This window comes from Melanerpes formicivorus, unplaced genomic scaffold (assembly GCF_026170545.1).
Source record: "Melanerpes formicivorus ecotype bairdi unplaced genomic scaffold, bMelFor1.0.p_v2 SCAF_4, whole genome shotgun sequence".
NCBI lineage: Eukaryota > Metazoa > Chordata > Aves > Piciformes > Picidae > Melanerpes > Melanerpes formicivorus.
This window is the reverse complement of record NW_027142356.1, coordinates 37,414,227-37,555,995: the sequence shown is the minus strand read 5'-3', so window position 1 is coordinate 37,555,995 and position 141,769 is coordinate 37,414,227. Positions and strand designations below refer to the sequence as shown.

Genomic DNA, 141,769 nt, shown 5'->3' with positions numbered 1-141,769 from the left:
GCAAATTATTGGATTAATTCACTGTATCAAGAAAAGTTGCATGGGGAATGTGGAAATGACCACAAAGAAATCCTTCATCTTTAAGGTTTAACATCCTGTGTTCCACATGTTTCTCATGGCTGGGACCCAATGACTTCACTGAGACTGTGCAATCAAGAGTAAGTAATGATGCACTACAGGAGGAGGTCTGTAAAAGAAAATAGCTGGTGGTGGGGATACAACCTCCATACAGAGCCTGGTTAAAGGCAGGGACCACCTTAGAGAAGCTCTAGCAGGCCGGCCACACGGACAGGACAGCCACCAGCGGCTGCAGCAGAAGTGCTCCCCTGGTGCACACCTTCCCATTTCTTCTCCTCTTCTGAGGCTAAAATGGTAATGTGGATGTGTTTTAGTTTAGCTTCTTCATGCATGAGCACTTTTCCTCCCTGACCATCACTCATCTGCTTGTAGTGTGCCAGGAGCCAGCTGTGTTCCTGTGCGTTGCCTGCCTACCTCTGGGGCCACAAGGACCTAGCAGCTGCACAGCCCTCTGATCCACGTTTGTGCTTCTGCCTCAGCATCACCTGCTCTGCAAAATGCCTTAAGTTTTATCCATTGGGGAAAAAAAAAAGTAGTCAGCCTGAAGTTGCAGTTCTCCCACAGGAACAGATACCACTTCTTAAAGGCATCTCCTCTGTCAGAAAATTAAAAAGGCAAAACCAAATCAAACCCAAACCAAACAAAACAAACCCAAAAGCAATACCAAAACACTGCTGATAAAGACAGAAAGGCAAAAGTGACTGTAAGAATGAGCACTCCCTCATTATGTACCTGACTGTCAAGTAGGAAGATAAATGGTGACTTTGAACTCCCTGAGCTAACAATAGGAAAACTATAGCCCAGCCTTACACAGTTCCTGTCTCCTTGAGCTTCTGTCCTATACTCCTCAGTGACCATGGCAGGGATGGGCCTCTGCCTATGCAGCTCCAGTTCCTCTCCCCCTGCTCTTTTCTACCAGCTTCACACAGTTGAACTTTACAAGACAAACCAGAGAAGCAATTTGCTCCTCTGTTGCTCAGCAGTTGCAGTTCCTAACTAAGCACTTTCAGGCAGAATTAAAGGCAAGTTCTGGTCTTTCTACTCATAAGCAGGCCCTCTGTTGTCAGCAGAATTGCTAATGCAAAAGATTTTTTTAAGTATAGAGGTAGAAATAAAGACTGGGCTGTTCAGCCTGGAGAAGAGAAGGCTCCCAGGTGACCTCATTGTGGCCTTCCAGGATCTGAAGGGGGCCAACAGGAAGGCTGGGGAGGGACTGCTCAGGATCTCAGGTAGTGATAGGACTAGGGGGAATGGAATGAAGCTGGAGGTGGGGAGATTCAGGCTGAATGTGAGGAGGAGGTTCTTCCCCATGAGAGTGGTGAAGCCCTGGAATGGGTTGTCCAGGGAGGTGGTTGGGGCCCCGTCCCTGGAGGTGTTTAAGCCCAGGCTGGATGAGGCTCTGGCCAGGCTGATCTAGTGTGGGGTGTCCCTGCCCATGGCAGGGGGGTTGGAACTAGCTGATCCTTGTGGTCCCTTCCAACCCTGACTGATACTGTGATACTATGAAATAATCTCCTTAATTTCTTCCACTTCTGATGCTGGCTCATAGCTTTGTACACATTTTAAGAGAGTTCTATTTTTCTTTTTCTTGCTGCACAAATCCATGGCAAATGCACTTTAGGCTTGTTCCTTCCCCTAAGACAACATTGTCTTTGCATTCTAACTCCTTTACAATCTGAGAACCTTCCCATACATGTGCAACTGTGGAGTGCCTGACAGACTCCCAAGAGTAGAAAGATCTTTCAGAGAAGCAGCACTGATGTGAGGTTTGCAAGAGAACAGAGCAGCAAGAATCACCTTCTTTGTAAAGAGGTGATGATTCAAAGGCACCATTTGGCATATGCAAAGTGCAGGAGCATTCTCATCAGCATCCCATCCTCCAACAAGATCTAGGGACAGTGCAGAGGGAATTACAAAGCTTAAAAATGCAGACAGTGTTGTGCCCATTAAATGCAGAACACACAGCACTTCATAGTGTGCAGGAGAAATCACAGAATCACACAGAATCACACAATGTTAGGGGTTGGAAGGGACCTCAAAAGCTCATCCAGTCCAACCCCCCTGCCAGAGTAGGATCACCTACACCAGATCACAGGATCTCATCCAGGTGGGTTTTGAATATCTCCAGACAAGGAGACTCCACAACCCCCCTGGGCAGCCTGTTCCAATCTTCTGTCACCCTCACAGTGAGAAATTTTTCCTCCTGCTTCCATGGAACTTCCTATGTCTCAACTTCCACCCACTGCCCCTTGTGCTGTCATTGGGCATCACCAAGAAGAGCCTGGCTCCAGCCTCTTGGCACTCACCCTCTACATATTTATAAACATGAATGAGGTCACCCTTTAGCCTCCTCCTTTCCAAGCTAAAGAGCCCTCAGCTCTCTCAGGCTCTCCACATAAGGAAGATGTTCCACTCCTTTAAGCAATTTTTGTGGCTCATGTTCCTTCCAAGGGAGACCTGACACCTTGACAAAGATGTATTGTCTGCATGACAGGAATAGCTGCCACACCACTCATACACAGAACATTAATGTGTCCTGCAGTTACACTGGAGGGAACATCCTCTTTTATCTCCATACAAGGCCTGATTCTGCCCTGCCTTGTGCCAGTGTGATGCAGGAGTGATTCCTTTGGATTCCTTGGCACTGAAGAGGCATTTTCAAAGTCAGAGCTGTCTATTGCCAAAGGTGTCTATTGCCAAATCTCCAGCCCCTCCAGTTCAGCTTCCTTGCAGTGAGAATCAAAGTTATCACTTGGGTGTGAACTGTCCACTTGGGTGGACAATTACAGAACTCTTGTCCATCACAGAAACATTCAGATTGGAAAAGACCCTTGGGATCATAAGGTCCAACTGAGAACCCTACTCTACAAGGTTCATCCCAAGCACCACATCCAAACCACCTTAAACACATCCAGGGTTGATGACCACCACCTCCCTGGGCAGCACATTCCAATCCCTGACCACTCTTGCTGGGAAAAAAAATCTTTCCTACTCTCCAGTCCAAACTTATCCTGCTGCAGCTTGAGGCCATTCCCTCTTGTTCTGTCACTAATTACCTGTGAGAAGAGACCAGCAGCAGCCTCTCCAAAACATCCTTTCAGGTAGTTATAGAGAGCAATGAGGTCTCCCCTCATCCATGTAAAGAGGATGTGCACTGTTTTCTTCTGAACTAGGTATCCAAAAGCATGAGCAAGGTTAGAATCACAGTTTGGGTTGGAAGGGACCTCCAAAGGTCATCCACTCCAACCCCCCTGCAGTCAGCAAGGACATCTTCCACTAGATCAGTTTGCTCAGAGCCTGACCTTGAATATCTTCAGGGATGGGCTCTCAACTATCTCCCTGGGTAACCTGTTGCAGTGTTCCACCACCCTCATGCTGATCCTAACATCCAATCTAAATCTACTCTTCTCTCATTTCAAACCAGGTTCTTCCAAGTGTTTGGTACCCTTAGCTCTTGTTTGGCTGAAGGGAATCTGAATGTGTTCAGGCTTTTACTGATGGCCTTTCCTTAAAGCATCATCTCACTTTCTGCAGGAGAATGAAAGTTAAAAGCCCACCTGACTGCTAAAACCACAGTGCCAAGAAATATGCCTCCCATTAGCTCTGGGCTTGTGAAATGACACCTACTTGAAATGAACAGGAAATTTAAATGTCTTTTCCAAGCACTGCTGGTTGGCTGGTTTTTTTTTTTCCCTTTGCTATCCCCCTGAGAACAATTTAACCTCAGATGCTGGAAAATCCATGCTTTATTACAAACTGGGAATTTTCTTTACATGATGAGTTGCTTTTGCACACATTAACTGAGATTTCATGACTCCCAGTGTAGCAATTGGGTTAAGCAAGCACCTGCACTCCAAGATCTCCAAACCTGACCAGAACAAGTCTCTCTTATTTGTTGGGTATTGACAGTTAGTTGGAGCACAAACTGTGGAATAAGCAACTTCACTGAGTCCTGATGCCACGTTTCAAGGACCTAAAAGCAGATTTACACCATCTGGACATTAGGGCACTGCCATCTGAGAGTCCAGAGTCTTCTATGGTCAGAGATAAAGTCAAGCACTTCTGCCTTTGAGCAAATTCTTGTAAATATTAGACAACAAAAAAAAATCAACCCTGCTGTCAGCATGAGGTAATCAAAATGGTATGACACCTTTATAGTCACACCACCACAGAGTGGCTTAGGTTGGAAGGGCCCTCAGACATCATCTACTGCAACCGTCATCAGGGACACCTCTCAACTAGACTCAGCTGATCAAAGCCTCTTCCAACCTGGCCTTCAACACCTCCAGGGGCAGGGCAGCCACAGCCTCCCTTGGCAGCCTATTCCAGAGCCTCACTGCTTTCATACTGTCTCTACACACCCTGATGAAAAGTCCCTCTGCAGCCTTCCTGTAGGATCCCTTCAGGTGCTGGAAGGCAGCTCTAAGGTCCCCCCAGAATCTTCCCTTCTCCAGGCTGAACACCCCCACCTCCCTCAGCTTATCCTCATAGCAGAGGTCCTCCAGCCCTTGCATCATCTTTGTGGCCTCTTCCAGACTCACTCCCAACAGCTCTGTGTCCTTCTCATGCTGGGGACACCAGAACTGGAGGCAGGATTGGAGGTGGGGCTTTAGCAGAGCAGAGTCAAGGGGCAGAATCCCCTCCCTTAGCCTCTCAGCCCTATCTTACAACAAGAAGCCATTTGCAGCAGATCTGCCCCTGGTGCAGGATTAAGATTCAGTTGTGGTTTAAATAAGATGAACCCCTTCACCTGGGGTGTATCTGCTGGCACTGGGCCTAAATTTCTCCTGTGAGTCTTGTTTATTTGTAGGCTGCATGGAAGACCAGGATGACAAAGACAACCTCAATATTACAGTTGCTTTAGAACTAACATATCTAACAGGATACAGAAACCTTTATATTACTGAGTGCCATGATGTGTGGGAAAGCAAAATACCCACCTCACAGGATGCCAAAGGAAGCATCACAGTGGGTATTAATGTGTTCCTGCCAGAGAACCTGGGTAATGATTTCCACTGTGTGGGATCAGGAGTCTCCTGGCATTTCATGGAATCACAGAATCATAGAATGGTCTGGATGGGAAGGGACCTCCAAAGGTCATCTAGCCCACCCCCTTTCTGCAATTAGCAAACATTTGTCTCTGCTGCTTCACTGCACCTCTGGCAATGCCAACTAAAAGCAGAGTGACCAAAACATGCCATGGCCTTTCAAAACAAGCAGTTTGTTGGAACATTGTACATACACATGAACAGCTTGGTTCCCTTCTTCAATTAGAGACAAGCAGATTCACACTCGGGGACATAAAATTAGCAGTTGCTCTTTGCTCAGCCACTGCAAAAGAACAAAACCTGAGTTTGAGAAATAACTGTCCTAAAAAGATACCTGAAGCCCATTCCCAGCCAACTGGGGACACTGTTAGAGTGACCATACACCCAGTGTGACAGGATGACAATAAGGGACAAGAGCCATTTTTCAGCAGAGCAGAGCAGCCCTAATAAGCTCCATCCTGTTCCTCAGCACTTTCAACCTTGCAGGCATCTGGGACACCAGCACAAAGGTTGTTTTCTATCCTCGGTCTTGTTTTCAGTCACTCATATTTCCTGGTAAATAATCCCTGGTTTACCTTCCAAAGACCACAGATGAACGTTAGAATGGGCTCTGGATAACATATTACCTAATGCTGTTCAAGGCTAGGAGAATTACCTGCTGGAAATTATCTGGCTCTTAATGAATACCACAAGGTTTCTGCTAAACAGACTCTCTTAGCCAGTCTAGAGAGATTCTACCTTGGCTCACGATTAATTGCTTGGATTTCATAAGGTGCACCAGATGTCAGGGTCAGCAAGTCCTCTTGCTGCTCTAGGAAAGCTGCCAGAAATATTAGCTGGCTCTGTTCCAGGGGGCTGACTTCATGCAGCAGCAGGATAGCAGTCACCAGTTGCCCCATAAAGGTTTCAGTTTCAATCCTTGTTTCTAAATAGTGAGAACTATAGATAAACAGGAAAATGAAGAGGGGGGTTGTGCCTAGAGGGACACACACCAACCAAAAATAATTCAAGCATGGCAAAGGATATTTAATGTCCTTGGGCTTAGGTATGGCATAAACACTGGCCATGAAGAAAAACAGACTGGAAAGTGAGGAAGATGTTTTAATTATACTCAATCAGGCATGAGTTAGTGCCTCTGACTGTCATCTGTCTGCCTGGAGAGTTCATTTTGGCAATCCCAATATAAAGGACTGTAGCCCTTTAACTGTCAGCTCTCCTGCTACCAGAGGTCAGCTCTCACCAAGCTAAGTCTCTCTGGGAGAAGCAGAGAAAGCTGCCTGCCCTTTCCACCTCAGCTCAAAGCAGACAGAGACAGGAAGGCAGGCTGGAATTTTTTCTGGCAACAGAAAGCTGTGCTTTCTTTGCCTTCTTCACCCAAGAATAAAGATAATCTTTTTAATTCACTTTTATGGTTGAAAATTCGATGGTTTGTTTCCAAACTGCTCCTCAAGTTCTGTTACTGATGTTTCTGGAGAGGGACACAGATGGTGGCCTATCAGTATGGTCTTGGAGCAAATTAAAGGAGTTTGTAACAGCAAGAGCCAACTCAATGTCATGTTTTACAGGGCAAAGAAGGGCTAAAAGAGGGAAGAAAGGGCAGCAGGATTAGAATCATGGTCTGAGTTGGAAGGGACCTCCAAAGGCCATCCTGTCCAACCTCCTTGGCAGTCAGCATGGGCAGCCTCCACTAGATCAGGCTGCCCAGAGCCCTGTCAAGCCTCACCTTCAATATCTCCAGGCATGGGGCCCCAACCACCTCCCTGGGCAACCTATTCCAGTGTTCCACTCATGGTGCAGAACTTGTTCCTAACATTCAGTCTAAATCTCCTCTTTAGTTTGAAGCCATTGCCCCTTGTGCTATCGCTCCAGGCCTTTGTAAACAGGCTCTCTCCATCCTGCCAGGTACTGGAAGGATGCTATTAGGTCTCCCCGGAGCTTTCTCTTTCCCAGTTCCCTCAGCCTGTCCTCGTAGCAGAAGTGCTCCAACCTACTGATTTTCTTGGTTCCTCTAGACCATCAGGTCTATGTCCTTCCTGTGTGGAGTGTGATTAGGTTAGATAAAAATGCAAGATGCACAAGCAACAACCAGGACAGGCACAGAGAGCTAAAACGGCAAATGATCGATTTTTACCCTTCACAGTGACAGATGCTTACAGCAGAACATGAAAGCTTGTGAGGGAGGAGGGCTGGAAGGGAAGGGTGCAGAGGGCTGCTGATATGGCTGCTAAGTCTTTTCTGCAATGGTTTAAAAGAGTTTACCTTGGATTGAAACCAATGCAAAGGGTAACAAGAGACCACATCCACTGCTACCACATGCACACCCCTGAGACCTGATGTCTAGCTGGACAGCTCTGGCCAGCTGAGACAAAGTGTTCCTCCCAGGCCTCCTGCTATTTTCCAGCCATCTATTCTCAGAGTTTGTCTTTAGTGCTGCAGACTGCTTTACCCCTGCAGAGCTCTGACCATCTGTATGTAAGTTTGTCACTGGAGAATTCGTTGTAGGTAAAATAAAGGGGAATAGTTGCCTGAGGTCAAGTAGAAATGCCCTCACTGGGCAGCTTACTTGCACTGTGCCAAAGTCATCCATTTCCTCCAATGTTCACGACTCATTTGCTGGACTGAATTGGTTTTGGTTTAGGTGGCTGCTAAAGATGGAAATATAAGAAGTAAGTCTATGCCTGGGTGCTATTGCAAGCCCTTTCCTTGGACACTGGGAGCTGACATTGCAGAAAGCATTAGAGGGTTTGTACTCCACAGGGTGGAGAGCTCTGTTAAGAAAAAAATGTGCTTTCTATGCAGCCTTCATCTTAGCCTTTTTTTGGCTCATTTATGATTGCCTTTAAGGCATTTTGGTTGTCTGAGAACCATTCAAAAATATCCATTGCCTTTTCAGCTGAAACAGGAACCTTCCATAAATTATGTCTTTAAGAAGGAAGGAAGATGCCAAGGGAATTGAGTCCTTCATTCTATAGTAACCCAGACACAGCAAGCCTGTCTCTGTACATTTCAGTAGACAGCAGATGATAGATCAGTATGGAAGGGACATGAAAAATTCAAGACAGTAATCTACCCCTTTGGAAAGGAAAGGTAAGCAGTGCTTACAGTGCTGAAGGATTGTGCTACAGTTTAGGACTCAGAAGATTCAGCCACTTCATAATGGGGTTTCTGTATGCTGTTCTAGACTGGTGGTCAGAAAAATCATAGAATGGTCTTGGTTGGAAGGGAGCTCCAAAGCTCATCCAGTCCAACCTCCTCTGCAGTCAGCAGGGACATCCTCAACTAGACCAGGTTGCCCAGAGCCCTGTCAAGCCTCACCTTGAATATCTCCAGGGATGGGGCCTCAACCACCTCCCTAGGCAAACTGTTCCAGTGTTCCACCACCCTCATGGTGCAGAACTTGCTCTCAAGTTCCTGGATGCAACTGTAAATGAAATTGTGCACACTTAAAGAATTCATCTAGATTATAGATCTCAGGTTTAGAAATTAAGACTCTAGGATTGAAAACCATTTTATATAGGACACATTCAGATCACCTTGGAGTTCCAGCCTTTAAAATGTGAGGGTTTGGTTGAGTAGACAGAGTATTCCTTTTTCACACCTGCAGAGCTTCAGGGCAATCGGTTTGCATTGGAGAGGAGCTTAGAGATCATCTACTCCAACCTCCCCTCCATGGGCAGGGACACCTCTCAGCTAGACTCAGCTGCTCAAGGCCTTATCCAACCTGGCTTTGAACACCCCCAGAAAGGATACAGCCACAACTTTCCTGGGCAGCCTGTTCCAGAATCTCACTACTGTCATTCTGAAGAACTTCAACCTAAGCTCCTGCCTAACCCTGCTCTCCTTCAGCATCAAACCGTTCCCCCTTGTCCTGTCTCTAGACACCCTGAGGAAAAGTCCCTCTGCAGCCTTCCTGTAGGATCCCTTCAGGTAATGGAAGGCAGTTCTAAGGTCCCACTTACATGTATGTTCTCACCAGCAACAGCCTGCTACCAGGAGCTCCTGATCCTGATTGTGTTCAGATGCAGAAAAAGGTTCAGCATCTCTTCAGGTGTTCCAGCCCTTCTCTGGACTCACTCTCTGTCCTTCTTTGGCTGGGCACATCAGAACTGGACACAGTATTAGAGGTGGGGTCTCCCCAGAGCAGAGTAAAGGGGCAGGGTCGGTTTTGTCCCAGCTCTCTTTCAAAGCATGATTAGGATGGTAATTCCTCTAACACAAACTGAGGTGTCACAGAAGGGGCTGGAGTAGGAAATCTGAACAGAATCTCAATTGAAATGTCTAATTACAAATGACTGCCAGCACAGTGAGGAATAAAAAGCAGTGGCACACCAAAACCTGAAGTGATGGTTTTAGAAGCTGAGGGAACACTGTCATCTGCTGGCAATTTGAAGAGAGTACAAAGATCCTAAGCTGGTTTTTGTTCCACAGGCAGCTCCCATTTGAAGGTTTACTTTAACAATCAATTAATTTCCTTCAAATTACCCAGAACTCGGCCTGAGGTCTGACTTGTTCACATCATTAAAAGGGAAGTTTGGCACCAGAGATCCTGCTAGCTAAGCCAGATATAAGTTACTACAGGTTACAATTTATATTAGAAGCAATGTCTTAATCCTTTGGTTGTGGGGACTGTCACAGGCTCCTACAGCAGCTCAGCCTTGGGTTCCTACAGTGCACAGTGAATTTGTGCACAAAGTGCAGAAGAAGATGTGGAGGTGATTAAACATGGAACAAAATGATACCATTTGCATGCTCCATGCAGGTTGTGTCTTCCTTAGCAAACTGCTGAGCAGGCATCTGTCTTAGCAGTTTGATTAGTTAAGTGTGGCTGGGAGCACTGGCAGAAATGGTTTTAGCCATGGAAAACAGCTCAGCCATTTAGGTTGTTAGAAGTAGTTCTGGTTTCTACCTTCAGACAATTGTTTGTCAGAAGGCAATTACTAAGTCTCGGTTAAGATATCAGCAGGGCAGTTGATGATCAAATAAGTACCTGAATGCCTGTTGCAGAGAGAAAATCTAGGGCTGTGTAATGAGCCACACAACAAAGTGTGAGCCTGATAAAGACAGCTTTAGGTCCATAATTTGGACAGAAATGTGTATGGACTCTTACATATATGTTGTCACCAGCTTGCTACCAGGAGCTCCTGGTCCTGACTGTGTTCAGATGCAGAATAAGGTTCAGCATCTCTTCAGTGTCTCTCTCAGGCTGTCACTGTCCCCAGGGAACACTGCATAGTGATCAGCCAGCAGGAAATCAGTTTACTACCCTCTGAGCCACTGCTACAACTCCTAGGTGCTACAACCTTAGAAAGCTGCAGGACTGAGTGATGTCTTTTATGACCTGAAGGAACTCTGCAAGTGCTAACAAGCAATAAGACAGGACAAGAGGTAGTGGCTGGCACTGAGAGACGCAGGGTGATGTGAGTGCTCTGAACACATCACGAGCACAAAGCCTGCTTGCAGCTTGGGTGCAGGGTGAATACAGATACATTCAACTGTAAATGGGGAAAAAAAAACACCTATTGAAGAGCTTCTCCACCTAGGCAGAACAGCAGGGAAACAAGGAGCAGCAGAATAAACAGGGCCAGACACTCAGCTGTGCTGAGCAGGGAGACGGAAGAGGATCAGGTAGGTCCAAGCCAGCCAATTCTGTAATGTAAAACCACTTGAGGACTTACAGGAATGATACCTGCAGGTTCATCAAAACAAGTTTTAGTTCCAAGCATTTGTAGTTCTCCCTTTCCACAACTGAACAGAGAGGGGAAACAACTGGAGCGGACTAGCACAAGCATCAAAGAGTTAATCTCTAGATTTTGATTGCAGCAGGACAAATGCTGAGGCCTTATTTGGTTTCTACTCATGCAAACTTTTGCTGCCTGGAATTAGAGGTTTGTGGGACAGCCAGAAGGATATCTAGATAAATTAGCCCAGCATTTGTGTTTTAAGTATCTGGCCTTGACCACATACACAGGATTGTCTGCTGACACCTAAATCCCCTTTGGTAGAATTGGATAGTTATCATTAATGGTCTGGTCACAGCAGAGATATAGCAGGAGAGGGAGTGGTGTGGCTTAACATTTGATGTGGCTCTCTGGCATGTTTATCACATTTTTCATTAGCAAAAATAGTTCTAATGATTTGTATTTAACTTCCCCTGCTAATGGTGAGGCTGGTGAAGTTTCACATGCAGGTAAATCATACAGAGTGCAGCTCAGTTCTTAAGCATGACACTGGGTCAGGGCTTTGAGACTGAATGTAGTCTGGCTTTAGTTACTCATCACTCAGTTTAAACACAGAATTCATCCCTTGTCTTTGCAGTGAAGCTGTTGGGGCTGCCTATAAATTAAATTCACCAACCCAGAGGGAAGCAACAGCAACTGAGCTACAGCAAACTCAAAATGCAGCTGGCAAAATGAAATGCTAGGTGAATAGCTGCCAAAAACCACCGCAGCACCCACCAGTTTAAGCTCATGGGGAAGGATTCAGAACACCTGAATAACGACTGTGACAGGATGGGGTTTAGTTCCCTCTCACTGATATTCTAAATGACAGCTTGGTCTGCCTAAAAATCACTGCACACTTGTGAGGTGATTGGATCTGTTGGCTGTCTGACTTGGAGAAAAAGACATTGTCTTCTGCCTAAAACTCCTTGCAAACCGGTACAGCCAAGGCAGACACACCTGAACAGTGCTTCAGCATGTCCTGGTGACCAGAGCACCCAGCTAGGAGAGGACACAGAGAGGTTTGATTCATGTTGGGGTCAGCCAAAGCAGGAAATCAGCGTTCTGATGAGTGGAGCAGTAGACCAGAGGCACACAATAGCCTCACCGCCACACAGACTGGCTCCCACCAGGACACAGCCGCAGTGTTTTACAGCTCCCCAGCTGTAAGCTGAGAGCTAGATGTCCTAGCCAGGGCACCCTCAGGAGGTATCTCAAGTCTGGATGCTGCCATGAGAGCAGGAGGCAGTACTGTACCAAGAGATGTGATGTGTCTGGGAGACACCAGGAGATGTGATGTGTCTGGGAGAGGGCATCCCCACCACCTAAGGAGGAGGGGGCTGTCTGGTTCCTGTCTCCCCAACAGCTAAAGCTCAAGTAGTGCAGAAGTTGAGGGCTGAAGCCAGGCAGATCAGGTTGCCTCCATTTCCTCCTGTATTGCTCTAAGCAAGGTTTGAAATAAACAGTATCCCTTTTATTGTTATTTCAGCCTCACTGCTACAGAGTAATCTGCAGGCAGAAGGAAAGAAGAGCAGAGAGAAGGGTGAAACAAAGTCCAGGGTTGTAAGGCACGGGTCCTTTCCTCTCAGTGTTACTCAGTCCTGTTTATTTGCTGTAGTTTGCCCCAGGCTCCCAGAGTTTCCCAATACTGTTTTGAATAACTGCTTTACAGTAGGAACTGCAAATTCACTAGGGCCAAGGGTCATTCATTATTCCTTGGGGAAGGAATATATTCAAAGCACAAAGCTACTGTACCCTGTCCTTGACCTGAAGGATCCCCAAGGAACTGCTGAAGAGTCTACCCACACAAGGGACAGGAGGAGGGACTGACCCTCTCTGCTCCCTGTGCTGGCTGCTCTTCAGGGAAGCGGCTCCCTGTGCACCTAAGGGCTTCTGAGGGAGAAACACCAACCTCTCTTGGGTGTTTCCCACCATCAGCATTGGATTGCCTTCACTCAGCCATTAGACGTCTTCAAGTGCTCACAAGCAGCACTGTTAAGCAGAGGCAGGCAGTGCCTGACATATGAAGAAGCAATCCCAGGGCAAATTTATCTGTGCCTACCAAAGCCTTGGACACTTTCTGTGGAGTAAGGGTAAGCAGCTGTGTAATGCAGCTATGGAGCCCACAGTATTAGATACTAGTTGGATGCACCTGTGAAAGCATCAGCATCTGTTGGGACAGTAAACATGACAGCCTAAGCAAGCAACCTTAATTTGTGGCCCTCTTTGTGCAGAAAACCTTCCCAGTTAAAGAAACCTCCCCAGCAGCTAAATAAAATGGTCACACATCAGACAGGAAAGTCACATTAAGCCATAACAAAACAAACTTGACACTACACTGAGGTTATCTTCCCTCTTGACTGTAACCCATGGCAAACAAGACGATTACTGTCCTTGCAGCTAACTCAGCAGCAGCTTTGGCCTTGCAGAAATCTGAGGCCTTTTCTTCTCTAGGCTGGGGTTTTCTTTGCATTTTTTTTCCCTTGCACATTTAAACCATTTAAGCAGGATGACTTCCTTTGATCACACAGAGCTTTTCACATCAAAGGGAGAAGATGCAATCCTTTCTGCCAAGACCATACCTTAGCTGCTCCCCAGTCACTGCAGTTTACTTGCCACCACTTGAGGGGGGTTTATATATAGTCTGTAAGAAGATTCTCACAGCTCTTTAACTGCAGGACTATTGATTTATTTTTTTTCTGGCTAGCTGGGCTTCAAATTTGTCATCTGAGACAGCACTGCCATTAACCCCAGAATGGTTATATACCACATCTTAAAGGCTTAGGTCTATCATTCAAAGATGTGGCAAAAGCTACCAGAGGTGTTACTGATGTTAGCATAAAAATTGACCATCTGATCATGAGTTAGCTCTGGCTGGAAGAGACCATAGGAGGTCATTTGTCCAGGCTCCTCCACAGCAGTCAGCTGTGGGATCAGACCAGACTGCTCAGTCAGGTCTTCAAAACCTTCAAGGATGGAACCTGCCTGCTTCAGTCCTTAGCTGTCTTCATGGAGTTCTTTATATCCATTCAGATAAGCTCCCCACAGGTAGTCTGGGGCTGCAGCTGACTCATGGTATCACCAAGGCTGGAAGAGACCTCAAAGATCATCGAGTCCAACCCATCACCACAGACCTCATGACTAGACCATGGCACCAAGTGCCACATCCAATCCCCTCTTGAACACCTCCAGGGATGGTGACTCCACCACCACCCTGGACAGCACATTCCAATGACAAACGACTCTCTCAGTGAAGAGACTCCCTCTGCAACTCTCCTGCAGGCTCAACAAGGTCTGTCAGCCTCTGAGCAAAGCTATGTCTTGAGAGGCCCTAGACATCTAAAATCAGTTTTGTAGTCTGACTTGACCTGCTGCCCCTGTAGTGCCTCCTACTAGGGATGCTGGGATCTGTCATGAAAGCACAGGTGAACCAGTGGGGTTCCAAGCAAGAGCTGTGGCAGGGAGGAGTCTGCTGGAAAGCAGTCAGCTCTCTCCAGGGAACTTTTCCTCCTGGAGAATAAAAGTGCACCAACAGTGTGGTTTCACAGGCAGGCAGGAGTCTTAGCCACTCCTCACGCAGGGCAACCACAGCTGAAAACCTAACAAGTTGCATCTGAAACCCAGAGAGGTTTAGGGGCTGGATAGATGTGCAGGCAGCTGTAATCATCAATATAAACAGGCTTTCAAACAACCAAGTAACTAATGATTGTGTCATTAGTAAGTAACCCATAAGGCAGTGGACAGAAGGAGCAGGCAGAAGGGAGCATCCTGATGCACAGCAAGCCCTTTGTCCAGCAGCAGAGATTCTGACTCTCTATATTTAGATCTCAGATGCATGATGCTAAAGCTGCCTCATGCCGTGATTAGAGTTGGGAACTTCCAGAAATCATTTGAGTACAAAGGATTTGTGCATTTAATCAGTTCCTCAACATCTGCTTTGTAACACTGCAGAACTTATCTGTGTGCTCCATCAGTTGAGTTTCTCCTCTCTGCAGCAATTGATCAACCAAGACATTGACAAGTTAATAACTTTGGGTTTTTTTTCTTACCATTGCCTGTTTGGAGTGCTTTGCTTTGACTCTTGTCACTGAGCAAATGAATGCAATGCTTCTGCTTTGCCTCAGGAAAGTGGACTGAGTTCTGCAGTTCCAGATTTGATGAGATTTGTAGCAGATATTTGCAGGAGTTATCTTCATCAGAATGAAGTTCTCTGCTGAATGAATCACGTTACAATTCAGAACTCAGAAGCAAAGCATCTCTCATTTGCTTACAAAGGCCTTGTCTTAGAATGAGATCCAGCAGTGTTGCACACCTCGCAGAGCTACAGCCTAGCCAAAAGGCACAGGGAAGGCAGGAATGGAAAGGGACTGAGCAGACATCTCCTTTCTCCAGGGGAGGGAAACCCAGGCAGACAGCTTGAAGAAAACCAGTCCCCAGGGGACCAGAGCTCACTTGCAAATGCTTGCAGCTTCTGCAAACCCAAGAATAATCCTGGGAGATGTAACAAAAGCCATAATGCCAGAAGATCAACTGCTTCACAGAATATAATCACTTCAGGATTATGAAGCAGTGCTGGAGAATGCTGTTTCAGATTACATTTGCATGGCATGCTTATAAACATCCTCAGTCACAAAATCTCCATGGGACCTGCGTGCAGTGTGACATCCCATCTGAATGTCATTGGCTGTGCAGACAGGGAGACAGCCTTGTCAAGACTCTAACAAATTATGGATACCCCTGCTCCCTCTGTGTCTGCTAAGATTACAAAGACTGAACAGAAGATTTTGGTCTCTTTTCCCAAGCAGCAAGCACAAAGACAAGAGAAAATGGCCTTGAGTTGCACCAGGAGAGGTTTAGATTGGATATTGTGACAAATTTCTTCACTGAAAGGGTGGTCAAGCATTGGAAGAGGCTGCCCAGGGAAATGGTTAACTCATCATAGCATCATAGAATTGTCAGGTTTGGAAGGGACCTCAAGGATCAAGGATCGTGGCCCTTTTCTGGACACCTTCCAGCACCTCCAGATCCCTCTTGCAATAGGGGCTCCAGAACTGCAGGCAGTACTCCAGGTGGGGTCTCAGCAGAGCTGAGCAGAGGGGGAGAATCACCTCCCTTGCCCTGCTGGCCACACTTCTCCTGATGCAGCCCAGGATCTGATTGGCTTTGCGGGCTGCAAGTGCACACTGAGAGCTCCTGGTGAGCTTCTCCTCCCCCAGCACCCCCAAGTCTCTCTCCTCAGGGCTGCTTCCCAGCCAGTCCCTGCCCAGCCTGGATTTGTGCCTGGGATTGCCTCGACCCAGATGCAGGACCTTGCACTTGGTCTTGTTGAGCCTCAAGCTCTTGTTGAACTTCTCAGCTTCAAGCAAGAAAGGAGTGGGACAGAACAGGTAATTTTCAAACCTCTAAGCAATTCTTAAAAGCCATTCAAAAGCACAGTGCTGCAATGCACTTCCATACAGAAAATGGAGAAGGCTGAGGGTCTATTCCCAGCCTGGTTTGTGTGCAGCATGTTCTGAGCTCAGATTTCTGCAGATGTCCCTAAAGAGGATCACATTTCAGTGGGTTTTGCTGCACACACAGTAAACTCTTATTATTCCTTAAGCCCTCTTTACTTTTTCTGCCTGTTCCTACCAAATTAAAACACAGCTTCATCATTAGTTGTTCCACACTATGACAACTTTTCTGCCTGTCTTGCCCTTTCAAAAGGGACAGTACTCAGAAAACACACTGTGCACGTTTCAAACATCAGTCCTCTTAAGGCTTTCCAAGGTTACCTGCAAGTGCAGAGAATAATGTGTGAACCTTTCCTACCTGCACCATGGAAGAGGAGCAGCAGCAAGTCTTTACGGTATCCCATCAGAGAAGCATTTGGACTTCTCTTCAGTTTGCTTGGAGAACCCTGCCCTAAGCACCTCATCCAAAGTACTTGATGTTTGTCGTCCTGATGAGATTAACCTGGATCTCCATTCAGCTGGTCACTCTGCACCAGTACTGTGCGGCAGCTGTGGCACAATGCAACAAGCACATCAGCTAATCAGGATCAGATGATGACCAGGTGTGATTAGAGGAGACTGTGAAACAGTTGCTGATTCAGCTTCACTTAGAGAGGCTTTGCTGCTTCCAAGGATTATGTAGACTCTATCCAGTGGAGTTACAGCTCAAAACTCAGCATCTCAGGCTTGTTAGAAATTATGAACCCATTTAAAGGAGGATGCTGAGTGCCACTAGATAAACCATAACAACCTGCCTAGCAGCATCCAGCTGCCAGCTGCATGCAACTCTAAGAACATAAAGGAGCAATACATCCTAAAGACCATGGCAATGAAAACACAGCATTGCTTTGGCAATAGTAAGGAGGATAAATTCAGCTCTTTAGAAAGAGCAAGGAGAAAGGTGGATGTACCACAGAGTGCTTTGAAGGCAGCTTCAGAAATGGATGACAGCTGGCAAACTGCAGCTCAGTTTATGGCTTGTTCAGCAGGTGTAAATCTTTGGGTTTTTTTTTATCCCTCACCTTTTATTGCTTCCAAGGAGCTCCAGCTGGTTTCTGAAGCCTTCAAATTGATCCAGTCCCTGAGAAATGAAGCCAAAGTTAAGGTGTATGGACTCAAAGCTTTGATTTCATCTGGCTCAGATCAGCTGTAGTAGTGCAGGTTTAATTAGCATGTGAGCTCCTAAGGGAAATAGGGCTCTTTACAGCTCTTATTTCACTGAAAACTGCATGCCAGATGCTATGGAAATCCATATGACCTGTGCCAAGAATAGGGAAGGAACATGGAAGAATTACTGTTATTGTTACAACAGAAGCTTCAATGGGATCCTGGAGGTTTTGGGGGGGGAGGGTGGGTGGTTGCTGGGTTGTATTTTTGGGGTTTTTTTTTTTCAATTAAAGAGAGAAAGAAAGGTATACATGCTCAGGTTGCTGAAAGTCATTACATATTTTCATCAATTAAGAATTCTCTTCAAGGGCTAAGCTTTTGCCAAGGGCCTGTACATCCCCTTTCATACAACCAAGGGCAGACCCAGACAGCTGTGCACAGCATGCAGGAGCTTCCACACCCTCCTGAGGATCAGAGGTCCTGTGTCAGACCGTGTCATCTGGCTCCATATTTCCATTCTGACTTGTCACAGGCACTGCACACAGCACAGAAGGTCTCATCAGCAGGCTGCCATTACTGAAACTAGGTGGGACAAATCTCATGGCTGGAGTGTGGCCATTGCTGGCTGATCAGAAGGGACAGGTGAGACACTTCTACATCAGGTGATGGATAGAGTAGGAAGAGCTGTATGAAGAACAGCCATGAGCAGATTGAATGCTTGTGAGCAAGAACTAGAGACTGAGGCACAAAAGGACCTTGTGGATGATGCCTACTACAGGCTGCCCAATCAAGCACAGCCTACTGAAGAAATCTAACTCCAGGTACAGGAGGCTTTGTGATTTTAGGCTCTCATGATGCTGTGGGACTTCAGCCACCCCAACATCTGCTGGAAAAGTAGCACAGTGAGCTGCAGGCAATCCAAGAAACTCCTAGAATGCATTGAGGATGACTTCTTAACCAGGCAATAGACACCCCTACCAGAGGGACATGATTCTGGGCTTCATGGTCACTGATGCAAGTGAGCTAATCAGCGACATCAAGACTGGAGGCAGCCTGGAATGCAGCAGCCAGGTACTGGTGGAGTTCATGGTCTGGAGGATGTGGATTAGGCAAAGAGTAACATTTTAGGAAAGCAAACTTCCAGCTCCTCAAGGAGTTACTCAGTTGCCCTCCCCCCACCCTCCAAAAACTGTCCCCAGGGACACGGGAGCAGAACAGAGCTGGCAGATTGTAAGGATGCTTTCCACAGGGTGCAAGAGCTCTCAGTCCCCAGGTATAAGAAATTAGGCAAGGAAGGCAAGAGACCAGTGTGGCTGAATCAAGATCTGCTGGGCAATATAATGGGCAAGAAGGAAATACACAGGCAGTAGAAGAAGGAACACGTATCCTAGGAAGAGTATAGGGACACTGCCCAGTTGTGTAGGGATGAGGTCAAGACTGCCAAGGTGTAGCTGGAGTGGACCTTGGCAAGGGATGCAAAGAATGACATGAAGAGCTTCAACAGGTATGTCAGCCAGAAAAGGAAGGGCAAAGAAAGTATGCCCTCCTGGTGAGCAAGCTGGTAACATCAGATGAGCAGAAACCTCTTACCTTGCCTCAGTCTTCACTGACAACCTCTCGTTACACACCTCCTGTGTGGAGGGACCACAAAGATGGGGACCAGGGGAGCAAAGTCCCTCTCTCTGTAAGAGAAGATCAGATTTGTGTCCACCCTAGGAACCTGAACATACAGAAGTCTGACAAGATGCATCCAGAGTCTTCAGGAAATGTGTTGATTTAGTTGCCAAGCCACCCTCCATGATATTTAACAAACCAGTCCCTGATGACTGGAAAAAGGGAAACACTGCATCCACTTTTAAAAAGGGCAGAAAGGAGGACCCTAGGAACTGCTGACCTGTCAGCCTCACCTCTTTCTGGGGAGATCATGGAACAGACCCTCTGAGAAGCTGTGCTAACAGTAGAGAAGCTGCAGAGGTCCTTATTGTGGCCTTTCAGTGCTTAAAAGGGGCCTATAAGAACTGTGGGAAATATTCCCAGGAATATCTCCATTTCTTGCCTTGCAGACAGGACCTCACCTGGCTGCAAAGAAAAACAAATCCCCTGTGGCACTGCCACAGAGATTGGCTCCAGGCTTCTACAAAGGATGACAGAAGACTCACTGTATGCTTCACTGTGCAAGGCAAGCAGGGAGCTCTGCCCACCCAAACAGGTACACAAAAGATCAATTAGTATCTTTTATCAGTGTATAAAAAGGTCAGCTTAGAGGGCACACAGTCCCCAGAAACGCTGCTGCTCTGAGGAATGGACCATGCACAAGACCATCTGCATACAGATGAGCAGAGTTCTCTGGCCTCCAGGCTTTTCTGCAGCAGTTCACCTGCCTCTAGCCTTAAGGCTCCTGAATTCTCTTTTCCTCTCCAGCCTTGACCAAATGTCTCCTCTTTCTCCATCAGATTCCCATAGCTCCCTCTTTTTACCTGCCCCCTTAGTCACTCTCCCCCTGGGCAGATGTTCTGGGCTGCCAGATATCAAACCCATCTTCAGAAAGAGTAATCACTCCCTCCTGTACTCCCCACCTCTTGGTGACAAAGAAAGGAGAAGGCCCATGGTGCTGGGGCTTGTCCAACCTGCTCAGAAAGTGTTCATGTACCCTTTCCAGAGAGACAAAAATGGCTCTTGGAGTTAGGCTTCCTAGCAAGAGGACTGTGCCAGGAAGGACACACACATGCCAGCCCAACATCCTTCCAGGTGTAACCAAGTGAGAGAAAAGGGAAGGGGCTCTGCAGCCACAAGGTTAATGGGCAGGCCCCAGCTCTTCTGAATCCCCAGCCAGATCCCATTGTCTCTTCCCAGACCAATCCCCAGCCTCTCGCAGGCTGTCTGCTTCCTACACAAGTTATCTGATGGCTCTCGATCACATGGATCTGCTGACCACACAGTAGTTGAGTCCAGCACCTGTGGTTTGTAGGCAGTTAGGGTATAAGACATCTATGAAGAAGACAACTCACCCTAGGGAACAGCTACATGGCTTGAAATACAGAAATGCCTAACTGCTGACTGCTGCAAATCCCTTTTTATGTTGCCAAATGAAAGCAGCCATGGAGGCCTTGCACAGAGGCTGCTGGCAAGACATGAGCCCAGACAGCCAGCCCACTATTCCCAGCACTCCAAAGACCACCTGCCTGGGAGACTGGGAAGTGAATGAGCACAGGACACAGGCCAGCCCTTGCTGGGGCCAGAGCTCTTGGAGAATGGTTGGCCCTGTGTGCTGGAGCCAAGATGCAAGGCGCTGAGTCCTTAGCTAGAGTAATGCTTACTCACCAAAGCCAGCTCAGATTAGACACAAATTTAACCACTGAGGTGATGTCTGTACAGCTGGGCAGATAAGCTCAGAGAAGCAAGCTGCACTTTCTCTGCTGGCCAGAAGAATTGGGGTACAGCCCCAGCTCAGGTGTACACTCATTTAGAGACACGTCTCCCAGACTGGTGAGGCCACTTGGAGTCCCCTCTGAGTGCCTCAGGATTCAAGGACATTCATATGAGATGAGTCTGAGGCAGACAATGCAGAGAAGGACAAGCTGTGTGGGGATTTGGCCTTCAAACATCACAGGGACCAAAAAAGTGACTTCACAGTGTCTCAGCCCTGAGGTGCCCTGCAGAATTTACAGCCCACAGAAATGAGTTCTGATCCTCCTGGGCTCAGCACATATCTCCCTGAAAGTCTCTATCACAATACCAAGTACAGTTGTGGCTGTGGCAGCTTGTTCCACAAAGGCAAAACCAAAGGAACAGAGGATCACTGTCAGGATCAGCACTCATCCTCCACACCCAGCAGCTTCTTCATTACCCAGGATCCACCCTTGCCAAGGGCTTTACTCAGGGTGGAGGCAGCCCTCCACAGAGACTGAGGACACAAGAGGTATTCCCTTACCCATCTGCTAAAGGCAAACCCATCTGTCAAGACATCCCTGGAGGTGGTGAATTCAGGCAGGAAGATGACCAGTGTGCCCAGATGGCTGCTTGGCTGAGCTATGGGGATAAAGAGGTGCCATCAGGAGGCTGTGCAGTGCTCAGTAGCTGGCAGACTCAGTGCACCCACAAGCTGCTGGGCATGCTGATCTCATACCAGGCACACTGCTCTGCAGGCAGCCCTGATGGTCCCCATTCCTGTTTTGCTTCTAGGCAGCAGTCATCTCAACTCCAGGGAGGTCCTGGGTATTGCAGATATGCCATCTGCTCCTCTGCCCCATTCCCCAGGCACATGCAGAAGGGAATGGACAGATTACTGTCCTGCTTCATGAGGAAACCAGAGAGACAGTTTTGTTGTCCAGCAGAGACCATCTGCTGTGCCTTGATAGAATCAAGGTGGGCTTACAGGTAAGCACAGGTATGCAGCCTGAGTCCCATGCACAGATTATGAGTGCTGTGTCTTTAAGCAAAAGGGTTGATGCTGGGAGAAGAGGATAGCATGAGCTTTGGAACAAGACCTGGTCCCAGCAGTGTGCCCTGGGTTTGCCTCCAGCCCACTTGGGTGGCTAAGGGGCAGGACTTTGCTCCAGTGGGACCCTCTGAAAATGTTACCTCTGTTTTCTTCAGATTTAGGAGATCCCTGCATAGACTCAGACAAATCACTCACCATGCCAAGTACACCTCTGTCAGCTTCAGTCTCTAGGAGTACATCACCCATGAAACCCTCCCTGTGTGCCATGCCAATCATGGTGGCAGGGGAACACAAGGAACCTGATGACACTTCTGTTGCTCAGTACCACAGAGAATGTAGCCACTTGAATTCTGAGGTGAGTTTCACTTACAAAAGGGTTTTTTTTTCCAATCTAAAACTATAAATAATACCTGCTTCTGAAGCCCTCTGGCACCCATTTGGCCATGAGCAGCTTCTAGCACCTGGAACAGGAGAAAACTTGATTTCTAAAGAAGCTGCCACTTAGACACACAGGAGGGTGCTGGTGACAGACTGGCCAAGGGATTGCTTCCACTTCATGCTTCAGCTGAAAATAATAAACCTCTGGAACATTTTTTCTTCCACTTGCTGTAGATTACCAAGCAGATCAGATGAGAGATGAAGCCTTTCTCTACAGCACCCACCTGAACCCAGAGCTCCATCTTTTCAATCTAGAGAATAACATTGGTTTTAAACAGCATCTTGTTCTTAAATCTGACTGTTGTAGGACCACTGAAGGCTTCACGCCACCTAATTGCATCATCCCCTCCTATTCTGGGACATCTTTTCCCACATGGGTCCAACTCAGAGCCCTTGGGTGTTAAGTGGAGAGATAATCCATACAGAACTAGAGGAAGAGACAGCAAACCTCTGAGTGTGAAGTTTACTTACTCTTATCAAAACCGCCTTACATAAACCAGATCTATGCCCAGAGCTGTGTCTCAATTCATAGTAAGCCCTTAAGAAAGGATATGTGCAGCTAATGGAAACCAAATGTCTGGTTTGGCAGAGCCTGCAGCTCATGTCAGTTATTTTGTCCCCCCTTTGCTAAAGAAATTGTCAAAATGAAACAGGCAGAGTGAAATGTTCTGGCTTTCTCTTAACAGTTTGAGTGCTTCTCTGATACACAACACATGCAACTGACCTTATCTTTGTGGTTCATGAAGAGAGAGAAAAAAAAGAACAAACTGCTGAAGAAATCATGTTCTTTTTCATTAAAACACATAATGTCCTCAGGAAGGAAGTTCAGAGTTGAAAACACAAGATATGCTTCATAACTTGATAGCTCTCAGTAACGACTATTCCAATTACAGTGTGACTTCTAGACTTTGTTTGGCTGGCCCCTGGCCAAACCCAGAAGGAGAGCACCAAGCAATCTTCAAACTGTTTGCTAAAGAAAACAAAAGCCCAGGGAGGGCAGAATTATTAGCTGTGGCCTCATACCTCAAAGCAAATTAATACAAAGTGCAGCTCTTGTGCATTTCTCAGGAAAGAGCAGGACTGTCAACAACACAAACACAGAAAGCACCAGCAAACAGTCCATCACCAGGGTTATGGTCACTAACTCACATCAGCTCCACCAAACCACAAATCCTGCTGCTAAACCAGGACACAGTGAACAGCCTCACTTCAAAAAACAGAACACAATCAAGAGTCTGATTTTAACTCGGTCATGGCATGAATTTGGGGTTGCTGAACAGCCTGTAGCACGTTGGCTCGTACAGTGGCTGCCAGTCAGACTAGAAGACCTTTAAATGTCCTTTCCAACCCAAACTATTCAATAATTCTATGGTTGAGAAATCAGCCACATGGGAATACCAGGACTGGCAGGGAATTCCCTGAATTTTCCTTAGGTCTGAAGGGTTGAATTCCCCAAAGCTTTGTCTCACCTAGGATAGCAGATCTCAGAAGCTGTGACAGTGTACAGGTGAGGAATCCCTCCTCTTCCTTGCTTTCTTTCCTTAGGCAACCACTTGGAACATGGCTAGAGGGAGACCAGAGTGATCTGGTCGCAGCTGGTTTCATCAGCCCACCGGCTGTGTTCTTCAGCTCTTCCCCAAACACACAGCTGAGGATGTTTACATAATCATACAAACCCCTCCACGATGCAAATGGATAGGTGCTGCTGAGGGCTGCAGGTTGAGGACCATAAATTCCTGCAGAAGTACCAGAGCGTGCCAGGGCTGAACAGTCCATCCCCAGGGGGTGGATGCAGGGTATTGTGATCATTGTTCTTCCATCCCATCACCCCACAGCCTCTGTAGAATCACACATCACAGCCAGGTCTCCTCCTTCTCTCCCTCCTCTGGCAATGGCTGCCGTCTCTCCTGGTCTGGGGGGGAGGCCACAGGCTCACAGGATGTCAGGGGTCGGAAGGGACCTCTGGAGGTCATCGAGTCCAAGCCCCCAATCAGAGCAGGACCATGGAATCTAGCACAGGTCACACAGGAACACATCCAGATGGATGGGACAGGATCATTTGCAGCCTTGGCTGGCAAACTGCTTTCTAGCTGTGCAGCTGTGGGGGGCACTGAGGCCTGGTCAGCCTGTCCTGGGGGGGCACACTCGGGGCTGGAGCAGGCCTGGTGCAGCCAGCCTGTGGGGGGCACTGAGGCCTGGTCAGCCTGTCCTGGGGGGCACACTCGGGGCTGGTGCAGCCAGCCTGTGGGGGGCACTGAGGCCTGGTCAGCCTGTGCTGGGGGGCACACTCGGGGCTGGAGCAGCCAGCCTGTGGGGGGCACTGAGGCCTGGTCAGCCTGTCCTGGGGGGCACACTCGGGGCTGGTGCAGCCAGCCTGTGGGGGGCACTGAGGCCTGGTCAGCCTGTCCTGGGGGGCACACTCGGGGCTGGTGCAGCCAGCCTGTGGGGGACACTGAGGCCTGGTCAGCCTGTGCTGAGGGCACACACTCGGGGCTGGAGCAGCCAGCCTGTGGGGGGCACTGAGGCCTGGTCAGCCTGTGCTGAGGGGGCACACTTGGGGCTGGTGCAGCCAGCCTGGGGGGGGCACTGAGGCCTGGTCAGCCTGTCCTGGGGGGGCACACTCGGGGCGGGTGCAGCCAGCCTGTGGGGGGCACTGAGGCCTGGTCAGCCTGTCCTGGGGGGCACACTCAGGGCTGGTGCAGCCAGCCTGTGGGGGGCACTGAGGCCTGGTCAGCCTGTGCTGGGGGGCACACTCGGGGCGGGTGCAGCCAGCCTGTGGGGGGCACTGAGGCCTGGTCAGCCTGTGCTGGGGGGCACACTCAGGGCGGGTGCAGCCAGCCTGGGGGGGGCACTGAGGCCTGGTCAGCCTGTGCTGGGGGGGCACACTCGGGGCGGGTGCAGCCAGCCTGGGGGGGGCACTGAGGCCTGGTCAGCCTGTCCTGGGGGGGCACACTCGGGGCGGGTGCAGCCAGCCTGTGGGGGGCACTGAGGCCTGGTCAGCCTGTCCTGGGGGGGCACACTCGGGGCGGGTGCAGCCAGCCTGTGGGGGGCACTGAGGCCTGGTCAGCCTCTGCTGGGGGGCCACACTCGGGGCTGGAGCAGGCCTGGTGCAGCCAGCCTGTGGGGGGCACTGAGGCCTGGTCAGCCTGTCCTTTTGGGGTGGGAGGGCAGGATTTGGAAGACTTTGGTGTAGCAGTGGGGCCTGGCTGGGCTCAGCTGAGAAGCTAGGCCTGAACTGATGCTGTTTGTGTATATTCCTTTTTTCCCCCTGAGTACCTAGAATCATAGAATCAAGCAGGTTGGAAAAGCCCTCAGAGATCATCAAGTCCAACCTATGACCTAATACCTAACACCTCCTGACAACTAAACCCTGGCTCCAAGCGCCACATCCAAGCCTTTTTTGAACACTTCCAGGGATGGTGACTCCACCACCTCCCTGGGCAGCACATCCCAATGGCAAACAACTCTTTCTGTGAAGAACTTTCTCATCACTTCCAGCCTAAACCTCCCCTGGCACAGCTTGAGACTGTGTCCTCTTGTTCTGGTGCTGCTTGCCTGGGAGCAATACCTGTTGTATTTCTGTATATATTTGTAAATAGCATTCATATTTAACCTACAGCTCTGCATGTGTTTTTAGTTTACTCCCTTGGGGGGGAAGAATACCTCTTTTTGCCCTGGTGGCTCAGTTCCCAGCACCTCAGCAGCAAATTACACTCCAGCAGAGAGAGAAATATTGGCTGCCTTTGAGGGAGTCTGAGCTGCTTCTGAAGTGACTGGAACTGAGTCGCTGAGTAACTCCATGCTCACATCTCTGTGCCACAGCTTATCATGAAGAGAGTTACAGCCTCTTGTCATCAAAACAGAAAGCACTGCATCATTTCCTGGAAACAAGTAGTCACTAGTGGTCTCCTGAAGCCTCAGCAGGTGTCTCCTTGTGGTGGGTTCAAAATTCCCTCCCAACATCAAATTGCCAGCCCAGCCCAGCTGGAAACAAATGAAGCTGTATTTACAAGCAACACTGTAATCTAAAATGAAATGCAATTATTACATACAAAATATAGAGTATTTACATATATTTACAATTTATAACCAGCACTAGAACCCCCTTGGACAAAACTAGGGGGCCAGTAAAAGCTTCCCCACTCCCTGCCCCCTGTTTTTGTTAGGAATTAGCCACAACAAAGAGCACAGCCAAGGTCAGCAAAGCCAGGAGAAGCACCAGCCAGAGTGGAGGAAGCAAAAAAGGGAGCAATTAGTCTTTAGCAGTCTGTCCAATGGGATTGTTTAGAACTTATCATCATTTTCCTTTTTACACCCAATGGTGATTTATTTACATTCTACTACTTTCTGTTCGAGATTTGTGGAAAACTTTCTAGGCACAGCCTCAAACTACCACACTCCTGCCCATGTAGAGACACAGGAGAGGCTACTTCAAAACTGGTATGCATGTAGGGACTTGTGTTACACAGGCACAAGAAGCACAGAGAGAAAAGGCACAGCTGTCATGCAGGCACAGTCACAGAGCCATTGGTGTGTGATCCTGGGAGAAGATACTTCAGGAAAAAAAAAGGCCTCAAACACAAAAAATTGTGAAATAGAAACTCTGACAGCAGCTGAAGTTCTCCTGAATTAATGATGTACCTGTGCCAGGGTCTTCCATGCATTCTCCCTTGGTCTGTGTGTATGCTTTGCATTTTAAGTGATTCACAAATCACACACTTTCTTTTTTCTGTCATATTTCATCTCAGAAGCCTAAAGATCTGCTCATAATTCAAAGGGAAGTCACTGGAATTCAAACCTGAGCTATGGCATCCTCTAATAGCATTTCTCAATGATTTAGCTCTCCAACCAGCATTTCTGCACAGCTGGCTTGCAATGGATTTGCAGAGTGGTAACACCAGGGCCAGTTCTGGCCCAGCAAGGACCAGCATCTGATCATCTGAAAGGTTTGATTTCCTGAAACCTGCTGGAGCTTCTTAGGAAACAACAGGACCTTGGGCTCATCCGAGTCTTCCTGACGTACCCGACAAGTCAGTGCTTCCAGAAGATGTTCTGCAGGCTTCAAGGTTGGGAGCAGTGTAACTCCACCATGAAGCACGGACCAGTGTGAGCACAAGGCAAAACTGCACCCAGTCATGATGGTGACTGCTGAGCACTTCTGGCTGCCTCAGACCGCCAGTTCTGTTGACAGTAGTGTCAGGACAGCTTGGGCTGGTACATCTCCTTCATCGTCCGAGTGCAAGCTAGGAGAGGGGGTCAGAGCTTCTGCTCAGAGAAGAAAAATGTTGGGAAGGAATAGGTTTTAAAACGTTCTGAGTAAGCAAGTTTAAGCAGCTCTGCTCTTGTAAAAGGTAAGTCATGAGACCTTATGTTTTATGGGGAACAGCAGATGACTAAAGAGTGGCAGACATCTTCACTCCCATAATCTGGGAAGTTTTATGGGAAAGATAAAATCTTTTTTTTATCATGCTGCTGAAACCAAGAAGTCTTTGTTCCTTCACTCCTCTAACCAAAGACAGGATAAAACATGTCTAAAGATCTTTCCATGTTGTCTCCTGTCTCCTGCATCTTCCTCTGCCCCTCTGTCTGCGGCCATGTGGAATCTGGTTAACCCAGCCCTTCGCAGGGAGGTGAAGAGATCACTCCTAGCTGTGTGCACTCAGAGCAGCTCTCTAAGAGCTCTTACAGCAAAACATTCACTACAGCCTTCATACAGAAGGTATGAAATAATCTCTCCATGTTAGTATTACATTATTTATGCTTCATTCCAGCTATCTCCTTGTTTCCTGTGGACAACACGTTGATTTATTCATGCTGTCAGGCAACCCTCCTCTGCCTGTGCTTCCAGTAAAGAACTGAAAGGGAGATTTAGCCGCCTACTCCCCAGATGTGCAGTGGCTCCAGCTCTGTGGCATCTGTGTAAACATCAGCAATAAACTTCTGACTTTGAGATTAAATATGGAGAGGCTTTCCTTTTTTTTTGTTCATACTCCATGTTCAGGCTCCTTGCACTGAAACATTTTAAAGGCATCTTTGGCATTTTTGCTGTTGTTATGGAAGCATTTTGCACGCTATTCAGCAGAGAAGTATGTCCCCAGGAATCTCAGCCACCACTGGGAGACATCAAACCAATAGAATAGAATAGAATAGAATAGAATAGAATAGAATAGAATAGAATAGAATAGAATAGAATAGAATAGAATTAACTGGGTTGGAAAAGCCCTTCAAGATCATCAAGTCCAACCTAACACCCAACACCATCTAATTGACTAAACCATGGCACCAAGTGCCTCAGCCAGGCTCTTCTTAAACACCTCCAGGGATGGTGACTCCGCCACCTCCCTGGGCAGCACATTCCAATGGCCAATCTCTCTTGCTGGGAAGAATTTCTTCCTAACATCCAGCCTAAACCTCCCCTGGCACAGCTTGAGACTGTGTCCTCTTGTTCTGGTGCTGCTTGCCTGGCAGAAGAGACCAGCCCCCACCTGACTACCTGACTCCCTTCAGGTAGTTGTAGACAGCAAGAAGGTCTCCCCTGAGTCTCCTCTTCTCCAGGCTAAGCAACCCCAGCTCCCTCAGCCTCTCCTCACAGGGCTGTGCTCCAGACCCCTCCCCAGCTTTGTTGCCCTTCTCTGGACACCTTCCAGCAACTCAACATCTTTCCTAAACTGAGGAGCCCAGAACTGGACACAGGACTCAAGGTGTGGCCTAACCAGTGCTGAGCACAGGGCAGAATGACCTCCCTGCTCCTGCTGGCCACACTATTCCTGATGCAGTCCAGGATGCCATTGGCCCTCTTGGTTGCCTGGGCACACCACACTGCTGGCTCATGTTCAGCCTACTGTCAACCAGTACCCCAGGTCCCTTTCTGCCTGGCTGCTCTCCAGCCACTCTGACCCCTGCCTGTAGCACTGCATGGACAAGGCTGTGATGTTCCCACATATGCCAAGGAAGAGCACAGCTCTGGCCTGCTCAGATATTCAACAGGACTTGCAGAGGCCTGGTCGAGCTGTGGAGGTGCCACTGGTGTCCCATCAAGGAGGATGCTGGTGTGTGGAGCTGGAGCTGAGGGACATGGCTTAGTGCTGACCCTTCAGTGCTGGGTCAAAGGTTGGGCTGGATGATCTTTGAGGTCTCTTGCAACCACATATATTCTGTGATTGTGTGATGTTCTATTTAAACACCAGCAAGTTAAGCAATGCTACTGAACTGAATGGTAATTATTTATATGTAAGAAAAAACCCCAGCAACCAAAAAACCCCAAATAAAATATCAGTAATTTGCTGCTTGTCAACCCAGTGACTAGCTGAGTGAAATCAGTGGTCTGCATTAGTGTTTCATAGGAGTGAATGCAGTGCTTCTGTTCAGCAATATGCTCCAGAAAGAGCCTAGAGGAAGGGCACCAGTGGAGCATAGCTGCCTTCAGTGGGAAGAGCATGGTCTGGAAAGCTCCTTTCAAATGAGGCAGGTCTGGTTCGTTACCCTAACCACATTTGTTTTGCTCCACTCACTCAGCTTGTACAGAACATGCTGCTGCACTTGGGACCACGAGTTGCTGTGGGGTAGGAGGGCTGTCAGGACTGAAGGGATCAGAGCTTGCATGAGGCAGCCTGCTGGGCTGGATGGGGCAGAACAGCCTGGTTCACACTGACCCCACTGTTTTCCCAACTGCAGCTTACTGCAGCAGCAGATTTTGACCTGCAGGACTCAGGCAGAGAAGGGCCCTCTATTTCCTCCCATATCACTCACTTTTGGCTAGAGCTACAGCTGCCAGAAAAGAGGGCTTTGGCTGAAGGCTACACTGGTTCTCCTGATGCTTGACTGCTTGACTTCTCAAACTTGGCAATATTTGACATTCATTTTAATGCAAGAGCTGGAGCAGTTTCTCATTAAAAGCCACTGAAATTGCCCCCTCCCTCAGCAGTGAGTTTAACCTTTGAATTATTAATGCCCACCAATGAGAGACAGGAGATGGATGCTCCTGCCCTGGCTGGGTGATGTTGCTGGAAGGAGAAAGCTCTGCATTAACAGACAACAGACAGGCTGGAGGCTGCAGACTTAGCTTGTGTGGCTGGGGTTTTGCAGCTCAGTAACAGCTGACTTCAATCACTGCTAAACAAACTTCTGAAGTATTTTGTACAACAGAAAAGCTCTCTATAAATATCTTCTGTTTAACTACGGACAAATTATCTCCCAGCTTGAAGAGCTAACCAGGGTTTGTTGAGGAGGGAGGGTTTCCTTCACCTGCCTATGACAAATAATTATCAATAAGAGACAAAATGTAACTTTGGAGGAGAGCCAGCCAAATCCCACCACATGTGCTGTGTAACTACACTGCACAGATCTGCAGTGCTCCATAGATCTTTGTAACTCTGGAAGGCTCCAGCAGCTTTACAATCAGACCTCCTGTCTTACTGGGGGTGACTTTCTGAGTCAAACCTCAAAACCCAAGAGTGTCCCAATCCTCCAGTTAAAATGAGAGGAGACTTTTGACCCTATTTCACTGCAGCGTGGAGTCCAAGATCTCAAGCAATTTGTGTTCTCAGGTCAGAACACATCCTTGGTCAGCAGACTGTCCAGCAGAAGGAGCTGGCCCCCATCAGCACTCCTTTGGAGCCCATTGGGAATTACTCAGAAGAGTGCCCTTCTGAGTTAATGTCAGCTCTGCAGAGCAGTCCAGAGAGCTCTTGGGCTGAAGCACAGGCTCCTGAGAGCACTGGTCACGCTTGCCCCTTTGCTGTCCTCTGCCTGTTCACGTGCCCATCCTGTGTGTCACCCCAGCTCCAGGTGAGCTGTGGACAGGAGCTGTCCCTCAAAGCACAGAAAAGCACAGAGAAGCCAGGAAAGACAGGGAGCCAAGACTTAGCAGGCTGATGCTGAGCAAGGCTCAGAGCCCAGCTCAATGGCAAAGAGCCATGGACAGGGGCCTGTCCCCTTTCACAGCCTGAAACCCACTCATTGTACATCCCCTCAGGAAGATTCTCACAGGGAAAGGGAAGATGATGTAGCACAGGCAACATCTTCCTGTGACCCCTTTACATTTAGCCTTGTCCCCCTCCCTCCCCTCCTGTGGCATTAGACAATGCAACCTAGGCTGGACTCAGACACACTTTGATTCCTGACACATTTTTCTGTAGGTAGGGCCTTTAACACTATTTTCATAGAAGCTGCTTTGGCTGTGAGCATTGTGACATGTTTTATTTGAGTGAAAGCCATGGCTTCCTCCTAAGAACTTCTGGTAAGGAAAAAAACCTCCTTACAGAGCCTGCTGGGAACTGCTGTCAGGCCCCTGGTGCATTGCACACACTAGCTGAGGCAGGGAGAGCTTTCACAACCACAGCACTGAACAAATGACCCAAATGACAGCTTTCATTGCCACTGGGAACTGTGGCTGCGCTGCAGAATCCTGCTCCTGACATAGGAATTTCTCATTAAAAAGATAAATGGGTCTGAAGTATGAGGAAAAAATGGAAGCATTTATATTTGTGTCTTTCCTGCATTCAAAATACATGGTGCTTTGGAAGTCTCATCTCCAAATGTAAAGGACCCCTCCTCAGTGTAAGAAAGATGTTGAGTTGCTGGAAGGTGTCCAGAGAAGGGCAACAAAGCTGGGGAGGGGTCTGGAGCACAGCCCTGGGAGGAGAGGCTGAGGGAGCTGGGGTTGCTTAGCCTGGAGAAGAGGAGGCTCAGGGGAGACCTTCTTGCCCTCTACAGCTCCCTGAAGGGAGGCTGTAGCCAGGTGGGGGTTGGTCTCTTCTCCCAGGCAAGCAGCACCAGAACAAGAGGACACAGTCTCAAGCTGTGCCAGGGGAGGTTCAGGCTGGATGTTAGGAAGAAATTCTTCCCAGCAAGAGAGATTGGCCATTGGGATGTGCTGCCCAGGGAGGTGGTGGAGTCACCATCACTGGAGGTGTTTAGGAAGAGTCTGGCTGAGGCCCTTGGTGCCATGGTTTAGTTGATCAGATGGTGTTGGGTGATGGGTTGGACTCTATGACCTTGAGGGTCTTTTCCAACCTGGTTAATTCTGTGTTCTGGAATTGTTGAAACCTTCATTTCTTTCCTTGTTTGCTACAGTCAAGCCCAGCTTTGGAACATCTGCCTGTCGATGACCACACCGCTAGGAGCAGATGCTTTCTTCAAAGAATGAGATAAATATAGAGGGGGGAGAGATTTCTTTGTGTGTTTACACATCTACAACAAGCAAGAGCAGTTGCTCTGGAAGACAAACATGGGGCTATGTCACAGCACTCTGGCATAAGAAACATAAATCTCTGTCTAGAGACATCCATGACACACGGGTGCTATGGCAGAGATTCAGAACTCTACCGCTCTGCAATTCCACTTAATTAGGCCTAATAAGATCCAAAGAGCTTGGCCTTCATTGTATCCTGCAGCTGAAAAAGCTTGGCAAGAAATAACTCAGCAGAAGACTTCACTTTTCCCCTACATATACCTCAATTTAAGGGAAAAAAAACACAAAAGAGAGAGAGAGAGAAGGAAAACCTTGGCTGAGTATCCAGGTTTAAAAAGGGGGGAATAAAAACCCAAAGAGCATAGCAGCAGTAAAACCTACATCTTGTTGTTATCTGCTGGCAGGCAAAGGGAGGCAGCAAAAATAGACTCTGTGTATGCATCACCTTTTGTTTTCCTCCTTCTGAAAACCATGGAAGTAAGACAATCATCCCAGGAAGACCTAATAAAGACCAAATAAGACAATAAAGACCAAACATACCTGAAACGCCTTCTATTCAGGGCAGGAAATTGTTGTGTACTTGAAAGCTGCTCTGCATTACCAGCAAATACAATGTTGTTGATATTATCATTATCTCAGAGTTATCTGAGGAATGCAGTGACTACCAAGCAGCAAGGAGCACATCTGGGGTATGTCTAAATAAAGAGTCAAAACAGCAGACATACCTTGCTGTGCTTTGTCCAGAAGAAAACCTTCTTGCTGTTGTTACTGCTTATTAACCAAAACTTCATGAAAGGCATGGTTTGACAGCTCACACATCAGGTCACTACCAGGCTGTGATTTGAAGGTGACATACAGCAGCCAAGCAGCATTTGCATCACCACAAATAATCAGAGATGGTAATAAATACTGCCAGCATCATCTGCAGGAGACCTGAGTTTGGATTTACTCTGCTCTGCTCAACCCCACCTTAAATACTGAGTCCAGTTCTGGTGTCCCCAGCATAAGAAGGACACAGAGCTGTTGGAGTGAGTCCAGAGGAGGCCATAAAGATGATGCAAGGGCTGCAGCACCTCTGCTAGTGAGGATAGGCTGAGGGAGGTCCAGGGGTGTTCAGCCTGGAGAAGAGAAGACTCTGGGGAGACCTTAGAGCTGCCTTCCAATACCTGAAGGGATCCTACAGGAAGGCTGCAGAGGAACTTTTCATGAGGGTGTCTAGAGACAATATGCAAGCAGTGAGACTCTGGAATAGGCTTCCTAGGGAGGCTGTGGCTGCCCCCTCCCTGGAGGTGTTGAAGGCCAGGTTGGATGAGGCTTTGACCAGCTGAGTCTAGTTGAGAGGTGTCCCTGCCCATGGCCAGAAGGTTGGAGTAGATGAGCTCTGAGGTCACTTCCAACCTAAGCCATTCTATGATTCCATGATGCTATGATCTTGATATTCTGACTCAGGTTTGCTCTGCTCTGATGAGAACCCCCTGGAGCACTGTGTCCAGTTCTGGAGCCTCTATTACAGGAAGGATCTGGAGGTGCTGGAAGGTGTCCAGAGAAGGGCCAGGAGGATGAGCAGAGGGCTGGAGCTGCTCTGCTGTGAGGACAGACTGAGGGAGTTGGGGCTGTGCAGTCTGGAGAAGAGAAGGCTCCAAGGAGACCTAATTGTGGCCTTCCAGTATCTGAAGGGGCCTACAAAAAGCTGGGGAGGGACTTTTGAGGGTGTCAGGGAGTGATAGGACTGAGGGGAATGGAACAAAACTAGAAATGGGTAGATTGAGATTGGATGTCAGGAAGAAGTTGTTCCCCAGGAGGGTGGTGAGAGCCTGGCACAGGTTGCCCAGGGAGGTGGTGGAAGCCTCATCCCTGGAGGTGTTTGCAGCCAGGCTGGATGTGGCTGTGAGCAACCTGCTGTAGAGTGAGGTGTCCCTGCCCTTGGCAGGGGACTTGGAACTAGATGATCCTGGAGGTCCCTTCCAAGCCTAACAATTCTGTGATTCTAAGTCAGTGTGTCAGTCAGATATCCTACCCAGACAGCATTTGGCAGGCAAACCCCTCAGTATATTGAGTGCCACTCATTTGATATTCCTGGAAAAGGGCTTTTCTTTTATTAAACAAGGCTCCTTGCACTCCATCAACCTGCATGATAGAAAATTCAGCACACAGCTATAAAAATGAGGTCTGCTCTCAGGACTGCCCTGGCCTCTCGAGTGACAGGAAGGCACCAGAAGCCAGGCAGCAGTCAGTCCCTGCTGAGAGCCTTCCAGTATTGACCCATTTCATGCAGAACTGAACACTGTGATTTTAATAACAATTTCTTAGGCAGGAGCTGGCATTTTATTGCACTGCCTTGCAACAGCCTCCATTACACCCTCTAAAAGTTCTGCTATTAAAGGCTGATATTATTGCCTCTGTCTGAGCCTTTTTTCCTGTCCAGAATGGAAAGCAGTCTTCAGGATTCAAATGAGTTCATTTTCTACACAGAGAGGTTAAAAACCAAAGCAAAACAAAACAAAACTGCTACCAGATTCTGGTGTTTTTCACCCAGCTGTTACTATCACTTTTTCTCTTTATAAGAGCAACAAAAAGAAACAGAAACTCCTGTTTCCAAGAGTCCCCCTGACACCCTATAAAGCTGGGCAGGATGAAAGATTAAATTGTAAACCTGGGGGGGGAGGGGTGGAAAGAAGAAGAAGAAGAATGGTTAATCCAAACAGACTTTAAAGGAGGTTTCATCAAATGTCAGCACATCATGGCCTGTGGGGCCATCAAACACAACCTCATAGGAGGTGGCACAACTCCATATCCTGCTCTTGTAACTGCTCTCCACAGGAGACATTCTCCTGTGTGCTGTGCTAGATGGACCTCAACCACCACCAGATCCCAACAGCCCCATGTGCTGTGTTCTGCACAGTGGTAGGTAATGAGCAGGCTGCCCAGAGAGGCTGTGGAGTCTCCTCTGGAAATTTTCAAGGCCCATCTGGATGCATTCCTCCGTGACCTGAGCTAGACTGTACGGCCCTGCTCTGGCAGGGGGGTTGGACTGGCTGATCTCTTTGGGTCCCTTCCAAGCCCTGACATCCTGTGAGCCTGTGAACAGGCAAATGTCTATTGGCCAAGAAATAAAAAAGGATTGGTCTGGTACAGAATCATGGAATTGTTTGGGTTGGAAGAGAGCTCTAAGATCGTCAGGCCCAACCATCAACCTAACACCACCATGGCCACTAAACCATGCTCCCAACAGCTATGGCCACAGGTTTCTTGAGCACCTCCAGGGGAGGTAACTCCACCACCTCCCTGGGCAGCCTGTTCCAATGCTTGACCACTCTTGTAGCAAAGACATTTTTCCTAATCCCCAACCTAAACCTCCCCTGGCACAATTTCAGGCCATTTGCTCTCCTTCTATCACCAGGCAGAAGAGACCAAGCCCCACCAAGCCCACAGCCCAGGCTGGTTTAGAGAGAATCAGGCACAACAAATCTTCTCTTCCAAATCACTGGGAGACAGCAGAGAGGGGATCTTAAACCCCATGCCAATACTCACCCTTGGGACATTTGAAGGAATCTCATCCCAGGAGCTAGACAATATCTCCCCCAGATAAATTGCAACAGGTAGTTGGAAATAATGTGGGGACTTCAGGCAGAAACTTTCATCAGCCCTAAAATCACTAAGGCAAACCAGCAAGTGCTAAGTTGTGGTTTCAGCCTGGAAAATCTGATCTCCATTGAAGGGCAAATGGTTTAAGGAAAGCAGATGCACCACACTACACATGCTGTGGCCAGTGCTTGCTGTCTCCTAACCAGCAAGATTTTCAGTCATGCAGCAGTTTAACAGAGAACCACTGGAAGCACTCAGATCTAAATTAGACAGAAAAAGTCACAATCCAAAGCTGCTTGAAGTCTTTCCAGCTTCAGACAAACTTAATGTCTTTGTTAGAAGATGAAGGGAGGCTCCACAGCCTCCTGGATGGGTGCAGGATTTTACCAGCCCTCCAACTCAGCCCAGGCTACAGATTTCCTTGCCCTTCCTCCCTGCTCTGGGCAGAATGCCTTCTCCTCTGCAGAACCTCACCATCTGCTCCAGCCCAGAGGTACATCCCTGCTTTATCAGTTCAGCACCTCTTTCCACATTTCACTTGGAAATGCACGTGCCAGATAAGGAGGAATGTCTTCCAGATGTCAGGAACTGAGCATGAACACATCCTTGTAGGGGGAGAGGTGATATTATGGGATAGGGACACTGGGGGATCATTAGGTAAAAAATCTTTTAGAGGTCAGTGTTGAACTCCCTGCCAAGACATGGTAAGTATTTAATGTCTCCACAGTATTCCCTATCCTGATGATGCCCTCTGGAATTGGTCTAAACAAAGGAAGTTTGGGGAGTATTTAAAACTATGGTGTGTGCATTGAAGAGTGACAAACTGGAAAGATGATAAAGACAATACAGGCTGGGTGCAGAATGGGTTGAGAGTGGCTCTGAAGGAAGAGACTTGGGTGGTTGTGATTGCTCAGCAGCTCAGCATGAGCCAGCAGGGCCCTCATGCAGCCCAGCAGGCAGCTGTGGGCTGGGCTGCAGCCAGAGGAGTGTGGTCAGCAAGGCAGAGAGGGGATTCTGCCCCTGGACTCTGCTCTGCTGAGACCACATCTTAAATACTGTCTCCAGTTCTGGTGTCCCCAGCATGAGAAGGACACAGAGCTGTTGGAGTGAGCCCAGAGGAGGCCACAAACATGATCCAAAGGCTGGAGCACCTCTGCTATGAGGGCAGTCTGAGGGAGCTGGGGTTGTTCAGCCTGGAGAAGAAAAGACTCTGGGGGAACCTTATAGCTGCCTTCCAATGGCTGAAGAGGTCCTATAGGAAGGCTGCAGAGGGATTTTTCTTCAGGGTGTCTACAGACAGGGCAAGGGGGAATGGCTTGAAGCTGTGGGAGAGTAGGTTGAGACTGGATCTTAGGAAGAAATTCTTCAGCACAAGGGTGGTGAGACTCTAGAACTGTGGTTGCCTCCTCCCAGGCAGTGTTGAAGGCCAGGCTGGATGAGGCCTTGATCAGCTGAGTCTAGTTGAGAGGTGTCCCTGCCCATGGCCAGGAGGTTGGAGGAGATGATCTCTGAGGTCCCTCCTTCTCTTGTACAACAAGAAGAAAGCAAGTGCAGTCCTTGCTCCAAAATCCAAGTGTGGTGAATGCACAGGATTGACTGACTGCTGCCATAGCAGTGGTTTATGACTTACTACATTTAGCCTGGTTCTGTGGAGCTGCCTCAATATATCTTGTGCTGCTTCATATGAGAGTAAGTCTGGTTTTGATTAGGCTTGTAGAGAGCTGTCAGAAAGTCAGACTGGAGCAAATAAGCCCCTGTAGGTTCACTTGGACAAGCTCATAAAAAGCCTGCTGCTCATTTAAATTAGGCTCAGAAAGAAACACAAACCTGGAACTTGCCAGCCTTTAAATATTGAAGAATTAATTTTTTCTTGGGGGGTGGGGTGGGCAGAGAAGGCTGGGGAGGAGTTATTCTGGGAATGAGTCTACTCAGAGAACAGCCTGGAGCTCAGGCTCTCATTCCTGCAAACAAAGCCAAGACAAAACAGGCTCATGCAGACCCCCTGAGCTATACCATAGCCAGAATCAATCCCCCTCCCTTGAACCAAAGCCCAGCAGTGAGGAGCAGCACAGCTACTCTGCAGTCATTTCTGAGACCATTTGGTTGTGGCAGTGACTAATTGTGGGAAGACTTTCTTACACAGAGCTGGTTTAATTGCAGCTTTGCTGCACATCTCAGAGCCTCAGCTGAGGAAATCTGCTTAGGCAGCAACCTGAATGGCAAGACAGGATGGCTTGTGGCACCTGAGCAATTCAGGGGCTAGATCTGCTGTTCCCATGGGCCTGCCATCCCCAGGGCACAATCCCTGTCCTACACACAACCCCCCCTACATGCAGTAGTGTTTCACCCTGCTTGGAACCCCTATGCCAGCCAGCCCCTGCAGCCTGCCCTGGGCTGCTGTTTTCTGAAGGACTCACTCATTTACATATCCGTGCCTGAGCTGCCAGGGGGTGAGGTCTGCACACCCAGCCTTGGCTGTGACATTGATCAGCCATCTTCATCTCTCTCTCCATCCTGCCTGAAGCACCACTTTCAGGTGGTTTTACTCAGAAGGCATTGCCTGAACTCCCTGCCTCTACTGCTTGTGAGCAGAGCCGGCTGGCTGCTCCCTGCCCTCTGCCTTTCATGCACACACATCTGCCTCCTCTGCTCTCCCACACCCCAGGCTCACACGTTCTCCATATGATGATAATAGGCCCCAAAACTTCCCTTTGCCTGTGTCTGTCTCATCTGCATCCCACAGGCTCCAGCTCGTCCCTGCCCCATGTGTGGATGCACGGATGTTCTCCAGAGCCTTCCCCGAGGTGCCTGCCTGCAGGCTTACTCCCCCAGCCTTACTCCAGGTCACAGGGGCACATCTACTACTGCTGGGCTGCCATAAATCCAGCAGCACCTCCTGAAGCCTCCAGCTATGAGGTTTTTTCCTAGAGGATTCACTTGTCCCCTGCACACATGGGCATGCATGGGGCTTGGCTGCTGCTCCAGCTCAGCACTTTCTCAAAACGCTTTTGGCCTCCCAAGCTGGGACAGGCACAGCCTCTGAGGGCCCTGGGAAAAGCCCAAGGTGTAGAACCTGCCCCAAGTCCTCCACCAGCTGCCTGTCCCCCACTTTCTAGGAGCCAAGTGTAGCCTGTCCCTGTGGTGCTGCCATGCAAGCATGCTGGGCTTGAGGCTGCCCCTGCAGGGGGCACACAGGACAGCCTTCCTCATCACAACTGCTAATTATTTAACAAGCTTAACAAAGAAAAAGATCTAAACACAACTCTGGGGTCCTGTGCTTTTGACCACTCTGGGTCAGCCTCTAAGCCCTCAGCAGAGAAATTGGGGACCTTGGAACTCAGAGGAGGTTAATGACTCTTTCCTTTTATTTCTGCCTAGCCATCCCTCTATACATTTACAGAGATGTTATAGCTACTGCACCTAAGCAACCAGAACCAAGTGTCTTGATGCCCACTGCAGGGTGCTGGGTCAGTCTGAGAGTCTCTCAGCATTGAAACCCTCTATTAAGTATTTTCCTCATGGCTAGCAGGAAGGTGGGAGAGCAGAGGCCTGCTCAGCAGGGCCAGCAGCAGGTGCAGCCCTCATTTTCATCAGAACATCTCCTTCCCACCACTCCAGGGTCAGGCTGCATTTGGCTGAACACACATGTGCTAATTGTAGGAAGCAGTTAATAGGCACAAAGGATGATCTGTATCTTATCTAGTGCTGGCATTTTATTAATTGTTCCCAAAGACTGAGGCTTTTCAGGCTCTAGTTTTAATTAGTCAGAGCAGTTGCCAAAAGCAATTTCTCTCAGGAACCTTTCAGCATTCGTTGAAGTCTTCATTTATTTGATATTTTGACAAGGCAGGGGTAGGGGAAAAAAAAGTGTACAAAAAAAAAGGCAAGAACAGCCCATCTATTCAGGTTGTGAGAAGCCTCTGAGACAGCAGCTGGGGGAAGAGTTTGCCTTGTGAGAAAACCTCCTCTCTTTGCCTCAGCCAAAGCTCCCAAGCAGCTTTGTTCCCTGCGTGCACTCAGTGCTTCTGGGAGATACTGCCTCCAGTTCTGGTGTCCCCAGCATTAGAAGGACACAGAGCTGTTGGAGTGAGTCCAAAGGAAGGCTACAAAGATGATTCAAGGGCTGCAGCACTGAGGATAGGCTGAGAGAGCTGGGAGTGTTCAGCCTAGAGAAGAGAGGATTCCAGGTGGGACGTTAGAGCTGCCTTCCAACACCTGAGAGGATCTCACAGGAAGGCTGGAGAAGGACTTTTCACCAGGGTGTCTCGAGACAGGACAAGGGGGAATGGTTTGAAGCTGAGGAAGAGTAGGTTTAAAATGGATCTTAGGAAGAAATTCTTCAGCACAAGGCTGGTGAGACTCTGGCACAGGCTGCCCAGGGAGCTTGTGGCTGCCTCCTCCCTAGGGATGTCCAAGACCAGTTTGGATGAGTCCTTGAGCAGCTAAGTCTAGTTGAGAGGTATCCCTACCCATGGTGGGGAGGTTGGAGTAGATGATCTGTGAGGTCCCTTCCAACCTAAGCCATTCTATGAGATCCTTTGAGCCTGCTCCAAAAGAGGGGCAAAGTGTACAATTACCTGCAAGAAAGCTTACAGGCCTGCTTGTGTTTCAGGCGTGCCTTAGGCAGGCTCTCTGCACAGAGGCAATCTGCCTTTTGATCACAGATCCACCAGCATGACAGAAAATAACTCCCACGAGGGTGTTTTGGCTGTGACAAGTGCCACACAGGTGGAGATGCCTATTAAGTGACATAGAGATGTGGAGATGGCTATTATGTGACATGCACACATGGAGATGGCTATTCTAATCAGCAAATTAAAGAGAAGGACAGCTCTGACTGAGAAGAAAGCATTTCTCAAGAAATGAGAGCCAAGCCATTGAGCAAGCTAAAGGTAAGGACTTAAAGAAGATGTCAAATACTGCAGTTGTATTTGAGGCTCTTGTTCAGACCATCAGCTACACAAATCACATTCTTTTCATGAGGATTTCCCAGCATTTCATTTTGTTAATCGTGACAGAGGCCTTCCCTCTGTGGAATGGCATCCCAGATGCCATGGAGTTTATCATGATGCTCTTGGCATTTAATTCTTCTCTTGGCAAAGTGAATAGAATAGAATTAACCAGGTTGGAAAAGACCTTTGAGAGCATCCAGTCCAACCTATCACCCAACACGATCTGATCAACTGAACCATGGCACCAAGTGCCTCATCCAGGCTCTTCTTAAACACCTCCAGTGATGGTGACTCCACCACCTCCCTGGGCAGCACATTCCAATGGCCAATCTCTCTTGCTGGGAAGAACTTCTTCCCAACATCCAGCCTAAACCTCCCCTGGCACAGCTTGAGACTGTGTCCTCTTGTTCTGGTGCTGCTTGCCTGGGAGAAGAGACCAACCCCCACCTGGCTACAACCTCCCTTCAGGTAGTTGCAGACAGCAAGAAGGTCTCCCCTGAGCCTCCTCTTCTCCAGGCTAAGCAACCCCAGCTCCCTCAGCCTCTCCTCCCAGGGCTGTGCTCCAGACCCCTCCCCAGCTTTGTTGCCCTTCTCTGGACACCTTCCAGCAACTCAACATCTTTCCTAACCTGAGGGGCCCAGAAGTGGATAGAAATTGAGCTATCTAAGATATTTTCCTTTGTAACATCAAGCTCCAAGCAGTTTCTTTTATTGCTGCTAAAGCTCTCTCAGGTTGGTTGCTAGACTTTGCTCAGGCAACTGTGGTAGTTTTCAGCAAGAGAGGAACACACCCTGACAAAATGCCACAGCCACCACGCTCCTGGTGTAGGTGCAAATGGATGTCCAAAGCTCCTTCTGAAATAACTGTGCCACCCATATGAAAGGCATTTCGAGATGGAAGAATCAGGAGACCTTCAGGAGGGAAAAGACTAATCAGTTTGAAACAACTGAGGAGAATAGCTTATTAATTGATCACAGATATTGAGCCTCTTCCCACTGAGATGCTGCAATGCAAATGACACATGTGTGATACAAAGCTCTTGTCAGGCCTTACCCTGACTGCTGTGCACCACTGCTCAAGAAAGAGGAACTGAGACAGAAATACAGGCAGGGCCACCCAAACAGGATAACCAAGGGGATGAAGAGTCTCTCTCTCTCTCAAGGAGATGGAAAGATTTGGCTTTTTTAGCCTAGAGAAACACAAACTAAGAGATGATTGCTCCCATCAGTAGGGCAAATACCAAAGGAGGGAACAAGGACTTCTTGAAGATAAAGAATTATACTGGCAGAAGAACAAAGAGAGATTGCCTGGAAGTGAATAAATTTGGGCTAGGAATCAGAAGAAAGTTTCCAGGCACCAGAGAAGTGAAATTATGGAACAATGCTGAAATAAGAGAGGGAGCATGGTGCAGAACAAACTCATCATTAAAACAACAATTGCTGTAAGATCCAGGACATGATCAGCCAGCAAGGTTCCTTCTGGCTCTACCCTGGTGGGTCAGGAGCTGTGTTTGAGCCTGTCTTGGATTAGAAGCTCAGCAGAAGCTAAAGGCAGGGAGCATCCTTCGGATCCAAACGCTTGGCAGAACTTTCAGGCATAGATAAAGGGAACAGTGGAACTGATTTGCCAGCCAAGCAGTGCAGCTGAGCAACCACTCAAAGTACAACAGCTTTGCAAGTTGATGTTTTCTTGAACTAGGTAAGAACTAGAAATACTTTTAAAAAAATGGAGAAATGTTAGAAGCAGTTGGGCCTCAGTTGGGATTTTGATTTGGGGTTTCTTTGACTTATTTTTTACCCCAAGCTCTTTGAGATCAGCCAGAACAGGACCAGGTTAATACAATTTGCTTTAGAAAGGCACAGCAACCTGCACCAATCAACCCCAGGAAAACCTAATTCCAGGAATGGATTGATAATGATGTTCATCTCATCACCCTGTGTGAGGGGGGCTGAAGGATGCCTACAGAAAGAATGGAGAGAGACTGTTTACAAAGGCCTGCAGTGACAGGATGAGGAACAATGGCTTCAAACTAGAGAAGAGCAGATTTAGATTGGACCTCAGGAACAAGTTCTGCACCATGAGGGGGGTGGAACACTGGAACAGGTTGGCTGGAGAGATGGTTGGGGTCCCATCCTTGGAGATATTCAAGGCAAGGCTGGACAGGGCTCTGGGCAACCTGATCTGGTTGAGGATGTCCCTGCTGACTGCAGAGGGGTTAGACTGGATGACCTTGGGAGGGGGGTTGGAACTAGCTGATCCTTGTGGTCCCTTCCAACCCTGACTGATACTATGATACTATGATTTCTCACGTCCTTGCCAGGCAGCAACCTTCACCAAGATCAATCTGCAAGCTAATTCTCCGGTTGACATCTGTTGCTGCTGCTCAGATCTGTAACATTTGTGCCTTTATTTGCAAACCTGACTTTGGCAGTCAGCTCCCGAAGCGGCAGAGCCAGCTGAAGCCTGGTTGTCCTTCTGTGAGGCAATAGCGCCATCTCGTGGAAAGGCTCTGCTTCGTGGCGGGCACATGAGCTTCCCGCCTCCCTGCGCACAAATACCTCCTCAGGGAAAAGAGATGGAGATTTATTACTTTTAGGTTGGCTGAATAATTTGTCCCTGAAAGGCCCACCAGCCTCTCCTAGGAGCTGAGGTTTCTTACGGTTTTAGCTCTGTTCTGAGGTGCTCCCCCCCACACCACGGCCCCAGCATCCTGTTTGAGCCCAGGAGAGCTCAAGTGCTGTGTTCTAAGAGGGTCTCATGGGCAGGAGGTAGAGGACCCAGCACAGCTCCGACTCTGCCTGCAGGTAGAGCAATGCTGGGCAAGCACACACCACAAGTCCTTGGCTCTGCTGCATGGGCACCACACACACAATTTCCAGTCACATCCCAGCCCTGCTTCTCCTCCCAACCTTTTCACCTGATTTTGTGCCTCTTTACCTTTTAAATGTTTTTTTTTTCCCCTTCAGTCTCTGCAGAACCCAAACAGGAACAGCACTTCACACACCAGAGAGCACTGGAAGCTTGTTTACAATTAAAATGTCACCTGTCTTAGAGAGAGAAAAGGATTCATCTGCCTCTCCCCTGAGCAGCAGCAGAGCTGGGCCAGGAAGAAGGCCTTTTCTTCCAGCCAGCTCCAGGTGCATGGCTCCTTGGTGAAGCAGGGAACTGATTAACCCAAACTGACTTTCTTTTACACAGAGGTGGTGTTAAACAGAAACTTGCTGCCTGCTCCAGACTTCAGCCTTTTCTGCTTTTCTGCAAGGCTCCTCCTGCCACCACCCTGGTCTGCTACGACTCCTCAAAGGCTTTCAGGGCTCTCCTACCAACATTAGAGCAGACTGTAACCCAGCATGGGCTCTGGTCAGACTACTTCATAAGCAAATAAAGGTGCAACGTCCTGCAGCTGGGTCAGGGCAATCCCAAGCACTGATACAGGCTGGGCAGGGACTGGCTTGAGAGCAGCCCTGGAGAAAAGGACCTGGGGATGCTGGCGGATGAGAAGCTTAACAGGAGCCATCAGTGAGCGCTTGCAGCCCAGAGAGCCAAGCAGAGCCTGGGCTGCAGCAAGAGAAGCAGAGCCAGCAGGTCAGGGGAGGTGATTCTTCCCCTCTACACCACTCTCATGAGACCCCACCTGGAGCTCTGTGTCCAGTTCTGGAGCCTCTGTGCCAGGAAGGATCTGGAGGTGCTAGAAGGTGTCCAGAGAAGGACCACGAGGATGAGCAGAGGGCTGGAGCTGCTCTGCTATGGAGACAGACTGAGGGAGTTGAGTTGGGGTTGTTCAGTCTGGAGAAGAGGAAGCTATCAGAAGACCTTATTGTGGCCTTCCAGTACCTGAAGTGAGCTACAAGACAGCTGAGGAGGGAGTTTTTAGGATGTCAGGTAGTGATAGGACTAGGGGGAATGGATCCAAGCTAGAGGAGGGAAGATTGGATGTCAGGAAGAAGTTCTTCCCCATGAGGGTGGTGAGAGCCTGGCACAGGTTGCCCAGGGAGGTGGTGGAAGCCTCATCCCTGGAGGTTTTGAAGGCCAGGCTGGATGTGGCTCTGGGCAACCTGATCTAGCATGAAGTGTCCCTGCCCATGGCACAGGGGTTGGAAGTGGATGATCCTTGAGGTCCTTTCCAACCCTGACACTTCTGTGATTCTACCCTTCAGAGCTGCATATGCAAGTGTTCCAAATATATCAGCCTAATCATTCCATAGAAGGAGAGAGGTGATTGTTCCAAGCTGCCACATTGTGCCTTCCCCCCACCCTTAACAAAGTACCTGAGGACCACACTTCAGCAAGAAAACATGAAAACACTTGCCACTTCATTTTTTATTCACTAGAAGGAGTCAGCCATAGAACATGCAAACTGTGTAAGACTTCAGAGACCAAAAGCTGGGTTTGTGGCTCACACCCATGTGTCTCATCCATGCTGTGCTGGGAGCTGCAGAGATGGGTTTTCACTGAAGGTCCTGAGTGCAGTTTACAGTGGGCCAGATCATATTTCCCTCATGTAAAAGGCCAAACATGAATAAGAAGGAATTAGACTAAAATGATCTTTATAAATTCCTTCTTTCAAAGCTAAGAGCTTTGGTGGCAGCCTAAACCCCTTCAGGAAACAACAGTGGCACAGGATTTGATACCAAGAGTAGTAAAGAGCATCTTGCTGCTGACATTTTACTTTCAAGCAGGTAACATTACTTGGAGAACTGTGTTTCTGCAAGGCACAACAGTTGCATTGCCAGAGCCATAAATACCTGCCAGTACCTGAAGGGATCCTACAGAAAGGCTGTAGAGGGACTGCTCATCAGGCTGTCTAGAGACAGGACAAAGGGGGAATGGTTTGAAGCTGAGGGAGAGTAGGTTTAGATTGCATCTTCAGTATGAGAGTGGTGAGACTCTGGAACAGGCTGCCCAGGGAGGTTGTGGCTGCCTCCTCCCTGGGGGTGTTGGATGAGACTTTGAGCAGCTGAGTCTAGTTGAGGGGTTTCCATGCCCCTGGCAGGGAGGGGGGAGTAGATGATCTGAGGTCCCTTCCAAGCTGAGCCATACTATGACAAACACACCACCCACTCCCCTGCACTTCATGCCTCCCTCTGCCAACACTAAAGTGACACCAAGTGCTCTGTGTGCTCTGTCTACCCAGGTAGAGCTTCCACAAACAGCTGCATGACAGCAAAAGCCAGTGACAGGTTTGCTTACATCTGTTGTTTAAAACCTGCAGAAAAAGGAAATGAACATTTCTGGAGCATAATTGCTTAGCACACTGCATGACTCACAGGAATACAACAGCCTTGAAGCTCAAAAGCAAATCTCAGCACATGCTAATGGATCTGCAAGCCCCAAGAAACAGATTTCTTTCTTTAATATGAAGCCAGACTATTGAATGCTTGTCAGAAAGTCATGGAGCAGTTAACCCCAATCAAAGAAGGCTGACAAAAAGCTGAAAGCAGTCATTCTGATGGCACTTTCACAGCATAACAAGTTTCTTCAGCACATACATGCAATAGAGAAGTTCAAAGGCTCAAATGCTGGAGGACAGAGGCATATGTCTGCCAGGGAGCATTCTGGAGCATTTTTGGCCTTTACATTTACTTTCTTCAGCCTGTAAAGTGGTTTTGTTTCAACTGCTGCTCAGGAGCCTCCTACAGGACTGAATCAGCACCACAGCTTGCTGCCTGTAAGATCAGATGGGAGGACTCCAATCTCCTGCCCCCAGCTTTCTGGGAGTATCTAAGGTAATTTCTGAAGGGATCCTACAGGAAGGCTGCCGAGGGACTTTTCATCAGGGTGTCTAGAAACAGGACAAGGGGGAATGGTTTGAAGCTGAGGCAGAGCAGGGTTAGGCTGAAGCTGAGGCAGAGCAGGGTTAGGCTGAAGCTGAGGACAAAGTTCTTCAGTGTGAGGATGGTGAGTCTCTGGCATAGGCTGCCCAGGGAGGCTGTGGCTGCCTCCTGCCTGGGGGTGTTGAAGGCCAGGTTGGATGAAGCCTTGAGCAGCTGAGTCTAATTGAGAAGTGTCCCTGTTCATGGCAGAGAGGATGGAGTAGATGACCTCTAAGGGCCCTTCCAACCTGAGCCAGTCTACCAAACCAATTTCCTAGCTGGCATTTCATTAGCTTTCTCTTTTGCTTTAAGACTAACTAGTACCTGCTGGGGGAGCAGGATGAGATGGCCCACCAAGCACTGCAAATTTCTCTCTTATGGCTATTTTAGATCTTCAGGAAGACTAGATCCTAGTGGCAAAACAGGCATGGGCAGGTCTGGAACCACCCTGGCAGTTTTGCCACATTTGGTACAAAAACACAGACACATCTTGGTAATTATGCAGAAGACATCCATGGAATATGTAATCTTTCAAAACCCTACCTGTCCTTAGCCCTTGGTAGTTCCAAGATGATTAATTCTTCACTGTTCTGCTCACAACCATACTTAGGGTACTTTGTTGCCAAGCAGGTTGCAGGTGCTCAGTTTTTTCCAGAGCTGTGTTTTTAGGCATGAAATTGGTACAGAAATAAGCAGGTTTACTTCAGGCTCAAATGAGCTGGGAACAACACTCAGGCTCTTAGAGGAGGAAATCAACTGCTGTGCTCTTCCCTTTTGTCACTTTCTTAGCTAACAAGCACGCCACATAGGTGCCTGTGCCTTGCTGTCCCCTTAGCTCAGAGTGGGTCTGTGTATGACTACAGACAGGACCTCAATGTACTCTCAGTGGCTACTAATGGACCCAATTCCAAGGAAAACAGGTCTGTAGAACTGGAGTCACAGCTGATCCCTGCCTCATGGGGACCAAGGCTCAAGTCTGCCTGAAAGCTGGGCCACAGAGCCACGTGCCAAAACCTGCCTGCACAAGAAGCAGGGAGGAGGAGCTTGGATGTATAAATCTGCTTAAGATCCCTGGAAAAGGCTCAAAAAACCATCTGCTGCCCTGACTTAATTTTACAAACTAAACAGTTTCAGGACTAATAAAAATTCTTTTGATAATTTTATGACAGTTCAGGGAATAGGCAGATTAAAAGAGAAGGCAGAAAGGAAGGGTTGGGTTTTTTTTCCCCCTCCCTTTTGGAATATAAGCCATTTGGGAAGAGCTCCACATACCTTTGAGGCATAGAGTAGAACGAGACAGTGGAGCCTGGTGAGTCCATTAGGACAAATCCTGTGCTAAAAGCACAAGGCCCTAAGCAGTCACTTAAGGCTGACCCTACAGCTGAAGTTCTGGGAGAAAGGCAGCATCAGTTCAGTTAACAACACCCTGATATTAAAAGGAACATTTACAATGGGAACAAACTATCTAAAGTGCCTGGAAACAAATGAGCCCTGCAGGTCTCCTTTTTACACTTCAAATGTAATAACTGGACAGGTTTGGGGTTTTTTCCCCCCCACACACACACTGATTCCACAAAAATTCATCTCAGTTTGGTATGAAAGTCCATTAAAAGCAATACCAGAGAGGCCACCTCAAGCAAACATTCCAAGGCTACAAAGAGCCAGTGGCAAGTTCCAACCTACAAGTTTTTATGCTGTTAGTGTCTGAGTAACAATGACTGCACCAAGGACAATTACTGCCTTGCTAAAGCACACATTTATGCTTTCATAAGTAAATGCCAATCAAGTCCTGGGGACTGGTGGAGGATTGGAGAGTTTCTGACTGTTCTGTGCAACCTTTGCACTGCAGTTAGGAAATTCAGTTAACCACAAGGACGTATTTAAAAGGATGCTATGTGAGACAGGGACATCCTAAGGTTATTGATGCTTTCTAACATTGTTAATATTGCCTCCCAATACCTGAAGGGATCCTACAGGAAGATGGGAGAGGAACTTTTCATAAAGGTGTCTAGTGAGAGGACAAGGGGGAATGGTTTTGAAGCTGAGGCAGACCAGGGTTAGACTAGAGCTTAGGAAGAAGTTCTTCAGTAGGAGGGTGGTGAGACTCTGGAATAGGCTGCCCAGGGAGGCTGTGACTGCCTCCTCCCTGGGGTGTTGAAGGCCAGGTTGGATGAGGACTTCAGCAGCTGAGTCTAGTTGAGAAGTGTCCCAGTCCATGGCAGGGAGGATGGAGTAGATGATCTCTAAGGGCCCTTCCAACCTAAGCCATTCTATGAAATAAGCACCAGTTAATGAAAACATTTTCAAGTAACAGTTAACCTCAACATGCTGCAACATTAACCATTCAGGTTGCATCAAACACCCTACCAAGATAAACTGGGGATCATTTTGTGTCTGTGAAAGACATTCTAGATGCAGGATTACAGCACAGGTTCCTCAGTGCTGTGTTGCTAAATGAGTATGATCCTATATTGCATGCACTTCATTTCTGGAAAGGTTGAATCAGCTTCTAAAATTATAAACAAGCATTCTATACTGTTAAGAACTGCACTGAGCACAAACTGCATTTGGAGTGACAGTTGCCATTCACATTATTGTGATATTTGAGGTATTCTTGAAGGGAAAAGGCACCCAGTGAGGCTGTTGGATCCAGAGGTACTGAACCACAGGACGTGTTCCATTAACGCCCTGTTGAAGAGAGAGACACATTTCAGTACAACCACTTTTGTTCTGCAACTCTGAATGGGCTTGGCCTCAAGATGGACACTCATCTGTACTGCTTGCAATCCTCCATTTCACCAGTGATACTCAACTGTTGCTTTTGAAAGGCATGGAGCCAGCAGACATTGGCTTGGCCTCAAGATGGACACTCATTTGTACTGTTTGCAGTCCTCCACCACTGACACTTAGCTGTTGCTTTTGAAAGGCATGGAGGCAGCAGACACTGGTTTGGCCTCAAGATGGACACTCATTTGTACTGTCTGAAATCCTCCACTATTGACACTCAGCTGTCACTTCTGAAAGGCATGGAGCCAGCAGACACTGGCTTGGCCTCAAGACGGACACTCATTTGTACTATCTGAAATCCTCCACTATTGACACTCAGCTGTCACTTCTGAAAGGCATGGAGCCAGCAGACACTGGTTTGGCCTCAAGATGGACACTCATTTGTACTGTCTGAAATCCCCCACTTCACTATGGATGCTCAGCTGTCACTTCTGAAAGGCATGGAGCAAGTACCCATGCAGCTGTCTCTTGTGTAGGGACGAGAACAAGTTTTACTTTCTACAGCACTGCCCACAAAGGCAACCAGCAGAGAGAGCTCATGACAGTGGTTTGAGTAGAGTGAAAAACAAGCTCTCCTCCAAGACAGGGATTTCAGCCTTTTTCCCCCACACAGAAAAGAAAGGGGCTACCCATTAAGAAAAGAAGCCTTGGACAAGTGTTAGAGTCAAAGACCTCCAGCACATTATTTTCTCTCTCTGCTCTGTTGTTCACAAGCTTAATGTGAAAACCATGAGTCATTATGCACTACCATGGCTCACTTACTTGGGCTTCCACTCCTCAGCGGTGAAGAGCTGCGGCTTCGAGACAACTGCAAGACAAAGAGAAGAGAAGTCAGGCTTGCTAAAGATCTGGCCCCAAGAAAGCCACCTGGGGACCCATCAGCATTCAGAAAGTTTGCAGTTGTCTATTGCTACAGCTCCACTGCTAAAAAGACAAATTCAACAAGCTTCTAGTTTTCCTTCCACAGGTAACAGGTAAAAGTGACTCTCATTTTCAATACCCAGGTTGTAAGTGGAGGGCACCTATGGCAATTGATTAAGATGGGCTCACAATTAGTGGGAAAAGCACATTATTTTTATTGAAACTATTTGAAATCTAGTGTAACTATACCCTAAGTAGAACTCTGCCAAGGTTTCACATCTCTTATTACTGCTACCACAGTTTCTCCCCTCCTGCCCACTCTGTACTGATTTTCTGCTCCTTAGAAACATTGGAGGGTAAATTTAGATCACTAATTCCAGGAGGCAATAACCATGGTGCTGTACTGCAAGATGACTAAAACACTTCCAGATGATGCCATTAGCTATTCAGAAGAGCACTGAAGCAAGGGGGAGGAGGAGGAAAGCATTCTGAGATCCACAGTTGATGCTTCTGAGAATTTAACTATCACCTACTTCTCATACAGTACCCCCACTGATAATTACACCAGGCAACAACTGTCAGCTCAGGTTCACCTCACTCCAGAGCCAGCAAAGGCATTTCTTCCCAATGCTCAAGTGTACATGTGGTGCATCAGCATGTTTAAAAGGTTGCTATGTTCTGAGTTTAAAAACATTCCATGCTGTTAACACTGCCAGCGTTCAGCTGAGGCTTACGTGATGTGACCGAAGAGGACTGGTGCTACGGCCTCGGCTTCTGCCTCGACTCCTACTTCTGCAAGACCACTGCAAGGGAAGAGATTGACAAACCTCTCTTGAGAGAAAGCCTTTATTAAAGAGACTCAGCAAGCAGACTTGCCAGGATGGAGGCAAGGCTTGAGGAGAGAGAGCAAACACACAATAAGCTTCCTCCTTAGAACAGGCTCTGCTAACAATCACACATCTGCACAGTGATTAGTTAAGGCAAATGGAACCATTCATCCTAAAAAGCAGGATGAGGCACTCAAACCTGACTGATATTTGATGTACACAATTCCAGCCAGCTAAGGAATGATCAAGAATTCACCTTTTAAGATTAAGAGCATTTAAATCCAATGGCTTCCCTTAACATGCTGCTCAACAGAAGTACGTACCAGAGCTCCTCTTTTAGTGACTGCCTCTCCCTTCACGATGACAATGTCATCTTCCATCAGAGCAGGCCAGACATGGTAGGCCACCAAAGCAGCTGTGAAATCTGAGTCAAAGCTACGATGGTACCTGTGGAAACACAGCACAAGAAATGCCTGCATCTAAGTGCCAGAAGATAAATACGTGCTGCAAATCACCAATGAGGAGAAAAGGCAGCCACAGGTTATAAACCTCTTGACAGTATTCATAGGGGTGTCTAGCAAGAGGACAATATTTGAAGCTGAGGGAAAGCAGGGTTAGACTGGATCTTAGGAAGAGTTCTTCAGTGCAAGGGTGGTGAGACTACAGAATAGGTCACACAGGGAGGTTGTGGCTGCCTCCTCCCTGGGGGTGTTGAAGGCAATGCTGGATGAGGCCTTGAGCAGTTGAGTCTAGTTGAGAGGTGTCCCTGGCCCATGGCCAGGAGGTTGGAGGAGATGTTCTTTGAGGTCAATTCCAACCTAAGCCATTCTATGAACCCATCTCACCTGCTGTGCCCAGTCCAGTGACCTGATAAGAGCCTGTGTGATTAACAGTGTCAAGCCACTTCATGATAAAACCTGATTCATTTTTGAATACCAAAGAACCTGAGTGAAAATGAAGAGCTCTTACTTGTTCTCACTGAAAAGCTCTCCATCAGTGCCAAAGGCAATATCAAGAGGAGGGAGGAGAGTCTGCATGGAGAAAGCCACACGGCACAGCTCCCGAATCAAAGTGCTGATCACAATGAAATCAATCTCTGGTGGAAATGAAATCTTTGGGTTGATGTTCATGGAGCGGATTACCTCCTGAAAAATAAACACAGCTGAGTCAGTTGGAGCTCACTAGCAGGGAGATCTCTTCTATGGATGCCTCTTAGCTGTCTACATTCAAAACCCCAAAACCAACACAACACAACCCCCAGTGTAAGAAGCTCCTCACAGTGTTCTCTTTGGCTATTCCAGAAAGCATTGACTTCAGAAATAAAGCACTGCCACCAGTCTTATGAGGGAGATGCACAGAATTTATTAAAGACAACAAAAGAGATTCTGACAGACATTCCAGTCACAGGCAGCTAAAGAAATAAAAGTGATTACTGGGCCATGCCACAGCATTATTGTGGAAAATCATAGAATTGTTAGGGACCTCAAGGCTCAGCCAGTTCCAACCCACCTGCCATGGGCAGGGACACCTCACACTACAGCAGGTTGCTCACAGCCACATCCAGCCTGGCTGCAAACACCTCCAGGGATGAGGCTTCTACCACCTCCCTGGGCAACCTGTGCCAGGCTCTCACCACCCTCATGGGGAAGAACTCCTTCCTATCATCCAATCTCAATCTTCCCATTTCTAGTTTTGCTCCATTCGCCCCAGTCCTATCCCTCCCTGACAGCCTAAATAAACTGCTACAAGACAAAACCCATGCAATAAACTTTCTGCAGGTTAGAGAGTATCTCCAGTTTATGCACTCCACGTGTATCAGCTGCTCAGACAGATCAACAGGTCACCTCCCCACTGCCCTTGACTTACGTTGACACTGGCTTGCACGTCATACAGATCATCATGGCGAACTATATAATCCAGGACAGCATCTTCAAGTGACTCAGGACCTGTGTGACCCAGAGACAGAGTCTCTCTCACAAGTATTTTGAACTGCCTGTAGGCCATCTTTGCTGCATGAAAAGATTCCTGCAAACAAAGAGCATCCAGTAAATGCAGCAGACTGATCAAGTTTCTTTTAATCACTTAACTCTATCACCATTGCAGGGAGGAATATAAAGTGCTGCTGCAAAAAAGTGGAAGTTAAAAATAGTGCTCAACTGGGAGGACATCTCTGATTGAATCACATATGATTTGCAGGAGACAGGATTGAAAAGCTGCCCACCTAACCCTCTATTTTAGGCAGGATCCCATCACACATACACAAGCAATGCAATCAAAGATAACCAGAGCAGAAGACTCAGTAGCTGCATTTTCTGTGCAACATATCAGACAAGAGCATCTCTTGTCTGTTAGGAGGAAAGGTTAAATTGGAATGCAACTTGGATGACAGCTGTGGGGAAAAAGTAGCCAACACTTCAGAAAGTGCAGTGCTCCTGGCATCACACACAGCTTGACACAGGTAGGTACTACAGCAAAGAAGCTGCAGTACAGAAAACTGAACTAGCTCTTTAGACTGAGCCCATAATAAAGGTTATTTCAAGGGACCAAACAAAACTAGAAGCAGCACATAGCTACAGGGAAAAGGGAAGCATGACATGGGAAGATGTTTAGCTCACTAAAATGTAGTATTCCCAAAGTAATTAATCTCAATGAGTGGTGGTGTTTAGTGCAGGAATTCTCTGCTCACAGCCATTCAGTCTTATGCACCTGCACTGTAGACCACTGTCCCTGTTCTAGTGCTAGAGAAGGACACTAAACTGAGAGTTCAGTGTGAAAGTATGAGAGAAAAGAAAACCAAAAGGGAAAAAGAGATCAAGTTTTCTTCTCCACACCTTACAGAAATGCTAATTTCCACAGTTCAATCCAATCCAGCTAGAACATTTTATAACACATTTCTGTATACCATCTGCCCAGGGAAGTGGTGGAATAATTGTCCCTGCAGGTGTTCCAAAAGATGTGTAGGACCTGGGACATGGTTTAATGTCCATGGTGGAGTTAGGCTGATGGTTGGACTCCATCTTAGAGGTCTTTTCCAACCAAAACAATTCTGTGACTCTCAACATCCTTTTCCTTACCACAGCTGCAATGTAGATGATCCTCTGCACCGTCTCCATGTCGCTGGTGTATGTCCTCAAAAGGGTCTCTGCATCCAAACGTTCCTGAGCATAAATGTCACCGAAGCGAGCCACCAGGCGGGCACGACGGGAGGCGTTAGTGCGCCTGGCTCGGCCCGGGGAGCAGCTCCTCAGCAGCAGAGAGCCAGGGAACTTGCCCTCACCACGCCTGGGGGAAGGAGAGCGGCTCCGGGCTAGCCTAGCACAGCCAAGGAATGAAGCACAGAATCAGCCAGGTTGGAGGAGACCTCCAAGATCATCAAGTCCAATCAATCACCCAACCCTACCTCATCAGCCAGACCCTGGCACCAAGCGCCTCATACAGCCTTTTCTTAAGCACTTCCTGGGACAGTGACCCCACCACCTCCCTGGGCAGCACATTTCAACGGCCAATATCTCTTTATGGGAAGATCATTTTTCTAAGATCAAGCCTAAACTTCCCCCTGCACAGCTTGAGACTGTGTCCTCTTGTTCTGCTGCTGATTGCCTGAGAGAAGAGACCAACCTCCACTTAGCTACAACCACCCTTCAGGTGCTTGTAGACAGCCACTTCACCATCCTCAGATGGTTTTTCCTATTGCAGAGTTGTGTGTCCATTTAATATTGGGGGCAAGCTGAGACTTTCAGCCAAGCTACAGAAGTCAAGCTACAGCTGGTTAGTCCAACACAAAAGCGTTTGGGTCAATGCCCTTTGTGGGCTAGAGCCTGAACAACAGCAACCAAAGTCATTCCTAAAGTTTGTGTAGCCTAGCACTTTGTTTTAAACAGTAAGGGGAAAGGCAAACACTTGTGGGGTTGTAAAGTCAAACAAGTGAGAGGTTCTGGCCCATAATGGTACGGTATTCAAAGAGGTCTTGTAAAGAAAACCAGCTAACCATCGCTGGTTATTCTCCACAGCTGCTTTCAATGTATTTTGTAAAGCTGCTCTTCACTCTTCTGCCAGAAACTTAACATCTGACCCACATTAAAACTTCTGGGCACTAAGAGAACTCAGTCAAAAAGAGTTTGTTCCTCCGTAACAGAGTACAAAAGCTTGGCTTTCATTTATGCTTCAGTTTCAAATGGAGTGGAAATTCATGCTACCCAACGTGAGTATTTTCTGATTCAGTGACTTCTGTGAATAATGCCTCTACCTGCTGTGGAGAAGGGACTTCCTGGCATCCAGGATGGAAATCTCATCCCTCAGTAACTGAATCTGCTGCTCATAGTCATTCAGGCGCTCTAACTTCTTTAGGGCATCCTTTTCTTGTGCACGGGAGGTCTCCAGACTGAGGAACACAGAATAAAGCCAGTCACAAGATGTCCTTCTACCAATGCAAACTGTCTAGCAGTTAACCATAGAATGCTCTGGGTTCAAAGACACCTCCAAAGGTCATCCAATCCAGCCCCCTCTGCAGTCAGCAGGGACATTCTCAACTAGATCAGGCTGCCCAGAGCCCTCTCGAGCCTCACCCTGAATGTCTCCAGGGATGGAGCCTCAACCACCTCCCTCAGCAACCTGGCCCAGCGTTCCACCACCCTCATAGTAAAGAGCTTGTTTCTAACATCCAATCTAGATCTGCTCTTCTCTAGTTTGAAGCCATTGCCCCTTGTCCTGTCACTGCAGGCTTTTGTAAACAGCCTCCCTCCATCCTTCTTGTAGGCCCCCTTCAGGTACTAGAAGGCTGCTATTAGGTCTCTCCTCATCATCCAATAAAGAACAGAAAGAGAGGAGAAATATTGAGCCAGTTCCTTAAATACAGAGAAGTCCAGAGTTTAAAAACCCCCTAGTCTAAAGCATGCTCTGAATTACACCTTAAAATGTAGAAGTATACTGTGGCAGGAGATACCACTGGGTAACAAAACCTGCACTAGCTCAGATAATGAGGCCTAAGAAACTCTTCTTTCTCATATTCAAGATGTTAACTAAAGCAGTTCAGTTCTCTTTCCTACAGTTTAAGTCTCTAGGTGTTTTCTTATACCAGGTCCTCAGGTTCTTTTCTTTGCTGAACTACATTAGTCAAAGAGTATCACCAATGATGTTAGTCAAGTAATCAAGATTGAATTACATCAAGTCTAGACCAGATTTGCTCTGACAGCCCAGGAGATCGAGATGTCTTGCAAAACATGCTTTGATCTAAGTATGTGAGATAGTCTATGGATGAGAGTAATGAGATCATCAGCTACTCCAAGTCTCAAAACCCAAGTTTACAGACAAAAACTGAAAGAATTCACATTTTGAAAAGGTGATTCACAGAACAAGAAAATAGCACCTTTGCTTCACTCAAAAATCGAGCACCCAGATGTTCAGATACCATAATACTGTCATGTTGCAGGTCTTGCTGCACTATAGCTACTCAATTGAGTTTTACTGAGGTTTGCTGAGCAAACAGCAGTTCATTGACTGTAATTCCACCAGGAATGGTGGAAAGGTCATGCTTTTGTCTGGAATGCTGGCAGGCTTTCCAACTCCTCTGCCAGAAGGAAAGCCTACAAGGTCAGTTTATGAATGTTGGGTGTGACCATACAATTTGTAGCCCACTTTGCAGGGGACACACAGACAATCCAGAGCCTAAATGTGCTTTGAAGCCTGGATTCTAAGGCAGGCACAAAGCATTTCACAAACCTCCATCAGTATTTAGATGTCAACAGAAAATTATGGCTGGCTGAAAACCAAAAAATAAACCCCAGAATGAGAGTGGATTGCCTTACTCTTGTTGCAAATGGTCAAGCTGTAGACGAGTTGAAGTCAGTTCTTCCTGCAGCTCTTGCAGTTTAAAGGACTGAGTGCTGGCCAGCTCATTCAGTTGTCTCTCTTTCTCCAATGAATCCTACAACAAAACATATCCACACTGCTTGAACATCCTGCCTTACAGAATCCTTCAGCAATGCAGTTCAGCATAATTAGCAGTTGATGGTCTAAAAACCTCAGTAAAGGCTGTTTCCAAAGGGACTGAAAACAAAAGCAATTGCTGTCCTAGACACACAAGCAGTACCTTCCAGGCACACACACACACAGACAGAACAAGGACTCAATTGCATTAGGAAAAGCATTCAACTGATTTACACTTCCTGATGGAGAATACAGAAGTAGACTAGTACACATGGAGCTCAGTTCTGCAGCTTTACACAGGCCTACCAGAACCAAGTAACTGAGCAGCAGGCTTTTCTTCACATTTTGACTGCCACGTGCAATGACAAATCCAGAACACTCAACATGTCAATGTAGCATAGCTCTCTTTCCCTAGAAAAGGAAGGCAGTGCAAGACCACAGTTTCCCTTCCAAAGCAAATTGCTCCATATTGTCACTGATTGCTGTGAAACAGCATAAGCCTGAGGAGGCCAGAAGGAGCTTTAATGACCTCTTTGATTTCCCTTTCAAAGGAAACATAAGAGATCAAACAGAGGAAGAGTGCAGTTGTCTCCATGAGCAGTTAAGGACATATTTCATTAAGCAAAATGGGGGAGGGAGGCTGCTGTTGACAGAAGGTCACGAAAGCTCTCCTGCAGGTAACATCACACTGTTCTAATCCTTTAATGTCAATTTGGTACATACCTGAGTGAGAGAGAGGTTGGTTTCCAAGAGCCTTCTGGAAGCAGCACAGGAAAAACAAGTGCCTAGCCATGGCAGGAGACGAGTTTTTATTGTTTCCATACCTGCATAGTTCCCACCTAAGAAAACACATACATTAAGAGATTAACTAACTGACAGAAAGAGGCAGAGCTTAAAAAGAAGACCCCCTATGAAAAGGTGTCAGTAATAAAACAAGACACTGATTTACCTTCTTGAGATGTTTCACTGAGGATTGCAAAGAGCTGCCCTTGGATCTGAGAGTTCAATTCTATCATGTCACAGCACTGGTTCAGATTCTGGTCACAGGAATTAATCTGCAAAACAATAGATATGAATAGATCTGCCTGGGCTCTGCTACTCAAAAGCATTCCTGTTATGATGACTTCTTCCCTATGGCTACATCTGCACAACCTTTCCTTACTGCAACCCCTGAAACACTGATCTTCAAACGATTCACACTGCTAATGGGCAAATGAAGAAGACATCAGGGCTTCTGGCACCCAGTTAACTCGCTTGAGCCAGCTTACTCCTTCCCCCATTCAAAAAGATGCAACCACAAACATGTCTAAAAGAGTCATCATCATAATTATGCATCTGTGAAGCAGCCTTTCAACACAGACCTTTCTAAAGCAGTAAGAGAGGAGACTCTTGCATAAATCAACACATTAGTCCAAAAGTTGGTTTTCTGTATTAGCTGATGTAATACCAGGCTGTATAATCCCCAGCAACATGAGGCCTCCATGCAATTCAATCTGATTTTTAACTGAAGAATGGACAGACTTCAGCATTATGCCTAGGAAACAACACAACAGCAAAACTTTCAGCAAATGCAATCCTGAAAAGGAGTTGATGGGGTTAACCTGCCCAGGATGTTACTGCATCTGCCAGGAGATCACCTACTTTGGACCTGCTTCCTTAATCTTGACCCCTAACCTGAGTATCATCTCCAGCATAGACTACCTCCCATAGGGCTTCAGCCTTTAATGGCTCCATATGGTTTTTACAAGCTTCTAAAACTGCCCCCCATGCCCCTGCCAGCTTGTGTTTTGTTTGATACAACATGCTTTCCTCAGGCCTCAAGGGGCAGTCTCATACCAGAGCATCACTGCAAAGTGCATTTTTCCAGCTCATTACACCAACATCACACCCGTGGTGCTCCCATCTGCCAGCTCTGCAACAGCCACCTCCTCTTCACTTTCCAAGACCTCAGAGACTACCCCCACCTCACTTATTATAGCAAGTCCAGCCCCCACAAGAGTGGGAGCTCAGCTCTCCAGAGGTCTACCTCCCCCACCCATTGGCAAGCTTTGCTCCTCCGGCTTTACCAGCTATACTCAGACTCCTTATCAAAACCCTTCAAGGATTTACACTGACTATGAACATGCTGCAACTCCTACATGCCACAATGTCTAAAAAAGAACTGCCTCCCCCTGAAAAGGCTTCACTGCTGCTCAGCACCCTTTCTCACAGCACACGGCCACAGGCTCATGGCCAAGACAGCTCTCGGTGCCCTAAAGCTAATGGCTCTTGGTGTCACAGGAGTGAGAACTCTGCCAAGATTCTTATCGTAGTTTTAGGCTATGCCTTTAAAAGTTTGTTATAGATTTTGAGCAGAAAAGTAGAAAAAGATAAATAAATCGCTATTGGGTGTAAAAAGGAAAACTAAAGATAACTCTTAGCTGTCAAGTCTCAGATCATCCTTCCCCCATTTTGCACCTCCTCTACTCCTTCCACAGGACTGCGCCCTCAGTCTCTTCTCACCTCTTACTCAACTCCACACATTCCACTACGTCCACCTGCAGCCATCTCCTCATCCATGTCCAAATTTCTTTCCTCAGACGTGCATCCCTCACTTCTGAAGCCCTTCTGCAGCCTCCCAGCTCTAACAGGTTTCCCACCCAGAAGAGCTATAAAGTTGGGTACCTCCGATCTCACTTTCAGCATCCTTTTCCCTCACGTTTTCCTGACTGCTCTCAGGCCACAGGTGGTTTCTTCAGAGCACAGCCTCACCCCTGGCCCTTCCACCTGCTGGCCGTTTTGCCTCAAAGCTCTTCTTTCAGCCAGACTTAAGTCATTACAGCTCAAAGCTCTTTTAACCTCCAGTCCTGACTTTCAGCGAGCGCTCCAGGCGGTGGGCGTTAAAGCTGCGGTAAGCAGGTGCACGTGTGGGGTCACGACCCAGACCGACCTGAGCGCCGAGCGGCGGCCACCACCTGCTGGCCCAGGGCCGGGCGGGGGTCCGGGCTGCGCTGGGCGGGAGGCGGTGGGGAGGGGGCCGCCGCCGCTCCGCGTCCCGCCGTCACCGCAGCAACCGCAGCAACCGCCGCACGGCCCCGGGCACCGCGGCAACGGCGTCCTGCCGCCCGCTGCGCTAGGGGCTCTCCGTACAGCCCCCCAGCCGCACCCGCCCGCGCGGCCCACCTCGTAGTCCCGGTACCAGCTCTCCAGCTTCTCCTGCAGCACCCGGGCGCTCTCGCTGTTCGCCAGCCTCCTCAAGCCGTCGGCCATGGCCAGCTGTCAGTTCGTTCCTGGAGTTGGAATGGGACGACCTGCGCTGCTTCCTCTGTCTCGTCCGGTTTGGTCTTGCCCCGTCGGTCCAGCAGCCCTCCCGCAGGCGGGCGGCGAGATGGTATCCGCCAGCCCGGACCCGCCGCTCTGGGCGGCGCTGCCTTCGCGCCGCTTTTATAGTCGCGATTGTAACGTAGGCCGGGACCGGCGCGGCAGCGGCTGCCATGGCGACGCGGGCTAGGGCGCGCCTCGGTTGTGGTAACGAGACCGCCGCCCCACGGCTACCCGCAGTCGCACAGCCCGGCCAGGCGGGATGCGGGTGCCGCCGGGTGCTGCGTCTCCGAGCCGGCCGCAAGGACTCGCCCCACGGAGCGGCGCCGAGCTCGATCCTGGCCGCCCCCGCCTCTGGCGCCGCGAGGGGGCGCGCGCGAGCCCCCCCCGCTACGGCGGCGGCGGCGGCGGAGGAAGATGGCGGCGGCCGCTCCCGAGCAGGTCTGTCCCGCTGTGTCGCAGGCATGGGGAGGTGACCGGAGCCATCCGCGCCGGGGCGAAGGGGAAGCGAGGCCCGCCTGGCAGCCCGCAGGGCCGCGGCCAGCCCCCGGAGCAGCGTGGCCGGCGGAGGGGTGCTGCTCGTGGAGGGGGCGCTCGGGCGGGGGCGCCATTTTCGCGGCGGTGGCCGAGGCCGGTTTGGTGCCGGAGCCCTGCGGTGCGGCGGCCGCGGGGGGCCGTGCCGGGTCCCCGGCTCCCCGCCGCCTGCACCAGCCGGGGAGGAGAGCGTTCCTGCCCCGTGCCCGGCGCTGCGCGGGGAGCACGCCCTTCGCCTGGCCGGGGCAGCCGCCGCGGCGGGGCAGCGGCAGCCCGAGCCCGCTGCCGGGGCGGGACGCGGCGCGGCGCGGACGGAATGTCGCCGTCCAGCCTGCAGGATCTCTTCGGAAAGAAGCCCATTTTCTGTGCTGGAAACAGAGCGTTCCGGCATTTCTGCACGGGAATGTGACTACCTTCCGTGCATAGGCGCTTGCCAGTAATTAACGAGGCGGAAAGCGGCCGGCCGGTATTTATAGGGCTGCGCTGTCAGCCGTCTCGCAAGGCTGGCGCTCGCCTGCTGGCTCCGCGGCACGCTATAAATAAGGCTGGAGCTCAGATTCGGGCTCGGCATCCGAGGTCTCACACGGGAGTGACAGCTAAATTTGTTAGTAAGGATGCCACTCTCACCCCGTTGGACGGGCGGGACGGAGACTGCCAGCGCTGCTCCAAGCCGGAGGGAGAAGAACGGAGGCAGTAGAATCAGAATCAGCCAGGCTGGAAAAGACCTCCAAGTCCAAGCGATCACCCAACCCTATCTAATCAACTAGACTAGGGCACCAAGTGCCCTATCCAGTCTCCTCTGGGTTATTGTTGCATTGATGGGATATCCCTTCCAATCAAGTGGCTTCAAATGCTTACATTGAAGCTAGGCTGGCTGAGTTCCCATGCCAGGTTTGGAGTCTTAAGAGTATTTTTCATAAAGCTGCATGCAAGCAACAGAAATTAAATGCAAACTCTGTGCCATCAAACCAACTTAACAAACTGTATCCACCTCTGGATTTTGATTTTAGTCGTTGCCTTAGCAGAGATTGCAGTGGTTGTGAATGTGTGTTCTAAGTACAGTGTGGCAGACTGAAATGTAGCCTGGAGAAGAGGAGGCTCAGGGGAGACCTTATTGCTCTCTACAACTACCTGAAGGGAGGTTGTAGCCAGGTGGGGGTTGGTCTCTTCTCTCAGGCAACCAGCACCAGAACAAGAGGACACAGTCTCAGGCTGCACCAGGGAAGGTTTAAGATGGATGTTAGGAAGAAATTCTTCCCAGCAAGAGAGATTGGCCATGGGAATGTGCTGCCCAGGGAGGTGGTGGAGTCACCATCACTGTAAGTGTTTAAGAGGAGCCTGGCTGAGGCACTTGGTGCCATGGTTTAGTTGATTAGATGGTGCTGGGTGATAGTTGGACTTGATGAGCTCTGAGGTCTTTTCCAACCTGGTTAAGTCTGTACTCTGTAATCCTGAACTGTTCCACTAAGTCAATTCCGACTTCTGCTTATTGTGTGCATAGCTGTGTGTGATTTGGGTGGCTTGACGTGCCTTGTAACAGTGAATCCGTGCTTTGTGTTCCAGCCAAGCTCCAACGGCCCGGTGAAGAAGTCCATGCGAGAGAAGGCTGTGGAGCGCAGGAACGTTAACAAGGAGCACAACAGCAACTTCAAAGCTGGATACATTCCGATCGATGAAGACCGGCTGCACAAGACAGGCTTACGTGGCAGGAAAGGCAACTTGGCCATCTGTGTGATTGTTCTGCTCTTCATTTTGGCCGTCATCAACCTGATTGTGAGTATAATGCTTAGGCTCTCTGCAGTGTTGGGATGTATTTCATTTTGGTGGTCTACTAGAGAAATAAAACTTACTCTAATACAGCTCAGCAGGGCTGTGAAGAAAAAAGTTCTTCCCAGCAAGAGAGCTTGGCCATTGGAATGGGCTGCCCAGGGAGGTGGCGGGGTCAGCGTCCCTGGAGGTGTTTGAGATTGGATGAGGCAGGGGCATTGTATGGGATGATGTCTGGAGGTCCCTTCCAACCCCTCACGTGCTGTGATGGCGTGATGTGGTTCATCCAGTAGCTGTGGGGAGAGCCAAAGCAGCAGAGTGAGCTTTGGGCGCGCGCGTGTGCCCGCAGATCACGCTGGTTATCTGGGCGGTGATCCGCATCGGCCCCAACGGCTGTGACAGCATGGAGTTCCACGAGAGCGGCCTGCTGCGCTTCAAGCAGGTCTCGGACATGGGCGTCATCCACCCCCTCTACAAAAGCACCGTGGGAGGCAGGCGGAACGAGGACTTGGTGATCACTGGCAACAATCAGCCTGTAAGTTACCACCTGACAGCTTCTCAGCAGCACCCTGCAGTGGAGTTCAGATTAATAAACATTGTACTGGAAACAGCACTGACTGGGATGCCATCCAGCAGGGTCTGGACAGGCTTGAGAAGAGGGCCAGTGACAACTGCATGAGGTCCAACAAGTCACAGTGCAAGTCACTGCATCTGGGTTGGGCCAGTCCCAGGCACAGATCCAGGCTGGGTGCAGAGTGGGTTGAAAGTAGCTCTGAAGAAAGAGACTTGAGGGTATTGATTGCTGAGAACTCACCATGAGCTGGCACTGCCCTCACACAGACCAGAAGGGAGCAGTGTGCTGGGATGAATCAGGTAGAGTGTGGCCAGCAGGGCAAGAGAGGGGATTCTGCCCCTTTGATCTGCTGAGACCCCACCTCAAGTCCTGTTCCGTTGTCCCCAGCTTAAGGACAATGATGTTGAAGTGAGTCCAGAGAGCCACAAAGATGATCCAAGGGCTGCACCACCTCTGCTATGAGGATAGGCTGAGGGAGATGGTGGTGTTCAGCCTGGAGAAGAGACAACTCGGGGGGGAAGCTTAGAGCTGCCTTCCAATACCTGAAGGGATCCTACAGGAAAGCTGCGGAGGGACTTTTCATCAGGGTGTCTACAGACAGGACAAAGGGGAATGGTTTGAAGCTGAGGGAGAGCAGGGTTAGACTGGAGCTTAGGAAGAAATTCTCTGGTAGCAGGGTGGTGAGACTCTGGAATTGGCTGCCCCAGGGAGGTTGTGGCTGCCTCCTCCCTGGAGGTGTTGAAGGCCAGGTCGGATGAGGCCTTGAGCCCTGAGTCTAGTTGAGAGGTGTCCCTGCCCATGGCAGAGAGGTTGGAGTAGCTGGTCTCCGAGGTCCCTTCCAACCTAAGCCATCTCATGACTTTGTTTCTGAAGATTGTGTTTCAGCAAGGAACAACCAAGCTCAGCGTGGAGAAAGACAAAACTTCGATTACCAGCGATATCGGCATGGAGTTCGTTGACCCCCGGACGCAGAACACCTTGTTCAGCACAGACTACGAGACCCACGAGTTCCACCTGCCCAACGGGGTTAAAATCCTCAACGTACAGAAGGCCTCCACAGAGAGGGTAGGTCTCTGCTAACTGCCCCTTGCTTCTTGTCTTAGCTGGAGAATGAAACTGCTCCTCCACCTGCGTCACAGCAACCCCATGCTAAGCTACAGCTGGGGGGTGTGGATGGAAAGCTGTGACTTGGAGAGGGATCTGGGGGTGTTGGTTGACACTTGATTAAATATCAGTCAGCAGTGTGCCCAGGTGGCAAAGAAAGCCAATGGCTTCCTTGGTGTAGAAACAGGGTGGCCAGCAGGGACAGGGAGGTGATCATCCCCGTGTTTGGCACTGGTGAGGCCACATCCTGAGTATTGTGTTCAGTTGTGGGCCCCTAGCTACAGGAAGGACATTGAGGTGCTAGAGTCCCATCCCTAGGAGTTTTCAAGGCCAGCCTGGATGTGGCTGTGGGCAAGCTGCCCATGGCAGGGAACTTAATGATCCTTGAGGTCTCTTCCAACCCTGACAGTTCTGTGATTCTATGAAGCCAGGAGCAAGCTGACACCACCAGTCCTGCACTCACAAGTGTAATCTTGTGTATCCCACACAATTCTCATAGTAATTATTACTTTGATGACAAAACCAAACTATTTTCCATACCTTCCAAAATGAAGCAATCCTTGTTTTGAAATGTGGACGTAGGAAGAACAACAGCTGGGCAGAAGTCTCCTGGGCACAATGGCAGAAGGGCAAGAAGCACATTGAACTCTTTTTATCGTGTAGCATACTTTTGAGGGGGTTAAGTTACTCAGACAAAGCCAAGTGGCACATTGTCACCGATCTGTGAGACACTTTCGGTTTGTTTGTGTCCCTAGATCACCAGCAATGCCACCAGTGATCTAAACATAAAGGTGGATGGCCGTGCTATTGTCCGTGGAAACGAAGGGGTTTTCATCACAGGCAAGACCATCGAGTTTCGGATGGGAGGCAACATGGAGCTGAAAGCAGTAAGTGTTGCAAATCAGCTTAGCTTCAGAGTCAGGGAGGTCCAGAGGAGGCCCACAAAGATCATCCAAGGGCTGCAGCACCTCTGCTATGAGAATAGGCTGAGGGAGCTGGGGTTGTTCAGCCTAGAGAAGAGAAAGCTCTGGCAGGACCTCAGAGCTGCCTTCCAATAACTGAAGGGATCCTACAGGGAGGCTGCAGAGGGACTTCTCATCAGGGTGTCTGGAGACAGGACAAGGGGGAATGGTTTGAAGCTGAGGCAGAGCAGGGTTAGACTAGATCTTAGGAAGATGTTCTTCAGTACAAGGGTGAGACTCTGGCCCAGGCTGCCCAGGGAGGCTGTGGCTGCCTCCTCCCCGGGGGTGTTAAAGGCCAGGCTGGATGAGGCCCTGCGCAGCCGAGTCCCTGCCCATGGCAGGGAGGCTGGATCTCAGATCCCTTCCAGCCTAAGCCATTCCACGATTTTCACAACCCCACCTGCCTTGCCTAAAGTAGAAGCTGTACTTTGTTCTCCCCTCCTCCTTCCCAGGAGAACAGCATCGTCCTGAACGGCACGGTGATGGTCAGCCCCTCCCGCCTGCCCAGCTCGTCCTACGGGGAGCAGTTCAACAACGGCAACTGGCTGCGCTTCAAGCTCTGCATGTGTGCAGATGGGACTCTGTTCAAGGTGCAGGTGACAGGCTACAACATGGGTTGTCAGACCTCTGTCAACCCCTGTGGAGCCACGCACTGAAGCACAAACCACTGCCAGGAGAGCTGGGGTGGGTTTTTGTGGTGTGTTTACATCTGTTTGTATCAAGTAGCTGCATGCCTTCAAGGGTTTGTGTTTTTACAGCAGTTTGTACTTACATTTAGCACATAATATATTTTAACAGGCTGTTCCAGTCAGCACTATTAGCTCATCGTTCTCCTCACTGCAGTGGTGGCACTGAGTTAGGAAGCTTTCAGCCTACAGGCATACTGAAGTACCTCTCAGACTTGGGATCAGCAGAATATATTTAGAGAACATGATCATGGAACAGTCATGACCACATTCAGTTGCCTTTAGAGGAGATTTCTGTCCTGCATCCCAAGACTTTTGAGGGCTACTAAGAACACAACTGCTCTCTGAAGTCCTTCAACAGGACAGCTGATTTCCTGTTGGAAGTGGATTTGCACAGGATGGCTAAAGCAGCAGGTTTCTGCCTTCATCTCTTGACAAAGGTTGGTCCAGGGGGACCTTAGAGTTGCCTTACAGCAGCTGAAGGGATCCTACAGGAAGGCTGCAGAGGGACTTTTCATCAGGGTGTTTAGGGACAGGACAAGGATAAGGACAAGGGGGAATGGTTTGAAGCTGAGGGAGAATAGGGTTAGACTGGAGCTGAGGAATTTCTTTGGTTGGAGGGTGGTGAGACCCTGGAACAGGCTGTGGCTGCCTGGGGGTGTTGAAGACCAGGCTGGATGAAGCCTTGAGCAGCTGAGTCTACTTGAGAGGTGTCCCTGCCCCTGGTGGGGAGCTCAGAGCAGATGATCTGCAAGGTCCCTTCCAACCTGAGCCATTCCATGATTCTATGCTAATATAGTTTCCCCCAAAATGTGCCTCACCCTATCTGTACTGAGGCAGAGTCCTGGGATTCCCTTTGAAGTTTTGCATTGTTTCTGTCACATATTCTCATGCCCTTCAAAAGATATTCTGATAGCATAAATAATATTTGCAAAGTCATAAGGAGTGTGGAAATGTAGCTTCAGTTTGGAAATAGCTCTGTGATGATTGAAGTGTTGTTGCCTGAGCTCCACATCTGTCTGGGCAGTTCAGGCATGCTCCAGTTGCTTCATTTATGTGAGGTGTCTATAAAATGTGTTTGTATTGGAAGTACATTTTAAAGGCTGCACTTACAGCTTGCTCACTAGCCTCAGAAATGCCTTTCCCTGGGTGCTTTAATGTGAAGAGGGAGCTGTACTAAAAGCAGAGCAGCTCCTCCTTTCCCTGCTCCATGTATTTCTTCATTTCAGTGTTGCTTTGCAGTGGCATCAAGTTACCTACATAAATGGAGGCCACGAAGGTGACTTTGCAGGTAGCTTTCTGGCAAGTCTTCCTAGATAAGCACAGGCTTCACGTCCTGAAAGCTGTGCAGATGTTACACAGAACCTTCAGAATTGGCCATTTGTTCTGTGCAGATAAGATGGCTGCCCTGCCTTTCAAGCCCTCAAAGTACAGAGACTGACACAAAATGCAAACCAGCCTCTGCTGCAACAAGAACTTTAAATTTGAGCTCCCAAGTCCTGTCATCCCTAGAAGTCAGGAAGTGCTCCTGCAGGATGTGTAGGGGTGGAAATGATTTCCAGAGGGGAATTCTTAGGTCAGGTGTTCCACCACATGGGAGGTCAGAGGGGTCATATTTCCCTTCATTGCTCAGAGGCAAAGCCCTCAGCACAGGAAGGACATGGACCTGATGGAGCAGATCCAGAGGAAGGCCACAAAAATTATCAGGGAGCTGGAGTCCCTCTGCTACAAGGACAGCCTGAGGCAGCTGGTGTTCAGCCTGGAGAAGAGAAGGCTCTGGGGAGACCTAAATAGCAGCCTGGCAGTACCTGAAGGGGGCTACAGGAAGGAGGGAGAGAGGCTGTTTACAAAGGCCTGCAGGGACTGCAATGGCTTCCAACTAGAGAAGAAAAGATTTAGATTGGATGTTAAAAACAAGTTCTGCACCATGGGGATGGTTAAACACTGGAACAGGTTGCCCAGGGAGGTGGCTGGGGCCCTATCCCTGAAGATATTCAAGGTGAGGCTCAAGAGGGCTCTGGGCAACCTGATCTAGTTGAGGATGTCCTTGCTGACTGCAGGAGTGTTGGATGACCTTCAAGAGGTCCCTTCCAACCCAGACCATACTATGATTGTGGTGCTCAATAGCTACTGCAGTTCTGAGAGGTGGACAGCAGTGGAATTGTTCTGACAAGGCCAGAATAAAGAGAGTCAAATGTAGCAAAGAAAAACCAAACAGTGAATTGCTCATGTTAAAGATTACGGACAAGCAGCCACATCTTGCATGAACTTCACACTCCCACTAGAGCTGGGATGTATTAACAACTTCAACACAGGTTGCTGACACCATGCATACATCTTTGCTGCTAAGTAGTGCCTCAGCTAGTATCTCTCAACTCTTCAGAGGAGGAAATAACATGGATTTAGAATTTTTACCCTCCTGCTAAGGGAAGTTTGTCACTCTATAGATAGAAGTACCTGTGCACACACACACAAAACCAGAAGCAGCACAGTATCACAGTATAACTAAGGTTGGAAGAGACCTTGAGGATCATCGAGTCCAACCTATCAACACAGACCCCATGACCAGGGCAGCATCCTCAAAGCTGAAATAGACCTTGAAAATAAAAGATACTTCCTCAATCAGGTAGATAACAAACAAAGAGCTTATTAAAGCTGTTCTCTGGTGAATACTGACACGCCTGCACGCTCTAGTGCTGGATTCTTGTGGCCACCAAGAGTCCTGAAAATACAATCCAGCAACACAGCTGAAAGATTTGCCACAGAGGTGCTGTTAAATCATGGTCTGGAGAGCTGGGTTTGGTTGCAGTGTAGCAATGGAATTAATGGAATGGCATTAAAGCAATGGAACAATGGAATTAATTGTGGCAGCCACTCTGCTTTGTACCATTCAGGTATTTTTGTTGCCTTTGGTACAGGGTTTGGGAAGCACTGCCACCACCACCACCACCACACCTGCCTTGTGTTGGGCATTTCATTGGTTAACTGCCTGAGGTACACGTTTCTGTTTACAGAACCCTGTGTGGCACAGGACTCACTGCACCCCCACAGCTGCCCATAAGACTCTGTCCAGCTTGAAGTACATCCTGTGTAAAATACTACACTGGGTACGACCTGGGTGGCTGAAGGTGGTGGCTTCAGTGGGTGAAAGACAACTGAGTTCATCTTTGCTCTGAAACAATAAATTCCAAGCTCCAGCTGTGGTTCAGAAGTTGTCCTTCCCCATGCTTTGCTGTGTTGTTGACAAGGAAACTGCTGCTTTATTAGCTGCAAGTATGAAAATGGTTCCACCTCTGTGCGTCATGGCTTGCACCTGCTGGACTTTGCTCGGGGTAGGAGACCTGAGGTAGGGTTCAAGTTGCCGCTGGCAGCTCAGGAGCTCCTGAGAAGCTGCTCCTCAGCCGATGGGCTGGAAGAGGAAAAGGTTTGGATTGGGTTTTGGGGGAGGTGGGAGGTTACCAGTTCATGAATGTTCTTTTTAGAGCCAGGCCTCCCACCCTGGCTGCTGAAGGCCTAGTGTTGGTAATGCTCTGGGGACATTGTTTGAAAGAGAAGAGTGTGGCCAGCAGGGCTAGGGAGGTTCTCCCTCTCTCCTCTGCCCTGCTGAGACCACAGCTGCAATCCTGTGTCCAGTTCTGGGCTCACCAGTTCAAGACAGAGACCTGCTGGAGGGAGTCCAAGAGAGCCACAAGGATGATCAGGGGACTTGAGCATCCCCACTCTGAAGAGAGGCTGAGAGCTCTGGGGCTGTTTAGTCTGGAGAAGAGAAGGCTGAGAGAGGATCTGATCAATGTCTATCAATAGCTGAGGGGTGGGGGGCAGGTGGAGGGGCCAAGCTCTTTTTGGTGGTGTGCAATAATAAGGAACAATGGACAGAAACTTGAACATGGAAGATTTCACCTTAACACGAGGAGAAACTTCTTTCCAGTGAGGGTGACAGAGCCCTGGAGCAGGCTGCCCAGAGAGGTTGTGGAGTCTCCTTCTCTGCAGGCTTTCCAACCCCACCTGGATGCATTCCTGTGTGGACTACCCTGGGTAATCCTGCTTTTGGCAGGGGGAGGCTGGAGTGGATGATCTCTGGAGGTCCCTTTCCATCCTCTAACATTCTGTGATTCTGTGACCTGCTCAGTGCTGAATCTTTTTAATGGCAAAGTATTTCTGCTTTCTGTTTAACGTCTTATGCTGAGCTTAACCCTGGTTTTACATCCTGCAGACAGATATTATGGAGAACCTTCACTTGAGGGTCATAGCTGTGGTGCTTTGCTTTCACCTTCCTGGATCAGTGGGAACCAAGCCATGGCAGATTCTTGACACTCATCATGGCTCGGACTGCCGGTGGGATGGGGAGCTCTTGCTGAACTGTTCTCTTACTGGAGCATCTGCTCTTCCAGAAGACATACCACAAACAGCAGTAACAGCTGACTTCAGTTACAATAACATCAAAACTTTCCTGTGCCCTGATGGAAGAGATGAGGAATGGATGCTAAAGCACCTGAATCTCAGTAACAACCTGCTTTCTGAACTCACCTTAACTGCTTGTAGAAGCTTACCTGGTTTAGAAACTCTAAACCTCGATGGTAATGCCATCCACACCCTCACACTGGACATAGCCACACCTGCACGTGGCTCTAACAGGGGTGGAAAGGTTGCTTGTCTCCTGCCTGCTTTGAAAGTACTGTCAGTGGAAGGAAATAAGCTCAAGAGAGTTCCAAGAGGTAAGCATTTCAGAGCTTTTAAGGATATCCCTCCCAAGCAGTTGGTTTTGGGGATGATTTGGAACATTTTACTGATTTCAGAATGTGACTCTCCCTGAGTTAAACTGAGGGAGAACTCCACCTGTGTGAGAGAGACTGAAGCAGAATGGCTGGTTTGGGTTTGCTTGGGGTTTCTTAGGCAGGCTTTGCAGTTGTAATGCCTTAATGTCAGTCACATACAGGCAGATTTATCCTCTGAGAGTCCAAGCAGTATTTTAACTTGCACAGGGAAGTAAGGATTTTTTAGACAAAGCACCACAGCCTCCACACCCCAGCTGTGAACCTCACCACCAAGAAAATGACAGCTCAAGAATTCCATACTACTCTACAGAAGAGAGCCCATACTCTCTTAAACAAAACTTGCTCTGATTTCAGTGTTTCACAGAGAGAGGACAATGGATTTTGTTCAGTCAAACCCATTTTGTTCTATACCTTCTCACACCCACCCAAAGTTACACCTTCTAGTAACAAGAGAGGGCTTTCAGGTTCTGATAGACTTGCAGAGAGTGTTTGCCAGTCACTGAACTCTGCCAGGCACTGCTACCAGCCTCTCTCCTCATGAACAGATGATTCACATTGTCCCAGCAGTGCTTACACACAGCAGAAGCTGCAGCATGAGCAAACCCACCCTACCTACTGTTTGCTGAATTGATTGCTGCTAACATCAGACTCCTTAGCCCCAGATCATGAGAGTGGAGGGGGAGGGTGACAAACTAAACCCCCCCAGTGTCAGTGTCCTGGTTTGGCTGGCACAGAATCCCAGGCCAGCCAGGGGCTGCAGGCCATTGGCAGTTCCGAGTCAGCCAGGGCAGCTGAGCCGAAGAAGGAAGTTTGCTGAGGACTCCTGCTTGGGCTCTTCCTTCTCCTGGTTTGCTGCTTACTGTGACCACCACCACCACCTGTTCCTTGGGCTGGGTGTAACTTACACTTGGCATTGACACTGCCACTAGTTTGGCTGTTTCATTAAATCCTTTTCCAGTTTAGCCTCTGGGCCTCCTTGTCCTGACCCCCCCCTTCTCTGCTGGGGAGGAGCCCTGGGGTGACAGAGCAACTGCTGGGGTTTAGCCCCAGATACAGGCTAAAGGTGGAGAGTCAGACAAAGGGGATAACTTTACACTTGCACTAGAGTCCTTCAAGTTCTATTTTTCTCCCTTTTTTGGTACTAAATAATTCTCTGGCAGACAGGCAAACTGCTGCATTTCAATTTTTGTTGTAGCAGTAAAGTTCCCAGATAGACAAATGCACTGATGCAGATTGGATTTGCTTTGATAGGCAAATAGAACTACACATTATAGGATGCTTCAGTGAGACCCAGCTTGTAGATGTTAGAAGTCAAACTGCTGTGCACCACATCACCACACTTAAATCCCACACTCTCTATAAATGCACTCTCAGAACATTATTTTCCTCCTCCAAAAGACTTCAGCTTCTAGGCTCTGGTACAAAACCACAAACTGAAGCTCTGAAGCAGAGAGGTTCAGCCACAGCAAAACCTTGTCCCAGCTGCCACCCCAGGTGCCAGTCTGTCTATCATGTTATTGGCACAAATGCAGCTTCAGGGAAGCATCCAAGCTGAACTCCTCATGCAGGTGGAAGGAAGAATTGATCAAGAATTGTTCAAGTTGCAGAAGTTCTGCCTGCCTTTCCTATCAGCTCCCTCCTTTTATTTTATATAAGGCAGAGGTTGGTCTCTTCTCCCAGGCAGCCAGTACCAGAACAAGAGAACACAGTCTCAGGCTGCACCAGGGGAGGTTCAGGCTGGAGGTTAGGAGGAAGTTCTACACAGAGAGAGTGATTGCCCATTGGAATGGGCTGCCCAAGGAGGTGGTGGAGTCACCATCATTGGAGGTGTTCAGGAGGAGACTTGACAGGGTGCTTGGTTGCATGGGTTAGTTGATTAGGTGGTGTTGGATGATAGGTTGGACATGATGATCTTGAAGGTCTCTTCCAACCTGCTCTGGTCTAGTCTAGTCTATTTCCTGTGCTTGCCCCAATGCACTCCAAGCTCAGTCACTCAGCAAAGTGCAATGAGAGATTCACAGATGAGAGCAAGGGCAGAACTCTTCAGGAGAACTGGTGTCTTCTCAACAGTGTTGTGTGATCAAAGACTCACCTGAGAGTGACTTCTAGGTGTTACAAACTCTTAGTGAAGCTCAGTGCTCAAGTGCTGCCTTCCCCCTGCAATTCACAGGCAGAAGCACTTGAGGAAAATGAGCTCTCTGCAGCATTCCAAAGGGTGTGCAAGACAGATGCTGTCACAGCTAGGACAGCGTGTGTGGTGCTTGGTAATTGACAGGCTGACAGAAATAGCAACATGGGAGATTCTCGAGATGAGGCTGGACAGGGCTCTGGGCAGCCTGATCTAGTTGAGGATGTCCCTGCTGACTGCAGAGGGGGGTGGACTGGATGAGCTTTGGAGGTCCCTTCGAAGCCAGACTATTCCATGATTCCAGGAGTGTGCTGTCAGTCAGGCCTGCATTGCAGGAAGATGGCTTCAACAATTCCATGTATGAAAGACTCCTGTGAACATACAGCTCACAGTAGGAGATACTGCCTCACTCTTTTGCATCTCCCTTTTATTTACAACTAACATACTTCAGATCTCTAGACTGAGCATATTCTGCCCTTTCCCCACTCCTCCTTCCCTACCTCCTGTCCTCCAGGGCAGTGTGATCCCAGTTCAGGATGACAGCCAGCACAGCTGTGAGAGCACAGAGGGAGGGGACTGCTTGTGTGGAGATGGGAATTGTTAAAGCATGCAGTGAGGGATCGATGTGCCTGCTCTTGCTGCCACACAACCTTTAGAATGGGACAACCACTGGACAGGAAAGGCCAAACAACTCAATGCCTGCAGCCACTCCTTGCTGTAAGCAGGAATGGAAGGAATTTCGTTGCAAATAATTTTACAAAGGGCACTTGATGCCATTTGGGAGAAGAAGAAGGTGAAATGTAAACCAGTTGTGCTCTTTCCAGGACTAGGCCTGCTGCAGTCTTTACAAACTGTCCATCTGACAGCCAATGGCATCGAGCAGATCGAGCTGAATGACTTCCAGAACTGCTCACAGCTGAAGGACATCAACTTGAGAAAGAACAACATCACTGAAATTCATCCAGATGCCTTCAGGGATCTCCAAAAATTACAGGTTGTAAAGCAGCAGTGCAACTGTTGCCATGTTTTGTGTTAAGCACCACTAAAGGTAGTGATGATCAAGTATCTGGCAGCATTCCCCTGTACTCTGCTCTTGTGAGATCCCACCTGGAGTACTGCCTCCAGCTCTGGTGTCCCCAGCATAACAAGGACACAGAGATGGTAGAGTGAGTCCACAGGAGGGCCACAAAGATGATCCAAGGCCTGGAGCAGCTCTGCTGTGGGGATAGGCTGAGGCAGCTGGGGGTGTTCAGCCTGGAGAAAAGAAGACTCTGGGGGGACCTCAAAGCTGTCTTCCAGTACCTGAAGGGATCCTACAGGAAGGCTGCAGAGGGACTTTTCATCAGGGTGTCTAGAGACAGGACAAGGGGGAATGGTTTGAAGCTGAGGCAGAGCAGGGTTAGACTGGATCTTATGAAGAAGTTCTTCAGTATGAGTGTGAGAAAAGGACTTGGGGGTGCTGGTGGATGAGAAGCTCAACAGGAGCCAGCAGTGAGCACTTGCAGCCCAGAGAGCCAAGCAGAGCCTGGGCTGCAGCAAGAGAAGTGTGGCCAGCAGGGCCAGGGAGGGAATTCTGCCTCTCTGCTCCACTCTGCTGAGACTGCACCTGGAGTAGTCCAGTTCTGGAGGCCCTGCTACAGGAAAGATCTGGAGGTGCTGGAAGGTGTCCAGAGAAGGGCCAGGAGGATGAGCAGAGGGCTGGAGCTGCTCTGCTGTGAGGACAGACTGAGTGAGCTGGGGATGTTCAGTCTGGAGAAGAGAAGGCTCTGAGGAGAACTAACTGTGGCCTTCCAGTATCTGAAGGGGGCTATAAGACAGCTGGGGAGGGACTTTTTAGGGTGCCAGGGAGTGATAGGACTGGGGGCAATGGATCCAAGCTAGAGAAGAGGAGATTCAGGTTAGACCTTAGGAAGAAGTTCTTCCCCATGAGGGTGGTGAAGATACTGGCACAGGCTGCCCAGAGAAGTGGAAGCCTCATGCCTGGAGATTTTTAAGGCCAGGCTGGATGTGTCTGTGAGCAACCTGCTGTAGTGTGAGGTGTCCCTGCCCATGGCAGGGGGTTGGAACTGGCTGATCCAACCCTGACAACTGTGTGATTCCCAAACAGGTGGTGGATCTCCGTGACAACGCTCTGACCACTCCTCTGCCACAGATATTCCTCACTTTGAACTTCTTTCAACTTGAAGTGGATTTGTCAGGCAAGGCCTGGATATTTAACTGTGAACTAAGTGCTTTCAAGCAGTTATTTGATTTTCTTTTGGACTCCAGGAGGCAAAAAATGAGCATTTCATACAACAAATCTGCCACCAACTCACAGAAACCTCTGCTGTGCCTTTCAAGCTTCCAGTGCAACCACGAGGAGGATATTGTGCTCAAGAGGGCTGCAGTCCCAACAGGGAAGACATCAGTGCTGAACTGTGCCCTGGACAACACAAGGGGTAAGTAAAACAAGGACTCCATCTACCTGCTGCTAAAATCCAAGTGCATGGAGGATGATCAAGGAAATCTAGGTTTAAAAGCAGATTTGTTTAAGGTAATTTAAACATAACTGAGCAGCTTAACAGGCAAACCACTTCAGTAGGAAGCAGGACAATGCTTGCAATAGTTGAAAGTCAAGGTTCACAAAAGCACCCTGCACCTCCTTCCTTCCATTACTCTAGTAGGAGATGACAAACTGTGCACAAATGAACTTCTGAAGTGCTACTCTGCAATTCTGGAATGGCAAACAGTTCCTTTTGGCAGTGCCCTCATGCAGCCCAGCAGGCAGCAGTGTGCTGGGCTGCAGCCAGAGGAGTGAGAGCAGCAGGGCAAGAGAGGGGATTCTGCCCCTTGACTCTGCTCTGCTGAGACCTCACCTTGAGTACTGCCTCCAGTTCTGGTGTCCCCAGCATGAGAAGGACACAGAACTGCTGGAGTGAGTCCAGAGGAGGGACACAAAGATGATCCAAGGGCTGGAGCACCTCTGCTGTGAGGACAGGCTGAGGGAGCTGGGGGTGTTCAGCCTGGAGAAGATTCCAGGGGGACCTTAGAACTGCCTTTGGAGGTCCCTTCCAACCCAGACCATTCTATGGATCTATGATTCTAATCCAACCCAGAACATACTTAGATCATTTCAGTGACCTCCTCCCTCCCCCACACTGTGTTTCTTGTGAAGTCTGCTGGCAACACCCCAGACACTTGATACCATGCAAAGAGAGACTTGATACCATGCTGAGTGACTGTGGATGGATAAAAAGAAAACTGATTTTTCAAGTAAATAGTTGAAATCAGCCAAGATTGAAGATCAGAGCCTGTTCTTGCAGGAGTGACTTGAGCCTGCAAACCAAGCACCCTGCAGTTGGAAAGAAATCCTCAGCTGGCATTTTCTTTTCTTGCAGGAAACGGAGTCTCCTGGTGGACACCTAAAGGCAGAATTTCCAAAGAGAGCCACTTTCCACATATGACACTGGATAAAACGAGTCATTTGGTGATACAGAAGGCTGAGAAGGCTGCTGAAGGGTTGTATTTGTGTGCTGTTCATACAAAGCATCTCATCTACAGCGTGGAGGTGAAAGAAAGGCTCTCACCACTCCTGGTCCGAGCGGCCCGGGACACCGACGCAGCCTTCAGACGAGGAAGCACGGAGCAGGACCTGGCTCTGGCTGTCTGCCTCTCTGTGTTCATCACCTTTGTTTGTGCTTTTTGCCTGGGTGCTTTTGCTAGGCCCTACCTGGTAAACCTGTGGAGGTTGTTACACAGGAACAAAAGCTCAGGTTCAGAACACACGTATTCTAACCAAGCTTTTTCGGATGAGACCTGGAGCAGAGCGTGCTCTGCCAGCAGCCCTACAAACACACAGCACAATCTGTTCAGTTCTGAGGAGGGGCCCTCAAGGAACACACAAACCTCTGCTCTGTATGGAAATGTCACTGGTGGCAGCGTGCATGCACCAAATAGTGCAAAGGAGTACCAGAAACAAAGCAATAATGGGGTCAGTGTGAAGGAGGAACCAGAGTTTGCAGACCTCACAACCAGCGTCAGCCACAACAGAAATGCAGATGCTGATGAGAATGGGCTGCTCTCTGTCAGGACAGGTTACCAGAACACCCCTGAAGTGGCACCAAGAAAATTAACAAGTAAAGACACTTCCTCATGGAATAACTCAAACTGTGCAAACAGTGAAGACTCAGAGAGGAGCAGGTTCCCTCCCCTAGCCAGAAGGTTGAACACTGAGTCAAATCACACTGACTCTTCAAATTCACCTTCATCCTTCCTGGGAGAAACTGGCTTTCCATCTTCCACAACACAAGCCCCAGATTCCAGGAAGAGCAAGGCAAGCCCCAGCTCTGGTCTGCTGCAGCCTGGTATCACAGAGGCTACACCAAACCTGTGGAATTTAAGTGTGAACCAAAGAGCAGAAAGCTCTCCTCTGACAGAGTCCAACTGTAAAACAGAGCACACAGGTGGGAAAGCTGCTTCAGCAGCTGTCTTTGGGGACAGCTCTTCAGATGAAGGGACTCCATTCACCATGAGTGACTGCAGTTCCTTATCAGACTTTGAACTGGACCACCATGATGTTAGTGATCACCTGCCAGCCTGTCAGTTGTCACTGGGGGAAGCCAATACAAAGAGTGGCATTGAGAAGTCCCCAACACTGGCAGAGCCTGCAAAGGCTGCTGCTGAACTTCAGCCTGCTGGGGGAAATGAAGATGAGAACAATGCCTGGTTTGAAACCACTACTGGTTATGGATCTGGGACCACCATGCCTGAAACAGCATCACCTTCCACTGATAAATGTGATGGCCACCTAAGCATGGCAGCTTCAGACACAGTTAGCTCCACTCAAGTTCCTGATGACTTTCCTCATGCAGAGTCCACAACACAAAACTCTGATTCTCTCTGCAATCCAAGCACAGGTTTCATTGATTTGTTACTTTCATTAAAACATTGCCCCTCATGTGAGACAGATGCAGAGAACACTCCTCAAGAGGCTGAATCACAGCTCTACCAGTTTCCCATTGAGCCTCAGCATTCCCTCAGCTTCAGTCCCACAGGACGAACAGAGAATGCATCAGAGGGAGGTACAGACAAGCACATAGCTAGGAACTCCTCTGAAAGGAATCATGGTGGAGGGGAGATTAGGTTGGGAAGGCAGGCAAGGGTGTCAGAGGACAGTGGTTTGATTTTTGCTCCCATTGATACTGGTTTGAATGAGTGTGTTAAGGAAACATCACTGCTGCACTCCAGCAGTGAGACATCTCACCAGCCTCTGCCTGAACACACAGCTGAAAGCTACCTCACAGTGACTACAGAGAAAGAGGACTTTCTGCCACAGGGGAAGCAGGTGAGCACAGCTGAAGCTTGTGCAGACAGAATGGCAGGAGGTTTTCAGGAGAAAGCCTGGGATGGATGCACAGAGTTGGAAGATGCCAGCAGCTGTGGGCTGCCCCAGGAAACTCAGCCTTGCATCCTCAGGGCAGATTTGCTCCATCTTGGCTCTTTCATGAAAACACAGTCAGGCTACCACACACAAGATCATTTCCAACAGGATCAGAGTGATGAGGATGAGATATCCTTCTCAGCCCCACAAGCCTTCTGCAACAGAAGCACACAGTACAGCTCATGGCCATTGCCACAGAAGACTACACGAGACAGCACCTCGGGAGGCCCTGACTCCAGCAAGCTGGGGGCTGACACTGCTTGGACAGGGCTGAAGAGGAGTTCCACAGCAGCTGTCAACCTCCAGCATCCAAGTGAAGAACTCACTGAGAGTCAGCCTGATTCAGGACAGGGACAGTTCTTTTTGAAGAAGAAAAGAGCATTTGATGGATTTGTCAACGTTTTGCAAAGCAGGAGAACAAACTTCAGTAGCTGGGACTCCAATGTGTGAAGTCTCACAGAGCTGATGTCATATGGTAGGTGCAAAAACTCCTCTGCCTTGAAGTTAAGTCAGTAGCTTTTACTGACTGTTAAACACCATGGGTTGGCTTTGCTGTTTGGGGTTGTTTCTTCCCCCCCTCAGTACAACTACTTGCCTTTAACTTCAGAAGTTCAAACTCCTAGAATCATCACAGAATGGTCATCCAGTCCAACCCCCTCTGCAGTCAGCAGGGACATCCTCAACTACATCAGGTTGCCCAGAGCCCTGTCAAGCCTCAGCTTGAATATCAGTGAGCACTGCTGGAAGGAGTCTGCCTCTGTCCTCCTTACACCCTCCCTTCACACATTTATGTGCATCACTCAGATCCTCCAGCACCTTCTCTCCTCCAGGCTAAACTGTCCCAGCTCTCTCAGCCTTTTCTTCTAAGAGACATCCTCCAATCCCTTTCTTCATCTTTATGGCCTTTTGCTGGACTCCCTCCAGGAAGCCAGGATGTCTCTGGAACTGGGGAGCCCAGAGGACACAGTACTCCAGGTGTGGCCTCACCAGTGCTGAGAGGAAGGATCATCTCCCTCAACCTGCTGGCAATACTTTGCCTAATGCAGCCCAAGATACCATTTGCCACCTTTCTGGCAAGAAGATGCTGCTGCTTCACCTTCAACTTGTTGTCCACCAGGAACCCTAAGTCCCTTTTCTGACAAGCTGTCTCCAGCTGGGTGGCCCCCAAAGTACACTGGTGTCACCCAACACCTCCTGACAACTAAACCATGGTTTCAAGTGCCATGTCCTATCCCCTCTTGAACACCCCCCCAGTGATGGTGACTTCACCACCTCCCTGGGCAGCACATCCCAACGGCCAATTACTCTTCTGGGAAGAACTTTCTCCTCAACTCAAGCCTAAACTTCCCCTGCTGCAGCTTGAGACTGTGTCCTCTTGTTCTGGTGCTGCTTGCCTGGGAGAACTGAGAATTAAAACAGTCCCAGTTGGAGGTTCCCTGCTCTTCCTGCAGCAGATACTGCTTGGTGACAGCACACTCACACACAGAGGGGAAGAAGTCTGAAAATTAAAACATATATATAACATTAAAAGAATAAACCACACACACCCCCAACCCCAACCAACAATGAAGCTAAGTTCTGGTCTCAGTGACAGAAAACAACCTGTTCAGCTGGATGGATTTTATGCACTTCTACAGCAGTGTGGAAGGACACAAAAATCCAAGGCCTAGCAAGAGGTGTTTTAGCAGTCAGATTTAAAACTGGGGCACCAGCTAACCTTTAAAGCTGTCTACATGAATTCCAAGAGTATTAAACAGTTTGTTAAGACTTGTGACCAAGGGTCGACAGAAAGCTGGGAAAACCTTAACCTTGCTTGCCTCCCCAAGAAGAAAGTTGCAAGCATTAGCCAAGCAGCAATGAGCTGGAAGTGATTTTGATTGTGAGAGCTTATTTATGAGGAAATAAAGTGCCTGTGGTTGTGGTAACATGGGAGAAGCCTCCAGCCCTCCACAAGTGTTAGAGGAGGTTTATATAAAGGAACCCAAACATTTATTGCAAGCTGAAAACCAGCCTTGAACAGGCTTTAGCTGAAAACTCAAGGACATAAAGGATGCCAACAAATTCCATCCTCTTCAGCTTGCTTTCCTTGAGAAGAGATAAGGTGGGGGAATGGCAGTAACACAGAAGTTAGTAATATTCCAAATACTTCCTAGGTTGCTGTATAATGAAATTTACTTTGTGGAATGCAGTGCTGCAGTTATTGTTCACAGCACCATTACAGTCAGAAAAGATCTTTAAGATCATCAAGGCCAAAGAGCTCAAATTGCCTGTGAGTTTAGAGCCTCTGGATGCTGTTTTCCTTTCACTCATTGGCTCTCCACCTTACACCTCCCCAATACCAAGCAAGAATTGCATGTAGACCATCAAGTTTTTGTTTTAAGGGCAGGAACAGTAGACCCAAAGGATCAGCCTAAGACCTGTGGCACTTTTGCCTGAATTGCCTCTCAGTCTTCTCCCACAAGTCTTGTCCAGCATGTTTATAATCTGGATACTACTTCTCAAAACAAACAAAACAAAGCCACCAAAAATATAATCAATCCCCCCCCTCCCCCATCAGCTACATGATGGCACCACAAACAAACCCGCAAACACCAAACTTGTACTCAATAAAGGTAAACCAAGCAGCTGAGGTAAGTTTCCACAATCAGAATCAAAGAATCAATAAGGTTGGAAAAGACCTCAAGATCATCAAGTCCAACCTATCATCCAACACCTCATGACTAACTAAACCATGGCTCCAAGTGCCACATCCAATCCCCTCTTGAACACCTCCAGGGATGGTGACTCCACCACCTCCCTGGGCAGCACATTCCAATGGCCAAGCTCTCTTTCTGGGAAGAACTTTCTCCTCACCTCCAGCCTAAACTTCCCCTGGCACAGCTTGAGACTGTGTCCTCTTGTTCTGGTGCTGGGTGCCTGGGAGAAGAGATCAACCTCCACCTGCCTGCAGCTTCTCTTCAGGTAGTTGTAAAGAGCAAGAAGGTCTCCCCTCAGCGTCCTCTTCTCCAGGCTAAACAACCCCAGCTCCCTCAGCCTCTCCTCCCAGGGCTGTGCTCCAGACCCCTCCCCAGCTTTGTTGCCCTTCTCTGGACACCTTCCAGCATCTCAACATCTTTCCTAAACTGAGGGGCCCAGCACTGGACACAGGACTCAAGGTGTGGCCTAACCAGTGCTGAGCACAGGGCAGAATGACCTCCCTGCTCCTGCTGGCCACACTGTTCCTGATGCAGGCCAGGATGCCATTGGCCTTCTTGGCCACCTGGGCACATTGCTGGCTCATGTTCATCTGGCTGTCAACCACTGCTCCCAGGTACTGTTCAAAAAGGAGAGGCAATTTCCTCACACCACCAAAGCTGGCAAGGTTAACATCCTGTGTGCCAGAACACAGAGCAAACCCAGGAGGATGGATAGCACAGGGAAGCTTCTGAAGCCAAACAGGCTCATCTGAAGTCCATCTGCTCTCTATAAAGGTCAATAAGCCCTCTCCCAGCTGCAGCTCCATTTGTAGTTTATTTTCTGAAGATGAATGTTTACAAACCAGCTGAAGGCTACAGATTATCCTGCTTGCAAGTGGAAGAAAACCAAAAAGCAACAACTGCAGCATCCACCTGATGAAACTTCTAAACAGAGTCTTCCTTTCCACCACTCCCAGTTCCTTTCAGCCAAGTTAATAAATGAAGTTTGTTTACTTACACAGTGGCAGTACTTCCTGAGGTTCCTTTTCCTCTGTTACCTTTGCTTTTAACTCAGTCTTGTGTTTTGCTGAACCTTAGCAGCAAAGCTTGGAAAAAGAGCACCTGGTTGAGCTGAACAGGTTTCTGGTGACCCTGTGACATGAAAGTTAGACCTGTAACAGTCACGGATTCAAAGTGTCTTTGGCTCTTGCATCCATTCTAGGAAGCCAAGTTCTTTGTGACATACAAAACCTTGCACTGGCTGCAGGGTTCCTGCCAAGTGGTGCTAAACAGTTTTCTGGAGGCAGTAACTAGCTTCATGCTTCAGAAGAAGGACAGTACTGCTAGTCAAATCTTAGCAACCACAACTCAGCCTCATGTTAAAAGCTAAACTGCTTCTAAGTTGGGCCTCTGGAGAACTAAACCAGCAGCTCCACTGGCATTTCCTTGCAGCTATAATTATGGTAATAGACACACTTACCTCCAAAGCCTTCCTGAAACTAGGAAGAGGCTTATTGTAAGTGTTAAATGCCACGCCCCACTGGATCAATTTCTTGTGCAAACCAGCAGAAAAGGATGGAATTAAGATCCTGCCCTGTTAGTGGATGAAAAAGCAGTGACCACATGTGTTAACTTGCTAAAGAACACTCCTCAGTGCCATGGAAATTCCAACACAACCATTTCACAGGCAAAGGCAGTACTTTCTTCTCAGCATCATGAAATTCCAAGGTCTGTAGATGCACACTTATTGTGTATTTATGTACACAAATCTACACAAACAACTTGGGTCTTTGGCAGCCGAGTTTGACAAAGCCAACAGCAGCCACAAACAGATTTCAACACAGCTGACCACCTGTAGCACCACAGTGACAACTTCTTGGTCCAGGGCAAGCTAAATGGAGCTTTATCCTGGAAGCTGTCAAGCTAATGGGAGTTTTTCCTCACTTCAGAGGTGGCAGCACAGGACTTTCAACACAGCTGAAAATGTCACATTCAACCTCAAAATCCCCTCCTTTCCCCCAGGGCTGCACCCAGAGAAGTATTGTAACATACTTCTACAGAAAATGAATGCTGCTCTTAGCTCCAAAACATCCACTGGCCCTCTTTTTTCCTTTCTCTTTTCTTGGTTAAATGCTGTGTGAATCAATAGGGATCACTTCCATAAATCCTTAGGGACCACTCTCATAGGGGCAGAGTTTAATAGCACTGGGTATTTCAAGGACCTAGTCATGGAAATCAGCACTAACACTGCTTAGTAAGGAAGGCTAAGGCAAAGACAAGAACTACAGAACTTAAACCAACGTCCCACTCACTCATTATCCCTCAAAACAATCCTGAGAACTGATAAAGAAATAAGTGAAACAGGCCAGTGGTCCCTACTGAAAAGTCTTGTCATAGAATCAGTAAGGTTGGAAAAGACCTCAGAGATCATCAAGTCCAACCTGTCACCCAGCACCTTATGACTAACTAAACCATGGCTCCAAGTGCCACATCCAATCCCCTCTTGAACACCTCCAGGGATGGTGACTCCACCACCTCCCTGGGCAGCACATTCCAATGGCCAAGCTCTCTTGCTGGGAAGAACTTTCTCCTCACCTCCAGCCTAAACCTCCCCTGGCACAGCTTGAGACTTTGTCCTCTTGTTCTGGTGCTGCTTGCCTGGAAGAAGAGACCAACCTCTGCCTGGCTACAACCTCCCTTCAGGTAGTTGTAGAGAGCAAGAAGGTCTCCCCTGAGCCTCGTCTTCTCCAGGCTAAGCAACCCCAGCTCCCTCAGCCTCTCCTCCCAGGGCTGTGCTCCAGATCCCTCCCCAGCTTTGTTGCCCTTCTCTGGACACCAGCAAGTGTCTCAATGTCCTTCTTAAACTGAGGATCCCAGAACTGGACACAGGACTCAAGGTGTGACCTAACCAGTGCTGAGCACAGGGCACAATGACTTCCCTGCTCCTGCTGGCCACACTGTTCCTGATGCAGGGCAGGATGCCATTGGCCTTCTTGGCCACCTGGGCACACTGCTGACTCATGTTCAGCCTACCATCAACCAGTACCCCCAGGTCCCTGTCTAAATGCTGGTGGTGTTTCACTTGCCCATTGCCTGCCACGGACATTCTGCTGGGAAATTCCAATCCCTAGCATGAAAGAGGGAAAAAAAAAGTTTTGGCTACCCTACCAGATGTTTGATTATTAAGATACACAGAGTTAGAAAACCCTGGGAAAAGCTAATGTTTAAAAAAAACCCCAAACCAATCCAAACAAACAAAAGGCCAAACCCAACCCCCAAATCTCTATCATGTAGGTGCTGGGGGTGTGAAGACTTCAGTCCCCAAGCCACTAATTTTAGGCAGAACTTTCAGGCTCACTAAATCACAGCGCAGAGCAGAGCAGAGCAGGCACTCCTGCTACAGCAAACAGTAAAAAGGGCCATGCCAAAGGCAATTTAAGAAAGTCTAAAACCCATTTTCAAAAGGTATTTTAATTTGTACCTGGTAATGACTGCTGCCAAGTTTCAACATTGAAAAGTCAGCACTGTTCTGGTTTGTTTTTTTCCTTCTTGAAATAATCTGTGGCATGTACAACTATTACAGTGTTTTCATATTTATATATATATATATATATTTTTCTCTTTTTAAGACACCACTGTTCCATTCCTATTCAGCAATAGGTCAGGTGTGGCGAGTTCTGGTGAAGGAAAATAAAACACATCATCAGAAATCCCAGCATCCTCCCCCCCCACCTCAGAAATTGGCATCTCAAAAGAGTACACAGGAAAACTGACAAAACAGTTCTTTCACATAACTCTTGTTCCAAGCAGTCTGCTCATTTCATTGCTCCCCAATGCTACAGCTGAGACACACACACAAAGAAAACAAACCCAAGGAAAACCCAGCCAGGTTTCAAACGCACGCTTTTGAGCCAGGACTCAGAAAGATGCCACAAAACTATTGGTTTTCTCTCTTTTTCTTTTGTTGTTTTTTTTTAACAATACATTTCTGCAGAAATTATCCCTAGGTGAAGCTTGGGGTTTTGTTGGTTGTTGGGGTTTTTGTTTTTTTGTACACATATACAAAATTTAGACAGCAATATACACATCATCACAGTGAAGACGCTGGCAAGTTCACCCATCGGTAGTGTAAATACAAAATGCAAAGCAGCCTTCAAAGAGAACAATGCTACACAGCAAGGCATAGCTAGCTTGTTAAATAGCAAACATCAAAAGTCCCCTGCAGGAGGGAGGCAGTGCAAGAAAAAGCAGCATGCACTTTGATACAAGGAGCAGTTTATGGCTAATGGTTGACATTAAACTGTGGTAACAGTGACTCTTGAGCGGCTGTGCATAGTTTAAACTCCTATGTCATCTGCTTGCCTTTATACCATTCCACAAACTCATCCAACAACACTGGCCCTGTAGAGAGAGCAAATAACTGCATTTTACAAAGGTGTTGCAAGAAGGGCACCACATGATTAAGCTGAGAGAAGGAAAGGATTTCAGGACACCAAGGTATGGCAGAGTACTTACAGGCTCCGTCTTCATCATAGTTGCTGAGGTCGAGGTTAATTGTTCTGCTGAATTCAAGAACGTTACACCATTGGTCCTTGTTGATAACTTTGTATTTGGATTGCTGCTTGAGGCAAGGAAGACAGGTTACCAGCTTGTCTTTCCAGTTCCCTCAAAGTCAGGTTTTCTTACAGAAAACTTAAGTCATTCATCCTCACAAGGTTTATCTGTAGGTCCTCTAAAACTAAACAGCACTGAAGAAACCACCGAGCAGTTAAGCCAGTGCTGAATAATTAATGGTTTTATTAAGACTTGTTTTTTATTTCAGGCTGGATGTGAGGAGGAGGTTCTTCACCATGAGAGTGGTGAAGCCCTGGAATGGGTTGTCCAGGGAGGTGGTTGAGGCCCTGTCCCTGGAGGTGTTTAAGACCAGGCTGGACGAGGCTCTGGCCAGCCTGATCTAGTGTGGGGTGTCCCTGCCCATGGCAGGGGGGTTGGAACTAGCTGATCCTTGTGGTCCCTTCCAACCCTGACTGATACTATGATAAGACATCTTTAATGGACAAACACATGGAAATAAAAGTCTAAAAGACATTCTGTACTTTGTCCTGCATTAAATAAACCTTCATAGAATTGCTTAGGCTGGAGAGGGCCTCAGAGATCATCTCCAGCCTTCCCACCATAGGCAGGGACACCTCTCAGCTAGACTCAGCTGCTCAAGGCCTCATCCAGCCTGGCCTTCAACACCCCCAGGAAGGAGGCAGCCACAACCTCCCTGGGCAACCTTAATAGCATGGGGAAAAGGAACAAAGGAAAAAATAACCAGTTACAGGCTGGATATTAGGAAGAAGTCCTTCACAAAGAGAGTGGTTTGCCATTGGGATGGGCTGCCCAGGGAGGTGGTGAAGTCACCATCACTGGAGATCTTCAAGAAAAGACTAGATGAGGCACTTAGTGCCATGGTCTAGTTGATTGGGTAGGGCTGGGTGATAGGCTGGACTGGATGATCTTGGAGGACTCTTCCAACCTGGTTGATTCTATGATTCCAGGTCTTGTTTTGGGGGGGTTGTGTATTCTAAATTAGAACAAAAAGTTCTTCGCTATTCTGTCTACCTCTGGAGCATCAGAGAAGACAGATCCAAAAGTGTAAGCTTCATACCTCTAGAAACTGATGAAATACTGGGAAAAGGGACCATGTTTTTCCTAGGAGAAGGCCCAACATGCACTTGGCAGTATTGATATCTAGGCTGCGCTGATCCTTTTCCTGCAGGGAAAAAAGGTCAGAAAGGAAAAAACACAGAGAATAATGTCAGGGTTTTTCACTTCCCCTACTGCTGGTACTGCAGCTCACCCAGACAGAAAATAGCAAATAAACAGTAGAACTGCTGAACTTTAGATGCTATCAGTCTAATGTTTTTGACAGTTCCCATCAGTATCTTGAACTGCTTGGCCAGCGTCAGCTATTTCCAACCTTTGTGTTTTCCATGGAGCCAAACTGGCAGCATACATCTCCACAAAGCAAAGGAGGAAACCACATCTTGGTATGCCTCTTTCCCTCCTCTCACACTACCACTGCACATCCTATCACATTCACCTCTGGGTTTCCTCAGTTAAAAGCAAACTCCATGACACTCTGCATGCAGAAGCCACTGGAGCCCCACAAATCTCAGCTACTTAGGAGACACCATTATCAGAATTGCTACCAGCTCCCCTTACTATCATTATCTTCCTCATGTTACTTTCTCTACTGCTGATTTTCTTGCTGCTTTTGGCTTTCCTGCACTGAAATCTGAGATTGAGGTTTGCCTGTGATTATTTTCATGTTAAATATTCTATCCATCCCATCATGTTAAGCAAGGTGGATGTGCAGATCCCATGTCCAAAGGCTCATTCAGAAAGTTTAGTGCTCCCTTGAAGCAAGAATATTTTAATGCACAATGAGTCCCAATACTACTTGCAACTTTGCCAATACATGTTTTACAGTAGAAAGAGATCAGGATATTGTTTAATAAATACTGAAAGCATCATTAATGATCTTCCAGCCTTCTGAACAAGGAGTTGTATTACCATATATCCATGACAGTCATGCTTACCACCTGCTGAAACGCCTGACCTGCCTCCTCTTTTGAAGCATTTCTGCTCACAAAATTCATACAGCAAGAAGAAAACACAGGTTTATTTGTAAAGCCAGTGGAAGCAAGTGGCAAAGCTCCAGTACATGACAGGACATGGACTAAATTATTTCCTTGAAGTCACAGAGTAGCTTGAAGCAGAGAGGCAACAAAACATATCCACACTACACCACTGAACATCAGGCACCTTCTTCCCTACTTTTCCCTACCAGTTCTGGCATTCCCATATACTTTTTTTAGAATACCAGTAACTCCATTTATTAGAAGCAATCTTGGGGGCTACCTTAAGATAAACATACCTACAAGAACAGTCTTTCAGCTACTACCCATGACAACAAAGCTTTGATTTCCAGTGCCAGCCTCACACTGTACTTACCCGTGCAAAGTCAAATGCATATCTATAAATAAGTTTAAAATTGGTAGGCTCATTTAATAAAGATCTCAAGTAATCCAGAGAATTTCTCAGTTTTTCTGTAGTATCACATCTACAAGAAAAGCACAAAGTGAACTTTAGAGCCTGCATTCTCACACAAGGATGTGATGTTTTAGAAGAGAATCTCTCACGGGTGTTGCCGGCAACATGAAGACAGACTGAGGGAGTTGGGGCTGCTCAGGCTGGAGAAGAGAAGGCTTTGAGGAGACTTAATCGTGGCCTTCCAGTATCTGCAGGGGGCTCCAAGAAAGCTGGGGAGGGACTTTTGAGGGTGTCAGGGAGTGATAGGACTGGGGGGGATGGAAAAAAACTAGAAATGGGGAGATTCAGCTTGGATGTTAGGAAGAAGTTCTTCCCCATGAGGGTGGTGAGAGCCTGGCACAGGAAGGTGGTGGCAGCCTCATCCCTGGAGGTTTTTAGGCCAGGCTGGATGTGGCTCTGAGCAACCTGATACAGTGCAAAGTGTCCCTGCCCATGGCAGGGGAGTAGGAACTGGATGATCCTTGAGGTCCCTTCCAACCCTAACAATTCTATGATTCCCTGTTCAAAATGCATCCCTCTGCACCAAGGCACACTTAAGAGTGTGTCTGCATAAAATGCTTTGATTAAGCCCACAGTGCAAAACAGATCTAGATAAAACAGCAAACCCTAACAATGGTACTCAAGGGAAAAATGTGTTCAGCTTTGTGCAAACCCAACAGATTAAACTAAGCTTGCCTACATGTGGCACAGCACAGCAGAGGGAAAAATACTACTGTAGTTTTGGTAAAACTCTAGAACTTCCTGCACAGTTTTGGTGCTGCTGTTCTGGACTACATGTCAGAGCACAGTCATTTCTCCTACTCAATGAAACACATGATTATTCCTCTACACTGAATGTTATTTGTGCCATGAAAGTAAGCTCTCAACTGGGGAAAGCAACTCTTAAGAGCATGGGGTTTATTATTCAGCATTTTAAACTAGCAACTTATCAGTATCTAATAGACAAGTCCAAGCCAGTGACAAAGATGTCCTTGGGGACAATGTTAATCCTCATCACACCTCTGTTTTCTTGAGACTGTAGATATTTTAACCCAACTGTATTTAAACATGCAGGTTTCAAGCTTTCTCTAAGTGTCCACAAGACCATAAATAGAACCAAAAATGTATGGCACATGGTCCACAGCAGAGCTCTCTGTTTCAGGTGTTTTGAGTCAACACAAAGCGTGGGGTTTTTTACTACAAAACTGAGTTTACTAATAAAATCTTAAAGAGGTCTTTCAAAGCACTTACTGTAGTGATGTCATTCCTTTCAACCATTCTTGTAATGTAAAGTAGCCCATGTTCTGTGCATCCAACTTCCATGCTAGTACAAGCATAACTACCTGTTTTAAAGGGAGAAAGAGAACAGTGAAGACTGAGAAGAATTAATGAAGGGATCCACATGTTCTTGAATAACCACTGATCAGCAGCCTATAAACATTCTGCTTGTATCAATGGGATGTTCAGACCTTTGCTACACTTTCAGAAGTTAAAAGCTCTGAAAGTGACAAACATGGACAGAACCCAAAGAAGCTAAGAGTGCAAAGAAAGAACACTCAAGCTACCAGAAGCCACCTCACTTCAAGGGGGCACGTGCAGTCATTGAGTGAGCAAATGCAGTGATGATGAATTGGTACAAAAGCTGCACAAAAGGTTCACCTAAGCAGCTGCAAAATTTAAGCACACATTTGACAACCAGTAGCTTTGGATGTTTGTTAAACTGTTATCCAGATAAACATTAGCCTTGGGACATCCAATTCTAAAAGCTCAGTGTTTCACATCTCACACAAGACCAAAAGTAATGAAGAACTGGAAGTCATATGGTAAGATGCTATCACTAGCTGGATGTTAGTGCAGCTCTGTCTAGTTTTGAGTGTAAAACCAGAATATCATACAATGGTTTGGATTGGAAGGGACCTCCAAAGCTCATCCAGTCCAAGCCCCTCTGCAGTCAGCAGAGACATCCTCAACCAGATGAGACTGCCCAGAGCCCTGTGTGAAGCCTCACCTTGAGTATCTCCAGGGATGAGGCCTCAGCTACCTCCCTGGGCCACCAGTCCCAGTGCTCCATCACCCTCATGGTGAAGAGCTTGTTCTTATCTACTCAAAATGTCTGCATAAATCTCAGGGATTGATAATACTAATAAACCCCCAAATTAGCAAATTACATCTTGCATTTCTAGTGTATCTTTCAAAGCCACAATTCTCATTTTACTTAGAGGTGTTGCTTCATGAACCTTGCAAAAGATGGGATTTGCATATAGGTTTAAAGAGCAAAATATAGACACTAGGAAAAAAACACCCAACTGTAAAAGGCCTGAGTTGTTTCCACACCTCTCTGGTTTTTTTTTTCTTTAATTCCTAAGAATTTATTAGTTTTGGATGGAAAAATGAAGAGACAGAAAGCTAGCTCCTGTCCATCACAGCAGGTTAGGCAACTTTTTGAATGGACTCTGAACTTACATTTTCAGGTTCAACTCCAATGTCTTCACAAAACTTCTCCATGCCTTCTGGCCCTACAATGTCATCAGTGCCTGCAAACAAAATACACTTCAGTTACTTCCCAAATATTTAAAGTCTGACCTTCAGAGCACAAGAGAAATGCAATCACTCAGTAAAAGCCTGTAAGAAAGCTCAGGGCTTTTTGGGATTGTTTTGACATGCAGTATTTGCACACTTATTAGCAGACTTGGATGCACTTAAACCATTGGAAACAGAGACACAACAACTGTAAACCTACTTGTCTTTCACTCCTGACAATATCCTTTGTTCTACCTACTTACTGAGATAATCTTGGAAGAGTCAATAAGAAGAAATCTAAGAATCCACTTAAAATCAGCAGAACATGCACATAATCCCAGGCAACCAGCACCAGAACAAGAGGACACAGTCTCAAGCTGTGCCAGGGGAGGTTTAGGCTGGATGGTAGGAAGAAGTTCTTCACAGAAAGAGAGATTTGCCATTGGAATGTGCTGCCCAGGGAGGTGGTGGAGTCACCATCCCTAGGGGTGTTTAGGAAGAGACTGGATGGGGTGCTCAGTGCCATGGTTTAGTTGATTAGATGGTGATAGGTTGGACTGGATGATCTCAAAGGTCTCTTCCAACCTAGTTTGTTCTGTTCTATTCTAATAGAAATGGATGATGGACATCAAAACACTTGAGCGTGTCCAGAGAAGGGCAACAAGGCTGGGGAGAGGCCTTGAGCACAGCCCTATGAGGAGAGGCTGAGGGAGCTGGGGTTGTTTAGCCTGGAGAAGAGGAGGCTCAGGGGTGACCTCATTGCCCTCTACAACTACCTGAAGGGTGGTTGTAGCCAGGAAGGGGTTGGCCTCTTCTCCCAGGCAACCAGCACCAGAACAAGAGGACACAGTCTCAAGCTGTGCCAGGGGAGGTTCAGACTCGAGGTGAGGAGGAAGTTCTTCACCGAGCGAGTCATTCGGCATTGGAACGGGTTGCCCAGGGAGGTGGTTGAGTCATCGACCCTGGAGGCGTTCAAGGGGAGATTGGACGTGGCACTTGGGGCCATGGTCTAGTCATGGGGTCTGTGTTGATAGGTTGGACTCGATGATCCTCGAGGTCCTTTCCAACCTAAGTGATACTGTGATGGCTACTGAAAATTACTTCCTTGGCTTGAATCTCTACTGCCATCACAATATCCTATTACATAAACATGCAATGCGCAGCCATACAGAATACAATTATCATTCCTAGAATCAATAAGGTTGAAAAAGTCCTCAGAGATCATCAAGTCCAACCTATTACCTAATACCTAACACCTCCTGACTAAATCTTCCCCTTCTTTTCTCATACACTACCTTTATATAATACTGTCTACAAAAGAGCCTAAAATAAGAATCTCCTGCTCCTTACTGTTCCATGGCCATGCATTAGCTGAATTTTAGTAACTGCAGAGGGAAGGGAGAAACAAATCACAGCTTAAAAGGAAAACAAAGATTCACTACTGTTAAAACCAAGATATTTGTAGCTTCTACATGACTCCATTGAAAACATTATACAGGCATTAAAAAAATCGCACTGTGAAATTCTCTTTTAAATATATTTTAAGCATTTGGACTATTTTGCTAGAATTATTTCACTTGTGTTTAAAAGCCCTCATCTGGGAAAAAAAAACACCACTAAAAATTAGAAGCTGAAAGGCCAGATTCCATCCAACATAAGATCACTTGTGCAAGAAAAAGAGGTTTTAATGGGAAGACCAACCTCTGTTTTATGATGAGGTGACCCTACTGTACTGAGATAACAAGGTTTAATGCTGTCTTTTCTTGTCTTCTCTTTGAGGGTAGAAAACAGTCTTTAAAGTGATTCATTCTCTAATGGAAAAAGACAGTAGGAAAAAAAAAACAACCCCAAACTAACAAGTGCAGCATCAACTGCCTGCATACATAAGGGAGAAGACTTCAGAAGCAAGAACACACAAGAGATTATCTGTCCAAAAAAAAATGCATTTTTCAGAATGTTCCTCAACACTGTAAACAGAACCATACTCTGCTTTGTCTTAGGGTGACCTTATTGCTCTCTACAACTACCTTAAGGGGGTTGTAAACAGGCAGAGGTTGGTCTCTTCTCCCAAGCAGCCAGCACCAGAACAAGAGGACACAGTTTCAGGCTGCACCAGGGGAGGTTCAGGCTGGAGGTCAGGAGGAAGTTTTACAGAGAGAGAGTGATTGCCCACTGGAATGGGCTGCCCAAGGAGGTGGTGGAGTCACCATCCCTGGAGGTGTTCAGGAGGAGACTTGATGGGGTGCTTGGTTGCATGGGTTAGTTGATTAGGTGGGGTTGGATGATAGGTTGGACACTATGATCTTGAAGATCTCTCCCAAACTGGTTTATTCTGTTCTATCCAATGCAAACAGAAAAGCTTTTCATGTACAGCCTTCCTTTAATCCCTCCTTTCCACGAATGTCTTGACAACAAAAATAGTTATTTTATCATTGTTTTTTACTGCAGCAACAGAGACAAATACAGAGCAAGCTGGTCAGAAAAGCAAAGAATTAAACAGGATAGATTTGGCTTGAATTTGTTTGGATCTCTTCTCACAGACTGCCACAGACAAGCTGAGATTTAATTTAGGTTATATAATTTCATTGGAAAGGAAAAAGAAAATATACAGCAAATCAAGTGTAAGAAGTAGACAAAACAGAAGCAGCTGTGAGCAAGTTATCCAAGACAGTGTCAGAAAACTGCTAGATAAGGTGATTTGTTTTTTTGGTGTCAATCACCTACTTAATTTCCTTTTGGTCTTTACAGTTCTAAGATCATTTTGTCTGATACTTTGAGTCCTCCCCTTCAGAATACCAGTCTTCAAGAAATAAAATGAGTACCATGGCCATCTATGAAAGGATCATCTTCAGTGGCCACAGATTGTAACTACCAATCCTAGAGGCAATGCCTCCAAGCCAGTTCTCACACACAAGGGCAAGAATAAACAACAGTTCAGTCTGCCTTGTGATGGCAAACTATATAAAGCCAAGACTGGTACAGGATGTTTGAATTTATTGATAACATGCTTGAAATCATAAGCAAGATTCAGCAGTAACAAAACTGATGTTACTATTGAAGAGGATCACAGAGAAGGGCCACGAGGATGAGCAGAGGGCTGGAGCACCTCTCCTATGAGGACAGACTGAAGGAGTTGGGGCTGTTCAGTCTGGAGAAGAGAAGGCTCCCAGGTGACCTAATTCTGGCCTTCCAGTATCTGAAGGGGACCTACAGGAAGGCTGGGGAAGGACTTCTCAGGATCTCAGGTAGTGACAGGACTAGGGGGAATGGAATGAAGCTGGAGGTGGGGAGATTCAGGCTAGATGTGAGGAGGAGGTTCTTCACCATGAGAGTGGTGAAACCCTGGAATGGGTTGTCCAGGGAGGTGGTTGAGGCCCTGTCCCTGGAGGTGTTTAAGCCCAGGCTGGATGAGGCTCTGTCCAGCCTGATCTAGTGTGGGGTGTCCCTGCCCATGGCAGGGGGGTTGGAACTAGCTGATCCTTGTGGTCCCTTCCAACCCTGACTGATACTATGATGATACCTCCCCCACTCTTATTGCAGACATTTCTCCTGAGGGATCAGTCTATGCTCCTCAGCATAGACCACGGCAGATACCTCTCTAGCTTTGGAAGCAAAGTTAACAACATTTTGAGCAGAAGTACAGCTTTAACTATAGATTTTAATAGCACAGCTAACATGTTCAAAAATAGTTAGTTACACACCTTCTGTCTTCTTTTTTTAATAGACCACAGGCAAAGCCCCAAATCTGCCCCTTGAACTTTTCAACTTCACGCTACACAGAACATTAGGAAAAGCTTCTTTAAGACTTTCCCAAAATAAAAGCCTCTACATTCAGCCTTGGGAAAGTTCAGCTAATCCAGTTTTTCATGTGGCAATGTAGAGTCAATAGTTACAGCAAGGTATTTTGCATTTCCCCCTTACCTGCATATTCATAGAACCATTCTAAGCATCTCTTACTTGAAAAGACTTCTTCCTCTGCTTTTATTCTAGTCGAATCATATTTTCTATACATACTGGGAGGGGAGAGGGGGAAAGAAGAGAAAGAAACAAGCAATTAATTAATCAGCTTTTAAAAAAGCAATCTTGTAGTCAACAGCCACTGTAAGCACCAAGATTTTTCCTTTCATGAACCAGCTTACCCAACATTCTGTCCTCATATCTGGCCACTGAGGACATTGCTTAAGAGAGTTAAGAATCCTTGAACCTCAATACTGTTTGCTCAGTCTGTCACACTTCAACTGATTCAGGAATGTTACACCTGTACACAGCCTGTCCTCACAACAATTGCAGATTAATTCAAATTCAAGCCCACTGCTTTGTGCAAGTTCTAGGAAGGCTTGTGTGCACCATGAGTTACTACATCAGCTCATGGGCTGCAGCTTGGCTATTGCTCCAAGCCTAGAGTAATTCCATGTCACAGTCAACCCAGGCCCCCCATCTGTAGGCAACACACGCTTCATGCACTTGGAATTACTAAGGAGAAGTGCAAACACTCTTTTTGCCTCCTAAAAATATCCTATAAAAGGCATAAAAGGCGAAACTGACTCAACCCACACTTACATTATTCTACAGCCAGCAAGCTGGCAATACAAAAGAACCACAGAGAGCAGTTACAGGTCCCACTGACAGCAACTCAAAGAACCTCATTCATCATGGGGAAACTAGCTGTGAAACTAGATCCATAGCAGCTCTTCCCCCTAGAGATGACTGGCAAGGTAATGCTCTCCTTCAAGAAGCAGCAAAAGGAATTTTAAGTACACTTGGGCATCAACACTGAGGCACCAGTCTCCTGAATTTAGTGCCTGCAACACAAAGTGTGGAAGGCATAGCAAAAGCTGATGAGTTACCCAACCCTGCACAGACCTTCCTGAAATAGAGACAGCATCATTTGTGCCTGTTAAGAGGAAAAAGACTCAGCAGTCCAAGTAGCTTTTCACTGCTGCACATGCATCCTCTGATCCATTCCCACCGCTCTGCAGCAGCTTGGCCTCATACAGGCTGTAAAGAGCCAAGTGACAAATGGCTTAGACGAGAGGAGGTAACCAAGAACGGCTCCAAGTGTGCCGAGCCTGCAGTGTCAAACCCTACTGGGGAATGACAGCAAAGTGGCTAATTGGTTCAAGGAGACTCCCAAAGCTACTTGAGGAAATCAGTTTGGAGTTGATTTTGTCACCATGTTGCCCTTCTAGGAAGACATGTAAAAGCCCTCTGTATTTATGAGCTTAGAGTACACTGATCCCACTGTCCCCCACCTAGCTCAGACTGCACACAGCTCAGCCTAACAGTAAGTCAAGTAACTTTCATGCTTCTTCCTGTAGTTCCTTTACAGCAACTAGTCATCAGGGGAAAAAAAAGTAACATTATCCAGAACAAAAGGACAAACTGGTAATTGTGGGTTCTTTCCTTCCAAATGAGGGAGGCTCTTAATTTTTCTTCCCATCTTTCTTAATGCAGTGCAGAAGAAGGGATGATCTGCAGAGCTGAAGCACTGCAGAACAGTGCCAGCCATAGAGATCTCAGAAACACATACTCACCTACCTGCAGGTTGTAGGGGTGGGGAGTATTTGAATTTTCATTCTGAAAACACTTTTTTTGGTTCTATTTGAACTTCTATTTGAACCTACTTTGTGTAAGCTTTGCTGCAGTGGGAAAGGAACAGGCTGCCCAGTAAGTAAACACTGAGCCACAAGGCAGAGCTGAAACAATTTTTCATTAAGTTTTTCTCTAACAGGTCTGATAACTTAACATTCTCATACCTCTCACTATGAGGGTGGTGGGACTCTGGAATAGGCTGCCCAGGGAGGTTGTGGCTGCCTCCTCCCTGGGGGTGTTGAAGGCCAGGTGGATGAGGCAGCTGAGTCTAGCTGAGAAGTGTCCCTGCCCATGGTGGGGAGGCATCTCTAAGGTCCCTTCCAACCTCAACCATTCTATGGTACTTCCAGAATGAACTGTGGTTACTGAAGACCTATGCAGTATTTTTTAGGCCATTCTGAATTCAGAGGAATCAAAAAACCCCAAAAAACCCAAAACCACTCTTGAGACAAAGAGGGCATCCTGCCACTTTGGCAACAAGTCTAATTATTCAGAATCCCCTTTCCTGGAGCAAACAAATGTCACAAACACCAACTGGAATACCAAAAATGACTGCAGCAGGAACTGGCCAACATCTTTTATTCTACTCTATTCCATTTTACACATTGAAGAACTCTGTAAAAGCACTGCTGGGACCAAGAACATGCAAAGCTAATGTGGGTCCCAAAGACATTGCTCACAAGATTCTGTGTGATGAAGATGATAGCCAAGTGCCTCACCCTACTTGCTTACACAACTCATCAACACATTACCTGTCAGTGTGTGAGCAGTGGATTTGAGAAGCAACCCTCAAGAAACAAATTTATTGACAGAGCTGTAAGTCATGCAGGTGTTTCAGGACAAGGATTCCTGCACCTGCAAGTGGCAGGGCTCAATATAGCAGCCTAGACTAAGATTATGATGACAGCAGTAGGTGCAAGAGGAGTGGAGATGGAGAACAGAAAGGATCGGTGCTTTTCACAGCATCACTGCGCCCAAGCCTGGCAAGCTTTCCTGGGACTGGTTGGGACTGACAGACATTTGTTGTGCTTAAGGCTAAGGTAATTGGTCAGAAATTAATGAACTACTCTAAGTCCATGTGCCCAAAACACAGCCAAGTGACTCCAAGCAGTACTCTGGCCACAAACTTCTCATCGTTCAAGAAGCTCAATATCTGACCACTGGAGTTTGATTTCTGAGAAGCCAGATCTGGTAGCAGATCTTTCCAAGGCATGCTGGTAAGATAAATGGCTTCACAAATTCAGAAAGGGAAGTCAGGAAGGATTGGGTCTTGAGCTATCCTAGTTTCTGCTACCAGTCCATTAGCCAGACATTCATTAGAGGAGATGACACTAACACATTTATGATGAAAGCAGAGGTATAAAGCCAGGCAATCAAAATGGCTGGATGAATCTCAGTGCCTTTCTCTTGGTCTAGAGGAACTGTGATGTGAACAGATCACATTCTGCAAGACAAGGATCGCCTGAAAAGGAGTATGATGGAAACAAGCAACACCAAAGCAGACCCAGTGTTACTGATCTCATGTGTAAATATGAAGCCTCTCAGTTTTCCCTCCTCTCCCTGCTTAGTTAAACACCAAATGAGTTTCTCCCTCCAGTCTAGCCAAACCAGCTAGTTTTATTAGCAAGAGACTCCTGCTCCCTGAAGTGCTTAGTGAAGCAAGATGAGCAGGGAGATACAAGCAAGTAGGTAGACAAGTACCTGAGATTACAGCCTTGGACAACTTGGTTCCATGATCACAGCAAGCCAGTCTGTGGATTTTCCTGTCCACATTGGAGGATGATGTGCCTTTCTTTGTGCCAGACACGCAAATACACACTGCACAGGGTAGGTATCTGGACAAATTGGGACCACCACCACCAAACACCTGCTGAGCAAGTCTGAGTTTCTAACAGCAAATCCTCAATGGCTCACAGCTTCCTCAAGATCACCACCACCAAAAATAAACCCCAAAAAGCACAAGTTCTACAGAGACCTCCCATAAAGGCTCCCATAAACCTTGGTGATTTTGCTACCAGAGCTAATACCTCTGCTGGAGACTGCTGATGCTGGATGAGAATTGCCAAAGGGTGTTTTCTCCATCATCACAGCTAGAAAGGTGCAGGCAAAACTTGTTCCCAGAGTGTCTGCTACACCTACTGGACATCAGCAAACTGAGTCTTTTGAGTTTAGAATTACCCTTCCATTTCTGAACCCTGAGATGTTGCCCATCAGGAACAGCAAGGTGAGGCAGAGGAATTAAAAACATCTATAAAGCAAAGAGTATCTCTGAGACAAGACACTTTCAGGTATCATAGTATCATTCAGGGTTGGAAGGGACCACAAGGATCAGCTAGTTCCAACCCCCCTGCCATGGGCAGGGACACCCCACACTAGATCAGCCTGGCCACAGCCTCAGCCAGCCTGGGCTTAAACACCTCCAAGGATGGGGCCTCAACCACCTCCCTGGACAACCCATTCCAGGGCTTCACCACTCTCATGGTGAAGAACCTCCTCCTCACCTCCAGCCTGAATCTCCCCACCTCCAGCTTCATTCCATTCCCCCTAGTCCTATCACTACCTGAAAATACTTGCCTGAAAAATAGTGGCTCCTATTAATTTAGCTAGTTCAGTTTTGATTAGTCATTGTCAGGACAGTGACAGCAGACTTAACCTTTTCTTTCTGATCTCTTAACAGTCAACTAGAGAGAGGGGAGAATGTGGGCAGGGAAAAAGCAACAGGAGATTAACCTGCTCACACTTAGAAAAGGACATCAACTACCTAACCACACTGAAATGAAGTCATTTTCTCAGAAGTGCCTGCATCTCCATCATGACCTGACAGCTGACTCATAATATCCATGAGGCCTTGAGCAACCTGGTCTAGTGGACCCTCAGAGCAAGAGGTTGAAACTCAACCATCTTTAAGGTCCACTGCAAGCCAAACCATTCTATGAAATGCCATTCTAGCTAAGGGATTGCAATATCCCAACAGAACAGATGGGATAAGGTAGTTTGTAATTAAAAAGTGTACACAAACTAATTAAAATGATGATAGGTTGGATGTGATGATCTTGAAGGTCTCTTCCAACCTGGTTTATTCTATTCTATTCTAAATGATGGTTTGAAAACCCTGACTGTCCAAGCCTTTCATGTTCCTTTAAATACACCACCATCCATCTTCTCCAGATCATTTCCACAGATTCAGAGAATGCTTTGGAATTGGAAGGGACCTTCAAGATCATTGAGTTCCAAACCCCCTGCCACGGGCAGGGACATCTGCCACTGGCCCTGGTTGCTCAAAGCCAGGCTGGATGAGGCTCTGAACACCTCCAGGAAGGGGAGCAATTGGTTAGAACACCTGCATCCAGCTGTTATGGGGTGACTGGGCAGGTCATCCCAAGAGTAAATGGTCACTAGCCAGCAGTGTGCACTAGCAGCCCAGAAAGCCAATCACAACCTGGGCTGCATCAAGAGAAGCAGAGCCAGCAGGGCCAGGGAGGTGATTCTCCCCCTCTACTCTGCTCTGGTGAGACCACACCTGGAGCACTCTGTCCAGTCCTGGAGCCTCTATTACAGGAAAAATCTGGAGGGGCTGGAAGGTGTCCAGAGAAGGGCCAGGAGGATAATTAGAAAGCTGGAGCATCTCTCCTGTGAGGACAGACTGAGGGAGTTGGGGCTGTTCAGTCTGGAGAAGGCTCCCAGGAGACCTCATTGTGGCCTTCCAGTATCTGAAGGGGGCTACAAGAAAGCTGGGGAGGCACTTTTAAGGGTGTCAGGGAGGGATAGGACTGGGGGGGATGGAAAACAAAAAAAAAACACCAACAAAACAAATGAAAAAAACAACTAGAAATGGGTAGATTGAGATTGGCTGTGAGGAAGAAGTTGTTCCCCATGAGGGTGGTGAGAGCCTGGCACAGGTTGCCCAGGGAGGTGGTGGCAGCCTCATCCCTGGAGGTGTTTGCAGCCAGGCTGGATGTGGCTGTGAGCAACCTGCTGTAGTGTGAGGTGTCCCTGCCCATGGCAGGGGGGCTGGAACTGAATGATCCTGGAGGTTCCTTCCAACCCTGACAATTCTCTGATCCTATATTTATAACTTCTATTTTGAAAGCTGTACACTATTGACTGAAGATGCCCCCTATGACTTCTATGAGTTCTAATGAATTAATTTCAAGTTTTGGCTAAGAATTTCCATCAGTGCAGCACAATGAGTCTATTTTTATAAAGCTTTATCTGTTCATTCACAATTATGAATTTAGCACTGCAGCAGAAGCAAGTGAAGGGGGAAGAGGGAGATGCTTCACCATTTGCAAGGGGTGACAAACTCCATCTAAAGCAGCCCCCAAGACAAACTGTCTTCACTGGCAAGCTTCATGAATTCATTTCCCTTATCTCTCCCTATTTAAAGGCTTACAATCATCTCTAAGCTTCTAATTCAGTGTTTCAAACTTCATCAGGGTTACTTAAGGAGCAGTATGCATGCAGGCTGAGAGTCACAGATCCTGCTCAAGTTTCTTCAGCACTAATAAGTTCACTGAAAAGGTGTAGAAACAGGGGAAAATATACCAGTGTGTACTTGAAAATCTCCCCTTCAAGGTCTAAGGTCTAGGCATGGATTGCAGCTGGTAACACAGGCTGTCTGTATGGGGCAGGACCAAGCCAGCTGGCACCAACAGAACCAAAGTCCTCTCAACACTACAAGTTTTGAAAACTTCCAAAGTCAGTACACTCCCATTCTACCTTCTCATGTTAACACCCAGTGTGTTGACTCTGTTTTCAACGTGCTATAGAATATGGAGCTCATTGCTCAGAAAGGAAAATCTGGTTTGCATTTTAATAGGCCCTTACATGGTCCACAAACACATCAAGCACAAATTAAGACTCTAGATCCAACTGCTTGAAAACCTAACTTTCAGGGAAGCAAACAAATACTCCTAGTTTTCATACTTCTGAGGTCCAAGGATCCAAGATGTTTGCCTTCAGCATGATTCTGGAATAAGGAGCACAACTGTTGTTTTTTTTTAAATGAGATTTTTCCCTCAGGCTAGAGGTTGTGTAGCAGATCCACAGCATTAGATAATGACACAGTGAGGACTAAACTCTTACCTAACAAGTATCTTGACACAAAACTTGGTTTGCCTTTCCTAAGAGCCTGCACACAGCAATGGAATAGCAAGGTACAGAGCATGTATTTTTAATTCCTGTTTGAAAATCCTCTGTGCTTTGAGAGCTGTAGGTACAAGCCAAGACTGTGATACTGAGAGGAAAACACAAACTAAGCCTTCACATCATGATGTTCTGGTGTGTGTGTCCTTAACTGTTTACATCCAACACCTGTTTTCTTGAGACTGGGTGAATCTCACTGTGACCCAGAAACAAATACACAGGGCCCTGCATGAAGAGTTGTTAGACACTGGAACAGGCTCCCCAGGAAGGTGGGTGAGTCCCCATCCCTGGAGGTGTTCAAAATACACATAGATGTGGTGCTGAGGGACATGGTTTAGTGCCAGACTTGGTAGTTAGACAATGATTGGACTCAAAGACCTAAAACATCTCCTCCAGCTGAAACAATTCAGATTCTTTTCATTATACATCATCTGGTGTAAAGATTCCCTCCCAAGGGAAAAATCCATTCATGGTTCAAGGTGATGCTATGAACATCAATGAACAGAATTCAAACTCTTACTATGTAAGGGTGCAATTCTAAAGGTGGTGTTTGGAATCCTTCTTTCCCATTATCAGCCTATGTATGAGATCAGCCATTTCCAACTAAGAACTAGATTTGTTCCTCCAAGTTTGCCAGTGTCATTATTTCACTAATCCTTCCAAGAGGAGGCTGTATTCCTAACAGCCTGGAACTGAAGGTGAAGGCTATTACAAGCTCCCCACTACCAGATGTGCTTGAGTTTAAGATCCTTTAGAAATCATCATCTCTCTCAGCACAGAGCCCTACTGAAATGAACATTCTAGTAACTATATATATATAAAACATTACTACCATAGTTGAAGAGATGACAGGAACACAGCACAAGCAGTCAAGGCAAGTATCTCCCAAAGCTGTCCATGGAAGGATTAAAACAAACAAAAAATCCTTGAGTTTTTCCTTCAAAAGCCAAGGAGGAATCATCAGCCTTTGGGCTCAGCTGTGCTAACACCACTGATGATGACAGTCCTTTGACAACCTTCAGACTACTACTATTTTTGCACTGAAGGCAAGCAGGAGACTCTCATTTCCTAGATCTCTTTGTGTTGCTCCTCTAAGTGTGCCACTCTAACTGAGAAACACACAAAACCTGCATCACTCCACAAGCATTTGAAGCCACAAATCACCTCTGGTAGGCCACAGCCTCTTCTGGAGAACACACACTGTATTTTTGCACTGAGAGCAGACATTATCATAGTATCAGTCAGGGTTGGAAGGGACCACAAGGATCAGCTAGTTCCAACCCCCCTGCCATGGGCAGGGACACCCCACACTACATCAGGCTGGAAGAAGAGACACTAACCACTTCTTTTGCTTAATGCCAGATCCACACAAGCTCAAGTCCCCTGAAGGCTTATCCTCTGTTACCAGCACACAGCTTCTAGGAAGTTTGCCTCTACAGCAGAAGCCATGGTAAACAAGCAGGCCTAGAAGCCCCTGATTCCATAAACTCGTTTCACTGTAGGCAGCATTCTCTGGGTACAACGTAGGAGGAAATGGCTTTGCAAATAATGTGCTCTGCACTCCAGCACGCTGCTGTGGAGGTTCCCAATTTCAGAATGATTTCTGCTTGACAACAGTGAGATGTCTGACCTCCAAAGAACATGACAAGCACCAGCTCCACCTGAAGAATAAGCATGGGAGGAGGAGAGGGTTTGCTCTTTGTTCACAGAAGGCTACAGGGGCGTTTTGGCCATTTGACACTGCAGCCAAATTGGAAGAAACCTTTCCTTGACAGAAACAGAGCTCCAAGACTGGGATCAGCTTTCAGCACATAATTTCACATTGCCCAGCATGCTGAAACTGAAAAAAATGAAAATCTTTTCTTGAAGACCAAACCCAAAAGAGGCACTGGGCAGCAGAGAAAGCCCCAAAACCTTTAGAAGAGGACAGAGAAAAATCCAAACCACAACACAACCTCCTGTGGCCCACGGCTGGCACCTGGGCTAACCTCCTCTTCCCAAAGCAGGCTGAGGTCTTTCATTTAATATAGCCTTACACAGGGACAGAATGAGGGCTGGAGCCATCAGTTATAAACTGAGAGGCAGAAAGCTCTTAATAACTATTATTATACCTAAATTACTGAATAAGAAATCAGGCTCTCAATTTTCTGAGCTGAATTACACCAATCAATCTCTCTCACAACCAATCTTACTTTCTAGGGGGGGGTTTTACCATCAGGGTCTTGGCAAAGGGAGAGCTGAATTTCATGAAGCTCTCCACTTAAGATTCTAGAAACATTCTGTCCTTGCTTCACCTCCACACTGTGTGCAGGTCTTTGGCTAAGGTGTAAAGCCTTCTATCAACTGTTTACCTTTTGTATTTTCCTATTCCTGAACAGCAATAAATAATGTGGAGAACACACACTGCTTTTTGGTTCTCATAAGTGCTAGGTATGCAAAGCAAGGAAAGGGAGAGTTGAATCTTCCCTCTTCTGCATCAACAGATCATTTAATAGATTGCAGTGTAGCTACAGTTGTGCAACCCTATTAAACACAATGGAGCTACAGAGGCATGACCAGAGGCTTAATTTGGCTACCAGCATTTTTCTTACTCATGCCAGATAATGAAAAGGAAAAGCTCCCAGCCCCATTTGAGGCTGACAGAAGAAATACATCTTTTACATTTCTCTTCTGCTTGCCAATGTATCTTCCTGAAGATATTTGGTATGGAAACATGGGTTTGAGTCAGTGGTGAAACATCAGCATAAACAGAGCTCAAATTCTACTGACTGCCACAGTGGCAACCAAACTTTCTGGCTGCATAAATCACTTTCCAGCATCAGGACAGCCCTGCACCTATGGTGCAAGTGTGTACAGTCCTGTACTCCCACAGGCTCTGAATTTAGGGTACATAAATACTGAGTGTCTTGCACACAGAGGAGCACATTCAGTGGTTTCTGAGTGACTGAGGCAGACTGAGCATACACACACTGAAAATCCAACACTCAGCACTGGCTTCAGTTAGGCTACACCTACTTTTTCAGTTAGGCTACACCTGCTTCAAAAGAATACAGTGCTGGTGCACATGGTTGTAACCCATTTGCACATCTGTTGCCCAAGAGGGAAATGGAGCAGCACCACTTTCATTACCACTTGACTGCCGACTATCACCTTGCCTGGGCAATCTTCAGCTCTCCCTTACCTGGTCAGCATCAAATCACAATATGACAGGCAGAGACTAGCTGGACTTCATGTAAGAAGGGAGTGGGCTCCAACTACTTTCACTTTTCCCACAGGGTGTAGATTGAGAACAGCCAATCCGGACCTTGTGCATGTATACAGGAAGATATTCTTCTATCTCTTAGAAGTTGTTTTTTGAACAAGCAAGTTTGTCTATTTTGACAGCTCTGTCTGTTTCAGGGCAAGGAGGAGTTCCTTACAAGCTTCCTGTATGACCAGGAAAAGGTGAGCTGTGAACTCAGTCTAGATGTGCTTACCAAGATCCCCCAGATTAATCACAGGCTATGGTTCCACGCAGAGAAACCAAGCAGATTCAAATACCATTTCCATTAGTATTTAAAAACACAAATCATAGCAGCTATTCAACTTTAGATAATCCAGCAGTCTTAGCTCATGGTAAGATGACATACCCATCATGTCTACTTTTCTTAGCAGATAAATCATCTCCTGCTGCAGGTCTCCTCTTTTTCCTTGGAGGCATCACTTTACTAAAGCAGTCTGAGGAACTGCAAGACCGGAGACTTCCTACAGAGGGAATTAAAAACACCAGTACAAGAAATGAAACTGTTGCAGACCAGTTAAACTGTGTCCACTAATAGGCATATTACAAAGGGAAGGCAGCAAATGACTGGATTTAAAAGTTACCCCCCAAAAAAATGGTCTCCTTTAAACAGCAAAAGCCATCTCACTTGTATGTGGTGTTCTATGGTCAGCTTTCTGTGAAGGCCAAAAGTACTACACCAAAATGTACAGCAGTGCTGCTTCAGTCTAGCAAAGGCTGAGACTACCCTGAACAAATCCTCCAACAGGCATTGCTTTCAGTCAGTTACTGAAATCAGAACTTCTGAGAGCTGTTCTTTACTCTTTTAAATACAAGTGTGACTCAAAAACTAGAGCACCTACCTCTAGAAAACACAACCTTTTTACGTTTAAGCCCCAAGTTGCTTGTGATACAGAGAGCAGGAAGGGTTTTGGTTGGTTGGGTTTTTTGTCTTTGGGAGAAGAGTTGGGGGGAGAACATTCAGCAAGCACTAGGCAAGAAAAACAAGTGGCTGGCTCTGTCATACTGGGTAATTCTCAAAGCATGAAGGTCCCCAAATAGGAAATGGCCAAGACAAGACACTGATACAAATCAGATGGCAGTCTTTCCCCCTTCTCCCCTCAGCTGCATACTCCTATGGCTCTAGCAGCCTTTCCCCCTCTCTTCTCTCAGCTGCATATTCCTATGGCTCTGGAAGCCTTTCCCCATCTCTTCTCTCAGCTGCATATTCCTATCGCTCTGAAAGCCTTTCCCCATCTCTTCTCTCAGCTGCATATTCCTATCGCTCTGAAAGCCTTTCCCCATCTCTTCTCTCAGTTGCACATTCCTATGGTTCTTGCAGCCTTTCCCCCCCTCTTCTCTCAGCTGGATACTCCTACAGCCTTGGTAGTTCTTCACTGTGCCAATCCAGCTCACCAAACCTGTAGATTAATTAACCCAAGCAAAACAGAGTAACAACTTTCTACACATTAGCACAAGAAAGAGCACAGGACCAGCCCTTCTGACCACAGCAGGTCATTAAATTGCCTGTTCTGTCTCATGAGAACAGTAGGCTAACACTCCAGGCAACATTTTGTCCTACTTTCATACACTGAAGACCACAAGGACACCTGAGAAAGATGGAAGAGCAGCCCCAAGAACTCTCAATGCTCCAAGTGTCACACAAAGAATTGTAAAAGGAAAGGAAGAGAGAGGTGAGGTGTAAAAACCCAGACACAAAGCGATGCCAAAGACACTTGCAAGAAAATGTGAAGAACTCCAGCACACCCAAGCTACTTTCCCTCAGCTTCAACAGCATCCAAGTGTAGCTATGCTTTAGTACAAAATAAAGATGCCCACAGAATCTTTTATTTGAAATCACAGCACAGAAGCAAGCAATAAAACTGATTGCTTCTTGAGACCAAGGGGAGCAGACTGAAATCAGAGGCCCAACTACTACCTGCAATCTTTTGCTTACCTATTCTTGGTACCTTTGAAAGTCTCTCTCCTGTTGTAGGAGAAACCTTACAGCCTCACAGGCTTTGCTAGTTGTATTTTAAGTCCAACATGCACTGAATCTATTTATGATAGCTACAGGCACTGGATGCTGATAAGATGTAGGAAAAAGAAATCACACACACAAACCCCTGCCCTGGGTTTGGGCAGCTGATGGTTATTTGATTGGGAAAAGAAATCTGCAAGGCCTCTGTGTAGAGAGAAGCACAGCAAAAGATGTAAATAAAAATACAAAACAAAACAGCTACAGAACCACCAAAATCATTTTGTCAGATCTGCAAACCCATATGAACCAAAGAGTTTAACCCAAGAATTCCTGCTTGAAGTCCTCTCCTCATTAAATGACAGGACATTTCCAGGAAGATCACCAGCTTTGCCTAAAGGCTTCAACTGATAACCAGAATCCACCAAAACCCAATTTGTCCAACGACTCACATGAAAAACTTCTACCTTCTCTTGGTTTGGCTGTGGCTAGTTGTAGCTCTCAAGCTAACAGAAAAGGGAATCACAGAATGAAGAAAAAAAGAGATAGCTCAGAAATGGGCAAGTGGCTGTAAAAAGCACATGGACATTCCTCTCACACATACAGACACTGGGTGGACAAACACTGCACGTGCTTTCAGAGAGCTAACATCCTAAAAGGCAGCAAAGACTTGGTCCAAACTTCACTGAACTGCTGCATGATCTCTAAGCTGCTAAAATACAGGGCACAAGAACACTACTTCCTTTTGCTACTGGCACCAGTACACTGGATTTGAAGGGCAGTTATAATTCCTCTGTCACAAACTCAAAATTAAACCAGCAGCCTGTTTCTCTTTTTTATGTCCCTCTAAAGCTAAAAAAATACCAGAGTCTGGGGGTTTTGTTTAAACTCTTGCAACCTCTTATTTTACTCTACAGCTCACTAAACATCAGTGTTAACCTTCCTTACACAGAGCTTTCCAGTTCTAAATGCAGTTTCCAAGTTTAGCCTTTCACAACTCATTCCACTTCTGAATCTTCACTTCTGCTCATCTGCAAACAACCATGCAGTGCCCTCTGACTCCATGCAAAGTTTGACAGGAACTTTACTTACCGTGAGCAGCTTCTCTGATGTGATTATCTTCAAAGTTTCTTAGTCCTGGGTCTCAACTCAAGATTGGCAGAACCATCCTAGTTCTCACTGGGGTTTTTTTTGACACTTGAAGCTAGCATTTGCAAGATAGAGCCTCCAAATGGCTGCTGAATAGGCCACCATCAGCGAGAAGCCTGCCGAGTATAAATGTTGTTTGCCAAAAGTTCTATTCAGTGCTTCCAGATTTGCAGGAGACAAAGCTACCAAAGGGGAATAGCAACTAGAGAGCTAAAGCTCACCCTAAGAAATTTAAAACAGTGTGCAAGATAATCACCACGAGAGGGACACTCCTAAAACAGCAACAAAACCAGAACAGAAAGGAAAAAACAGAGGTCGAGAAGTAAGAATTCTACCGGCTGCGCCCCCACAGACACGATTGGTACAAACATGAAGTCTTCACCTTCTCTCTCAATGATGCCTGTGAATAATCCTGCTCTTCTGATGCTTAAGAGGGATGTTTCAAAGGAAAAGTAATTAGAAGCCACGAATGCTGAAGCCATTGGAAAGACAGAGCTGCTCACTTAATGAGCCAGCGAGATCGCTATGAGCACGCTTAACCATCACCCATTCTCAGATACAAGATGAGAACACTAAATCCTCATCCAAACACCAAACAGCTTCTAATTTGCTGTAAAAGGGGAAAAAAAATTAAAAATCACCTCCTCTATCTTGAATTCCACACTACAGAACTGCTTTGGACTCGAGGGTTGTTTTTCCCCCCCATCCAAAACAAGAAGAAAAAGAGCAGAAGCCAAAGTGAATTTTCTTCTACCCCTACAAGGCTGAAGAACTGCGCTGGAGTCTTGTTTTCACTGAAGACATGACCTCATTCTTTTCAACAAGCCAGGTGACAACAGAAAGTGCACTTTCAAAGACATTTTGGTCTGGGTAGATAAATAAAGACAGAATTTAATAACCAAATCATGACTTGAGGCTATTAACACATTGATAGATTTGTATTCATGATATAATACACACACCCACCCCCTTCTTATTTCAAACTTGAGGAGGAGAGATTTCCAAGCTCATCCATGTTAGAAGAAACTGCTTTACAGAATCTGAATGCCTGCTTTTCTCACCCCTACAAACCTCTGAAAAGGCTGCCCAGGACACATTTACAGCCTACCTTATATTTCAGACATATATGCATGCTGAAATCTGTCATCAGGTGAGTGGAATTTTGAAGCAAGCTCCAGCTTGGCTCCCAAATCACTGAAGGGATTTTCAAACTACCACCCTCTTAAGCTCTTAGACATTTCAGATCATAGATGTTTAAGCTCTTAGATATCTAAGACTAAGGCAGACAAGAAATCTGGCTAATAGTTAGAAAAGACATGATTTGCTCGATGTAATTTAAATGTCCAGTACATTTATTGTTAGGTCAGAAACAATTCCCCTGAAGTGCAAGAGTGCTCATTAAAGATATTAACCTCAATTTGAAATACTCATTTTTTTAAATAGCTTTTAGAGATCTCAACCAAATTTAGATATAAGTTTGTATCAAATCATACTAAAAGCAGGGCCCACAATGTAATAACATTAAGTAGGATAGTGATGTCAGAAATCAAATACTAGCCTTTAAGGATACCTCTTGCTCCAGGAGATTCAGAGTGAAAAGCAAACCAAAACCAAACCCAAAACAACTAAACCTCAAAACTGAAAAAAATTATCTTGAGGTTGCTCTGGCAGCACTCAAGAGGCTCTTTTGCAACAGTCATTAACATGACTTTGACATGAGCTCTGGACACAGAATCTCCAATTCACTGCATGTATGCAGGTCTGAAAATTGCGTAACAAAACAACAACAACAACAGTAGGTCTGGACACTTCTCACTCTGCAGTCAGGAACACTGGTAAATAACACTACCCCAAAACCTAGGGACCTTGAAACCAAGCCATTTGCAAAGGTAAACCTTTTACAGTTACACAAAGCTCTTTCAGAGATGTCAAGTCCCACAATGAATGGGCCCAGGGAACTGCACTATGCGATGGCCAAGACAGCTCCTTGAATCCATGCTTGGCCCTCTATGAGGAAAGCCAAGCACACGTTCAGACTGAATTCTCCTGCAAGTTATGCAAACACTGCAGCTTCATCTTCTTCTACAAGGAGACATAAGACAGTGTAGAAGCATAAGAAATGCTAGAATAGACCAGACCAGACGAGACCTTCAAGATCATCGTGTCCAACTTATCATCCAACACCACCCAACAAACTAAACCATGCAACCAAGCACCCTGTCAAGTCTCCTCCTGAACACCTCCAGGGATGGTGACTCCACCACCTCCCTGGGCAGCACATTCCAATGGGCAATCACTTTCTCTGTGTAAAACCTCCTCCTAACCTCCAGCCTAAACCTCCCCTGGTGCAGCCTGAGACTGTGTCCTCTCGTTTTGGTACTCAAGATGAGGAGCCTGCCAGCATCCACCTCAACTTTCATTTTCCACTTCATACCTCTGCTTTGAAAGGATTTTTTAAGCTATTGGGGGGAAAGGGAAAAAAATTTAACCCCCCCCACAAAACCAAAACCAACCAAAACAAACAATCCCAAACCACGCAAACAAAACCCAACTCAACACCACCAACAAAACAACCCCCACACAAAAATCACTCTCTTCACTGAGATTGTGTCCAAAGCTTTGGGAACAGCTTAATTCAAACAGCACATTGCAGGCAATAGGGTAACCATGAGTACCAGTCTAAAGTGGCTCATCAAACTCATCATTCTGTATTAACACACTCAAGACACCTTCCAACAGACATGAGAAGAGCTCTGAGGCTAATTTCTGACACTGATCTTTAAGACAGATGTGCTAGGCAAGAGACAAGACAAATTCCAAACACTGTAAGCACACCTACTCTTATTATTGATTAGTAACAGAAGGCCACTACCTCAATACTTCACAACAGCTTTTTGTGATCAAAAGTAGACAAAGATTGTGGAATACATTTTCATACATGAAATCAGTGGATCAGAAAGGAGACAATTCCAAGTTTCCATCAGGAGATGGGAGAAGGCATCAGCTCTAGCATATGGACCACAAACCCTCTCACTGTCTCAAACTACTGGCACAGACCTCTTTGGCAGAGGCTTTTCATTTACATGCTCAGCTAATTGCAAGTATCAAACAGCTAACCACACTGAAGAAAAATATTTCACAGAAGCCCTCTGTGGCTAGAGTAAGATGAAACCAAGTCACCTGTCACAGTATGGAGGAGGGTAGATAAGCCCTAAGAAAGCTCTGTCCCATCTGAAACGATGCAGCCCTATGCACCTCTTCTCATTGCTCTATGCTAAGAGTGCTAGATTTGCATGTCCCAGAAATGTCCAGGAAGAGCTGACAGATCTCCCCACTCTCCCAAGAGCTCAAGGTAACATCAGCAAACACAGCCAGCACCTCAGGATAGAGAAAAACTTTGAGATAGATGGCAGGACAGATATGGTCAGTTTTAAAGAAGAATTCTGCTGAGTGATCAGGGTCTGAAGTCAGTTAAGTTATTTTCCTTCCTCCTTGTGTATCACGCCCGAAACACAGAAAGGAAGGAAGAGAAACAAATCAAAGATGCCAGCTGGTAAGCAACAAGCATGAAAGGAGGTAACAAAAGCTGAAAGATACCAAGTCACAAAGCACAAATGCTGATCAACCAAGAATGGCAGCAAGCGAGTACCAGGCAGCCGAGATGAAGGCCTCTAAAAATGACATTTTAGTGAACAGAAAACAGATTTGGTCTAAGAAACAGCCCTTAGACACTGACCAAAAATCTGCATGAGAGACAGAACAATCTGCATCAAAGCCCCCCTAAGACCCCCCTAAGGCTGGGGTGTTTGGAGCACAGCATTTAAACTCGGTCACAGGCATCACAATATCCACAAACGGGCTCTTGCTTCTGCTCTGTTCTCACCAATGCTCTTTCAAGAGTCAAAACACTGTAAGAATGTGGAGATTCTGCTAGTCTAACAGGTTGAGTCCAAGGAGTGAGGCAATTTTTTTTCATGAAGTCTTCTAAAGTACTTACACTAAGAAGCAGTAAAATGACAGACACTGCTGAAACCTGTGCAAGTCCTTCTTAACTGGAGGAACTGAAAGCAAAAACTTACTTTGAAGAAAGCTTTGGGGGGGAAATAACCAAAATAATTGCTCTCTAAAACTCCTCTAGGCTTCTGAAATGTGATTTTTGATGATGTTAGAGAGACTTCCCTGCTGAAGTTTGTTTCAATCTACTTCTACCACATCCTTATTAAATACCTGTCTGGTGATCGTCTTGACCAACGTCCTCTGTCAGATTCTGCAAGAGAGGAGGAAGGATACAGTTAAACAAGACAGCAACCTTCAGCATTCACTAAACATTTCACATCAACTGCTTCAGGAGCACCTAGCCAAGACTGCAGAGCCTTTGTGCTTTCAGTTCCTATTCATCTAGAATGTTACCCTTGCAAATTTAGCTTAGCAGTTCAAGGACAATCTTTAAATTCAACTGGAAAAATGTTTTTGACAGCTTTGGTTTTCAGAAGCCTGTTTCAAGAGCCAAAACAACTATCCAGTGGATGGGGCAACCTCCATTGTTGTCCTGAACAATTCTATTGACAAACGCAGCATTAGAAAAAACTGAATTTGCCATCTACTGCAGAAATGGCTTTGCTTGAGGATAAACACACAGATGTGCTCTAAAGAAAACTGATACAAAGCCAGCTGAAGTCTTGGGAATGAGTTACCCCCTTTTGCAGTCAGTGGCTTTTCCGCTGCACTTGCAGTGCATACACAGAAGCCACACTGGCATTTCCAGCTATGGCTGCACTACAGCAAACCTAAATGCACAGCAAATGAGCAGGGACAGTCTTCACTCGTTGCATGGTTGTAAGAGGATACCTTGCTCAAGAGCTGTAAGGAACTGGATAACCATTATGATTACCACTATTTGATCTAACTAGGAAAGCTGCTTCTGTGGAGACACCATCTAAATCCAGTGCTCAAACTCCACTCTGACTCCTGAAGTATAAACTTTCAGCTTTTACTGCTGATGCTGCTTATCACTTAAGGGATACAAACCCAGCAGCCTCTTACATGAAAAAAAGGAAGCCATGGTCTTTTGGGCTGCCCAGGGAGGTGGTGGAGTCACCATCCCTGGAAGTGTTTAAGACGACACTGGATGGGGCACTTGGTGCCATGGTTTAGTTGCTTAGATGGTGTTGGGTGATAGGTTGGACTCGATGATCTTGAAGGTCTTTTCCAACCTGGTGACTTCTATTCTATCCTTTAAAAGTGTAATCACTTAATGGTTTCAATTACAACATTCAACTGAAAGCCCAAGCTACTCTGCTGAGAGAAAATGGCAAGTCATTACCAGCCTATTGAGGGTGTGGTAAATCTTGTGAATGTTTGCCAGCGTTGATAGGTGAGAATTCAGTTGAAAATCTAGAGAGGAAAAGAAAAAAAGAAAGAAAAAGAGAAAGTTTCATATTTTCTGGCTTCCAGCTGCAGGAAGAGATGCTGTGGGTGTTGTTTCAAAAAGCAACCCCACAGCTGTAAGGCAAAAGCCAGAATCTCTGTTTCTCAGCATCAACATTTGCAATATGGAGTGAACTCTGCAGAAGATATCCCACATCATGCATGTTTCTTCAGGCATGGATGACCCTCAGCAAAACAGAATGACCACTACATGCCAAACTGTATTTATAACAAACACACATTACCTGTTTCTCCCTTTAGCATGGAAATTATGCTTCCCGGGTTACCCACTCCTTCTCTCTGATCTAACCCAAAACTAACTCAAGCACCATGGAACACCCTAAAACCATTCCTAAAAATGCTAGGAGAATTTTATTAACACACATGTCCTTGCCTTTAGACCAATCTCCTTGCAAGACTAAGTGACTGCTCCATACAAATCTCATGTTCCAGCTGTGTAAAGGTAATGATAACGAGGAGAGGCTGAGGGAGCTGGGGTTGCTTAGCCTGGAGAAGAGGAGGCTCAGGGGTGACCTCATTGCTCTCTACAACTACCTGAAGGGAGGTTGTAGCCAGGAGGGAGTTGGTCTCTTCTCCCAGCACCAGAACAAGGGGACACAGTCTCAAGCTGTGCCAGGGGAAGTTTAGGCTGGATGTGAGGAGAAAGTTCTTCCCTGAGAGAGTCACTCGCCATTGGAATGTGCTGCCCAGGGAGGTGGTGCAGTCCCCATCCCTGGAGGTGTTTAAGAGAGGATTGGATGTGGCACTTGGTGCCATGGTCTAGTCATGAGGTCTGTGGTGCCAGGTTGGACTGGATGATCTTTGAGGTCTCTTCCAACCTTGGTGATACTGTGAAACCAACAAGAATCTCAGAAGCTGGCAAAGGCCAGCTGACAGGGGTCAAAATCAGCCAGCTCCTCTGCAGCACTTCCAGTGCACTGAAGCAGCTTATCCCATCAGAAACCCCTGTGCAAAGGCACTCTGGTTGAACAAAGACAGGTGCTGTCTGACAGGCAAAGTATTTCCAGCTCAATTCTTGCCTATGTGAAAAGCTGTCATGTGCCTACTGTCACCTAGTTAACACATTAAAGCATTTCCACTATGAGACACTTAATTTGGCTCTGCCTAGTAACTGATGCAACGCACAAGGTCAAAAACATCATTCCCACCTTTCCAATCCTAGCACTTCAAATGAGTGTTTTCAACAGACACTTAAGATGAGCCAGAATCCAAGGACAAAGAGGAGTCATCATTAAATATCAGATCCCCAAGTCAGTGAACCACACTGCTGTGAAGGTAAGAAGTGGATCTGAAGGAACTGCCTGCTGTAAGCATACTTGCTGCACATACTGCTATGCTCTTGTCATGGTGATTGGAAACTCAGAAGATAGCTTTAGGAAACATAAATGTCATTAATTATGTTAGCCAGAGAGTATCATTGCACCAATTGCTACCCATCTTTTAATGGGCTGTCCCAAATCTACCACCACAGGAGTTTCTCTAACCCTAAGGTGCTGAATGTGAAGCTTCCAATGCGAGATACACTTCTCTCTATCAAGCCAAAGACAGCTCTCAGATCTTCTTACCAAGACCTTGAACAAGGTGCTACATTTCTTCCTGCAGGAAGTGCTCACTAAAGTTCCATTTTTGCTAGTTAATACTAAGCAAAACCATTCTGCAATCAGAAAAAAACCAAACCCAAACCAACCCCAAGTTTCTTAACCAACTTCCAATGTGACATAAAGGAATTAGAGGAAAAAAAGGGGGGGGAGAAGGCACATAAAAGCCATTCTGAGGAAGGGCCAGATTAAAAGCTAAGTTTTATTTCATTAACTGCCAGACCACAGCAAGCTTTCTGGAGTATTAGAATTTCTCCCTTATCACTCAGCCTAAAATATACAAAGGACAGGAGTCTTTAGAGAAGCTATTTATACCTGGAGGTAACAAGCTGAGAACACTGGGCAGGTAATAGAATCATAGAATTGTCAGGGTTGGAAGGGACCTCAAGGCTCAGCCAGTTCCAACTCCCCTGCCATGGCCAGGGACACCTCACACTACAGCAGGTTGTTCACAGCCACATCCAGCCTGGCTGCAAACACCTCCAGGGATGAGGCTTCCACCACCTCCCTGGGCAACCTGTGCCAGTGTCTCACCATCCTCACAGTGAAGAACTTCTTCCTAGCATCCAATCTGAATCTACCCATGTCTTTTGGTTTTTTTTCCATTCCCCCCAGTCCTATCACTCCCTGAGATCCTCAAAAGTCCCTCCCCAGCTTTCTTGTAGCTCCCTTCAGATACTGGAAGGCCACAATTAGGTCTCCTCCAGACATTTAATTCTTTTTATTCTAAGCTAATATTAAACAATAATTTCAGATGATACTCTTAGAAGCATCAGGGAAAAATCAATTAGGATTATATTTATATATATATATAAAAATATATATATTATATTTTATATACATACATATATATATATATATATATTAGGTATCATCTTTGAAATAGGAGTATTCCTAGACACTTCAAAACACCAAATTCACACCAGTATGTTTCACATATCCACTGGAAACAGCCTCATCATTTTAAGTTGCCAAGTCAAAAATAAGTTACATAATTATGATGGACTCAAGAGGGGTTACACAAATAGGACTTATACAAGAGGTGTCACACCTTGGCTCCACACTAACTGCTTTATCTTTAGGAATACAGTGGACCAGAGCCCAAAGCTTTCTCTCCTCTATAGGGAAAGCTCACAAAGTAAGAGTATTACCCCAAACCAAACCAGGTTTCTTTTACAAAGGCTGTTAAAAAAACAAAGGAAATGCTAGCAGCAGCAAATGAACTAAGGAAGTTACCCTCAGAGCTAAGGCCACCTTCTGAACTGGTCAGTGTTTGTCCTATCTATATTGCAAGACAGACAGACTAAATATCCAATGCCATTGAAATGGCATATTTTGGGGGAGGGAAAGTGGGTTTGAAGAAAAAGAATGATTAAAAAAAATAATGAGCTCCTGTGCTTAAATAACCATCTTGAAAAAATAGCTAAGGGACAGCATAACAAGCAAGTGATTTAACAGCTGCCTGCAATGATATCCTGCAGGTTCTCTTCCCTCCACCTCCCAAATTCCCACACTTAGGCAGCCTCCGAGCTGTGCCTGCCTGAGCTCCTTGGTCAGCCTGCTACCCCAGGAATCTTACCCACAAAAAAATATCAACCAACAAAGCCTGCCAGCTGAGTGCTCTGAAGCAGCTCACCAAGGAGATGCAACACCAGATAAGCAGATTTCAATCCAGAAGCAGGGAAGGTGCCCCCGAGTGGGAGCAACACCATGGGCTTGTGGCAGCAGCAGCAGTGTTCTCCCAAGCCTCACCATGAGAAGAGAGATGCATCACAGGAAGGGGACACACACCATGGCTGAATATAATCATAGCATTGTTAGGGTTGGAAGGGACCTCAAGGATCAGCCAGTTCCAACCCCCCTGCCATGGGCAGAGACCCCTCACACTAGATCAGGTTGCTCAGAGCCACAATAATAATAATGAAGAAACTCATTGTGTGTGAAGCTATTTTTCACTGAATACAAGCTTCAAAATACATTAACTGGTCTGAAAATATTTTGGTTTGTCTTTCCTGCAGAAAAAAATAAATATATAATAATATATATAATGAAGTGCCACACAGTTTATAGATCTGGGATCAGAAGGAAATCTGCTTGCTTTGTGGATGCAGCTGGAATGCCTGCCAAGCCTTTAAGAGGGGGATGTGTCAAAGAGGAACACGTATTTTGTTGATTATTTTCCATGCAGACATTAGTTTATCTTCTAGCAAGGACTGAAGCAATGGAAATTCCAAATGGGCTTAAATACCCTGCAATAATTCAGAAAGTAATGGACAGAGAAAAATATATCTGAGAAAAACAATTGCAAATCCAGACAGGAAAGAAATGCCAGAGCCAACCTAGTAACCATGGAATTCACATCTTGTCTGCAGTTCATCATTGAAGTCTGGGTTAGTGAATGAGGATCATATGCAATTTAACAAACAGCTTAAAAACAGCTTTTTAAGTATTGAATATTAAGGTTTATACCATGGACCTGACAGTTACAGAGAGGTAAAAGAAAGAGCAGCTAGGTGTGCTTGCTTCCATAACAAACTAGACAAAAGCATTCTACACCGTCATGAAATACAGTGAACAAAACCCTCAATGCATCTTAGATATAAATACAGATATAGATTGATGCAGGTGAATTGACCTTAAATACTCAACTTTCTTATCTGAAATGAAAAAACTTCCAAGGTCAAGCCCAATTTTTCTTGCTGCAGGGAATGATGTGCTGCCAAACTGTATCACACAAAACCACACGAGCCAGCAGTGTGCCCAGCTGGTCAAGAAGGCCAATGGCATCCTGGCCTGCATCAGGAATAGTGTGGCCAGCAGGAGCAGGGAAGTCATTGCGCCCCTGTACTCTGCATTGGTTAGGCCACACCTTGAACACTGTGTCCAGTTCTGGGCCCCTCAGATTAGGAAGGACATCGAGACATTTGAACATGTCCAGAGAAGGGCAATGAGGCTGGGGAGAGGCCTTGAGCACAGCCCTGTGACGAGAGGCTGAGGGAGCTGGGGTTGCTTAGCCTGGAGAAGAGGAGTCTCAGGGGTGACCTCGTTGCCCTCTACAACTCCCTGAAAGGTGGTTGTAGCCAGGAAGGGGTTGGTCTCTTCTCCCAGGCAACCAGCACCAGAACAAGAGGACACAGTCTCAAGCTGTGCCAGGGGAAGTTTAGGCTCAAGGTGAGGAGAAAGTTCTTCACAGAGAGTCATTAGCCATTGGCATGGGCTGCCCAGGGAGGTGGTGGAGTCACCGTCCCTGGAGGTGTTCAAGAGAGGACTGGACGTGGCACTTGGTGCCATGGTTTAGTCATGAGGTCTGTGGTGCCAGGTTGGACTGGATGATCTTTGAGGTCTCTTCCTAACTTGGTGATACTGTGATACAAATATCTACAAAAAGGGTGAAAAAAAAGAGGAATTTTTGCCTATGTGCTTACTGATAGAGTCACATAACCTGCCTGAAGAGAAGACTTAGATCCTGCTGTCAAAATTATCACTTGAAATCTTGGATGAAAAGACAGATACATGGATCACTACAATTACTACAAAATTGGTACAAAATCAGCACCAAACCCCCAGCAGCAGCCCCAGTGCTAAACCCCCAGCAGCAGCCCCAGTGCTAAACCCCCAAGCAGCAGTTCACTCCAAGCCTCCCTGAAAAGCTTCCACCTTGTTTTACTGAGTGAATAATCTGTACAAGAATTGCACAGTAAGCCTAAATATATTTATCCTACACACACAAGCCATATAAACTCTGCATTAAAAATTAAGTATGGAATTAGCTGCAGTAATATTACTTTCTTACTCTTAGGATGTGTTTGACTCAGTAGAAATATTGTGAGGCATTTTCTGTAGTGTTCTGTGAAGAAAATAATAAGGGAACTAAACACACAGCAGGCAGCTTCAGGCCTGAAAAATTAAAAATGGAAGGTTCATGCTTGTATTTAACTAGTCTCAAATAATACTACTGGAGAAATTGGAATAGGACTGGAAATAAGAGTCAAAGTGCTGTCATCTTATCAAAAAAACCCCAAACCAAACCCAATTTAATCTCCTGTGAACTACACCTTTTCATGCTCTGCTGTCTACTTTCAGAATTACCCTAACAGCAAGACAATTTATCCTGATGAATGAACTTAACAGCTCAAACCTTTGGTGAAAGCCTTCAATACTTACTGTCAGGATTTCTACATTCATGAGTAAATGCAGAGAACAAAATCAAACCTTGCCCCAGGTTTAATTTCCTTTATACAGAAGCAGCACAGCACACCTCAGAACTGAGATTCCCAAACTGCAGGAGAGAGCAGCTAGGAGCTGACTCGGCAGTCTTCTGAAAGACAGGATTAAGAATTCATTCCCAATGTGTCTGTAGCTGAACCTGCACAGCCAGTGACACCTTTTAGCAGGGGCAGCTTGCAGGACAGACCTCCTTCTGGGTTCATGAGCCAAGAGGAAACATGCAGGAAAAGGGAAGACAGAGAAGAAGAGGCTCAAAAAGAAGTGTCCTCCCTGAATTTGGTGGGCTTGGCCTTCCAGTATCTAATGGCCTTCCAGTATCTGAAGGGGGCCTACAGGAAGGCTGGGGAGGGACTGCTCAGGATCTCAGGTAGTGATAGGACTAGGGGGAATGGAATGAAGCTGGAGGTGGGGAGATTCAGGCTGGAGGGGAGGAGGAAGTTCTTCCCCATGAGAGTGGTGAAGCCCTGGAATGGGTTGTCCAGGGAGGTGGTTGAGGCCCCGTCCCTGGAGGTGTTTAAGCCCAGGCTGGATGAGGCTCTGGCCAGCCTGATCTAGTGTGAGGTGTCCCTGCCCATGGCGGGGGGGGGGTGGAATTAGATGATCCTTGTGGTCCCTTCCAACCCTGACTGATACTATGATAAGGCATTATTCAGAAAGCAAGGAAAACACAAGTGAATTCCAGCCTGGACAGAAAAGGACACAGCTGACTGGAAAGTGTGGTGGCATGCCCCAGCCAAGCATGAGAAGCAACCAGACACAGCCATTAGGTCCTGCAGCACCAGGGAGCTCTTTCTCCCACATGTGTGCATAGAGTTGCCCCAAGCTGAGATCTGCTGCTGCCAGCAGTGGGAGCCAAGCCTGCAGCTGCAAATTGGTGCACATTTTCCAAACTGAAAAGCCCAGGAGCTCTGAAGCAAAACAGTGATTTAAGCTATTAAACACGACCAACAAACCCCAACTACAAAAGGTGGCTGAGATGACAACACACCAAAAACCACTTCTTGTTGCAAGGCAAACAGGCCCACTCAACTCTTACCATTACCCCATGTAAGCAGCCTCTCACTTTATCTACAGGCAAGTATTTTAAAATGACTAAATGCTACAGAGAGGGAAAAGCCTTCATCTTTCTTCCCCCCCCCCCCTCCCCTCCCCTCCCCCAGGAACAAATCCCTTATTCTACCTGGGCATTTAAAAAGCACTCTGCTCCCAAGGCTTGTTTACAAAACCAGCTACTGAGGGCTAAAGTTCACAGAGAATTTTAGAGCAATTTGAGTAGTGCAAGAGTTGTGTAACTGCTGTTTTAGTCTGAATGCATTTCCATTTACCTTAAATTGACTGAACACCTAAGAGCTGTGCTACAGTAGTAACAGACAGGATGGAAAATAACCCCACCCAGCATGCTGGCTAATAGGGGGTTTAGGGTTTGTTTTGTTTGGGGGGAGTAGAGTGAGGAGGGGTGGGTTTGGTTGGGTGTTTTTGTTTGTTTGGGGTTCTTTTGTTTACTACAGGGAAGACCTCACACTAAGCTTATTTCTAGTGCGAAACGTGATTTTCTTGCTGCAAATACAACCTGTGTACCTACTGAATGTATTTGATAAGCATTCCTAATGGAGATTCTTGCCAGAACATACAACTGGAGTGACCAGGCACAGCTGGAAAAGCATGAGTAGAAGCAGTGGATAATTAGAGCCAATTTAAATCCATTTCTAAAGCACACATTACCAAATCAAACAACATTTCAGTGATTCCATCTTCCTTGGACTGTGAACAGACATTCTTTCGGTCTGCAGTTCAAGAACATAGGAAACTGAACAACAAAGTATTCAATACAGAACCAGCTTTACACCCATTTGATGCAAAGATTTCAGCCAGTCTAACTCTTACCAGCAAATTAAGCATCAGTGAGGCAGTTTTGTGTCATCATCTGCCGTGGCCTAAGAGATGTTTGCCAGCACTACTCCATGCCAGAGCAGGTGTCATCTGTCATCCTACAAAGGGCACAAAGCTAATAAAAACTTTGTATCTGGTGCTCTAGCTAGATCAGCAGAAATGCAACCCTGTCGAGTACACCGAGTATCCAGCACCAGGCAGGTCTAGCACGGATCTACAGCTGTACTGCCCCAGCCTCTTGCTCCTTCCTCTCTGCCCAAAGTTACAGACCCCCCAGCTCTGCCAGCAGCACGGGTCATGGGCACACTCCCTAACACACTTTGGGAGGGGGAAACAAACAAAAAACCAAACAAAAAAAATCAACCCTGTCAGTTTAGACAGTAAATGGCAAGAGCTAACCCAGACACGTATGACTGGGTGGATTAAAGAGCGCTCCTACAAACCATTTCACTCCCCAATAGAGCAAGGGAGGCAGTAATCCACAGCTAATGGGCTGTAATGAGCAGCGGCACTAAAGGCAGTCCCACAGTCTGTGCAGTCCCCACATCTGCATCAAGTGCTACAGAGACCTTGTGTCACACCAGCTGGTTACAGAGGGCAAGCTAAAGCCTTGCAGATCTACCAACAATACACACACAGACACATCTATGTAGACACGACTAGCAGACATATAAACCACTGAGTAAAACAGTAGCTGCTTCTCTCTCTTTACAAGCCAAAAGCAGAAAATTCTGTTGACCCTCAAGACTGAAAATTTTTAAATGAAAGCAACTTAATTGGACAGTGCAAGGAAAAATGCTTGGCACACTTCAAAAGGGGGGCTCTGCTCGAAGCCCTTGTTAGCAGCATGACTTATGTAGAAGAAAGAACCACGCCACTAAACACTTCAATATTTAAATTGGACGAGACGTGCACATTTTCATGGGATGTACTGTACTTCCTACTGCAGTGCTTTTTGGCAAGCACAGGACAAAAAAAATTAGGCAAGTTTTCCTCTTCTGCTTGAGGAACACAAACAAAGCAAGGGAACAATGTTTTGAAACAGCCCAAAGCCTTTGTTTTCGATATCTCTAAAATAAGCGAGGGGGGGGGGGGGGGGGGGGGGGGAAGGTAAAGAAAATCCAAGATTAATGATTCACTTAAAGTTAGCACAAAATAAACTTCTCAGACAACAAAAAAAGTAAATTAAAAAGCTAAGTGCTGATACTGCACAACTCAAATCTCATCCTGATACAAAACAATGAAGGGAAGCAGCGAGAGGAAGACTCTTTACCTGCCTAACTCAACTTATTGTATGGCCTTCCACAGAGAAGACATTTCCAATTGCAGTTGCAAGAAACTTCTAAGCAAAGATCTGCAATGGAAAAAAGGAAAGTCAATGTTCCTCAGAATGTGAAAGGTGCCTAGTCTCAGAAAGTAAAGCAGACTGAGCAACAACTACTAATGGAGCTTGCACTGCAAGAACAGATGTGACTCTAAGAAGGATCAAAAAGAAGGCTCAAAAGAACTGCTCAGTCACAAAACAATCATAAGGCAACTTCTCAATGGTGTCCAGAGGTCTTTCCCAATCCCTCCCATTCTTTGCTTCTCCATGTGTACAGATATGCTATGAAGACTTCTGCTTTCAAGCATTTAAATCAATGAGGAGGAGAAAGAAAAGGAAAAAAAACCCCACAGAGCTACTGTGAAGCTACAGTTAATGAGGTTAGTTAATTTAGGAAAACATTCCTGTTTGCAACACACACACAAGGCCATGAACTGCCAGAAAAAAAGAAGTACTGAGGTGGAAGATTCAATCATTCCAAGGGATATTTTTACAGAGAAGCCAGTAACAGCTGAAGGCTGGGAACAGTGCTCTTCCTGTCTTCTGCAGAGAAAGTACAAATGAAACAATGAGAACAGCCCCCAAAGCAGTGCACAGGCTCAAATTCCTGCCTACAGGAGGGAGCACTGCACTGTTTGCACCTGTAGCTTCTGTGTGCAGGGTGAATAAACCTTTATTTAGAATAAACCAAACCAGGTTGGAAGAGACCTTCAAGATCATTGTGTCCAACCCATCAACCAATCCAACCCACCCAAACAGCTAACCCATGGCACCAAGCACCCCATCAAGTCTCCTCCTGAACACCTCCAGTGATGGTGACTCCACCACCTCCCTGGGCAGCACATTCCATAGCACAATCACTCTCTCTGTATAGAACTTCTTCCTAACATCCAACCTGAACCTCCCCTGGCGCAGCCTGAGACTGTGTGAAGACCTGCACCTTGCTTTAGGACAGGGCACACAACAAAGGCACTCAACAGAGAACGCTTTCCAGAATGATCATTCTTCCATTTCCAACACCAGGCAGTGATTTGCTCTTTAATGGCAAACCTTAGCCACCAACATACGATGACCCCTGAATATAAAGGTTAAATAAACCAGAACCACTACAGAAATGCTATCATCTTATGAGTTAGAGCCTTGATCAGGTTGCCCCTGTCCAGGATCTCTCATTTGGAGAAACACAGAGGATTCGAGAAAAACAAGGCCTTACGCAGCACTTCTTTCCATAATTGCTTTCAGGACGATGTCCAAAACTCGAGACCATCGTTCATTAACGTACGATCAAAGCTTCAGTTTTCACTATCTTCCCCACGAGCAAGTTCTGCAGTAATAAAGTGTCTCAGAGCTGCAACTCCTTGCAGGGTGAGAGCACGTTACTGGGAGATGCCACGGGAACTGTGGGAACACCGTTCTGCTGAGACAGCTTGGTGCCCAGCATGCCTGCCTCTTCTTCGCACCGGACTGGGATGGAGCCTGTTCCTGAACCCCCCAGTTACCACACAGCCGTGTAACCCCACCCTCGCCGGGCAACCTGTCCAGAGCATACGATCCCGCCTGCTCTGAAAGCGGAGCCAGAAACTATACGGCAGAGACAAAGCCATCCCTGCGCAACCCCGAAACAGGCGGCGTGATCACCTCTTCTCCCTGCCCCGAGGCCAAACGGCCCTGCCCCAGGCCGCGTCCTGCCCTACGAGAGGAGCAGAGCGCAGCGGCTGCCGGCCCTCCCGGTGGCTCGATGCCGGCCGCAGGGTACCGGTCTGCAACTCGCACCTCAGCGCGGGGGCGGGCAACGTGCCGCGGTGCCTGCCGGGAGTTGTAGTCCTCCACCCGCTAACCGAGAGCCCTCTCGCGCCGGGTAGCCGCAGCGGAGACTCCACCTCCCACAATGCGCCGCGGGCCCCATTCCCCTTCATAGCCCATTTCTCCAGCACCGGCCCGGTGGAATCCGCTAAATTACCGCCCTCCCCCGCTTGCCCCACACAGACCCATCGCTCCCACATAGCGAGGCCGCCGGGCAGCTCGGCAGTCCGCGCCTGCCCTCTTCTTGGCAGCTCTGGCTCTCCGCGCAGCCAACCACGAGGGCCGGCCGCGGCCTCACCCGCTCGCTAGCCGGGTCGGGGAAACTGCGTCACACCTTCCGAGCGCCCCCAGCCCCCTCCGGTATTGCTCCCCTCATCCGCCCCCGCCCGGGCCGCCCGCGCTCAACTGCGGCCCCTCCCGCCCCCATGAAGGAGCCCGTCAAAGGCCCCCGGGGCCCCTGCCCGCAGATACACACACCGCCTCCCTGACCGCCGGTTCCGCACCCGCAGGCCTGATGCCCTCCCCAGTCACCGGGAGCCCGGGCGACACGTTCGGCCAAGACTCCTCGGTGAGGGAACAGGAGAAATCGCCTCCGCCCGGGCGGCAGCGCCCGCCAGCGGAAAGACCAGGCTGGTGGTGCCGGCGGTGGGTGGGCGGGAGCGCGCAGCCCGGCCCGGCCCCGCCGCTACTCACTGACAGCGGCGGCATCCGAGTGCATTTTCGTGCAGCGCACACACTGCCCTGCCCGGCCCGGCTCCCTCTACCCCTCTCCCAATCACAGAGCCCAAGCATAGGGATCTCCCGCCCCGCCCACCGGCGGCACCTATTGGCTCGGCATGTCCTGAGAGGCCGCACGTTCTGCTCCTCTACTGCATGATGCTGCTGCCATTCTCGCTCTGCCTGCCCCGCACAGCCTTCCGTGCCTGCTCCTGACCTCCTATTGGGCTGGAAGCTGAGCCGGCCCCGCCCCCCCTCACTGTGACTGGGCTGTGCCGGTGCCAATTGTTCCCGGCGCTGAGAGCGCGTGCAAAGAACACCACTTTGTGTCAGCCGTAGCTCCGATTGGCTACGGAGGCCAGAGGCCGCGCCTACGCCCTGCTACGATTGGCTAAGCGGGGCAGAGGGCAGAGCAGCCTCGGCCCCGCCCCGCCGGGAGCCGCCGTCGGACACTGCCGGAGTGCGGTGCTGCTGCTGCCCCGGGGCGAGATGTGGCCGCCGCCCTGGTTCCCCGCCTCTCCCTCCCGTGTCCTGCCTTCCGTTACACGGTAAAGGCACCGGTAGTAGTGTGCTCTCCGTATCTCATTCCCCAGCGCCTGCGGGGACGCTAGGCAGCTTCCGGCCGCTGCGCTTCAAGGCCGCCTACTTGGTCCCCCACCATCGGGATAAAGCCAAGCCTCTGTATGCTGAAAGGCTTGCAAACCTCGTACCTGCCCTACTCGGGATGTATGTTACTGCCTGCCCCGGGGCCGGTGGAGCAGGTCGGTGATGTTTGGGAAGGAAAACATCCTCCTTTCTCTGTGAACCTGACTTGAGTGCAGCCAAATCACCAACTAGCTTACAGATGTGTGTTTTTTGGTCACCCTCCTCCTAGGGAGAAAATGGCAGCCTGTTACCACCAGCTCAACACACTGAGGGGTCAGGTCAACGTTAAAGCAGCAGCAGTGGGGTAGTATAGAGACGTGGGGCCAATAGCTGCTCCTTGAAGGTAGATGAAACAGCTCACTTACCCTAGTTACTGATTCTACTCCTAGAAATGTGGCACATGGACCCACCCTCCTCTCGTAGTAGAGGCAAAGAGCTCCCTGCTCCTGAGCTGGAGTAGGCTTTGCAGGTTTTTGCTGCTTAGCATGTGAGCTCTTCATCTTGTGTCCTTTCAGGCAGAACAGCCTTGCCTTGCCCTACTCAGTGCTGGAACACAGATAAGAAGAGACTGCTACAGCACTGCCTGTGCTCAGTGGAAGATTAGTAAAACAGAAATTACTCCTAAAAAATCCTTCCTCTAAGAGGTTAAGATAAAGAGAAGTCAAGGACTCAGAACTGAGTAAGTGTCCCTTTGGAACAGTGCATTAGCATATGGTCCTGAATTAACTGATCACACACCTGGGCTGGGGCTTTTCCTGACCTTTCCCTTATTCAGTGAACCAGTGAGAATGTGCAAGTGCAGATGATTTATTTCAAAGAGCAAAAGGTTGTATTTTTAACTGCCTGCTTTGCAGAGAAGATGAGAGAGTCCACAAGAAAATGAATTCTCCCTTAAAAAGTCATGCACCACAAACCATGTCAGAGCAATAAAACACCCCTTTAATTGAAATGTGCACTTAGTAACTCCTTGACATTATTTCTGGAGAACTTTCTCTGTCTCTGATATTTTCCTGCTTGCACCATCCTTTGTTTACCTTAGCAACTGTGTATTTTACTCTACTCCATATAATAATTAGTTTTTGTTGTTATTTTTTAAGGTAATAAAGCAGTACAGGCCGGCCTTCACTCCTTGGGTAGCTCTCCAGTCCCACATGCCAGCCATTCACATCTGTGCATGTCATCCCAAGCTCTCATACTCAAAAGGAGCGCCACTGAGTTGCAATTCATCTGATATATTCTAATTCATCAGACAAGGAGAGGGCTGAGGTACTCAGTACATTTTCTGCCTCAGTCTTCACTGGCAGTCTTGCTCCATCCCCTTCCTGAATCAAAGGACCAGTAGGGTAAAGTACCTCCCACCATAAGGAGGCACTCATGAGGTTCAATAAGGCAAAGTGTAAGGTCCTGCACCTACTTTGGGGAACCCTCCATATCAGTACCAGTTGGGGGATGGTGAAATTGAGAGCAGACCTGCAGAAAAGAACTGTGGGGTGCTGGTGGATGAGAAGCTGAACAAGAGCCAGCAATGAGCACCTGCAGTCCAGAAGGCCAATGGCATCCTGGGCTGCATCAAAAGAAGCATGGCCAGGAGATGGAGAGAAACGACTCTGCCCCTCTGCTCTGCTCTGGTGAGACCTGCCTGAAGTATTGTGTTCAGCTCTGGGGCCCTCAACACAATAGAGACATGGACCTGCTGCAGTGGGTCCAGAGGAGGCCACCAAGATGATCAGAGAGCTGGAGCACCTCTCCTAGGGGGACAGACAGAAAGCATTGGAGCTGTTCAGCCTGGAGAAGGCTGTAGAGAGACCTTATAGCTACATTTCAGTATCAGAAGGGAAGCTACAGGAAGGCTGTTCAGAAGGGCTTGTAGTGATAGGACAAGGGGCAATGGTTTGAAACTGGAGCAAGGTTGAACATGAGGAGGAAGTTCTGCACAGTAAGATCAAATACTGTAACAGGCTGCTCAGTTGATGCCCTGTCCCTGGAGACATTCAAGATCAGATTTGATGTGGCCCTGAGCAGCCTGATCTAGTCAGAGGTGTCCCTGCTGACTGCAAGGGGGGTTGGACAAGATGTCCTTCCCAACCCAAAGCAATCTGTGAATTCTGGAGTGAGAGGAAGAGTTCCTTTAGCAGAGCATGTTTCTTTGTTCACATTGGCCCTGAGAAGCACATAGACCACAAGCTCAGAAGAACAAGGTACTCACAAAGAAATCTTCTATGCCTTGCTCAGCTGTAAGCTGATACAGAGCTGAAGAAAGCACAGGAAAATCCTGTCTGATTGTGTCTGACGTCAGAAGGGTTTGTACTTTCCCCCCCTCATTTATGTTAGTCTAAAAGGAAAGCTACCTTTTGGCTGTACAAACTTCTCCTTAGGCTACAGCTTCCATAACTCCTGCTGTCCAGAAGGCACACAATGGCCTAGCTTTGACAAACAGAAGTTCAAAGTATTCTGAAGAGCTGAATGCACAAGTATAATCCCCGACCCACAGAAACCAGATCTGCACAGAAATCCATAGGGAAAGACAAAAGAGACTTTGTTTCCTGCTTCTGCCTGCCCAAGGAGGCAATGTCTGCCTCAGCCAGAAAAGGCCTGTCCCATGAGAACAAGGCCAATTCCAACATGCACCTCTGTTCCAACCTCAGGAAGGTTTTCTTACCACTAGTTGTAAAGGACTACACAAGTCTCCAGGCTGGCAGATGTTAGGAAATCACACCTGTATTTTCTTTCTGAAGCCTGAGTTAGCAAACCATTGCAATACTTCATTTTACATAGAGCAGATGAATGAGATCATGGCTGATCAAGCATTGTCTCAAGGACAGAAACTCTTTAAACAGTTTCAGCATTAGCCTCTTAATCCCATCCCTCCCTGAATCCTTTTTGTGGCAGTGCAAGCATTTGGACAGTTAGATAGCAAGGTAGATCAAAGAGCAAGACTGCCCCAAACAGCCCCAAAAAGCAAAAAAGTCCAGAAGGAGCAAACAAAAAAGCAGCCCCAAACTCAACACTTCTTTTGCCTCTGTTCATTTATTTGTTTGTTTTCCCACATGAATATCCTGAGATGTTTACTACACATACATGCAAATGCTCTCGTTAACACCAGAGGTAGATGCTGGCTAACACAAGAAAGAGGAGCCACTGACTTAGTTTTATCTTCTTCAGTATCAGAAACATTAAAAACATTATTTGAGAGACAGAATCCTCTCTTTTTCTAAAGGGTATCACCCTCCACATTGCCAGAGCCACTGCATCTCTCAAATAGCTTCATCACAGAATGGTCTGGGTTGGAAGGGACCTCCAAAGGTTGTCCAGTCCAATCCCCTCTGCAGTCAGCAGGGACATCCTCAACTAGATCAGGTTGCCCAGAGCCCTCTTGAGCCTCACCTTGACTGTCTCCAGGGATGGGGTCCCAACCACCTCCCTGAGCAACCTGTTCAGTGTTCCAATACCCTCATGGTGCAGAACTTGTTCCTAACATCCAATCAGTGGAAGGAAACCTCATGTCCAACCAGGGTACTGCTGGAGAGGATGAATTATGGAGAGGCTTTGTCTTTAACTGACCTTGGATACAGCTATAAGTAAAATCCTCCTCCTACCTGAGATCTTAGTGGACATATGAACAAGTGAGGAGAAAGGTCTTCACAGAGAGAGTTGTTAGCCATTGGAATGTGCTGCCCAGGGAAGTGGTGGAGTCACCATCACTGGAAGTGCTCAACAGGGGATTGGATGTGACACTTGGTGCCATGGTTTATTAGTCATGAGGTGTTGGGTGACAGGTTGGACTTGATGATCTTTAAGGTCTTTTCCAACCTTATTGATTCTATGATTCTATGATCTAAATCTGCTCTGCTCTAGTTCTCTAGTTTGAAGCCATTGCCCCTTGACCTATCACTGCAGGCCTTTGTAAACAGTCTCTCTCCATCCTTCTTGCAGCCTCCTCCAGGTGGTGGAAGGCTGCTATTAGGTCTCCCTGAAGCCTTCCGTTCTCCAGGCTGAACACCCCCAGCTTCCTCAGCCTGTCCTCATAGCAGAGGTGCTCCAATTGCCAATCTTGCTTTGCTTAGAAACGAGCTTGAAAGTCAATTTTAGGCACCAAAGTCACAAGCCATTATTGTGTTTTACAAGTCACAGGGGAAAGAAAATGGTCTTGAAAATAAAAACATTATCAAAGCAGAATTTGCCAAACCTTTCCAAAGCAGATAAAACAGCAACAAAGCACAGCACAGGGCATTGTAAGAAAAGAAACAAATTGCCTACCAGAAGCCCAGCAATCACAGTTCTGAATCATTTGGAGATACGAAAAAGGAACTGATACCCAAGTCAATACAAACAGCTTCATGTAAGGTTTCTGGGAAAGATTTGTTTCACCCTCAGAGTTACAATGAAACACCTCCACTGTGAGCAGCTATTCTTGCTTGGAATCAGCAGAACGGTCCTGATCAGGGATAAAAGAGGACCTCAGGTGGCAGGAAGAAGCAGCTGCAGATTCTATCACTCCTTTCAAACCACTCCTCCTGCTCCAGCTCGGCTCCTTTGAACTGCCCTGTCCCACGGATTCATGCTACGTTCCTTGTTGAAATAAAAAGGTTTGTTGCATTACGCTTGCTCCAAAGATGACTTTGACCCTAAGGGTCCTTTTGTAACACCTTGCAAACAAATGTGATTTTACATACATGTGAAATAAAAGTATGCTTGAGAGCTGTTGGTAACTCACATTTAAATGCTTACATTGGATTAGGGAGTTTTTTATCTTCAGTTTGAAATTTAGGGGAGGGGGGGAAGGGGGAAGGCTTAATTCTTAATGAGGAATCTCTGAGGAGCCAAGCTTAAGAGAGCAGTTCAGCATTTGTGCCTGCACTCTGGAGGTGCATCAAAATGATCAGCAGCTCTGTCTGGGAGCATGGCAGTCCCTCACTGTCAGTAGAAGACCCTGAGCACTTTCAGTGGTCTGTTTCGTTGAGACACGTGGGGGCTGATCCCTTGCACATTTAAGCTGCCCCCAACTTGTTTCAGTACCATCAATTCCAGCTCAAAGCCAAAGGCTGTGCCCAGCTTTTGTTTCATAAGCTTGTGGCTTTGGAAAAGTGGGAAATGAGAATTTCAGGTCCTTCTTAGCCTAAGAGTTTGAACTGCAGCTCCCAGGTTTCAGACTGGCAACATCAGAGCCCCTGTCCTGAAGCCAAGCTTACAATACCCACAGAAATCCCCATGTCAAGGCCCCAGAGCAGGAACATATGTAAAAGGAGACTTCAGTCTCCACCCTGCTGAAGAATCCAGTACAATTACTGCCAGAAGCTGCTCTCTTACATGCTACTGAATCTTTCCTTCTTACTCTGAGATACACATTGGGAGGCTCCTGATGCACTGCTCTCTCCTCCTCTATATTCCTAGAAACTTTAACTGACCTGCAAAGAGTGTCAGAGAGGATGAAGTTGGGAATACCTATTATTTATAACTAAAACACATATAATCTAGTCTTTTTACTGCTAGAAACAATTCAAACCCCTAGAAAATAACGTCTGGGGGATACATTTTATCTCTCTGAACGCACAAAGATATCCACAGAGTTTTTCTTTCATAACCTGCTGTGTTATGGCAGCTGAGATGAAGAAAGTACAATTAGAAAACAGCAAGATTAGTCACACAGCCCTGCAGCAGGACCTGTTCTAGCACATTTCTTTTGTAGTTTAAAACACAGTGATTGCAGCTGAGAGAGGTACTGTACAGTTTTCTACAGCAGCCAGAGAGAGGGAATTAGATCAGAGTGGGGATTCAAGGACAAAAAGTGCAGACAATCTGTGACAGAAGGAGAGCAGACAGTCTCAAGCTGCACCAAGGGAGGTTTAGGCTGGATGGTAGGAAGAAGTTCTTCCCAGGAAGAGAGATTGGCCATTGGGATGTGCTGCCCAGGGAGGTGATGGAGTCACCATCACTGAAAGTGTTTAAAAGGAGCCTGGGTGAGGCACTTGGTGCCATGGTTTAGTTGATTAGATGGTGCTGGGTGATAGGTTGGACTTTGTGATCTCAAAGGTCTTTTCCAACCTGGTTAATTCTGTATTCTGTATGCAGTTTTAGCTCCCCAGTTCTAACCACAGTAAGAGCAGCAGTATCCACATTTCATGGTCAAGGCTTTTCTTAGTGCAAATGTCAACAAGTACTTGCAACTCACAGAACCAATGGAATCACAGAATCAATTGAGTTGGAAGAGACCTCCAGGATCATCAAGTCTAACCAATCACCCAACTCTATCTAATCAACCAGACCATAGCACCAAGTGCCTCATCCAGTCTCCTCTTAAACACCTCCAGGGTTGGTGACTCCACCACCTCCCTGGGCAGCACATTCCAATGGCCAATCTCTCTGGGAAGAACTGCTTTCTAAGATCAAGCCTAAACTTCCCCCTGCACAGCTTGAGACTGTGTCCTCTTGTTCTGTCACAGTTTGCCTGGGAGAAGAGACCAACCCCCACCTGGCTACAACCTCCCTTCAGGTAGTTGTAGACAGCAATAATGTCTCCCCTGAGCCTCCTCCAGGCTAAACATAGCTTTCTGATAGTAGGTATTATGAGGTACAGAGCCACCAACATGAAGTCACCTAGGCTACTCAGAAGAGGAGAATATCCAACTTCTAGATTTTGTCAACATCTCTGTGAACCTATCTCATGGGTTGAGCATTTCCAAACCCTGTTAAAATCCATCCAAGTATGCTTTGAAGATTACAGACACAACATATGGCCTGATCTGCTATGAAAGTCATGGTTTAGTGTCCAACCTCTTGAAAAGTACCCTGATTCCAGTTCTTAATTGTTAAAGAAATAAGTTTTCAAAGCCTTTTATGTTTCTGAGTATCATTTCCTGCATCTCACATGAATAAACTGCTCCCATGACAAAGTATTTGCTGAAGCAGCCTGTGAAGAATGCAAAGCAATGTGGCAAGGTAATGTTATGTTTTGTACAGGCTATGGAAAGGCAAACCTGTGGCTGGATATGTCAGAGCTAGCCTAGGGCAATGCAGCAAAGAAGTCAGGATACTCAGAGCTGTTGTGCAATGCTGGTGCTAGTGCCAGCTGCTGTTGCAGGCTGGGAGATGGTAGAGACAGAGGCCACTGGTGTCTGCAGAAGAAAACTGCTGAAGGTGTAAGAAAGTCACTCCCATCATTCTGAAAGCTAATTTATTCTGCCCTGCTGGACAGTCACACAGATAACAAGAGGATTTCAAATCCTATCTAAAGGATATTTAGGCTGGAATGTTTAATTAGACTTCCTTGGGCTTGTAAGGTCAATCTCTAAGTGAGAGGTGAATTCACAGTATCACCAAGGTTGGAAGAGACCTCAAAGATCAATGGCTGGTTAACAGTAACTAATAAAGTTAGGCTTTCTAACACCATCCAGTATGAAATGGTGGTGCTTATGTATTCCTGAAGTGCCTTTCAGGTGTCCTCTGTTCACAAAGGTCAGTGCAGTGTTTCACTCTCAGAAACACAGTCCTATAAGAAAGGGAGCAAAATGATGTGTGCCCAGGGAGGTGGTGGAAGCCTCATCCCTGGAGGTTTTGAAGGCCAGGCTGGATGTGGCTGTGAGCAACCTGCTCTAGTGTGGGGTGTCCCTGGCCATGGCAGGGGGGTTGGAACTGGATGATCCTTGAGGTCCCTTCCAACCCTAACAATTCTCTGATTCTATGATAAAGGCACACCCTGTATTTGCTTACACAGAGAAACAACAAAACTGAATAGGCTCAAGCTGGTCTCAAAAGCACATGGTGGAGAATTAGAGGAAGAAAAACCCCACCCTCTTTCCTGCAGTGTGTCCTATTCCTTTCAGTGATGCTGTGGTACTGGAAAGCCACACAGTGCTAAATACTAACTACAAATGTAGTTTCCAAGCTGAGAGGGTCAAACCATCTAGCATGTTTCTCACAAGCATGAAACTTCCTTAGGACGACACTGAAGATGTCCTCATTGTTTAAAGGAAGCTCTGCACATACACTGAAGGATCAGGAGTTAAATGTGAAAGGCATTGCCCAAGAGACCCTGAGAAAACACAGCATTGCATTACATGTGTGTGACACAGCAGGCAAGGAACTGCCCAGGTGAAAAGGAAAACCAGCCCCACTTCTGTTTAGTCCTACTAAAGTGTAGTGCTGGCAAAGGAAAGATGCAGGTTTGGTTGGGTTGGGTTTATGACAGCTCATTTAAAAGAAAACTTACAATCAACTTTTCTGCCTTCTCAGAAACTTTGTTGTGTAGAACTCAACATGAGAAAAAGCTTTTTTTTCTGTGAGGGTGGCAGAGCCCTGGAGCAGGCTGCCCAGAGAGGCTGTGGAGTCTCCTTCCCTGGAGACTTTCAAAACCCACCTGGATGTGTTCCTGTGTGACCTGCCCTGGCTGATCCTGCTCTGGCAGTGGGGTTGGACTGGATGGTCTCTGGAGGTGCCTTCCAACCCCTGACATTCTGTGACTGTTTCTAATTCTTCTGCAGTCTGTTCACAGAAGTGTCTCAGAACAATAACTGTTCAGAAGTCCTTTCCCTTTGTAAAAGTATTTGCAGTGTCTGCAAAAGTCTCTGCCTTTCCCCCAACCTTGTGAACATCAATAATCTGCCAGTTGTTCTAATAAAACCCATTGAAGAATAAAATGTGGAGTGTAAATCTTCCAGAAGTCAAACACCTAGTTACTGCACATCTCCCAGCTAAAAACCACACCACTCCCATTCCTATTTTGAAAAACCCAAGGCAGAGCTTTTTTACTGCAATAGCAGCAGGACTACAAAGTGCAGCATTTATCAGTAGATTCCCTACACTACCAGTCATCAGTCATCAAAAACATGTGGAAGTCATCTGAAATGCTTGCTTGTGATTGCTCCAGTGATCTCCCAGGAGAGGGAAGGGGTCAAAGGAAAAGGTGGATAGACGCATTCAACTCTGAAACAGCACAGTACAGACACCTTGCAAAAAGCTCAAGTTGTTGCCAAAGTGAGTCTCCCACCCTGCTTTGCTGTGTGCAGAGCTGGTCTCTGGCCCAGGCAGACACCAAAATGCAGGTGTCTGCTCTCCCTCCCAGTGAGGGCAACTCATTAAAGAAAAGTCACCAGCTCTTGACAGTGGTACCCAGCGTGGGACTTGCTCATCCTCCAACCACGTCACCTGTTTGGCTGCCAGTTCAGTTTCAAGCAACAAACCTTTCCTGTTGGTCCCCACAACATGGAGCTTTCTCCTTCTAATCTCCCTGCTTAAAATATTTAGGAGTGCTCATATGGAAGTGATGAATATGCTGATAATTATGGCCATCTTTGTAAGATCCAAACCTAAGGAGAAAAAAAGAACATTGAGCAAAACAAATCCATTACAAGATGCTTTAACCCAGGCAATTAAACCATACACTGAGTACAGCATAATTAACACTTCTTCTGAATGGTTGAGAGAGTTTCCTTCAGGAACAGGCCACAACCCTACTCAGAGATAAATCATGATCTGTGTATGCTAACTAGAGGTCTTGGAGTATAATGGAGATATTTAATCACCCCGACTGGATTAATGCCACAGGCACTCTATAAATGGAATCCCAGCTGACAAAGGGGAGCTGTGCATTTATCTTCTTAAATCCTGTGCTCCAAGTTTTTTCTGCTGGCTTCAGTGGAGCTACAATTTACCCCTCCAGAGCATCCCTAACCCTATTGTTAATATGGCACATCTTCCACTTGAAAATTGTGGTGAAAATGGTGATTCTTTGGGTCTTTTTCATGCCATATCATAGTATCATAGTATCATAGTATCAGTCAGGGTTGGAAGGGACCACAAGGATCAGCTAGTTCCAACCCCCCTGCCATGGGCAGGGACACCCCACACTAGATCAGCCTGGCCAGAGCCTCAGCCAGCCTGGGCTTAAACACCTCCAGGGACAGGGCCCCAACCACCTCCCTGGACAACCCATTCCAGGGCTTCACCACTCTCATGGGGAAGAACTTCCTCCTCACCTCCAGCCTCAATCTCCCCACCTCTAGCTTCATTCCATTCCCCCTAGTCCTATCACTACCTGAGATCCTGAGAAGTCCTTCCCCAGCCTTCCTGTAGCCCCCTTCAGATACTGGAAGGCCACAATTAGGTCACCTCAGAGCCTTCTCTTCTCCAGACTGAACAGCCCCAACTCCTTCAGTCTGTCCTCACAGGATTGGTGCTCCAGCCCTCTGCTCCTCCTCCTGGCCCTTCTCTGGACACCTTCCAGCACCTCCAGATCCCTCTTGTAATAGAGGCTCCAGAACTGGAGGCAGTACTCCAGGTGGCAGTACTCCAGAGCTGGGTAGAGGGGGAGGATCACCTCCCTTGCCCTGCTGGCCACACTTCTCCTGGTGCAGCCCAGGATCTGATTGGCTTTCCTGGCTGCAAGTGCACATTGAGAGCTCCTGGTGAGCTTCTCCTCCACCAGCACCCCCAAGTTTCAATCTGAATGTTGTGACTGTTGACCATCATGGTAGAGAGATTTGCAAAAGATTTGCAAACGTTAAATGTAGCATTTATTCAAAATATCAGTGCTAAAAAACCATTTCAGAGCAGTGCCACTGTCTTAAAAAAAAACCAAACCAAAACAAACCACTGCAGTTAACTGGAAAAAAAGTGGAACTTATTCCTACAGGTCATGAATTTTCTGCTTACAGGCAGGTATAAATTAGGACAAAAAAAAATATTCTGTGCTGAAATCAGCTGAGAAAAATGTGAACATGAATGCTAACTGCAGGCAGGTTTCATCAGGTGGAAAAGACTGGGCAAACTCCTGCTTAGACAGGAAGCCAGTGACTGAGTGGTAAATAACAAGTGAGGAAAATCAACTCTAAGGTGTATATAAGAAATAATATCATAGAATCCTGGAATGGCTCAGGTTGGAAGGAACCTTAGAGATCATCCACTCCAACCTCCCTGCCATGGGCAGGGACACCTCTCACCTAGACTCAGCTGCTCAAGGCTTCATCCAACCTGGCCTTCAACACCCCAGGAGGAGGCAGTCACAACCTACCTGGAGAGCCTATTCCAGTCTCACCACCCTTGTACTGAAGAACTTCTTCCTAAGAACCAGTTTAACCCTGCTCTCCCTCAGCTCAAACCATTCCCCCTTGTCCTATTGTTAGGCAGTTAGAGGGACACAGGAAAACTCCCTCTCCAGCTTTCCTGTGGGGTCCATTCAGGTGTTGGAAGGCAGCTTGAATGTCACCCCAGAGTCTTCTCTTCTCCAGGCTGAACAACCTCAGCTCCCTCAGCCTATCTTTATAGCAGAAGTGTTCCAGCCCTTGGATCATCACCTTGGATTACTCCAACAGCTCTGTGTCCTTCTCTGTGTTAGAAGTAGTAAACACAGTGCTGCTGGAAATCATCTCTCTGTGGCAATATCTATCTCACATTTCATGACTCTTCCACTGCTATTCTGTGGAGAACAAATACCTTTCTTCACACTCCTCTTCCTTATGCAATGCCAGCGAAAAAATGATAGAGAAACAAAAATTCATTACAGCCTAGGCCTTTGTAATTCCTGAGATACATAACATACTGCCTCAGGCATTCTGCTTTCTTTTTGCTCCACTTCTACTGTTTGGTTTTAAAAGCTGATGCAAATAATACTTGTCATTGTCTTTTGTGACACTTAGAGTATAGTATGGCCCTAATCACAGTATCACAGTATAACTAAGGTTGGAAGAGACCTCAAGGATCATCGAGTCCAACCTGTCAACACAGACCTTATGACACAGTATCTAAACCACGGCACCAAGTGCCACGTCCAATCTCCTCTTGAACGCCTCCAGGGACGGTGACTCCACCACCTCCAATTTTAGTGCTGAGAAACATGGGAGATCTCTCAGCCTGTAAAATGAGTCACCACACCACTTGGCTAATAGCCCTATTGAACCATAGAATTGTTAGGGTTGGAAGGGACCTCAAGGATCACCCAGTCCCAACCCCCCTGCCATGGCCAGGGACACCTCACACTACAGCAGGTTGCTCACAGCCACATCCAGCCTGGCTGCAAAAACCTCCAGGGATGAGGCTTCCACCACCACTTCCCTGGGCAACCTGTGCCAGTCTCTCACCACCCTCATGGGGAACAACTTCTTCCTGATATCCAATCTGAATCTACCCATTTCTAGTGGTTTTTTTCCATTCCCTCTAGTCCTATCATTACCTGATGATCTCAGAAATGGATCATCTGGGTCAAAGAAGTGCTGCCTTCAATTCCAACTACAACACAGCAGGCTGGTCTTGCCAAAGGCACATGCCAAGTCAGAAGGAAAAAAAGTGAATCACAAGTCAGGGTTTCTTGCCCCATCATCTTCTCAGTTTGGCACTAAAAAGTCTCCCCCCACTTTGCAAACAATTCTTTGTCCTAGGCTCTTGTGTAAGAGGTCACACCCATCATCCCCTGAATTTCTTTGGAGACACACTGACCTGGGATTGAAATGGATGTCCTCAGGAACTTGGCTGGGATCAGTGACAATTCTGTCATTATCAACATAACTATCCACGTGATCTGGGATCCGAAATTTGGCCATCTGGACTTCTGAATCACTTAACCCAGCATGAGATATACGGGCATAACCCAACCTGTCCCATACAAGAAGAGTCAGTTAGAAGAAATAACTCCAAGCAATTTCACCACATCCTAAATTGGTGGCTTTTTGCCACCCAAAAGTAACATCTCAGCAAAACTTTTCAGCTTCTGTGAATCTCACCTTCCAAAAGCTGAAAGTGCTCCATAAACATGAGCATCATGACACTATGTCACAAGGAGGAAAATGGAGAAAGGAGAAGTGTTTGACAACAAAAATAAGTTCCAGATAGAGAAACTGATTCTTAAAGTGACAGTTTTAGACTATGCACACTGATACAAGATCACCAACCCTAGTCACTGGAAAGGTTCTGAAATTCAAGAGAGGAACTCAATGAGTAATGAGAGTAATTAGGTTGCAAATTAGGGTTGGTTGTTTTGGGGGTTTATCTTAATTGTATTGATATTTACTCAATACTGTTACTTCACAGTATCACCAAGGTTGGGAGAGACCTCGAGGATCATCGAGTCCAACCTGTCACCACAGACCTCATGACTAGACCATGGCATGTCCAATCTCCTCCTGAACTCCAATCTCCTCTTGAACTTATGACAGCTTTCTAGTTTACTGGCTTTACTCCTGTGAGCACTGCAGAATTTGCACAGTTGATTCAAAATAAGCTGAATTCCATTCTGGTACAGACATCACCCAGAGAGTTATTTGCAAGCAATGTGACAGTACAAGATAGGAAGTGCACAGAACTCAGCAAAGTCCTTCACTGTAGTTTTACACAGTTACAGTTTCCACTAAATCCAGCAGAAAGTTTGGCTGGAGCAGATAGATGTTTTGCTTCAACAAACCAAACAATCACAGTTGAAAATTTGTATCTTCTGGGTCACATCCAAATTAGGGCTTAGCCTTCCCATTTGAAGATAAAGCTGCAAAACCAGAGCTTTGGAAAAAAAAGGAGTTTCATCTTACCACAGCAGATTAAATCTCTCAGAATGCCCTAGGTTGGAAGGGACCTTAGAGATCATCTATTCCAACCTCCCCACCATGGGCAGGGACACCTCTCAACTAGACTCAGCTGCTCAAGACCTCATCCAACCTGGCCTTCAACACCTCCAAGTGGGGAGGCAGCCACAACCTCCCTGAGCAGCCTATTCCAGAGTCTCACCACCCTCCTACCAAAGAACTTCTTCCTAAGATCCAATCTAAACCTACTCTCCCTCAGCTTCAAACCATTCCCCCTTGTTCCATTGCTAGACACCCTGATGAAAAGTCCCTCTGTAGCCTTCCTGGAGGATCCCTTCAGGTATTGGGAGGCAGCTCTAAGGTCTCCCCAGAGTCTTCTCTTCTCCAGGCTGAACAACCCCAGCTCCCTCAGCCTGTCCTCACAGCAGAAGTGTTGCAGCCCTTGGGTCATCTTTGTGTCCCTCCTGTGGACTCATTCCAATAGCTCTGTGTCCTTCTGCTGGAGACACCAGAACTGGACACCATATTGGAGAATATTGAGATCTGAAGGCTTCTCACAGAGAAGGATGAAAGTTGTAATCCTGTCTTGGTAAATTACACTCAGAAATATACCAATTCATTCTGAGATTGATGTTTCACATTACTTCTTGATTTAACTGTCCACACATGATGGTTTAGGGCTATAAGGCTGCCACAATGACCTGTGAATGATGTAAAACTGCTTGTCATAAAGACACTTAAGAGCAATGAATAAATGATCCACTCCAACATACCTTATTACTCCACGATACATAATATAGCTACACCACCTGTCATGATCTGTACTGTCAATATCCTGTAAGTGAAAGGGGGGGAGGGAAAAGTCAGACAAATGAAGACAAGCTTTCCTGATGAGTAGCCTTCAAATCAGTAACAGAAGCAAGGTGTAAACCTGCTGCAGAAAGATGTTTTGCTTAAAACATTGCAATAAGGTAGAAATTTAAACAACCAACCCCAAACACTGTTAGATGCAGGCAAATCAGAGAACTTGTTGACATCTCCTGACAGAAAACCAAACTGCAGAACTCACTTTTCAAACTAAAGCATCACAGAGTTAGAGGTGGAGGGGATGTCTGGAAGTCATTCACTCCCAAACCCCATGCTTGAAGTAACTTCAAGTGGGTTGCTCAGGGAGTTATGCAGCTCAGTTTTAAATACCTCCACAGATGGAGACTTGGCAACTTCTCTAGGCCCCCGTTTCAAGGCCTGACAGCCCTAACTGTGGTTTCTATGCTTTTTGTTCTCCAACTGGCATTTCCCTTGTGGCAACTCCTGTCCATTGCCTCTTGCTCCTTTCCTTTGTAACTCCACCTTCTCTCTAACACTTCATGAAGTAGCTGAAGATTGTATTTGAAAGTGTGCAGGGGTTGTCTTATTTGTCTGCTTCTAAGCTACCAATCTGAAATGCTAAGCTGAATGTTTCCAGTCTATATCACAGAATCACAAAGGTTGGAAAAGACCTCAAAGATCATCAAGTCCAACCTGTCACCCAAGACCTCATGACTACTAAACCAGGAATGATTTTAGGCTGTGGCATGTAAAATGGTGGCAATGGGAAATATCTTGGTTTTCTTTGGGTTGTGTTTACAGAAATTAAGAGTATTCTCTTAAGTCTGTTTTGATGCTATGACTAGGTATTGCAGACTGCTTTGTGGGCACTGCTAAAAACATCTATAGTGGTGCTGCTAGGACCAAAGCCTTGTGATGGTACATGCCACTCACTTCACCAAGCAAATCTGTTCCTAGCCAATGGAACATAAATGTTTTACCTCAGCTCACTTCACTATAATCATAAAACCATAGAATGGTTTGAGCTGGAAAGAACCTTTAAGATGATCTAGTTCCAGGCCCCCTAGCATGGGCAGGGTCATCATATTACCTCCACAAGCTAAAATAAGCAGCATTTTTACATTACCTGGACATTTCCATTTTGAATTAATTCAGTATAATCTCTGGATCCAGGAGCTGAAGTGATGTATCCTAGAAATACAACTTGCTTAGAGCTAGTCTTCAGCAGATTTGAAACAGCTATAGCCTGGAGTTTTCTGTCCAAGTCTTCCCTGAAAGAAACGGAAAAAGACTTTCACATACATACATTTGAGCTCAGAATCTTCATGCTGTAACATAATAAATCACAAATGCACCTAACACCTTTTCCATGGAGCATGAAAGCTTGCAGAAAGCTCATCAATTCAAAATGAGCACTATGATAAAAGCCACATGGTCATGGGAGATGTAATCAGAGTTCTCTTTCTAACCATTATAGGAAGAAATTTTTTCTGTTCCTGTTCTGTTTTTACCACTGACCTCACCACTAGGAAATGTAAATGGAAGTGCTTTGGTTATCCGAGGCTTTGTCTCTGCCTGCACTTGAGATTTAATTGTTCTAGCACAGTGTGGTGAGTAACAAAAGAGCTCAGAGGCTAACAAAGATTTTGTGATGGATAGATCATGGTAAGTAGAGTCTTGATAATTTATGAAATACAGCCTCTTCAGATTTGGCAGCTGTTCTCTGCACCTTTAACAGGATTTACCCAACAGTTCCAACATGACTAAAAGTGGAGCTTGGTGAAGTACTGCATTGGATCCCATTCCCTGTCTTTGGATTTGTCATGGCAATGTAAAGGCAATTCTTCTTCTATGATTCTTCACCTTAGTAACTTTA

General features: G+C 47.1%; 5 protein-coding genes across 14 annotated transcripts in view; 2 read left to right on the top strand and 3 right to left on the bottom strand.

Annotated features, from left to right (window-relative positions):
• Positions 1-45,361: 45,361 nt before the first annotated feature.
• On the bottom strand, positions 45,362-60,700 carry SPATA18 (spermatogenesis associated 18). Of its 4 annotated transcripts, none has more exons than XM_068137680.1 (12): positions 60,427-60,700; positions 58,214-58,319; positions 57,988-58,103; positions 57,144-57,262; positions 55,586-55,720; positions 54,414-54,651; positions 53,206-53,364; positions 52,309-52,484; positions 51,663-51,786; positions 51,247-51,315; positions 50,414-50,459; positions 45,362-49,552 (listed from the first exon to the last, which is right to left on the bottom strand). In XM_068137680.1, exons 1-12 carry the CDS (start codon positions 60,511-60,513, stop codon positions 49,545-49,547), a joined length of 1,383 nt encoding a protein of 460 aa, XP_067993781.1. In that variant the 5' UTR covers positions 60,514-60,700; the 3' UTR covers positions 45,362-49,544. The 4 variants fall into 4 exon arrangements, with proteins under 4 accessions (XP_067993781.1, XP_067993783.1, XP_067993782.1 ...); XM_068137682.1 differs by having other exon boundaries at positions 60,443-60,492; XM_068137681.1 differs by lacking the exon at positions 60,427-60,700 and adding an exon at positions 59,101-59,283.
• A 206-nt stretch (positions 60,701-60,906) lies between these two features.
• Positions 60,907-69,388, top strand: SGCB (sarcoglycan beta). Its single transcript, XM_068137684.1, has 6 exons — positions 60,907-61,005; positions 62,662-62,871; positions 63,215-63,400; positions 64,313-64,504; positions 65,299-65,430; positions 65,958-69,388. Exons 1-6 carry the CDS (start codon positions 60,982-60,984, stop codon positions 66,159-66,161), a joined length of 948 nt encoding a protein of 315 aa, XP_067993785.1. The 5' UTR covers positions 60,907-60,981; the 3' UTR covers positions 66,162-69,388.
• An 828-nt stretch (positions 69,389-70,216) lies between these two features.
• LRRC66 (leucine rich repeat containing 66) lies at positions 70,217-81,452 on the top strand. Its single transcript, XM_068137679.1, has 4 exons — positions 70,217-70,906; positions 73,919-74,088; positions 75,202-75,532; positions 76,472-81,452. Exons 1-4 carry the CDS (start codon positions 70,414-70,416, stop codon positions 78,961-78,963), a joined length of 3,486 nt encoding a protein of 1,161 aa, XP_067993780.1. The 5' UTR covers positions 70,217-70,413; the 3' UTR covers positions 78,964-81,452.
• A 3,187-nt stretch (positions 81,453-84,639) lies between these two features.
• On the bottom strand, positions 84,640-124,998 carry DCUN1D4 (defective in cullin neddylation 1 domain containing 4). 6 transcript variants are annotated; one of them, XM_068137672.1, is made up of 11 exons: positions 124,895-124,998; positions 113,235-113,305; positions 112,139-112,178; positions 105,155-105,269; positions 94,710-94,801; positions 90,732-90,802; positions 89,520-89,611; positions 88,191-88,299; positions 86,842-86,946; positions 85,704-85,806; positions 84,640-85,589 (listed from the first exon to the last, which is right to left on the bottom strand). In XM_068137672.1, the coding sequence occupies exons 1-11, from the start codon at positions 124,917-124,919 to the stop codon at positions 85,534-85,536; spliced, it is 879 nt and encodes a 292-aa protein (XP_067993773.1). In that variant the 5' UTR covers positions 124,920-124,998; the 3' UTR covers positions 84,640-85,533. The 6 variants fall into 6 exon arrangements, with proteins under 6 accessions (XP_067993773.1, XP_067993774.1, XP_067993775.1 ...); XM_068137673.1 differs by lacking the exon at positions 124,895-124,998 and having other exon boundaries at positions 113,239-113,305; XM_068137674.1 differs by lacking the exons at positions 94,710-94,801; positions 105,155-105,269.
• A 1,375-nt stretch (positions 124,999-126,373) lies between these two features.
• Positions 126,374-141,769, bottom strand: part of CWH43 (cell wall biogenesis 43 C-terminal homolog) — a 37,427-nt gene continuing 22,031 nt past the window's right edge. Inside the window, exons 13-16 of one of the 2 annotated variants that reach the window (XM_068137670.1) lie at positions 141,020-141,164; positions 139,839-139,900; positions 137,990-138,145; positions 126,374-134,865 (exon numbers count right to left, since the gene is read on the bottom strand). In XM_068137670.1, the coding sequence (XP_067993771.1) occupies positions 134,778-134,865; positions 137,990-138,145; positions 139,839-139,900; positions 141,020-141,164 (451 nt within the window). In that variant the 3' untranslated portion in view covers positions 126,374-134,777. The other variant, XM_068137671.1, reaches the window with a different exon arrangement.

Bases quoted from the DNA above. Each gene is read 5' to 3' on its own strand.
- SPATA18 (XM_068137680.1), bottom strand. From the start codon at position 60,513: ATGGCCGACGGCTTGAGGAGGCTGGCGAACAGCGAGAGCGCCCGGGTG. The intron at 55,721-57,143 runs GTAAGGCAATCC...TGTGTTCCTCAG, and splicing joins CTTGACCATTTGCAACAAGA to TCTGGAGACCTCCCGTGCAC. The intron at 53,365-54,413 runs GTAAGGAAAAGG...CTTTGTTTGCAG, and splicing joins TCATCTACATTGCAGCTGTG to GAATCTTTTCATGCAGCAAA.
- SGCB (XM_068137684.1), top strand. From the start codon at position 60,982: ATGGCGGCGGCCGCTCCCGAGCAG. The intron at 64,505-65,298 runs GTAGGTCTCTGC...TTGTGTCCCTAG, and splicing joins AGAAGGCCTCCACAGAGAGG to ATCACCAGCAATGCCACCAG. The intron at 65,431-65,957 runs GTAAGTGTTGCA...CCTCCTTCCCAG, and splicing joins GCAACATGGAGCTGAAAGCA to GAGAACAGCATCGTCCTGAA.
- LRRC66 (XM_068137679.1), top strand. From the start codon at position 70,414: ATGGAGAACCTTCACTTGAGGGTCATAGCTGTGGTGCTTTGCTTTCAC. The intron at 74,089-75,201 runs GTTGTAAAGCAG...ATTCCCAAACAG, and splicing joins GGGATCTCCAAAAATTACAG to GTGGTGGATCTCCGTGACAA. The intron at 75,533-76,471 runs GTAAGTAAAACA...CTTTTCTTGCAG, and splicing joins TGCCCTGGACAACACAAGGG to GAAACGGAGTCTCCTGGTGG.
- DCUN1D4 (XM_068137672.1), bottom strand. From the start codon at position 124,919: ATGCACTCGGATGCCGCCGCTGTCA. The intron at 94,802-105,154 runs GTATGTCATCTT...CTCCCCTCCCAG, and splicing joins AAGAAAAGTAGACATGATGG to TATGTATAGAAAATATGATT. The intron at 86,947-88,190 runs GTAAGTACAGTG...TTTTCCCTGCAG, and splicing joins ATGCATTTGACTTTGCACGG to GAAAAGGATCAGCGCAGCCT.